The sequence below is a fragment of the Mesoplodon mirus genome (assembly GCF_964341445.2).
Source record: "Mesoplodon mirus genome assembly, chromosome: 3".
Taxonomy (NCBI): Eukaryota; Metazoa; Chordata; class Mammalia; order Artiodactyla; family Ziphiidae; genus Mesoplodon; species Mesoplodon mirus.
In genome coordinates, this window is record NC_138978.1 from 2271590 (window position 1) to 2412281 (window position 140692).

Consider the following 140692-nt stretch of genomic DNA (forward strand, 5'->3'; position numbering starts at 1 on the left):
GCTTAAAGATATGTCAAACTCGATTCTTTTGTCTAGGGATACATGCCTGTGTGGTGTCTGTGAAGACAGCCGAGGTTGATACTGCAGACAGTGCGGCCAGACCCCAGTGCCACCGCTGTCTCTTCTCCAGCTGTGCCGAGCTGCTTGGTCGGCCTGCAGGGTGCAGCCGGTCCATCCAGACCCCCTCTCCATCCCCTTCCCTGCCCCAGTCCCAGTCCCCATCGCTGTCCCCGCCCTGGTCCCCGACCATGTCTCCACCGGCTGAGGCTGGGAGCTGGAGGCCCTGGACACCTGGCAGTGCTTGCCCTCCTGCCACTGTCCCAGCCTCCGGGGTAATTTGATTTAGGATCCCTGGATTTGGTAAACAGCATTCCCAAGCGTTGTCTCCTTACCCCGTGGGGGGAGAGAGATCTCGATCTAGAACCCTAGCAGTGGTTCCAGCAATGCCTCCCACCTTCAGCAGGACACTGCTCCCCTCCATTGCCAGGACTGGTCCCGGAACACCGGGAGGCACCAAGAAGGGGTGGCCAGGTGACCGGTGTGGAGGCAGCGCTAGGACACTCCTGGGGAGTCCTCAACCTTCAGGACGAGGGCCATGAAAGGGGGCTTTAGGGACGAGCTAGGCCCCGGGACGCCTGCTCACAAGGGCACCCACCCTGCTGCTCAGTCTGACCTCACTCTCTTCCCCGCTTTCCCTGCTGGGACATCTCTTGATGGGGAAGGGGCCGCAGGCCTCCCCTGCACTTGAGAGCTCAGAGACTGGGGGTGGGGAGGGTGGTGGTGGTGTCCTTCCTCCTGCGGCTGGCTCCCCGCCCCCCACCCCGGGAGGCACCCCTGGGGACCTCAGAGGCCAGAAGGCAGCCCGGGAGATTTTGAGGCCAGCCGGGCAGGTGGCGGCGCCACACCTCCCGTCTCCCCCCACCCCTGCAGGCTGATCACCTTCCCGGCCTGAGATGGAGGGGTGGAGGCTGCCTGGGCGGAACTAATCTGGGCTGGGGCGCAGGCGCACAGAGGGCGTGTGCTGGGAACCAGGCTCAGCACCTCCCCCTCAGCTCCATTCCGGGGTGTTGGGGGAAACAGAGGCAGAGACAAGCGGATCTTGCCTCCAGTACCCCGAACCTGCTCCCAGCAACCCTCACCGCAGGGTTGACAGCGGCGCAGAGCACAGGGTTCACATCTGGGCACGCTGCCTTCCGGTGGTGAGGGCTTGGGCTCTGAGCCAGTTTCCCTGCCCGCAGTGGAGGGTAGGACCAGCTGCCCTGCAGGTCCTCTGACCCTTCCAGAGCACGCACGTGGGGGCGTGGGGGCGCTCCACTCAATTGCTCCCGTCCGCCCTGCAGCAGCCGCTCCGGGGGTCACCGCCCCAACCCCCGACCCCAGACCCGGGGGGCTCAGCCCCTGCCCAGGGCTTTCCTGCCCCTGGTGGCAGCAGGCTGGGCGGAGACCCCAGCGCCCCGAGGATTCGGGGCACACGCTGCTCCAGCAGGCTCTTGTTTCTTTAGCACTGGGCTAGTTTTTAAGAGCAAATAAGCAATGGCACTAACGAACACCTAGTTGAAAGTAGCGCACTGAAATCTCTCGGGGTGTCTGACACTAGCAGGTGGAATCACACTCTTCCCTTTGGACAGCGAGCTCTTTCCTCCCACGTTCTCCAGAGCACACACTCACGCGCACACCCCACCTACAAAGTAAGATAAGTAATTTTGCTGTTTAAACTGTAATGCTAAGTTTTAAGTTTATATGTGTGTGTGTGTATATATATATATGTATACATAAGGGAAAAAACTATAACTTCAAAATGGAAACTTATAAAACCATCAAAGGTAATAAAAGCTTAAAACCACTCTACAAATCAACAGAGAAAATACTGTATTTTTACTTATTTGAAAAGCAAAATAGCTTTGTTGGCTGGTAAAAATGCCCTCTTTCAAAAGGGATAAAAAACACAGGAAGAGACTATAAAGTATAAACCTCTGATGGGCACAACTGGAGCATTTATAAAATATTCTCATTTTATTCCATGGGATAAAATTGGTAAAGAACTTTCTCTAATTTATATGTAGCTTAAAATCGTTTAGCTTCTTCAGTAGTAAACCCACAAATAACTTATTTTAGGAACCACACTCTCTCCTGGCAACTTAATACCCACTGCCCCTTTCTAAGCAAATCTCAGCAATTCCCTGGCATTTCAGGGCTGAGCTACACCTGCATGTTTACGAAAGGAAATGTAACTTACCGATTGCTTTTTTTTTTTTTTTTTGCGGTACGTGGGCCTCTCACTGCTGCGGCCTCTCCCGTTGCGGAGCACAGGCTCCGGACGCGCAGGCTCAGCGGCCATGGCTCACGGGCCCAGCCGCTCCACGGCATGTGGGATCCTCCCGGACCGGGGCACGAACCCGTGTCCCCTGCATCGGCAGGCAGACTCTCAACCACTGCGCCACCAGGGAAGCCCTGATTGCTTTTTAATTATAATTTTAAAATAAAAGTGACAAAACATTTAGTAATCTTTTTATTATATTCATATACTCAGGGTGAATTAACGTCTAAGCCCTCAAACAACAAAAATATATTACTTATTTTATAATTTTGGTACGTGAAATAAAGACAAATAGAAAACTATGTCAAAACATTAAAAAGTTGCAAATTTTCATTAAAAGTATTTACGCTTGTACTCCAATGCCAAATTTATAGATATAATTCTTTTAAATTAGAATATTTTGAAATATGAAAGTAAAAGAAATAAATATTAAGTATCCACAACATATTCATGAGTGAAATTTCAGTTAAGCACTGTTCCGGGTTTCGATACTTATGAATGGCCGAGGGAGCTTATAGTTTCCTTTTTGGTGTTTTATCCTTTATTCTTGGCTCCTTAGTAGTATATAACTCTGTAAAGATTTTAATTGCCACTGATCACTGCCAGGAATCATCTGAACAGAAACACGATTCTTCTGTAACCAGCAAGACTGATCTGTTTTAAATGCACTCAATTTTGTCAATCACTAAAAATTAAGTAATTTTACAAATATCTTCTTTATGTTACAATACATAGAAAACATTAACTGTATATTTCTTAAAAGTTTTGGAGAGAAAAGAATACTTTCTTGGTTAACTCTTCTCATCGTTCTGTTTAAAGAAGAGTTCTATCTGTACTTCACTCTCGTGGGTGAGAGACCATGGCAATACCTTTTGGAAACCAGGAAGGATCACTTTATAATTATCTTGGCATCTGTACTCTGCTCTCTCTAGTAAAGTTTTATGTTATTTCTCCCCCCATACTTTTACATTTTTTTATAGAGTATATTTTTGAAGGTAATTCTCTTGGTCACTCTTATTCCGGCTCAGTATTTTGAGTCAACCATATGAGAAGGCATTAGCTTCCCCAAAATGGAAATTGATCGACTGGTACAAATTCATGGTCACTAACATACCCAGGGAGCACACCGCTCAAATAGCTATTCGTTTTTAAATAAATATTTTGTTATTTTACACAGTTGGGAATTAAAAATATTCTTACACTAACGGTGTAGTACAAATTTCATCAATCCCATGCATTTCTAGCCGTCATCCTGGAAGCCTGCCTGTGTCATGCTCAGGAGGAAAGCACACCCTGGGCACGGGGCCAGGTGGGGCGGGGAGGGACATCTTCTTTCGGTCTCTTGTGGGCTGGGTGCCTGGGGACCACAGGCGTGGACGAGACGGCAGCCTTTCCAAGCACATTCTGGACGGGCACTGGCTCCCCCGCAGCTCCCTGGCTCTGAAGCCAGGTGAGCCACTGCCGCGGGCCGGGAGGGTTGGTCGGTGGCTGGTCAGACTGGATTCTGAGGTTTGCTTTCATCGTTTTAAGCGGTTTTTGGTGTTGAAAGTATCATACAAAGTGTTTGAGAAAAGTGAACATACAGTTGCAATTCCCACGCGGATCCGAGCGGGACAGGATGACGGGCTGAGCAGAGGCTCGGAGGCTCCTCTGAATGTTACACAGAGTGGGAGTCGCTCTGCCTGCCCCAGGGGTTTAGGAAAGGGCTATTTCGACAGACACACCTGCTCAAGTGAGCGCAGGATCATCGGGGAATGTCGTCTCATATTTTTCTAGGGCTTCATGCGTGTAAAGAACTTGAAGCCCCCTGAGGAAGGGCCTGACGTGGAGCCGCCAGCATTAACCTCCACTCCGCCTGGTGTGGGCACCGATGGGGGGGTCAGGTGGGCTGCGCTCCGAGCGTCTGGCAGGTGAGAGCCGAGGGGGCCGGGCCGGGACCTTAACTTCTTGACCTCGACCTTACTTCTTGCTGCCGTGGACATGCAGGCTTTGCAGGCCAACGGCCCCCCTACCCTGGGGAGGAGGGGCACAGGGTGACTGGCCCCCCCATCCCATCCCATCCCCCGGCCTGGCGAGCCCTGCAGACCTTCCACCACGGCTGAGAGAGACCCACATGCAACAGGTTTGGAGCAAGGGCTTTATGGAAACCACTCCAAGCAGCTGCGGAGAGAGGGCGCTGTGCTCAGCCAGTCCCTCTGCAAGGGCTGCCCGGTGCTGCTCCTCCAACAGGGCCGGCTCCTTTTTTGGACCCCGGGCTCTGGAGGGCAGAGACCTGCGAGCCGGAGCCACGGGGAGATCAGGGCCTCACTCCGGACGCAGGGGCCACGGTCGGGACGGGCGCAGCCAGGAGCCTGGGGGCAGCAGGGGCGGAGCGGGGGTTGCCACGTCTAGAGATGCTTTGAGGTAACACGTCCACGGCTGGGGAAGCTGCTCGGTCCCTTTGGAAACGAGGGAGCAGATGGGGTGTTGTGTCACCGCTTTGTGTACGTCCTGCTGGAGCTTTTACTCAGGCCCCCCTTGGGGGTGGGGATCTTGCTCCCGACCTTGGATCCCGAGGTCCCTGACTTGGTTGCGGCTGGGCCTTTACCTGCAGTGGACACACAGAGCACGGGGGACAAACGTGAGCCAGGGTGCAAAGCCGCAGTGACAGTACGAGTGGCCCGGGGTTGCCACACACAGGGAGGATCTGAGCACGAGGGGCTGGGATGCTCCCGGTCACCCAGCCCACAGGTGGCCGGGCTGGACTGGCAGATGTGAGAGGGGGCTGGGTGGGCCACCCTCGAGGATGCACATGCGACGGCAGGAGAGGAAGAAGGAAGAGCCAGAGGAGGAGCCTGATGCACGGTCAGAGGAAAGAACTGAGCCGCTCACCTAATTTTTAGTTTCAAACAGTTAGTTCCCGAAATGAAAGACCAGCAGCCACATGACCAGGGCCGGTTACCTGGTTAGGAGGCCGGGGCGGCTCCCCCAGCACCTCTGGTCCTCACACACGTGCGTGTGCGTGTATGCGTGCGTGCGTGTGCGCGCGCGTGTGTGCGTGCGTGTGTGAGGGGCGCAGCCCCTGCCCGTGCCTGGCGCTGAATGAGCACGAGACACGTTTCCTCATCTTCTCGTTGATCACAGGGCCCCAAAATAAAGTCGTGTATCCAAGTTCAAGAATAATTTTCTAATGAAAAATAACACTTTTCTGTAAGGCATTCTAAATCCTACAGAAAGCAGCCAAAACTGGGATTCAGAAGTCAGGTGGTGGCGCCACCTATGGGTCTCCTACTGAAACTCCTGTTTCTGGACACTGGTACCCACGGCGTGGAGGGACACTGAGACCCGGGGTGCGCCTGCGAACACCCGCGGTTTGGTTTGTCAACTCTGTGAGTGCCACCGCGGAGCCTGGGGAAGCAGGGCCACGTGGAGGGGCTTCGGCCAGAGCTGGTGCTGATGACACGATCGCCCTGCTTGTTCGGGACCCAGGGACAGGGCCGAGGCCGGGGCGGATGCTTACCTGGTGGCAGCGTGGGAGCCTTGCGCAGCACGTGCGTCCGGCGCAGGTTCACTGTGCAGCCCGCGGGGCCCATGAGGTGGGCCTTCCATGCCTGAAACGAGAGGCAGGTGGAGTGGGAACCAGGCCACCAGAGGGGCCACTGAGACGACCGAGCCAGAGGCGGTGATGCACTGCGGCTGCGGGCGTGGGTCCTGAGCTCTGTGCGTGTCCCGCCTCGGAGCCCCCTGTGCTGAGTGCACCGCTGGAGCACCCACGTATCTTGAGATGCTGCCTGCACTTCACACCTCTCCCAGTTCTCATCACCGCTGAGCAAACACGCCAAGACCGCTGTCCCGCAGGGTGCGCAGTGTGCGACGGTCCAGGGGCACAGGGTGCAGGGGCTGAGGGTGGCCCTGCTGGACAGCCAGCAAGGAAGCAGGGCCCTCGGTCCGACAATGACGAAGAAAAGAATTCTGCCAGCACCCGCCATGGGCCAGGAAGTGGCTCCTTTCCCTGCCGAGCCACAGATGAGAGCGCAGCCCGGCTGACACCTCGAGTGCAGCCCTGGGAGACCGCAAGCAGAGGACCCAGCCAGGTCATGCCTGGACTTCTGACCCACAGAAACTGTGGTAGAATAACGGGTGTTTAAGCTGCTCGGCGGGTGGTGACACGTGAAGAAAACATGGAGAAAACAGAGGAAGAGCAGCACAAGCCTGCTAATGCCTCTTTGCAGTTGACTGTGAGTCAGATGCCATCCCCTCAAGGCAGACGCTGGGGGACTTGCGGGGAGGGCATGAAGGGAAGGGGCCACTGCCAACGACAGCGCTGCTCAGAGCAGGGAGCCGCCTGGTCTCCAGAAGGAGGGGCTGATCACGTACGACAGAAACAGTGTAAAGGTGACAACGACAACAGAAGCGCAAAGGCTCCTAAATTCTAAAAATACACAGGGAGAGAGAAAAAGTGGGGGCACGTGAGAGCAGTTCATATTTAAGACTAAAATGGATCAACCATAAAAAGCCCCTCGCTCTGTGAGAGGAGGGGTAGTGGGCAGGACAGCAGCTTCTGTCGGGTCTTCCCTGAGTAAGTCGCATTTGACAGACTTTGGAACCGTCTAATTATCTCATGTAATTGTAGAGCCTGAGTTTGAAAACCCCTGGGACTTGAACACAGGCTGAAACAATGAGGCCGACTTGTTAACAGCTGGCGACACAAGCACGTGCAGCAGCTCCCGTGACCGAGAAGCAGAGACGCTCTTGCCTCCCGTCTCCAGAGGGAGGTCCGGGAGGGACACGAAGGGCTGGGACAAGGGACCCCGCAGTGGACGCAGTGGGTGGACCGCAGGTGGCCGCGGCTGAGGGGCTCAGGGCAGGAGAGGCTGGGCCTGCCGGGCCCTGCGGGAGCTCAGCATGCAGGGCAGCGCCGGCGTCGTGTGAGCCAGAGCGAGCGGGCCGACACCAGAGGACGGGGCGCGTGGAGGAGAGGGTGGGAGACCCTGGTGCCCCCCAACTAGGCCGCTGTGTCACCTGCATGGCGCACGCTGGGGGCAGGCGGAGCGCTGGGCACCGGACACCAGGTAGGATTTCCAGCTTGGACGGGGCTCGGCTTTATGCATCACAAGGGACCAGAGTGTTACAGAATCTGGCCAAGAGGCCAGTTTAGGCCCCAACGTGGAGATGAAAGCCAAGCCTGGAAAAAGTGAAACCACTTCGCGCTTCCATCCCGAAGAGCCGAGACGCTCCCCCTTCCCGGGAGATGCCACAGGCGTGCCGGGCAGGGAGCGCAGGAACCCTGAGACACAGCCTCACCCCACCCCGGGGGTCAGCCTCCGCCCGCCGTCCGCCGTCCCTCCACGCGGCCGGGTCGCCCCCACGTCAGCCCCTCACCTCTTCTCCGGGGGTGAAATTCTTGTGGCACAGAGGACACCGGTTCGCCAGCTTCTCCGCTTTGGCAGCTGGAACGGTTTCAATGAGACAAGATCTAGTTACTCCTGTGGGGCGTGAATGGGGGCACAGAGGAACGGGGGGGGCAGGGGCACCGGCAGACGCGGGACCTGCCCCCCGAGCCCCCTAGCCGGGCCTCCCGGGGACGGCGCGAGGGTCTCGGGAGGCCGCGGGGGCACTCACGGTTGCAGTCTCTCGTTTTTATGTGTCTGGGCAGCTCTTCCTTTAAAACGGCCTCGCTGCAGCGGTAACACTCCCCAAAGCCGTCCTTTTTGTCACACTCCGTCAGCAGGTGCTCCGTCAGGCTGGAAATCTCCACCACCTGGAAGCCACGACGGGACACGTCACATGGCTGAGCGCCCCGAGGCGCGTGCAGCCCCGGCCCCTGCACGAGCGCGCGCTTCCTGTCCCGCCAGCGCCCCTCGGGAAGGGAGGTGCACACCTGTTACCTCCGCAGTCACGTGCACGTGGCTGGAGACCTCACATCCTGCTTGCCATGCTACCTCAGGCGCATCCAGAAGCCACGGCTAAGCGGGGAGGGGAAGCGACGGTTCACCCACAACACTAACCCTGACCTGCACCCTGAAGAGCTCAGGGGTCTGCGTGGCCTTGGGTTCAATCCCGGCTCCCGGCCATTTCTAAGAACGTGCCCGGAAACGGGTCACAAGAAGAGACCCTTTCACCACTGTGACTTCTTTGCCAGGAGGGGCTTGTACACATCCTAGAGCTTCACACCGCACTCTCGCTTGCTGCCAGAGGAGCCAGGCCACGCCGGGTAGAGGAGTCCGCACCGCCAGCCGGGGGGGAGTTGCTCAGAGGGTAGGGCCTGCCCACCCCACCCCTGCAGGCCTGAGAGCCCCCAGGACAGGAGAGAAGGTCACTCCCCTTCTGGTTCCCCTCCTCTGTCTAAAGGAGGGCCGGCTGCATAGAGGAAAGGTGAACAGCTGGGGTGCGGGAGGACCCCTTCAACAGGATGCCCAAGCATTAACCCTAGGACGGATCAGCAGGGTGGACAACGTTAAAATGAAAAGCTCCTGCTCGTCAGTGAAAAGGCCAGACACAGAGTGGACACCGCACACTCAAGTGGCGAAGGACGCACACCTGGGTGTGTCAAGAACGACTGTACGTCAGCAGTAGTGGAACTGGCGCCCGATTGAAGAGACGGGCGAGAAACCAGAAGTGCTTCGCAAAAGAGGGCAGCGAGAGGCCAGCAGGGGAACAGGGCTCCAGACCAGCATCATCAGGAGAGCGTGACGGGCGCGTGGCAGGTGGCAACCGCGAGGCTGGCGAGGACGGGGAGCGGCTCCCGCCTGGGCACCAGGAGCGCTGCTCACACTGGCCCTGCAGCTGGACGCGAGCCCACCCAGCCATCCTACAACGAGGTGTGCACCCAAAAAAGTGCGTCCGCACGCGCGGAAGATTACACAAGGGTGTATGTAGCGACGCTATTCCTGACAGTCTCAGCCCAAACCCAGACGCGGTAGAAAGGACTGATAAATTGCGGTACATTCAAACAATGGAATACTGTAAAGCAAACCCCAAACGTAGCATATGATTCCACTTCGGTAAAACTCACAAAGCAAGAAACAGAAATGAGGACAGTGATGACCCTGGAGAGGAGGGTGGGGTACCTTGGGGTATGTGGCCTGGTGGTGGTTACATGGATTTGTTTATCTTGCAATAATTCAGGAGCTGTAACACCTATGACTTGTATACATTTATATATATGTTATACTTTAATAATAAAGTAAAAAAAATCAACCCCAACAAAACTTGCCCCATAACTTTTCCTCTGAAAATGCTAAGATTTGGGACATTTTTGTGATTCGGCCTTCGGGAACTGCGTGTCCAGCTCACCTGCCTGGGTCTGGCCCGCCCGTGCCCAGCACCTGACCTGTTTGCAGTAGTCACATCTCGTCAGCATAAGACAGTGCTTCCAGTAATGGAGGTCCAGGCCTTCTTCTGTGAAGGAGTCGCTCCTCTCCCCACAAAAAATGCATAAACTGAAACAAAACAGAAAGGTAAGAAATGAAGCACAGACCCAGTTTAGCCATCCCATTCTGCCGGCTGCCGGGGAGCTCTGTGACGCCCCCCATGCCCAGCCTGCGGCCACCGTCCTGGACCCACTGAGTGGGCTTCAGCTTGACCTGGAGGCATGGCTGCCCCTCACAGAGGGGCCTCAGGAAGGGCTGGGTAGCTCCTCTATCAAAGGGCATAAAAAAGAGTCTTTACCACGTAGGGGTTTGAGATAAAGTAGCTTAAGATCCCTTCGAATTCTAACTCTGTCAGCGTCACCAAGCAGAAAGGATATTTTAAATCACAAGAAGAGATTAGACCAAGACATTTCCCTTAAATTCCTTGTAGATTTGTCTCAGCCACAGCACAGGAGAAAGCATTTTGCTGCTATAAAATTTGAGCCTGACCATATTCAATATGCTGTGATAAACCATAGTGGAAAAGAATATGAAAAAGAACATATATATGTATAACTGAGTCACTTTGCTGTACAGCAGAAATTAACACGCTGTAAATCAACTATACTTTCATAAAACATTAAAAAAATTTTTGGCCTGTAACAGGACTTTTGACAAACAGCCTGCTCATTTCTGTCGGGGAAGAGAGAAAGGTTATCTTGACTCACAGCTGATGCTGCCTGGTTTAGAGGGCAATTTCCTAGCTTTCAAAATCACTGAAAAGAGCCAATTAGTTCACGTAATCCTAATGAACCGGGAGAACATATTTATCTGACAGCATTTTTATGTGGTTAGTCCCTCTACTTGTTCTACAGTGGGTTAGAGACAACTTTACTCACTTATCTAAATAGTGATTATCTGGAATTTCTGGAGCGTTAGGTGGGGCCGCTTTCCTTCCTTGAGTGTCTAAAGAAATTAAAAAGAAAGCTATTTAAATAAACTTTTGTAGAAAACTATTTTCAAAGTTTTAGTAACCAGTTTTTTTTTTTTTTTTTTTGCGGGCCTCTCACTGTTGTGGCCTCTCCCGTTGCGGAGCACAGGCTCTGGACGCGCAGGCTCAGCAGCCACGGCTCACGGGCCCAGCTGCTCTGTGGCATGTGGGATCTTCCCGGACCGGGGCACGAACCCGTGTCCCCTGCATCGGCAGGTGGACGCTCAACCACTGCGCCACCAGGGAAGCCCTAGTAACCAGTTTGATGGGAAATACAGTTTAAAAGCTACAAGTTAGTAAAGGTAGTATTTTGCATTCAGCCCTGAAGCGTCAGAGATGCAGACATTCGCCGCGTGAATAAAAGTGGTTTCTACGTAGAGCTTTCACGACGTGCGTTCTACGTACCCTGATTCTTGGCCTTTGCAGCTTCACTCTCTTTTTCCTGAAACAGAAGAACAGAAAGATCAGAGACAAATGGCTGCAGTGTGAGTGAGAGTCTACCCAGGGTCTACTGTGATCCTGGAGGCATGACCTTAGGCTGTGTGGTAGAATCTCCATCCGCAAACAACACATTTGTCTGAAAGAGTCGCCCTCTCAATTGTGGGCAGCAGTCCCCTGCCCTCTCCGTCCTGCCCTCCACAGCCCCTCCCTCGGGCTCCTGCCCGTCGCCCCCGTCTCCATGGAAACCACTCTTCGTCAAGGCCACCTGCACCCCGCCCCCCCGGGTCACCTGCCCATCATCAGTGTCTGCCTGCCCGAAGGACGCGCCATGGGCTCCCGGCGGCACGTGACTCTCCTCACCTGTCTCCTCCAGGCCCTTCTTAGTCGGGCTCCCAGGGCACTCCCCGCCCCTCCGTTTGTCCATACAGACCCTGACGGTGCTTTCGCCCAGGTCCCAGGCTGCACACCGATCTCTGTGCTCATGATCCAAACGTTTGTGCCATCACCTGGGCCTCTCTGCTACCCAGCATGTACCTGGGTCTTAATGTCACTTAAATGTGACTTAACCAGACCAACCCCCCCCGCCCCGCCCACAGGCTCCCCCTCATGCGCGCCCCTCACAGCCTCTGGCGCAGAGCCCAGAACCGCCAGTCTTCCAGGTATTCAGGCCACGAAGCCTGGAGACCCCAGCGGCTCCCGCCCCTCCCTCCTGTTCCAGGTGTGGCCTGTCCCCGGCCCATCAGTGAGCCCCGCAGGCTCTGCCTCTGCACCCCAGGAGCCTGACCTTCCCACCACCTGCAAACACAGTGGCCAGGGCGGCCCGTTACTGCCGCTGTAAAGGGACCCCTGGAGGCTCCACAGGCCACGGCACCGCTGCCCCGGGGGCCCCTCCATGCGGTGTCACATGGTGTCAGGAGGCGTCAGCTGGCCGCCTCCCTCCTCTGGCTTCCTCTTCCCCTGAGCGGGCACCACACCCTCACGCACCGCGTATCTGCCTCGTGGGTCTTGGCTGCTGGGCGTCCCCACTGTGGGAGGTGACAGCCGGGGGCGCACTGCTGACCGGAGGAAGGACAGGGTGCGGGGCCCTGTGTGTCCACGGCAGGAAGCTGCCCCTCTGCACGGAGCTCTCCTCCTGCTGCTCAGGGGGCTCCTCCTGTCACCAAGCCTTCCTCCCTGCACTGGCCAGTCTGCCCCACCTGAGCCTGCTAGACCCGCGTGGCCTGGGCTGCTGGCCACTGGTGGGGGAGGCGCGTCTGGCACTTGCAGTTTCACGGGAGGACAGGGACGAGCCAGTCCCATATCCACGGCATTAAGTGACGCAATACGTAGACACCGTCTACTGTGATTGTAGAAAATCAAAGCTTACACGATAGGAACTTCTCTCCAACCCAAGCTCTGAATACAGAAAACACACGAGAATACAATTTCAGGACTGGGGAAGCACCTGACAGACTGATATTAAACTTGCAAATAGGGTTCACGTGATTTATACACCTACCGACTAAAGGAAGCAAACTTACACAAATGGATTCTGGGCATCAAAAACAATTCTTATTAATGAGAGATGGGTTTGTATATCTTGCAGGGAGACAAATGAACAATGCCAAAAGTTAAATTTTAGTTGTAAAATCTACCTTAATCTATGCTTTGAACAGATTAGACAACTGATTAGTAATTTAAAAATCTTTTCCTAAAACTCGTGAGCAATCGGGTGATTTAAAAATATTCTGCTGGGGCTTCCCTGGTGGCGCAGTGGTTGGGGGTCTGCCTGCCGATGCAAGGGACACGGGTTCGTGCCCTGGTCCGGGATGATCCCACATGCCGCGGAGCGGCTGGGCCCGTGAGCCATGGCCACTGAGCCTGTGCGTCTGGAGTCTGTGCTCCGCGACGGGAGAGGCCACAGCAGTGAGAGGCTCGCATACAGAAAAAAAAAAAAAAATTCTGCTGTTCTCAAAAGTTTTGAAGCTGGATGGTGGTAGTGTCTACACAACGATGTAAATGTCCTCAATGGCACAGAACCATACACTTAAAAATGGTAAATCTCATGTTATGTATATTTTACAATAATAAAAAATAGAAAAAATGATTCTGTCATCCTCCTGCGAGCTGGCTTCAGTGATCCTCTCAGGACAAGGACAGCAGGCCGACACCCACCCTCCCGAGCGGCCGTGCCATGTGGTCTCTCCTCCTGGAGCAGCGGCCTTTGTTCCTGCCGCGTCTCTGGAGCCCTGGGCAGGGCTGGCCCAGTGCAGGCGCTCAACAAACCCTGAAGGATGAAGACGCGCCGGAGGACAGGCCTCCATGCCCCGCACCACAGACGCTGCGGGGACGCACAGCCTGGTGACCTCGGCAGCCCCCAGGCCGGGCACGGCTCCCGCGCTGCCCCACTGGTCCCCCGCCTCCTCTCTTCTGTTCCTCGGTGGCCGCTTTCCTGCTCTTCTCACAGGCATTCTGACACGCCAGTGTCCATCAGAATCGTCACTGTCACTTTCTGTCACAGGCACTTCGACATACATTCGGTCGTATTTTTTTCTTTTTTGCCATTTTTAGTCACTTATTCTTTTTCTAAAAAGCAGTGGTCAGAGCACTTCCCAGGAGACTCACCCTCATGAGCACAGCCGGCCTTATGCGCCCACGTCCTCTCCCTTTTACTATCAACTTAAGGAACTTAATCACAAAAACCAGAGTGATGGCACAAATTTAAATCACAGAGGCAGGGCCCTTCAGAAAGGACACGTTTCATACAACCAAACACCATCTGATGCCCCCTGCGCACTAGGGCTCAGTGCGTCCTGATGGGCAGCATTTGCCCCAAACCTTCCTTTCTTAATGCACGGAAATCAGATCTTCATATTCAAGCTTCTTTTCCTCCTTTGCCTCTGAAGGAGGCGAGAAGCTGCAGAGAGGACTGCTGTCCTCTACCCCGTCCCCGCTCCGCCAGCTCCCGCAGCCCCGAGCATCCTCTCTGAACACGGCTGGGCCAGCAGCGCACTTCATCCCCGCGGAGAATGATGAGCATGCACATGTTACTGCTCCTTTTTCATTTCTAATTCTGTTGATTTAAGTCTTCTCCCTTTTGTTCTTGATGAGTCTGGCTAATGGTTTATCAATGTTGTTTATCTTCTCAAAGAACCAGCTTTTAGTTTTATTGATCTTTGCTATCGTTTCCCTTTATTTCTTCTTCATTTCTTTCTGATCTGATCTTTAGGATTTCTTTCCTTCTGCTAACTTTGGGTTTTTTTTGTTCTTCTTTCTCTAATTGCTTTAGGTGCAAGGTTAGGTTGTTTATTCGAGATGTTTCCTGTTTCTTAAGGTGGGACTGTATTGCTATAAACTTCCCTGTTAGAACTGCTTTTGCTGCATCCCATAGGTTTTGGGTCGTCGTGTCTCCACTGTCATTTATTTCTAAGTATTTTTTGATTTCCTCTTTGATTTCTTCAGTGATCACTTCGTTATTAAGTAGTATATTGTTTAGGCTCCATGTGTTTGTATTTTTTACAGATCTTTTCCTGTAATTGATATCTAGTCTCACAGCGTTGTGGTCGGAAAAGATACTTGATACAATTTCAATTTTCTTAAATTTACCAAGGCTTGATTTGTGACCCAAGATATGATCTATCCTGGAGAATGTTCCATGAGCACTTGAGAAAAATGTGTATTCTGTTGTTTTTGGATGGAATGTCCTATAAATATCAATTAAGTCCATCTTGTTTAATGTATCATTTAAAGCTTGTGTTTCCTTATTTGTTTTCATTTTGGATGATCTGTCCATTGGTGAAAGTGGGGTGTTAAAGTCCCCTACTATTATTGTGTTATTGTTGATTTCCCCTTTTATGGCTGTTAGTATTTGCCTTATGTATTGAGGTGCTCCTATGTTGGGTGCATAAATATTTACAATTGTTATATCTTCTTTTTGGATCGATCCCTTGATCATTATGTAGTGTCCTTCTTTGTCTCTTGTAATAGTCTTTATTTTGAAGTCTATTTTGTCTGATATGAGAATTGTTACTCCAGCTTTCTTTTGATTTCCATTTGCATGGAATATCTTTTTCCATCCCCTCACTTTCAGTCTCTATGCGTCCCTAGGTCTGAAGTGGGTCTCTTGTAGACAGCATATATATGGGTCTTGTTTTTGTATCCATTCAGCCAGTCTGTGTCTTTTGGTGGGAGCACTTAATCCATTTACATTTAAGGTAATTATCAATATGTATGTTCCTTTTCCCATTTTCTTAATTGTTTTGGGTTTGTTATTGTAGGTCTTTTCCTTCTCTTGTGTTTCTTGCCTAGAGAAGTTCCTTTAGCATTTGTTGTAAAGCTGGTTTGGCGGTGCTGAATTCTCTTAGCTTTTGCTTGTCTGTAAAGCTTTTAATTTCTCCATAAAATCTGAATGAGATCCTTGCTGGGTAGAGTAATCTTGGTTGTAGGTTTTTCTCCTTCATCACTTTAAATATGTCCTGCCACTCCCTTCTGGCTAGCAGAGTTTCTGCTGAAAGATCAGCTGTTAACCTTATGGGGATTCCCTTGTGTGTTATTTGTTGTTTTTCCCTTGCTGCTTTTAATATGTTTTCCTTGTATTTAATTTTTGATAGTTTGAAGGGAGAAGACTCAAATCAATAGAATTAGAAATGGAAAAGGAGAAGTAACAACTGACACTGCAGAAATACAAAAGATCATGAGAGATTACTACAAGCAACTCTATGCCAATAAAGTGGACAACCTGGAAGAAATGGACAAATTCTTAGAAATGCACAACCTGCCAAGACTGAATCAGAAAGAAATAGAAAATATGAACAAACCAATCACAAGCACTGAAATTGAAACTGTGATTAAAAATCTTCCAACAAACAAAAGCCCAGGACCAGATGGCTTCACAGGCAAATTCTATCAAACATTTAGAAAAGAGCTAACACCTAGCCTTCTCAAACTCTTCCAAAATATAGCAGAGGGAGGAACACTCCCAAACTCATTCTACGAGGCCACCATCACCCTGATACCAAAACCAGACAAAGATGTCACAAAGAAAGAAAACTACAGGCCAAAATCACTGATGAACATAGATGCAAAAATCCTCAACAAAATACTAGCAAACAGAATCCAACAGCACATTAAAAGGATCATACACCATGATCAAGTGGGGTTTATTCCAGGAATGCAAGGATTCTACAATATATGCAAATCAATCAACGTGATAACACCATATTAACAAATTGAAGGAGAAAAACCATATGATCATCTAAATAGATGCAGAGAAAGCTTTTGACAAAATTCAACACCCATTTATGATAAAAACCCTGCAGAAAGTAGGCATAGGGGGAACTTTCATCAACATAATAAAGGCCATATATGACAAACCCACAGCCAACATTGTCCTCAATGGTGAAAAACTGAAACCATTTCCACTAAGATCAGGAACAAGACAAGGTTGCCCACTCTCACCACTCTTATTCAACATAGTTTTGGAAGTTTTAGCCACAGCAATCAGAGAAGAAAAGGATATAAAAGGAATCCAAATCGGAAAAGAAGAAGTAAAGCTGTCACTGTTTGCAGATGACATGATACTCTACATAGAGAATCCTAAAGATGCTACCAGAAAACTACTAGAGCTAATCAATGAATTTGGTAAAGTAGCAGGATACAAAATTAATGCACAGAAATCTCTGGCATTCCTATACACTAATGATGAAAAATCTGAAAGTGAAATTAAGAAAACACTCCCATTTACCACTGCAACAAAAAGAATAAAATATCTAGGAATAAACCTACCTAAAGAGACAAAAGACCTGTATGCAGAAAATTATAAGACACTGATGAAAGAAATTAAGGATGATACAAATAGATGGAGAGTTATACCATGTTCTTGGATTGGAAGAATCAACATTGTGAAAATGACTCTACTACCCAAAGCAATCTACAGATTCAATGCAATCCCTGTGAAACTACCACTGGCATTTTTCACAGAACTAGAACAAAAAATTTCACAATCTGTATGGAAACACAAAAGACCCTGAATAGCGAAAGCAGCCTTGAGAACGAAAAACGGAGCTGGAGGAATCAGGCTCCCTGACTGAAGACTATACTACAAAGCTAGGGTAATCAAGACAGTATGGTACTGGCACAAAAACAGAAAGATAGATCAATGGAACAGGATAGAAAGCCCAGAGATAAACCCACGCACATATGGTCACCTTATCTTTGATAAAGGAGGCAGGAATGTACAGTGGAGAAAGGACAGCCTCTTCAATAAGTGGTGCTGGGAAAACTGGATAGGTACATGTAAAAGTACGAGATTAGAACACTCCCTAACACCATACACAAAAATAAGCTCAAAATGGATTAAAGACCTAAATGTAAGGCCAGAAACTATCAAACTCTTAGAGGAAAACATAGGCAGAACACTCTATGACATAAATCACAGAAAGATCTTTTTGACCCACCTCCTAGAGAAATGGAAATAAAAACAAAAATAAACAAATGGGACCTAATGAAACTTCAAAGCTTTTGCACAGCAAAGGAAACCATAAACAAGAACAAAAGACAACCCTCAGAATGGGAGAAACTATTTGCAAATGAAACAACTGACAAAGGTTTAATCTCCAAAATTTACAAGCAGCTCATGCAGCTCAATAGCAAAAAAACAAACAACCCAATCCAAAAATGGGTAGAAGACCTAAAAAGACATTTCTCCAAAGAAGATATACAGATTGCCAACAAACACATGAAAGAATGTTCAACATCATTAATCATTAGAGAGATGCAAATCAAAACTACAATGAGATATCATCTCACACTGGTCAGAATGGCCATCATCAAAAAATCTAGAAACAATAAATGCTGGAGAGGGTGTGGAGAAAAGGGAACACTCTTGCACTGCTGGTGGGAATGTGAATTGGTACAGCCGCTATGGAGAACGGTATGGAGGTTCCTTAAAAAACTACAAATAGAACTACCATATGACCCAGCAATCCCACTACTGGGCATATACCCTGAGAAAACCATAATTCAAAAAGAGACATGTACCAAAATGTTCATTGCAGCTCTATTGACAATAGCCCGGAGATGGAAGCAACCTAAGTGTCCATCATCGGATGAATGGTTAAAGAAGATGTGGCACGTATATACAATGGAATATTACTCAGCCATAAAAAGAAACGAAACTGAGTTATTTGTAGTGAGGCGGATGGACCTAGAGTCTGTCATACAGAGTGAAGTAAGTCAGAAAGAGAAAGACAAATACCGTATGCTAACACATGTATATGGAATCTAAGAGAAAAAAATGTCATGAAGAACCTAGGGGTAAGACGGGAATAAAGACACAGACCTACTATGGAATGGACTTGAGGATATGGGGAGGGGGAAGGGTAAGCTGTGACAAAGTGAGAGAGGGGCATGGACATATATACACTACCTAACATAAAATAGATAGCTAGTGGGAAGCAGCCGCATAGCACAGGGAGATCAGCTCGGTGGTTTGTGACCACCTAGAGGGGTGGGATAGGGAGGGTGGGAGGGAGGGAGATGCAAGAGGGAAGAGATATGGGAACATAGGTATATGTATAACTGATTCACTTTGTTATAAAGCAGAAACTAACACACCATTGTAAAGCAATTATACTCCAATAAAGATATTAAAAAAAAAAGAGCATGCAAATGATTCAGTGGAGGATTCTTTTTACTTACCCCTAAACTAATTTAAAAAACAACAAAGAATAAGGATACCCATTTGGAGAATCCCACGAAAAGCAAACCAAGCATGCTGTGCGTCTACATAAGGAAATAAACGGCCACAGGATTTTGACTGAGAGCATGACGGTGAAAGACAGTGAACCTTGCCAACCTGGACTTCAGCCTGCATCTCCTTTAGTGCCGCCAACTGCCCTTGTAAAGTTTTAATTTCTTCTTTCTTGCGTTTTTCTGCTTCTTCTGTAGCCGCTCTTTTCTGTGCCTGGTATGAAATGATTTTCCATTAGAATTGATTTTTAGGGTAGTGTTGGAAATTGTGTGATAAGTTATAGCATATAAATTATGTTTCTTATGTATTATAATCGTCACTAAGACTAATACTATAGCTAGGATTAAAAGAAAATCCACCAGATTCATCTAATAAATATTTACTGTTTTTTTTTTTTCTTTTGGAATTAAAAAACTTTTAAAAAATTTTATATTGGGGTATAGTTGATTAACAGTGTTGTGTTAAACGTTTCCTGTTGATAAACACTGCAGGTGTCCTCCCGGCCATCAACATCCCTACACAGACAGGGTGGAAGAGCCAGGACGTGGGCTCAGGGACCAGTGTCCTCCATGTGCTGTGTTTCCCGTCCCCATAGCCCTGTGAACGATGTGTCAGTTTACTCACGTACCAAGTCACTTCTTAAACCCGGGACCAGGTCATAACTTCAGGGAAGTTAACTCACCCTAATTTCAGCATCTGTAGGTCTGCCGTCTATCGTAGCAAATCCCTCAAAAAGTGTCTTATAGAGGACGCTCCTGCGGGTTGCACTCTCCTCGGGAGGGAGGCACTCCAGGACCAGAGCCCGGTGCTGCGCATACAGGTCCAGGATCATCCTCACCGCCGAATCCCGCACCTTGTGCTCCCTGTGCTCCAGGGCCCGCACTGCGAACTAAGAAGAGGGTCGGGACGTGCTCTTGTTACTGGGTCTCAAAATAGCCACGTTTATTTCTTCTGGCATAAAAGAAACATAGGGACATCATGGACATTTGAAAAACATAGACGACAACGCCCACGGAATTCCAGCTATTAAGATACAGAGTTTTCCTCGCTTCCTTTACTTTACATGTGCCGCTGAACTCATGTTGTATGTACAATTATTAGTATTTTGCTTTTTCCTACTTCAGGTATTAAATAGCATTTTTAAAGTTACATCCCCCCAGAAACTTCATATTAAGTATTAGATAATATTTCAATCATAAAGAGGAAATATAATAAACTGCATGCCTCCACCATCTAGATTAACCAATGTTTATCATTTTTGCCATGTTTGCTTCAACTCTTTCTAAGAAACAGAACCCTAGGACTATGGTGCAAGTCCCCTTGAAGTCTCCCTGGCCCCCTGGCCCCTCCCCCCTCAGAGGCATCAGTGTCCTGAAGCTGGAGGGCACGCGCCCCCCAGACGTCTTCACTTGCTGCACAGTGTACGTGCCGTGTGTGTGTGTACACGTAGGATTTTTGTTTGACATTATAAATGATTCACTGTGCTTATCATTCTGACACTTTATTTCTTCTTATTCAATGTTCCTTTTTCAAGATCTGTGCATGACCTTGACGTAGGCAAACGACCCACCCCATCCATTTTAAGCGCTTTAGTGTCATCCGAACACTTCACAATACCCCGACGTTCCCATGTATAGTAAACCCACGTCCCCTCCTGGTCCTTTGGGCGCTGGCCCCTCACTGGCTGGGCTTCCTCACTTCCTGTGCCTCCGCCTGCCACACACTCAGGTTTAACCCCAGACCTTGTCCTTCCCAACCCCTGCACCAACTCGAGAAGTTCTGACCGTGAGGACCCCCCGGGATGATCACCTCCTGCCTCTCCAGCTCACCTGTCTGCACTCTCTACCGTCTGCCACCTCCCACGAGTCTTTCCCGCCCCGCGTGTCCATCACCAAGTCACCTCCGGCATCCCTGCAGGCCCTCAAATCTGGGGCCCCTCCTCCTCTGTGTTCCCAGGTGAAGCAGAAGGTGCTGTGGGCTCGGGAATTGTGCCAGCTGGTTTCATGCTGGACTGTGGGCCATGGCGACCCTGGGGTCCTTGGCATCATGCAGTAAACTGACCCGTGACGTTTCCTGGTCGGTTTCCCTGCTCAGAGGTCAAGGGCAGCATCTCATACTTCCTGCTTGCCTCTCAAACCTCCCCATCCACTCTCGGCTTTGAGCCAACGCCCTCCTGTTGAGAGGCTGGCTGGCAGCTGCCCGGCTCTGAGCCGAGCCGTCCGAGCAAGCACTGCGGCCCCATTCCGTCGGCTGCTTGGGGGCTTTGTTCCTTCAATTAAAGCCTCACCCCCACCTCCAACTTTTACTCATTTCTCCTCCTTAAACTCTCCGTCTGGATCAAGCCCACTGCATGTAGACGGACCAGCACCGGGTGACGTGCTCACCAACCCAGTTTCCCCACTTCCTTGGGGCACAGTTGTACACGCCTCCCGGGCCCTGCAGTGAGGATGGGGCCACCTCAGTGGATGGAAATGTCTGAGAGTGGCTCGGCCTGTGGACACCTCCACTCACAACCTCTAGTCACCCTCCTCCGTTCAGTGACCTTGGAGGTCACGTGTGAAGCCGTGGCATCACACCGGGAGGAGACGGAGCCCCCGAGTGCCCACAGAGCAGAGCGGCTTCTGTCCCCACAGATGGCACCGGCCACAAGAGACAGCAGTGAGCCTCTGCTGTGTCACTGCCCTGAAGAGTGTGCATCTGTGATGGAGGCACAGCTTACTGGACCAAAGCTTACGCTGGGATCCTGACATGGGTGTGGCCCTAACAAGGATGTAAGCATGTGGGGCCGGCTTATGGTCTGTGCTGGGGAACGAGAAAACTGACGTGGAGGCAGGACAGACAGTGGCCACGTGATGCAGGGCAGGACAGGGGACACTGATCCATACTCAGGAGGAAGTCCAGGGGCTATAAGTGAACGGACACAATCAGTGTTCACTTCTGGGGCTCATGGGGCTGTCCAAAGCACAGAACATGCACCTCCTTCCACAGATCTGCCACCCGCTATGACACGGCGTCATTGCTTGCAGAGCTTGCTTCCCTGGGGACACGGCTCTGCACGGCTCACGTCCCGACACCATGGTGCAACCGGCAGCGCGACTCCAGCGCCCTCATGTGTCAGAGGAAGCGGCGACGTTCCGAAATCGCCCCCCACCTCCGCACGCAGCCAACACCAGCCAGACGCTTGCCATGCTCCGGCCACCAGCTCGGGGCCCAGGCTGCGGCGGCCACCCTGGGGCACTTACCCGCATCACGCTGTCCACGGTGAAGCCCATGCCCTCCGTGCCCAGGTCCCGCAGCAGCCGGGCCAGCAGCGCCATCTGGCTCATGGCCAGGTGAGCCGAGGAGTTGGCTTTTAATGGCTGGACCAGGTAAGATGGGATAAGCTGGAGAGACTTCACTTCCTTAAACAAGGCCATTTCCTATAAAAACCAACATCATTTGTTAAGTTTTACTGGAAAATGCTAAGGGCAACTTAGTGCCATCCGCAAAGTAAACACTGAAGGAAAAAACAGGAAACAAAAACTGACAGTGAAAAACGGCAGTACAATCACTGATCTATAAGCTCATATTTCTATTTAAGATGTAATAACAATTAAAAACAAAAACCAAAAGCATCAGAAATAAAAACCACGATCACCTGGAGATTAATGAAAGCTTTACAGCAAATGTGATCGGTAACTTAAGGTTTCTCTTCTCAGGATTTCACAACCTGAAGAAAAAGGTTTTCTAATTTCTAAAATTCTGAAAGAAATTAGTCCTGCTGCGAGAACCACCATTTTGGTATTTATTTAACATCAGCCAAGCATGTAAACCACGCACAATACTCCAGGTGAACAGACCCCTGATGGGTTTAGATGAAGGAGGGTAAGTACCTCCACACAGTCCAACGTCTCCAAGTGAGCAAGTCTTCCCATAACTAAGATTTCATCATTTAATTAGCCAGATGCAGAAAAAGAAAAAAAGGTAAAATATTAAAGAAAAAGATGGAAGAAACAATAAAATATTGATAAAATATGAGATGTAATATAGAAAGACGTCTGTTTTTAGCAGGCCTGCAGGCCACACTACCCAAAACACCCTCATTTTGACAGTACAGTTAACTCTCTCTCTGGGCCCGTGAGTAGCTCTGAACCAAAGGAAAGAAGAAAGAGGAAGGACAGCCCCTCAGAGCAGCATGAACAGTGAACTCGCACATGACACACAGATGCTGAGGACACGGGGATGGAGGGTCGGTTGCCCAGATGCTGGTGCAGAACGAGAACAGCTCCCAAGCAGAGGACACTCAGCACCACCGTCTCAGAGGTGGATGTGGCTTGAAAATAATTAGCTGCATATTCAATGCATCCTTTGAAAGATTTCCCCCGAATAGTATCACTTACTTGTTTTCTCTGAAAATTTAAGTTCATTAAACAAAACAAGATCAGTGGTTCTTCATGTTGGAGAAACTATGGCAGCTTTGGGTTCCTTCCCTAGAAAGCCGTGCACACTCGCAGCACTGTGTGTGACATTCGAAGAGCTCGCAGACTTTCTGAATCTTAATTTGAGATCTCCTAGACCAGATGGAGTCACTAATTTAAAGAGAGCAAAGCATATTCTCACACTGCTCGTCTAAGCGTGTGCCCCAAACTCTGTTTTTTAAACTTTTTATTGGAGTATAGCTGATTTACAATGTTGCCTTATTTTCTGCAGTACAGCAAAGTGAATCAGTTATATGTAAATACATACCCACTCTTTTTTATTTTCCCATATAGGTCATTACAGGGTACTGAAAAGAGTTCCCTGTGCTATACAGTAGGTCCTTATTAGTCATCTATTTTATATATAGTCGTGTGTATATGTCAATCCCAATCTCCCAATTTATCCCTTCCCCTGTGCTTTCCTGTTTTCTATGTCTGTGACTCTCTGTTTTGTAAATGTTCATTTGTACCCTTTAAAAAAATTCCACATAAAAGCAATATCATATGATATTTGTCTTTCTGTGTATGACTTACTTCACTTAGTATGATAATCTCTAGGCCCATCCATGTTGCTACAAATGGCATTATTTTGTTCTTTTTTATGGCTGAGTAATATTCCATTGTATATATGTACCGCATCTTCTTTATCCATTCCTCTGTTGATGGACATTCAGGTTGCTTCCATGTCCTGGCTATTGTAAATAGTGCTGCAATGAACATTGGGGTGCACGTATTGTTTTGAAATATGGTTTTCTCAGGGTATATGCCCAGTAGTGGGATTGCTGGGTCGTATGGTGGTTCTATTTTTAGTTTTTTAAGGATCCTCCATACTGTTCTCCATAGTGGCTGTACCAATTTACTTTCCCACCAACAGTGCAAGAGGGTTCCCTTTTCTCCACACCCTCTCCAGCATTTATTATTTGTAGACTTTTTAATGACAGCCATTCTGACTGGTGTAAGGTGATACCTCATTGTAGTTTCGATTTGCATTTCTTTAGTAATTAGCTATGTTGAGCAACTTTTCAAGTGCTGTTTGGCCACCTGTATGTCTTCTTTGGAGAAATGTCTGTTTAGATCTCTTGCCCACTGTTTGATTGGGTTTTTTTAAAATATATGTATATTGAGCTGCATGAGCTGTTTGTATACTTTGGAGATTAATCCCTTGTCAGTTGCTTTGTTTGCAAATATGTACTCCCATTCTGTGGGTTGTCTTTTCGTTTTGCTTATGTTTTTTTTTGCTGTGCAAAAGCTTTTAAGTTTAATTAGGTCCCATTTGTTTATTTTTATTTTCATTACTCTAGGAGGTGGACTGAAAAAGATCTTGCTGTGATTTATGTCAAAGAGTGTTCTGCCTATGGTTTCCTCTAAGAGTTTTATAGTGTCTGCCCTTACATTTAGGTGTTTAATCCATCTTAAGTTTGTTTTTGTGTATGGCATTAGGGAGTGTTGCAATTTCATCTTTTACATGCAGCTGTGCAGTTTCCCCAGCACCACTTACTGAAGAGACTGTCTTTTCCCCATTGTATAGTCCTGCCTCCTTTGTCATAGATTAGGTGACCATAGGTGAGTGGGTTTATCTCTGGACTTTCTAGCCTGTCCCATTGATCTGTATTTCTGTTTTTGTGCCCGTACCATACTGTTTTGATGACTGTAGCTTTGTAGTATAGTATGAAGTCAGGGAGCCTGATTCCTCCAGCTCCATTTTCCTTTCTCAAGATTGCTTTGGCTATTCGGGGTCTTTTGTGTTTCCATACAAACTAAAGATTTTTGTTCTAATTCTGTGAAAAATGCCATTGGTAATTTGATAGGGATAGCACTGAATCTGTAGATTGCTTCGGGTAGTATAGTCATTTTGACAAAATTGATTCTTCCAATCCAAGAACATGGTATATCTACCTGTTTGTGTCTTCTTTGATTTCTTTCATCAGTGTCTTAGAGTTTTCTGCATATAGGTCTTTTGTCTGCTTAGGTAGGTTTATTCCTAGGTATTTTATTTTTTGTTGCAAAGGTAAATGGGATTGTTTCCTGAATTTCTCTTTCTGATCTTTCGTTCTTCGTGTACAGGAATGCAAGAGATTTCTGTGTATTAATTTTGTATCCTGCCATTTTCATCAAATTCATTGATGAGCTCTAGTAGTTTTCTGGTGGCATCTTTAGGATTTTCTAGGTATGGTATCATGTCATCTGCAAACAGTGACAGTTTTACTTCTTCTTTTCCATTTGGATTCCTCTTATTTCTTTTTCTTCTCTGAATGCCATGGCTAGGACTTCCAAAATTGTGTTGAATAAAACTGTTGAGAGAGGACACCTTGTCTTGTTCCTGATCTTAGAGGAAATGCTTTCAGTTTTTCACCATTGAGAATGATGTTTGCTGTGGGGTTGTCATATATGGCCTTTATTATTTTGAGGTAGGTTCGCTCTATGCCCACTTTCTGGAGAGTTTTTATCATAAATAGGTGTTGAATTTTGTCAAAAGCTTTCTCTGCATCTACTGAGGTGGTCATATGGTTTTTATTCTTCAGATTGTTAATATGGTGTATCACATTGATTGATTTGCATATGTTGAAGAAAGCTTGCACCCCTAGAATAAACCCCACTTGATCATGGTGTATGATCCTCTTAATGTGTTGTTGGATTTGGTTTGCTAGCATTTTGTTGAGGATTAATTCTATGTTCATCAGTGATGTTGGCCTGTAATTTTCTTTTCTTTTTTTGTAGTATCTTTGCCTGATTTTGGTATCAGGGTGATACCAAATATCACCCTGGGAGTGTTCCTTCTGCAATTCTTTGGAAGAGTTTCAGCAGGATAGGTGTTAACTCTTCTCTAAATGTTTGATAGTATTAGCCTATGAAGCCATCTCGTCCTGGACTTTTTTGTTCACACTGCACAGCATGTGGAATCTTAGTTCCCCAACCAGGGATGGAACCCATGCCCCCTGCAGTGGAAGCACAGACTCATAACCACTGGACCACCAGGGAATTCCCTGTTAGAAGTTTTTAAATCAGTTTCAATTTCAGCACTTGTGATTGGTCTGCTCATATTTTCTATTTCTTCCTGGTTCAGTCTTGGAAGGCTGTACCTTTCTAAAAATTTGTCTATTTCTTCTAGGTTGTCCATTTTATCGGCATAAAGTAGCTTGTAGTAGTCTTTTATGATCCTTTGTATTTCTGTGGTCTGTTGTAACTTTTCTTTTTTATTTCTAATTTTATTCGAGTCCTCTCCCTTTTTTTCTTGGAGTCTGGCTAAAGGTTTATCAATTTTGTTTATCTTCTCAAAGAACCAGCTTTTAGTTTCATTGATCTTTGCTATCTTTTTCTTTGTCTCTATTTCATTTATTTCTGCTCTGATCTTTATGATTTCTTTCCTTCTACTAACTTTGGGTTTTGTCCTTTCTCTAGTTGCTTTAGGTGTAAGGTTAGGTTGTTTATTTGATATTTTTCTTGTTTCCTGAGATAAGATTGTATTGCTGTAAACTTCCCTCTTAGAACTGCTTTTGCTGTGTCCCACAGGTTTTGGATTGTTGTGTTTTCGTTGTCATTTGTCTCTAGATATTTTTTGATTTCCCCAGTGACCTCTTGGTTATTCAGTAGTGTATTGTTTAGCCTCCATGTGTTTGTATTTTTTAGTTTCTTTCCTGTAACTGATATCTAGTCTCACAGCATTGTGGTTGGAAAAGATACTTGATACCATTTCAATTTTCTTAAATTTACCAAGGCTTGATTTGTGACTCAAAATATGGTCTATCCTGGAGAATGTTCCATGAGCACTTGAGAAAAATGTGTATTCTGTTGTTTTTGGATGGAATGTCCTATAAATATCAATTAAGTCCATCTTGTTTAATGTATCATTTAAAGCTTGTGTTTCCTTATTTATTTTCATTTTGGATGATCTGTCCATTGGTGAAAGTGGGGTGTTAAAGTCCCCTACTATTATTGTGTTACTGTTGATTTCCCCTCTTATGCTGTTAGCATTTACCTTATGTATTGAGGTGCTCCTATGTTGGGTGCATAAATATTTACAACTGTTATATTTTCTTCATGGATCAATCCCTTGATCATTATGTAGTGTCCTTCTTTGTCTCTTGTAACAGTCTTTATTTTAAAGTCATTTTGCCTGATATGAGTATTGTTACTCCAGCTTTCTTTTGATTTCCATTTGCATGGAATATCTTTTTATGTCCTCTCACTTTCAGTCCATACGTGTCCCTAGGTCTGAAGTGGGTCTCTTGTAGACAGTGTATATATGGGTCCTGTTTTTGTATCCATTCAGCCAGTCTGTGTCTTTTGGTTGGAGCATTTAATCCATTTATATTTAAGGCAATTATCAATATGTATGTTCCTATTGTCATCTTCTTAATTGCTTTGGGTTTGTTTTTGTATATCTTATTTCTTCCCTTCTTCTTTTACTGTCTTCTTTTGTGGTTTGATGACCATCGTTAGTGTTGTATTTAGGTTGTGTTTTCTTTTTTTGTGTGTATCTATTGTAGTTTTTTTGGTTTGCATTTCCCATGAGGTTTAAAAAAATTATTTATTTATTTATTTATTTATTTATTGGCTGTGTTGGGTCTTCGTTTCTGTGCGTGGGCTTTCTCTAGTTGCAGTGAACGGGGGCCACTCTTCATCGCGGTGCGCAGGCCTCTGTCGTGGCTTCTCTTGTTGCAGAGCACAAGCTCCAGATGCGCAGGCTCAGTAGTTGTGGCTCACGGGCCTAGTTGCTCCACAGCATATGGGATCTTCCCAGACCAGGGCTCGAACTCATGTCCCCTGCATTGGCAGGCAGATTCCCAACCACTGCGCCACCAGGGAAGCCCTCCCTTGAGGTTCTGATATAGCAGTCTATATGTAAACAAGGTTGTTTTAAGTTGCTGGTCTCTTACTTTCCAATGCAATTCCCATTTCCTGCATTTGTGCTCTCCTCACGATTACTGGTTCTGATTATCATATTTGTGTGTGGATGATTTGCTCCTTTTAGTGTACGTTTGCCTTTACTAGCGAGCTTTCCCATTTCTTAGTTTTCTTGTTTGTAGAAACAAGAATATTCCCCCCCATCCCCCCACCCAGAGAAGCTCCTTTAGCATTTGTTGTAAAGCTGGTTTGGTGGTGCTGAATTCTCTTAGTTTTTGCTTGTCTGAAAAGCTTTTGATTTCTCTGTCAAATCTGAATGACAGCCTTGCTGTGTAAAGTATTCTTGGTTGTACGTTTTTCCCTTTCATCACTTTAAATATATCCTGCTACTCCCTTTTGGCCTGTGGAGTTTTTGCTGAAAAATCAGCTGATAACCTTCTGGGGATTCCTTTGTATGTTATTTGTTGCTTTTCCCTTGTTGCTTTTAATATTTTTTCTTTGTATTTAATTTTTGTTAGTTTGATTAATATGTGTCTTGGCATGTTTCTCCTTGGGTTTATCCTGTATGGGACTCTCTGCACTTCCTGGACTTGGGTGACTATTTCCTTTCCCATGTTAGGGAAGGTTTAAACTATAATCTCTTCAAATATTTTCACATCTCCTCTTTTTCTCTTTTTCTCCTGGGACCCCTATAATTTGAATGTTGGTGTGTTCAATGTTGTCTCAGAGGTCTCTGAGAGTGTCCTCAATTCTTTTCATTCTTTTTCCTTTATTCTGCTCCTTGGCAGTTATTTCCACCATTTTATCTTCCAGCTCACTTATCCATTCTTCTGCCTCAATTATTCTGCTATTGATTCCTTCTAGTGCATTTCTCATTTCAGTTACTGTGTTGTTCATCACTGTTTGTTCTTTAGTTTTTCTAGGTCTTTGTTAAACATTTCTTGTATCTTCTCCATCCATGCCTCCATTCTTTTTCTAAGATGTTGGATCATCTTTATTACCATCATTCTGAATTCTTTTTCAGGTAGACTGCCTATTTCCTCTTCATTTAATTGTTCTTATAGGTTTTTACCTTGCTCCTTTGTCTGCAGCATATTTCTCTGTCTTCTCTTCTTTCTAATTTACTGTATTTGTGGTCTCCTTTCGCAGGCTACAGGGTGGTAGTTCCTCTTGCTCCTGGTGTCTGCCCCCTGGTGGGTGGAGCTGGGTCTTGTCCCTCTGGTGAGCAGGGTTGTGTCAAGGGGTGTGTTTTGGGGTGTCTCTGAGCTTAGTATGACTTTAGGCAGCCTGTCTGCTAATGGGTAGGGCTGTGTTCCTTTCTCGCTGGTTGTTTGGCCTGAGGTGTTCCAGCACTGGAGCCTGCAGGCTGTTGGGTGAAGCTGGGTCTCGGTGCCAAGACAGGGGCCTCCAGGAGAGCTCACACTGATTAATATTCCCTGGGGCTGGGAATTCCCTGGTGGTCCAGTGGCCAGGACTTGGCACTCCCACCACGGTGGCTTGGGTTTGACCCCTGGTTGGGGAACCAAGATCCCGCAAGCCACACAGTGCAGTGTGTCCCAAACTCTTAAACGCTCACTTCTATCTTAGTTTCCCCCAGCGCCCAGGCTAGAGGAGGTGTGTTTGCTGAAAGAGTAAAAATATTTAGATCAAGACCATTATACATCTTTTTTTTTACCCCATTTTTCTATTCTGATTTAATTCTCCATATATTTTTATTTATTTAAAAAATTAATAGTGTACGTTGAATAAGAAAAACACTAGAAAAAGCAAACTGTACATTTTAATCATGTTTAAGGCAACATTTACCTGGTTTAGAACATAAGGAAAATATGATGGTGAATCACTAAGGATAATCTATGATGCTCTTGGGTAGACAGGATCTTGTAAGGTATTAAGAAAGTCAAGTATCTGTAGTTATATTTTTATTATTTATGGTTTCAAATTCTGTGGTGAAGTTCATACCTGAATAAAATTGGAAGCTATAACACGGAGGCGAGCAGAAGAATCTCCAGTTCTCGTGAGCAGAACAGGAATGGTCCTTTCCACACAGTGAGTTGTTTCAAGCTTACCCAGTTTATGTTTAGGAATATATTGTGTGATTAACATTTTCAACAATTTCAAAGATGCCTGAAAGACCTAAGAAAAAAGTGATAAAAACAGATGAGCCACTCTAACTGAATTCCACCAACAGAAAACATGAAATTTACTATTAGTTATAAACACGAACGTTACGCTGAAAACTACATGCTGTCTGAAGGACTGCAAATGGCCAACTGAAAACTGCCCTGTGAGCACAGTGCCCTGCATACGGAAGGCACGGGCTCTTATCTCCCACGTGTCATAAAGTCCCCGATATCTCTCCACGAGCCAAATATCTGACATTACTGCTGAACTGCATGAGCTCCTGTGTGAATGCAGACGACAGTGTAATTGTGGGATGTTCATCCTTAAGGCCTTTTCAGGGTCAGGAGAAGTCAGTGGTAACTCCCAAGCTCCTCAGGTGTCATGAAGAACAAAAACATAAAGGGGCATGTATCAGTCGTGGTGGCCAGGGCTCTGTGCACATGGGACCAGAGGGCACGGCCCACGGGGACAGACCTCAGACTCCTCAGCGACCACGTTCCTTCCTCGAGAGCTTCATTCCTAGTGACACCACATGCTAGGTGACAACAGTACTGGGGACCAGGCTGCCTCTTGGGTTACCCTGACCTCCTGGGGACATCCCGGCAGCTCTCTGGCAGACACGGGGGCCCCTGAGGGGCAGGCGGGGACTCACTGGGGTTACGATGTCTCGGATGGCTCTCCTGATGAGGAATACGGCCGCCCTCAGCATGCTCTTCAGGTCTTCCTTTGGGGTTGCCGCCGGTTCATCCATCAGCTGTTTATACAGGGCGAGCAGCGCGTCCTCCCGGTGCGACCATGTTTTGGAATAGGCCCCGGCCACCTGGGAGGGTGGGAACTGGCCCCTCAGAGTGGGCACTTGGCCACAGCCCCTCCCCAGCAGCCCCGGCAGTCCCAGCAGCCTGCACCCTGCACCCCCGGCCTTGGTTTGTTTTAAACCAAGACACAGCTTTTCTAATAACAGGACCTCCACCCACTAGGTATGTGTATTTGGAGAAATACTCCTCCTAATGTGGGAAATTTAAGTTTATGTTAAAACATGGAATGCATTAAAAGTTCCAACACGAGAATCTTTTGAGGCTGGTGACACGCTCATGTTTTGTTTGCTCTGCTGTCCTCTTCCCTGGAGCTGGCGGTGCTCTCAGGTGGGAGCTGGTGTTGGACCCCAGCCCTGTCAACGCCACAAAGAAGGCCCAGGCTTAAATGGATACTTGTCATGAAATCTGAAATTCTAGCTTATGCTTGTGCTGCTTCACATAAGGAGTAACTATCAAAAGACTTTTCCATTGAACAGTGAGGACAAAGGGCAGTTGCAGCATCAGGACCAGCAAGCCTGGGAGCCCTGTGGAGCCGCCCGCCCCTGCCCGTTGTTTGCAGGCTGTTTATACGAGCTTCTGTTCTTACCAAGGCCTCTCCCAGCACGTCCACGGCGGAGCTGGCTTCGTGCAAGGCCTTCTCTGTTAGAGGCTCAGGCTCGTCCACGGTGCCCGCTCTGGGAGGCTCGCTGCTGTCCGTGTCCCTCTTCTCTGGCTCCGTGGCCACTGCCCCAGGCTGCTTGCGGGTCGCGGGAAGGGGCCGCTCATCGTAGGGCAGGGACTCGAGCTGCGGGAGGACAGGGCGGCTGCCGGGCTCGGTGCAGGATCCTCCCCATGTACTGACCACCCCGTCTACACCCATGGGCTGACTGCTTGGGACTTACCTGGTCAGAATGATGGTATTTTGCTAAATATCAGTCTCATCAAGTTAGAATAATTTATACCATAGGGCGTAATTGAAAAAAAATTAGATCAGGGGTTTTATTCCCTTCTAAACTTACTACAGACCTAATAAACAAGCAATGTAGATCCTGCCACGATTATTATTTACAACTAGTGATTTCAGTTCAGCTGACAGTAGGTCACTAGAGTAAAAGTCATTACAGTTTTTTTCTGGCAAGACCCTTGGCATTTTCTTAGTTTATTAGTTTATTTCTGAGAAATAACTATCAAGCCTCATTTTAAATGCATCCAGTATCCAGCAGCCTTGAACTAACACAGGCAGCCAAAGCTCCAGATCCTTATCCACCTCTGTCTGCACCCTTCAGCAGACATTTCCCGGGCTCTGTTCTTGGTGACCCACATAAAGCAATGGGAAGACAGACTCCCCGCCCTCGATGGGCCTCGTTCTCAGGGGGAGACAAATATACATTAAACAAGTAAACACGTCAGACTTCCAGGTAACTGAGGGCAGAAAGAGCGATTCCAGAGTCACTTTCTGAGGCAGGCGTCACGGTGACACTGGACAGACAAGGAGGACCGTTTATTCATACTTAATACCTGCTGAGGTCTTAACTGGGTGTACAACACATATGAGATTCAGTTTCTCATCTTTTAAAATGTACTCACACTTGTAAAACAAAACACATTGAGGTACTAAAAAAGGAGAAATTAGAGTACTTTTAAATTGAAGTGTGAAACATAACAATTAAGTTACAGACAAGATAAGATATCACTGGAGGGAGAGGGAGGATGGCAATGCTCACAGACACGCCCTGGAGAGCCAGCGGCACGAGGGCGTGGAGGCTGTGTGGCAGCTGTGGGCCTCTCCAGCTTTCCTGGGCCTCTGGCTGCCATCGGCACTTGCCTGTGCCTGCCTGGCATCCTTCCTTCCTCCCCAAGGTATACTGGCCACGTGGCCATGCACGGCAGGGGCTCCAGAGAGGCCCTAACAGGCCAGGTGGCACCTTTGCCCCCTCTGGTCCTCGTCACTGCTCCTGAGGTGGCAGGTGACTGAGACCGATCTAAGCAGGGTTAACCCGGGGACTCTGCTTAGAATGGGATGCACACATCCCCCCAGATGGCACAGCGTACAGACCTGAAGCTAAGGCCATGCGACGAGCCCAGCCTTCCGAGAGGGTGTCTCAGAACCACAGAAAACAGACCCGCAAGACAGAAATCAAACCAACCCTGGAACCCAAGTGACCTCTTAAAATTCCCAGTTATAAATGCCAATAACCCCCAGTTTGAACCAGGTTTTCTGTCCCCTGCCACACAGGAGGTTCTAACAGGTACGGTAACTGTATACGACTTGTAATGAGGCTCTACTAAGGTCACGCCAGGGTAGGAACCTGACGAATATAGTCTCATTTATTCCTGGAAACCACCCTTTGAGAAGATGTCTGTACATCTTTGCAAAGAGAAAAGCAGAGGCTCAGAGGATGAAGTGTGTCTCAGCCATTGGCCGATGTTCCGGCCGCAGCTTTTTTGCCCCTCTCCTTGACGCAGCGCGGGTAAGGCTGTCACTGTTTTGTACCGATACATCCCTTGCCCCGGGAAAGCACCCGGCATGATGCGGGTCCCCACTACTTACATGTGGAATAAACTGCCCACAGTGTGAACATGAGTTACCTACATGGGCCTCGGGAGGAGGATCTGCGGTGGGGGATGACCGGTCCACCATGCAATGCTGAGGAGAAATGTCCAGGGGATGAGATGAAGGCTTCTCCTGAAGGAAAGGGTCTGCAAACCGGTTTTCTGTCCCCCTTTCTTCTGGCTGTGGCAGTGAGAGTGCAGGCTGCTGGTGGTGAGGGCTGTTGGAACAGACCAGGGGCTGGAGGGGCAAGTCCAGAGGCCTTCGTATCTGGGGAGAAACAGGCCATTCAATCCCCAATGTTACTGCCCCACCAGACACACCCCTTGTTCCCCCAGGGTAGCACTAGTTTGGGAAGGCAGAGGGGGAAACCCACACTGACGAGGTCCCATAGCCATGTCACTGCCCGTGACTGTCTCTGGATGGTTACTGTGTGGACCACTCAAGTGACACCTGTACCAAAACACCAGCGTGGCCGTGAGTGTCCGTGCACGGGGTGCTGTGGTGGGGAGGCCACAGGCGGGCAGGGAGCACCCGGGCTGGACCCGAGAGGCCTGTGCTGGTCACTCCGTGTCTGCAAAGCAGGCTACTTCATGTCACCTGAACGAGTGCAACGGACTCAGTGGCGGTCACGTGCTGGGCCAGGAGCAAGCGCTCCAGGCAGACAACCACATCTGAGGCTCCCTGTTCTCACCCCCGTGGATGGGATGGGGAAACTGAGGCACAAAGAGGCCAAGGAATGAGTCTGAGACCACAGAGTTGGACGGAGGAACGGAGCCCGGGGTCTGGCAGCGAGTGCCAGAGGCGGCACTCCCTGCACTGCCCTCTGGGTGCCGGGCCTGTGTCCCAGCCTGGTACGTGGGCTCCGGACATGAGACCCACCCCCACCCAGCCTGAGCTGTCAGGGTGGTGCTCTCTCCCTGCACTCCTGGGGGCTGCGTGGGCAGGGCTGCCAACAGAAGAGATGCAGTGGCCCACTGGGAAGCCTTCCCACCCGGCCTGCCCTGTCTCCGCCTCTGCAAATCCTCCTGCAAGAGTGCGTCAAGGCCAGGCCTACGACACCGGCCCTCGGGCTGCAGCTACCTGTCGCCGCTGTTGCCTGAGCCTGACAAAGTCTTCCGCTTTGCAAAATACACAACCACCCCTGTGGACCCCACGACGGCTCTCCAGGGCCCCAGTCCCAGCTGCGGGCCCCCCGCCACCCACCAGCTCGGCGTCCACCAGCCCGTGCAGCTGCAGCCGCTCGTACACCTGGCTGCGGTACCGCTCCATCTGCTGTTTCTTCTCCTTGGCCAGGTCGTAGTCCTCCTTCTCCACGGCACAGCGCTTCTCCACCTCGTACCTGCCCAGCCGCTCCCCGACCTGAAGCACACGGCGTTGGCTTTGGCTTCGCATGTGGACCAACTCACGCGAGGTGCAAAGACAGTTTTAAAGTAACGCTTCGAGGACAGTGTGGGCGACCAACTCCGTGTCGAGGGGAGAGGGGAACGGCATGGGGAATGGAGGGAACGGGCCACCGCCACCTGCGAGCTCATGGTCGTTTAAACATCTTATGTTTCCTGCGGCCGCGGGCTGGCACGTGGCCCCAAGGAGGGCTCTGCAGGAGTGTGTGCTCTTGCTGTCCTTCATGTGCTGACGCCCCTGAACCCACACTAACCCCGCAGCCTTCAGAGGCCTGCCGTTTGCTGAGCAGGAACCAGGGCAGTTAGACATGGAGCCGCCGCCTTCCCCGCAGGCAGTACCTTCTGCAGGTCGGCGATGGCCTGCTTGAGCGTCTTGGCGTCATCGTAGCGCTCCCTCTGGGCCGCCTCGCGCTTCCTTTCATCTAACCTGCGGATAATCTGTGCCACTTCCGGATCCTGGTACATGTCAAAGGCCAGGTCATCAAGTGGGGAAATATAGTCAGACTTCCTAAAGGAAAGGAAAGGAAGGGGTACTTTAGAGCATTTCAATCTACGTGACGCTGCAGGGGGAGAGTGGGCCCCGTGCTCAGTGCTGAAGACACACAGACAGTCTAGAAAGGCCCCACCCACACCCGTTCCGGAGCATTTCCTGCTGAGAAAGCAGAGGCTCAGAGAAGTCAGTAACGGGCTTCAGGTCACACAGCAAGTGCAGGCAGGGCTTGCTGACCCCACGGCTTATGCTCTTGGCCATGAATTATATGCACACGGGGCATCTGAGCCTTCAGTGCGTTCATTCACTCGTTCGGCAGATATCCCGAGTGCAGACCGTGCAGGGCTCTGCTCTGGGTGTAGGGACAGGACAGAGCATGTGAATCATCTGTAGACGTGGAAAAACCAAAATCAAAGCCAGCCATGAGCAGGCCCCAGCCCTGCAGAGGCTGGCTTGGTGGCCCAGGTCGAGTCCAGGGTTGCATTTCACGCCACAGTAATGGTGACGTGCATTAAAGATGGAGAACTGCTACCACTGGGCTTATACCTCAAAGTGTCCAATCATATGACATCACCATCCAGTCCTGCAGGAGATCAGAGAAATCCTTCCCAGAATAAATGACCTAAACGTGATCCGAATAACCTGTTTCGGATTACGCATCGCCTCCCTCTTTCCTCCCAATTCCATAACCGGCCAGCAGCTTTCTTCTGGGCCTGACGTTTAGAACCAGGATGCCGTTTTAACTACTCGACAGAAGCATTAGGGGAAACGGTCCAGAGCCTCCCAATCTGCTGCATCAGAGGCAGGAAGACACCTGCTGTTAGCTTCACCTTGGGTGTCCTTGCACACAGGGAGTCTCATTAAAGAGATTATTTGTCATTAAAGTTTGGTTGATTAACAATATATTCAAACAGGACAGGGGACCAAATCACCTTTCAGAAGCAGCCAGGATCCCCTTTCCCCAGGCCTTGACTCAGGCGGCTGCGGGCACAGCAGCGGGCACACGGCCACGGCAGCTGTGAGCATCTCCCTTCATCTCAGTGATGACTGAACCAGAGCACGTTTCTGTGCTTCCAAGATCTGTTGACTCTTTTTACCTGAATACACACCACACTCTCAAGTCTAACTCACTCTGCCTTGAAGTTCCAGAGGTGAAACCAAGACTTCATTACAGTATAAAAACCCTACGAAGGACGAAATGATGTTGCAATGCCCAGGCATCAGCAGCACCCACTTTCCACGATGCCCCAGCGTTGCCTGTGGACTCAGCCTTGGGCGCTGCCCACAACCTTTCAAGACCTCCCTCTACCTTCAGGAAAACCCTGTCGGGAGGTGGGGTGGGTGAGGCAGAACACGAAACTGCAGTGTACCATCCCCCATGGCTAGCTTGATAAAGAACTGATTTAAATAGAAACCACAATGCCCCAGAGGGCTTTTCTGGAGATACTAAACCCGGTAAGTGAGCTTAGTCATCCCTGTTCACCAAGGGCAAAGCGGGGGGCGGCACCTCCACGACGCTAAAGGAAGTACCTGCCGTCAGTGCTCCCCGAGCTCCTCACCCCAACCTGGCAAGGTGAGGACTCCAGCAGGCGGCAAGGATCCGGGCTGAGGACTGAGGCGGAGCTTGTGTAGGCGGGAGGATGGGTCACCCTGCACCCGTGACTTTTTATACACCGTAAGCACGGCCTCCACTCCAGTGTGCCATACTCAGCATCACCAGTGGCTCCGAGCAACGGCACAGAGAACTGACCCCACGTTTGGTGCAAATGGAAGACCCAGCAGTTCTGGCCATGTGCATGTGAGCGTGGAAATACACCACAGGTCATGGGCAAATGTCAACCGTCTACTAACATCTAAGCATCTTATTTCTTCGCTATTGGGAAGTTGCCATCAGAGAAGGGGACCTGGGTATTGTTTCGAATCCCTTTCTCTTTAGGCCGGGCGCCTGCGGAAGGCGTCCCCCTGCCTTAGTAAATAGCAGGCACATGACAAGGGTGCTGAAGGGATCTGTCCCAGAGGGGCACCTAGGGACAGAGGGTGTAAAGTGCCGTGCCCTCGGCCTTGCCCTCCACGCCTGACTTGCTAAAGAGTCAGCAAGATAGCAAAGTCTGTATAACTGTCCACGTGAGGAGCATGGAGAGGAACTTACAGAAACTGAAGTGACATGCAGTTCTCACTCCCTTAAGGAATGAGGTTTTAAAGCAGATATAAGATGAACTTTGGGGTAACTGGTAATCTGGGTCAATTAATACTTCGATTCTTACCTATGAATTTGCCTGTGCCACCAAGATATCAAAGGATGGCTGACAGATCTTTTATCTGATGCAGTTGAGGAACTGTCTAGTAATACCAGAACATACAAGAAACGAAGTCATCTCTGAAGGGCAGTGAATGAAGATGTGCTAAATAAAACGGTGACCTTAATCTGCAGTGTGTTTAAGACAATCCCATCAGTGGCTTATTCGGCTCCAGGCTGAATGTAGAGGCCCCCAGGTGCAGGACCCTTTCTTTGGAGCTGACTTGCACTTTCATGATTCCAAGGAAAGTTACAGAAATGTACTGCCTCGGGGGGGCGGGGCTCTTACCCAGAACAAGTTCCTTCGAGAGCTGGGTCCTCTGTGTTGTGCCCTAGATAATGATCAATCAGCTTCTCTCTAGAGGTCTTTGGGGGAAAAAGTTATGCTTAGTATCTCAGAGGGAAAAGGAACAACATAAAACAGATGATTTGACATAACGGTGCCAGTCAGGGAGCTTCAATGATCCTAGTGTCCTGGAGGGACAAGTAAAATTCTCGAGTAAAGTTTAATACAACAGCTGCTGAAAATTACCTGCTAGCTGTTCACCAGATAATTTTGTGAGGATTTTTAGGATGATACTTTTGTGACAAAAATAAACGATCCCCTCTTGTTGGATACAAATGTCCCTCTTAGGAATGAAACTTCCCAAACTTACAATATTGCTTTCATCACTGAAATCTGCAGGGTCTCCAATGATATTTACTGCAACCAAAGCAACCTAAGAGAGTTAATCAACAGAAATTAAGGATAAAATGTTGGACATGACTTAACCCCTTTATAACAAACTCTGAGCCATACTGTCATAAAACGGGATGATGTACAGCAAAATGCTTTAATTGTAAAATCTCACGCTAATATAGAATTATTAATGACTTTTATAAATTATATAAGTTAATATTCTAATGCTGAACCAAGAGGGTATTTTAATGTTTAAAGGATGCTAAAACAATACAGCTAAAAAACCTCCAAAGTTTTAACCTAGCTTTATATTGAACCATCCACTCAAGGTTAAGGATGGGGTCACATCTACATGATCGTGGTAAATGAGACAATGAAATGAAAACCTACGTTAACATAGCTTGGTTTGTCCAAGGCACTGATTCTCACTGGACGGGGAGGAGCCGCCTTCCCGTACCTCCTTCCTTGAGAATCACAGTTGCTGAACTGAAAACTGAGGAACTACTACAGATGGGGTGGAGGAGGGAAAAGGCTCAGAATTCTGCTGTCAAGTACGGACCAGGCAACGCGACTCTGTCTCGGAACTCTCCAGCTCACTTGCTCAGCATGAAGCTCTGACTTGTTGGAATGCTTGCATTCCTCTTGGAGGGGGCAGGGAGTGCTGTAAATACTTGTGCTCATTAACAAGACTGCTTTGGACACAGTTGACTTCCACTATATTCTTTATGCCAAAAAAATAAAAAGAAAGGGAGGGAGGGAGCTAGAGAGATTCCGGACTGCATGCATCATGAAACCGCACTCTCAATCTCCACCAGGGGATTTATCTTGCAAAAGTGTAGGGGGTTTATGTGGAACAGTGCTGTCCAACAAAAATAATGGGCTGGCCAAAAAGTTCGTTCGGATTTTTCCATGAGCTGTGACGGAAAACCCGAACAAACTTTTTGGCCAACCCAATATAATGCAAGTCACATATGTAATTTTAAGTTTTCTAGTCGACACAATAAAAGAAACATTTAAAATTGATTTTTTGATTTTAACAATATATTTAAAGCTAATGTACCCAAAACATCCTCCTCTCCTTGTGTAACCGAGCCTGGGTCACACATGCAGCCCATGCACTTGGACCAGCCACGCTCCCAGCGTGCATAGCCACACGTGGCCGGTGGCTCCGAATCGGAGCACGCAGCTCCAGGGAGCTGTCCCACAGACACCACCTTAAAGGAGGAGTCTCAGATGCCACAAAGCAGGGGGCGGGGTAGGGGTGTCACCAAGGGGGGGGCCCATGTGTCTCACCTGATTATATACATTGTACTTGTTGATATGGTTTTGGTGAAAAATCAGCTTAAGAAACTGTCCTACTGCATCCACATAAACCGATTTTAGTTCCCGGGCTTTGCAACCTGTCTTTTCATTGTCAGAGAGAGAGACGTAGCTGAAAGAAAAAACACAACTCTGGAATCACGTTGATGTGGAAATACGCTGCCTTCGGTGCCCACTGAACTCTGCAGGTTTCAAGGAAAGTTGTTAGGTTTGGAATGAAAAACCCTAGGGGATAAAGCCCAGAAGTCAAATTCTAAATAGGTCTCTTAAGATAAGCTCTGCACCTGAAAACTGGCCTGAATATGACTGATAGGAACCCTGCTCAGTAAGCACGCTCAGCACCAGGCAGGTGTTCAGAAGCGGTGTGACCTCCACCCACACACAAGTACGTAAGACAGTGCCAAGGGCAAGGGCGAGTCCTTAGTTTTTAATTGCTTTGAGGAAGAATTAGGCTAAAAGTCCCCACCATACATGTTAACTTTCATTCTCACCCAAGCCTTCGAAACCGCTCTGCTTGATACGGTGCGAAATATTCAGGCAGGCTCTCACTAACGTAGAACTCGATTTTACTGGAAATCATATACTGATGAGCAAGCAACTGTAGTTTTCTTATTCGACATCTCTCCACCATTTGAAGAACAATTTCTTGTGGAAACTGGCAAAATCTGAAAGCAAACACATTTTTGTTTTATCTGCAGGATCTCCGTAGAGGGCTGAGGGATGTTCGCAGCCACGCTTCCACGTACGTGTCAGGTCTGTGGGTTCTGACGCTGCTGGGTCCCCGGTGCTGTCCCTGCCCTCTGGCCTTCCAGGCGCAGCTCAAGCTTGGAGTGAAGGTTTGATGGGGTCTGCCAGCCCCCCAGCGTGAATCATACTTGGAGCAGTTAGTTTGTGGTTTGAAATGAAACCCAAAGTTTATCAGGAGATAAAAACATCAATCTAAAGATGCTGTACTCGTGAGTCAAAGGATTTTCCACCAGAACCTGAACATTTCAGGAAACCCCTTGCTTTACAGAATCCTGAGCGGAGTGAGCAACACTCAGTACTTCAAGAGTGCCTCTCACGCTCGCTCAGCAGCCTGGAGAAGCCTACAACTGTCCACACTGGAGCTTCTAATTCTGCCCAGAAGGGACACAGCGCATTAGAACGTCACACTGCACTATATGATCACGACTTGGTGGGGGGCAGCACGATGCTTCGACAGCGGGCAGCGTGTGCGCCAAGCTGGCCATCACTGGGTGCGCACGACAGTGGGCATCGAGGGCATCTAGAGCCGGGGAAGCACCGAGGATGTGACAGTGGGAAAGGCCCCTCCAGCACGCGTCACGACCCTCCTCAAGTGCAGTGGTGACCTGGCCACTGGCCGGCCTGGCCCCTCTCCCGCCTTTCCTCCCAGCAGCCCCAGCTGAACTGCACCAGAGCCAGCGTGCCCCTTCTCTTGACCCGATCACCCCATCAACACACATGCACACTCACTCACACTCTCTCACACTCACACACTCACACTCTCATACACATACACTCACGCTCACACACAACTCACACACACTCACACAGTAACACACACTGACAGACTCACACACACGAACACTCATACACACTGAAACTCACACACACGCACACATACTCACACCCACTCACACACATAAACACCCTCACAAATACACACTCATGTACACACTCACACTCATACACTCACAACACACACACGCACTCAAACACATACTCACACTCATATACACTCAGTCACACCCTCACACAACACACACACACACTCCAGAAAAGCCTGAGGAGCCTCCCATGACCCTGCCTCTGTCTCCAGCTCCCACCCCGTTTCTCAGCTGCCTCCTTGGCCAAGGTCACAGGCCATCACTGACCTCCACGAGGCTGAGCGCAACGTACACCTCATGGTCCTGACCTCCTGGGCCCCTTCCTGCCTCGGGCCGCCTTCCCGTCCGGCCCTGACTGTGCCCTGGGCTGGGTTCCAGGTTCCCTTCTCTATCTAGACTCACTGTGAGGCATCCCACCTGCCCCATGGCTTTGAAAACCTCCTAACAGGGAGGAACCCCAAGTAAATACCATCCTGTGTCCGAACTTGCACATCTCGTTGGTGACTTGACATTGAGTGCCGGCATCCTCAAAGCACCAGATGTGACATAGACAAACGCACCCCTGACCCAGCTCCCCAAGCCGCCTCCTCCCCCAGCTTTTCAGCATCAGCACCGCACCCATCCTGGGGCCCGTGCCTGTCCTTACGCTCCTAGCAGAAGGATCACCATCAGTGGATAGGACAGAAAGGGAGAGCACAGGAAGGATCATCAGGCTGAATGGATGGGACTCTGGAAACTTTTGTGTTTAACTGAGGGACGTAAAAGGGTGAAGGTAAAAGGGTGAATGGGGAGAGTGCTGCTGAGAAAGTGGGGCCAGTGACTGCGGATGGAACAGATTCGTATTCTGGGGGGGTGATCCCTGGGGTTTCCTAAATGCCAAGGTTGTAAGAGAGAGGCAGGTGGGGCAGGAGGGCAGCCAGGAAACTGGGAACTTAGCAATTCGAGCCTTGAATACCCTTCGGTCAAGCACTGCTTTAGACATTTAAGATATTTACTTTTTTTAAACGCAGGGTATAGACATTATAATTGGCAGTGAGATCATTCTAGACATAAGGACACAGTAATCTCATGTGGAAAAAAATTCTTTAATATTAAAAAAAAACCCTCCAAAACTGTTTAAGGAAAACTAAGATGACTGACAAAAGTTTGAAGCTGTATATTTTAAAACCCTTCAAAAAAAGGGCTATGGGAATTCCCTGGCGGTCCAGTGGTTAGGACTCGGCGCTTTCACTGCTGAGGGCCTGGGTTCGATCCCTGGTCAGGGAACTATGATTTAGTTATTCAAAGGTAGCTTATTGAGAGTTTATAGATGAATCAAAAATATCCGTCAAACTGATTAAAAGAAGGAACAATACACTGTGCAAATCAGTGAAGAGAACTCATCTAAAATGGAGCTGGAGGCCCTGCAGGGAGGGTCTCAGGCATGAACTTCCTTCATCCGGGCAGGGAGCAGCAGACTCGGCTGCCCCAGCAGCAGAAGGGAGACTTTCTCCTGGTCCAGTAACAGCCCAGCCAATGAGATGCTGTGACCACCCCAAACCCTGGCTTTCCTCCAATGGACTTAGGTTCAAAGCAGCCCCTCCCAACTGCCCCTTTTCTCTGTAAAATAAGGTTTCTCTCTCTCCTTTGTCCTCAGACTCACCTATGCTTTCACCCGTTTGCATGTCCCAAACTGCAATTCCTCTGCCATTCTGGAATAAGCTCATTTTGCTGGCAAAAACAACTGGCTATTTTATTTTTAAGGATGACATCGCATGGTGTCCAGAAGTGGGCTCTGGAGGAGACGGACCCTGGACCCACGTGTGACAGCCACCCGTGCCCCGTGCCCCGCTCCCCTCCCCTCCCGGCAGCGAGTCCTCTTCCTTCTGGGCCAGGAAGCCTCCTCTCCGATCGAGCTCCCTCCTTCTGGTCGAGTGCTCTGACTTCATTTGGGATCTGCTTTTTTTCTTTTTGGGGAGGCTTTGTCCTTTAGGTGAGTACTCACTCATTTGTTCCCCCTGTTGGAAGTGTGCTAGAATTTTGGTAAAATTCCACTGGAATCAGGCTATTTCGGGATTTTTCTTTTGCTCTTGAGAAAAGCTCTAAGAAATGGGACCCCAGTCTCCTAAATGCTCTAAGGGCACCCTCCTTCGGGGACCCTGGCTGGTTTTATGTTTAAAAACTATGGTCCTTCCTCGTGCACATTTTAAACTAAATAGACTGACAACCCCCAATACTTCAGAATACCAAGGGCCATTATGGGGAACTTTCAACCTCTCCAAACTTGTTTCTCTCAGAACCAAATTAGAAAGCCACGGCTCTAAAACTAAACAGACTGAATGGGATGCTTATTTTAATTGGTACCTTGGAGCTTCCAAACACATCCAGGACTCTAAAACTGCCTCTTTACAAAATACCATTCCTAGACTAACAGAGGAGAACAAACTGAAAGAAGACAAAACAGCTTCTGAGGCCCGCCCCCTTGTGCCCCTGCGCCACCTTCCTTCCCCTTCTGCCCATCCTCACCTCCTCTGTGCCCTCCACCCACTCCTAACCCTCTTGCTGAACTCCCCTTTTTCTCCAAACCTCTCCCTGTTTCCCCCTCCCCTGAACTTATTAAGCCCCGCCCTTTTAAAGCTAAGCCTTCTAGGGGTCTAGATGCTAAATCCCTAGTTACTTATGTTGCCTGGACTAAAGCTGAACTTCTAGCTATAGTCAAAGATTTTCCCAAAGTAACTGAGGACCCCCATGGATTTGCTGAAGAACTTATCCACTTACAAACTTATCAACCTGGCTTCTCAGATTTATATCAATTAGTCCACATGCTTGCTGGTGAAGGTCAGGCCCAACATTGGATGAAACTTGCCTGATGGGAAAATCCTGAAAGGGAGTTGGAAAAACAAACCCTGACTGTTAGCAGGAAATCCAAGAACTTGCTAGAAATTTTCACTGAAGAGTTTCAAAAGGTTTTCCTAAGCATGATGACTGGAACAAAATTCAGGATTTGCATGCAAAAACCTATAAGACCTGTTCACGACCACTGTAGTTGTCTTCAGACTGTGTTTAAAGAAAACTCTGGTCTTCTTTTGGATGTTGAATCTGCTTGGGTTGATTTTAACTCTGTGTTCATTAACGGGCTGAATGGGGATTCTCTTTCAGTTAAAAGGACCAGGATGGGGGGCTTCCCTGGTGGTGCAGTGGTTAAGAATCTGCCTGCCAATGCAGGGGACATGGGTTCGAGCCCTGGTCCGGGAAGATCCCACATGCCGCGGAGGAACTGAGCCTGTGCGCCACAACTACTGAGCCTGCGCTCTAGAGCCTGGAGCCACAACTACTGAGCCTGCGTGCCTAGAGCCCGTGCTCCGCAACAAGAGAAGCCGCCGCAGTGAGAAGCCCGAGCACCACAAGGAAGACCTTTACTGGCTCTGTCTCAGATGCACCAGAGGTGACTTCAAGGACACTCACTAGTCACTTGTCACCAATGGATCAGCTACCACTTTCCTTATGGGCAAAATCTCCAACTGAAATACACAGAATCCAGTGCTCCTCCTATTAAGATTCAAACGTATCCCTCAAAACTTCTCCCCAGACTTAATCAGTACCTTATAATTAAATAAAGAGGTCCTTCAAGGCATCAAGCCTATAACAGAAGATTTCAAAGCCGCAGCCTCATTATCCCTTGTACTAGTCCCTGTAACACCCTGCTTTGCCCGTGAGAAAACCCAGCGGCTGAGGATGGAGGTGTGTTCGGAAACCGGAATAGGTGACACTATTATCCCTGGCACCCTGTCGTTCCTAACCCCCATATGCTACTAGCATCCATTTCTACTAAAAGCAGAATCTCATTGTAATTGATCTATGCACTGCATTCTCTAGCATTCCTGTTGATAAAGCTACTCTGCATCTTTTTGCTTTCATTTGGGAAAGAACAGTACACCTGGACAGAAATGCTTAAGGGCTTTACTGAAAGTCCTTCTTCTTTTTTTTTTTAAATTTATTAAAAATAAATTCTTTTGGCCGTGCTGTGCAGCATGTGGGATCTTAGTTCCCTGACCAGGAATTGAATCGTGCCCCCTACAGTGGAAGCATGGAGGAGTCTTAACCTCTGGACCGCCAGGGAAGTCCCTGAAAGTCCTTCTTACTTTTCAAACCTTAAAGGCTGATCTGGACAATACCTACTTTATTACAATATATGGATGGTTTGCTGCTCTACTCTCCTCCAAAACTTCACAGGAGGACAGCATTCACCTGTTAAAACCTTTTAGCCTTAAAGGGACATAAAGTCTCCAAGGAAAAACTGCAGTTTGCTCAAACTCAGGTTCAATATTTAGGGCACCTGATCTTAGAATGAGGCTACCTTGAGATACAGGTAGGCTTCATGGTACCCTCAACTTCCCCAAATCTAAAACTCAGCCCAATTATGAGGTGTTTTGGGCTAGCTGGCTATTGTCAAAACTAGATTCCAAATTTCTCTCTTATGGCCCAGCCCCTGCATGTTTTATAAAAAACAACAAACCGCACCCTATTATTTGGGGCGATCAGGATGACATAACCTTTGGAGCCTTAAAGAAAAGCTTAATAAGGGCCCCTGCCCTTAGACATCCTAATTGTCAGCTTCCTTTCTTTCCCTTTGTACGTGAGGAGGGGAACGCCCTTGGAGTACTCATCCCAAACACAGGGACCATCATCGACCCATCGGCTAGTCTAGTCAACAGCTGGACCCTGTGCCATGGGGACGGTCCCCTGGTCTCAGAGCCACTCCTGCCACTGTCCTTTTGGTTAAGGCCACCAAAAAAATAATCATGGGATTCCCTCTAACCGTCTTTGTACCCCATGCAGTAGAAGCTCTCCTGAATTTGCATCACACTCCTGTGAGACCCTCTGGTTAACTGTTCCTCACAGAACTCTTTCTTGGTGTAATAACTTCAACCCTACTGTTCCTCTCCCCCCTGCTCTGACAAAACTCTTCCAGGCTGCTTAACACTGACAGATCACCTTTTGACTCCCTGCAATAGTTCACAGGAAATTCCTCTAACCAATGTAGATTTTTCACGGTTTACTAATAGTTCTTATCTAAAAGATGAGAAAGGGAAACACCATGTGGGGTTGCCGTCGCAACTCCTCTTGAAGTCGTCAAGGCAGTATACCTTTGGCTACTTCAGCCCAAAAGGTGGAATTACATGCTCTCACTAGGGCTTGTACTTTAGCCAAGGGCAAGACCACCAACATTTATACCCACAGCCGGTATGCCTTTGGGGTAGCCCATGACTTTGGGATGTTATCAAAACAGCAAGGTTTACTTACCTCTGATGGGAATAAAATTTAAAATGGCTCTCATGTCTAAAATTTATTAGATGCCATACTTTTGCCAGCTGCTCTGTCTACTAGCAAGGTCCCTGGGCATTCCAGACTTGAGTCCCTGTAAGCTAAAGGAAACCATCTTGCTGAGAGTTCTGCCCAATAATGCTGCTCTCAAAGGAACCAATGGCTAACCCTCTGTCATGGTCCAGAGGGATATCCCCCACATCCCCCAGATGATAATTTGGAAACACTGACTAGAAATGCCCAACAATTGGCCCCAGAAAAGGAAAAACAATATTGGAAATTGAATAACTGTTGGCTTGATAAGAAGAGAGAACTCTTGGTTTGGGCCGAACAACAATCTGGTCCTACCAGAAATTCTAAAGTTCCCACTACTGACCACTGCACATGCCTTAAGCCACTGGTCTACTGGCAAAATGACAGAGTTCATGAACCAATATTGGTGAAGAAACACGAAGAAAGCTGTGAAAAGCGCCCACCGTGCTTGTCCCATCTGTCCAAAACACAAACCAGGAAAACCTGTGTGCACTGCATTAAATTGCTAATGGGCCATTCAAGACCTGGCAAAGGGATTTTATTCAGCTGCTCCCATCTCAGGGATATAAATATGTCTTAGTCACGAGTTGCACGTTTTCTCACTGGACTGAAGCTTTCCCTTGTAGACAGGCTACTGCCTCTTCGATGGCTAAGATCCTGTTAGCAAAGATCATCTCTACCTGGGGAAGGCCCCCGCCCCTGAACTCCAGTGGTCGGACACTTTGACAGGTCTGCGCTGTCTGGCTGGTTTTACACTTTCACTGTCTTACCATCCTCAGTCCTCAGGGCTAGTCTAACGCATTAATGACGTCATTAAGACCCAACTGGCGAAATTTGTAGAGACCCTCCAAATACCTCGGCCAAAAGCATCACTGTTGGCCCTTCTAAATCTCAGATCCACCCGTTTGGGAACTCACAAACGCTCACCCTCTGAGACAGTCACAGGAAGCCCAATGCACCTGGTTCCCGCCTCCTTTGATCCACAGCTGATAAACGGAGATATACGTCAATATTGTAAGGGCCTTACTGTTTCCATTGAAAGTCATCACACTTTAGTAATGTTTTCACAGCATGCTCCCAGGAGATGAAGACCTTAAGTATCACACTATGCAACCTGGAGATTTCACCTACTGGAAAGGACACCGCCAGAAGGATTCCCTTCGACCTCACTGGAAAGGCCCCTATCAGGTACTGCTAACCAACCCTTGTGCTGCTAAGTTCCAAGGAGCGGACTCCTGGATTCATGTCACCTCTAAAGAAAGCACCAAGCCCTGAGTGGACCTGCACACCAACTGGCAACTTGAAAGCAAAGATTTCCAGAAATTGAAGCAGACAGCATCTGATGAGACAGCCTTCCCAAGATGGACCAGGCCCATATACCCTTTTCTCACTATTGCTTCTTACCTTATTTTCTCCCTCTCTACCTTGGACAGACATTGCTTTTATGCACATTTCCTGATCTAGGGCAAAAGAGGGAAACCTCTCTGATTGTTGGATTTGTTGCCAGAAACCTTGATCTGTCTATGACAGCAGTGACATCTACTCACACTATAAGTAACTGCTCTGGAATCCCAAATGCCACTCTGTACCTAAACTGTTCCGCAGGTCCCTTGTATAAGGTGAGACTACTAAATCCACATGCCCTTGTTCCCTGGCTTAATTTAAGCTCTCTTGAATATATATACAGAAGACACTGGAGCAGTCAATTTGAGTCAGACCGTTTGTAAGCTGGCTGTCATGCCCATATATTTAGGAAGACTTTTTTTTTTTTTTTTTTTTTTGCAGTACGCGGGCCTCTCACTGCTATGGCCTCTCCCGTTGCGGAGCACAGGCTCCGGACGCGCAGGCTCAGCGGCCATGGCTCACGGGCCCAGCCGCTCTGCGGCACGTGGGATCTTCCCAGACCGGGGCACGAACCCATGTCCCCTGCCTCAGCAGGCGGACTCTCAACCACCGCGCCACCAGGGAAGCCCTAGGAAGACTTTTAGTATGTGATAACATCATACGTGAGTCTTGGTTGAATGACGCCAAGTCCTTGATATGGACAAATGAGCCCATAAATGCTACTACTGATGAGGGGGTCCTACGAGTCCCTCCCGGTTACTCTTCTATACGTGGAAGCCTTGGTAATGGCCCCCAGCTTGGGCAGCTCATCATCTTGACAGCTGGAGGGTAAAAGAACAGTGTGCTTTGCTGTATTCACTGTTCTACTTTCTCTTCATAACAGCTCAGAAACCTCCCATTGGTCTATTGCGTTAAACCTCCTTAGCTGCCTTACATGGGAACTTCCAGCAGGCGTATATGACCCCAGGTTTGCCTCTGTAGGGAGAGCCGCCCTTCTCCCCCCATCAGAGTAGGTGCCAATGAACACATGATTAGAAACCTCTTCCTAACATTAGAAGAGCTGGCCAATGCCACAGCCGAAGGAGTAGCGGCCCAACATCGTTCACTTAACTTATTAGCTAGAGTAGTTTTAGATAAGTGCATAGCCCCCAGTTACCTATTTGCTGAGCAAGGAGGTGTTGGAACAATAGCAAATACCATCTATTGCACATGGATAAATGTCTCGGGAGAGGTAGAAATCCAATTACACAAAATCAGGGAGCAAGTGCACTGGTTGCAAAAAATTTTCACGTGATATATTCCATGGTCCTTGGATTTGTTCAGCTGGCTACCTTCAGGCCTAGGGTCATGGGTCAGAACTATCATAAAATTTGGAACTGTCATGTTACTTTAAACTTTGTTTTGCATAATTATTTTTAACCTTTGTACCTGTTACATGTTAAACCTTTGTAGAAATGATGTACGCGACAGTGTGATGTTGGCTCAATGCTTTGAGATCTCCAATGTGCACAACCTTGACAAGACGTACACTTTAGACAGGAATGCTTGAGAGTCTTCCCTTCTAACCTTCCCTGTTACTCAAACATGGCCTTAAATGGTTTCCTACTGCTATGTACTTCCCCTCCGACTTTGGATGTGACAAATAGGAAAGGTCCTTCCTGACACTGAAGGACAAAAACCACTAAATGCGGAAAACCTGACTCTTGATCAGTGATACTTTTGGAGAAAGTTCTTGTTCAAAAGAGGGAAATATGACAACTAATAAAAGGAAACCTCAATTAAGATGGAGAAGGGGAGCCCTGAAGGGGGAGCACTCAGGCACGTATCTTCCTTCACTCCTGGGCAAGAAGAAGCTGACGTTACTGCCCCAGCAGGAGAAGGAAGATTTTCTCCTTGTCCAGCAACAGCCCAGCCAATGAGACACTGCCACCACCCTGAACCCTTGCTTTCCTCCAATGGACTTTCACTCAAAGCAGCCCCTCCCAACTTCCTCCTTTTCTCTATAAAGCAAGGTAAAGTAAGGTTTCTCTCTCTCCTTTGTTCCCCAGACTTGCCTATGGTTTCACCATAGCTTGCATGTCCCGAATTGCAATTCCTCTGCCATTCTGTAATAAGCTCATTTTGTAGGTAAAAGAACTGGCTATTTTATTTTTAACGTCGATTATTACCTAAAAAGGTATGTATCTCTTCAAGATAAACTGACAGCTCTAAATTTCTTTCTTTTTTTGGCCATGCCGTGCGTTTTGCAAGATCTTAGTTCCCCGACCAGAGATCGAACTCGGGCCCGTAGCAGTAAGAGCACTGAGTGCTAACCACTAGACCACCGGGGAATTCCCTAGATTTCTTTTCGAATGACTATTATTTGACAATAAAAAATTCATGCCCAGAGGCTCTGATCATTGGTGTAAACTTTGTGTTTTCTTGGTGAAGTGTGTCTCATGCCCTGAAGATTTCAGGCTCTATGAATTCCTAGGTCATAGAAGGCACTGGAGAAACTTCCCTTGCACCCTTGTAAAGACCCCCAGGACCACCTCCCACTGGAGCTATATCTATCAGTGCCTGAGCACTCCCTCTTTGACCTGGGCTAACAGAGCACCCTGTCCTCTCTTTGGGAGACTTGGTTTGAGGTTACTTTCCTTTGCCTTCCTATGATGTGCTTTACCTCAGAGAACACTGTTGAAGTCAGGAGACCCCTGGGCCCAACCCAGCACGAGTCTGAATGGAGATCAAGGCACATATACCCTTTCCTTTGAAGCAGTCTGAAAGTTTACTACTAAAACAAGTATAGGTCATGCCTTAGAAGAAATACCATGTCAAGACGTGAAAGAATCATATTAGTATTACTTTTATAAATATTACAAAAAAGCAGCCCTGTCTGTATATTTAAGTACCTTTAATTCATGCATAAATACTGAATAAGTGCATTTAGTAGAAAGGACCTCTGCTGAAGGGAAATGCAGGTGTGTGTGTGGGGGAATGCAAGTGTATTTGCATAAAACCGTGGCCAAAGCTCACTCCAGGCCCCTGGGCTTGGGGAGAGGCAGGACTGGACTGATTTGTGAGTCTGGCGGGGAGCGGGATGTGACTGAGGCTGCCTGATGGAGGTGTTCCTCCAGCCCCGTTGGACCTGGTGAGGCTGCCCTGGCTGGCCCAGTCCTGGGATGAGTACCTGTGCCCAGATAAAGCCCTTGTTCAATATCAGCTTCATCAGCCTTAAAGAGGCTATCTGTCCCCATCTGCTCAACTCTTTTGTTTCATTTCTCAGTTCATTGAGAATGGAGTCTTGTTTGCTGGGTTCCCTCAGAAACTCCAAAAGGAAAATATATTTGAATTTTAAATGGGATTTACATTCAACTTTTTAGCAATATATCATCTGAATAAATTAAGTCACAGTATATGACTGAATGTAAATGTCATACAGATTTACATGTTCATGAACAGGAGCAAATAGTAAGCCTTCTACTCACACCTGGAAAACAAGTCATGAGGAGTGAGATTTCCCCGAGGAGGTGACGGGACCAGGTGAGTGGCCTCAGGCGGCCGACACTGACTAAGTCGGGGAAGCCTGATCAGGCCCTGGGGCAGCTCAACAACTAACCGCCCCACCTTTGGGGAAGAAAAAAGGCTTCTCAGGAAAAGACTTAAATGTTTCAGAAAAATACTCACTGGTATTACATCACTCAAGTAATGAAGACTTTTAAAGGTGTACAAATATTCCAGATGAATCTGAAAGAGACTTTCTTGGTTAAAGTCCTATGTTACAGGAAAGCAGTGAGATGCAAAATCCTTACCACCCAAAGCACAGCGAATGCGGGACTGGCCCTCAATCAGGGAATTGGGGGAGGGGCAGTTCTCCTTCCTCTCTTCCGTATTTGCACGCTTCTTAAGTGAATGTGGGTTAATGTCATAGGGGAAAAGGTTCAACAAATTTTCTTTAAAAACAGAAGGAAAAAAGTCCGGCGCGTAACTAGATGGGTGAGTCTGCAGCACAACCCGACCCTCGTGTGGTTCTGCCGTCTGAGCCGTAATAAGACTAGCAGCTGAGACGGAGAGAACCCATGCGCCCTTGAGGACCCACCGCCCTTGGCCCCCCCGTCTGGCCCACCTCGGTGACCTCCACCCGCTGACAGTCGGTGCATGGATCATTAGTTCCCGGGCACTGAAGCCGTCTTCGTGTCCAGATGAGCTGACAACTACGAATCCAATCTTGTGGGGCATTCTGCACGCTGGGGCTGTGTATGAGAGCAGGAAAGACTGCTTTAGGGGACTTAGTACATCGTAACATTGAAAGTGTTATTTCCTGCCTTGTTAATACACAAAGTAATTCCCAACCTAGTCAGGACTGTCCCATCACTTTGAAAGAGTCTAGTTCTCATTACACAATTTCTAAGCTGCCTCTAATACCACATAAGGGGTCATTCAAGTTACCTTGACTTTTCCCAAATATATGCCAAAAAGTCTGACCAGCGTTGTGGGTTGAACTGTGTCCCCCCAAAGCTATGCTGAGTCCTAACTCCTGGTGCCAGTGACGTGACCTCGTTTGGAAACAGTGGGGACGTAAGCAAGTTAAGATGAGGTCATACAGGAATAGGATGGGTCCTGCTCCAACATGACTTGTGTCCTTATCAGAAAAGAGACAGGGACACACACAGAGACAGGGAAAAGCCAAGTGACATGGCCAAGCAGCTGGAGCACTGCATCTACAAGCCAAGGAACGCTGAGTGCTGCCTGGAGGCAGCAGAAGCTGGAAGAGGCCAGGAAGGAGCCTTTAGAGGAGGCGTGGCCCTGCACAAGTGCACCTTGATTTTGGACTTCTAGCCTCTGGGATAAATTTTTGTGGTTTTAAGTCATCCAGTTCGTGTTACTTTGTTATGGCAAAAACAAGGTCTTTTGCTACGATATGAATATAAAGATTTTCAAATTATTAAGGAACTAATAAACCAGTGTGTTAATGAGTTATACAAAAATAAGGGGAAAGGGGGCAGTTTAATCAACAGCATAATCATCGCTAAATGAAAATGCTGATCTGCAGGGAGAGCAGGACCACGGACGGCGCCTCAAGCACACAGGTGTCCCCCGCCCCCGAGCCTCCAGAGTGGCTGACTCTGGGCAGGTGCGTCAATACCGGCCGCATGATTTTCCTGTCATGATGTTTTAGCAAACCTGGCTCGGCTCATAGCTACCTACCATGGTTCTGAGGGTGGCTGTAGGGACGCCCAGTGTTGCCCACTCCTTTGAAAACAGCACCTCAACCCCAGCCTCCCTCGGCGCTTCTGTCCTCCCCACACCCGGAACTGCGGGGCTGACGCCCATCCTGCCCCCCACAGATCCCCGCCTGAGGGGGCACGTTGCCCAGGCTTGGGTGGTCCATGAGTTCCACATCCCTCCTCAGGAACGGGCTCAGGGATGGAGACATGAGAACAGGACCCAAACTGGACGGAAGCCACTCAATCCCAGGACCCTGAGGAAGCTGTGGCCATAGCATAGTGTCTGCAGGGGGTGGGGGGCGGCTGCTGGAGGCCACCAGCGGGGGGATCCAGGCAGGGAGTGGAGCTGACACGGGGAAGCAGTGCTGAGAGAGGCAGAGACACCCTGTGAGCCTCAGGACTTAAAGCCCGAGCAACTCAGGGACTTCCGGTTACTCTCCAGTGACTAAGCCTGTCGATGCTCTTCAGTCGGCCAATTTGAGTGAAGTATGCAACCAAGCGTCCTCACTAACACAGAGGATAAAGACTGCTCCAGAAAGTTCTCTGGGGTAGGACATACTATTAATGGAGATTTTCTGGAGGAGGTGACACACAAGCATATCCCACATGAAATGTGTTTGTTTTAACATGCTTGATACATGACCTAGATCTTCCTTTGACTTTTACTGAGAACCTGCAGAGGACCACGTCAATAAATTAATTCTTGGCTGGCACTTGCTAATGTTTCTTGGAACATACGAACAAAAGCATTTAAAATAGAAAGAGAAACCACTATTAAAGATCCCAGTTATTTTTTATACAAAGCTCACTGCAGGATATCACAGGAGAGAAAACCAAACTAACCCAGAAAGTAATAAAATGCAGGCACAAAAAATGGACAAGTGTGATTTAACCCACGGCAACTGCACAGCCTGGCCTGTGTGCCAGCTCCCATGCCAGACGTGGACTGGCCTCGCCCAGCCTGTGGCTCCTCCCACGTGCCCGGGCTCACAGCCTGGACTGACTCTCCCCTTGGCCTCCATACCTCCCCCTCCCCCGTCCCCTCTCCCTCAGGGCCAAGTCTCACTGGTCCCACCTTTGGAACAGTGACTGAATACGTCACCTCTTCTGGATCCCACTGTGTCCTCTAGAAAACGACGGCCAGGTTTCCCCATGTGGAGTACCGCCCCCACCGGAAGAACCCTCCTCAAGCCCAACCTGCTGTTCTAACCCCCGCTTTCTGTCATGGATTCTAAAGTCCTTCCAAACTTACTAAAGCTCAGAGTTAGATCCCTGTGTCCTTCCATCATCTTTAAGAGCAGGGCATTACCTTCTATCCCACCTTGAAAACAGTAGGTACCTATGAAATATTTTCAGCTGAGTGTGATCGGGTATCCTGATATCCCAGAGATCTGAAATACTGTTTATTCATCTTGCTGACCTGTGTACTGACCTACTCCCTTACACCATACTTTTGTGTGCAGATGCATACATGTTTATACCCTCATCACAACTCTGACACCCCAGCTGTAGAGACGAGGAAACTGAGGCACAGAGAGGCCTGGCCCAGGGTCATCCGGCTATGAAGCCACACAGGCCAGGTTTGTTCTAAAGCTGGTCAGGTTCCAGAGCCTGGTCTTGACCAACACCCTCGGTTATGGCCATAAGAGTTAGAAATGGGGCCCTTTAAATCCGAATAAAGGACGTGTCCACTATACTGTGTTGCCTCAATAAATCCAAAACACAGTCCTGGCATTTAGGAACCAGACAGGAGAAGTGCCTGGGAACCGCAGAGGCAACGCTATTACCTCGGTTTGGGAATTCGAACAGGATTCCTTTATGGCCACGTCCTTCCGCCTTGTACCCTAGGGTCCCCTTTGCGTAAACCTTCAAGTCTTCCCCAAGATACTTGGGGTGTCACTAAGGACACTAGTATTGGGCTCTATAAAAATCACACTAACATTTTGGGGAGAACCAACGCTCTGTTGAGTGCGGGGCCCCGGTGCATAGCGGTCCTCGCCTCAAAACGAGCGCCGGTTGCATCTTCCCCAGCAGCGATCACTCTCCCCCGCGCCGCGGGACGAGCTGGGACCGTGGGGAGAAGGTAACTCGACGGTTCCTCCTACGAAGTCTGCTTTTCACTATGCATCGGGATAGTGAATCTCTCCGTTAAATCGAAACACTTTACCAACTTCTGAACATCTTGCTACAAGACTAGGAGACAGACTTGTATCCAGTTTCCTTCTTAGGAAAACCTAAATGTTACACGCTGAAATGGTTTTTTGGTCAAGCAACCTCAAGACTCGAAAGTGCCCCTGAGAATCCCCGAAACAGACGAGGTTGAAGAGCCAGCTCAGCACCGAGTCGGGGTCGCTGAGCCCGCACCGCCGCCAAACGCGGGGACCAAGTGCTGGCGCCGCCGGCCGCCCGGGGCGGTGACGCAGCGCGCGGGCCGCGCCCACGGAGGCCCCGACGCCCCCGGAGGCCCCGACGCCCCCGGCCCGATCGTGTACCTGTCAGGACGTCAGCACGACCCGGGCTCTCCGCCGGCCCTCGGCAGCGCCGCGCCTCGGCGGAACTCAGGAGGCGCCTCCTCCGCCGACCCGGGCCGGCCGGCACCCCCAAGCCGCAGCGGTGGTGGCAGCCGAGGAGCAACCCCGGCGGCTAGCGCCTCTCGCCCGGGCCGCTGCCGCCGCTCTCATGACAACCAGGCCTGCCCGCCCGGACCTCCGCGCGTGCGCGACCCCGCCCCTCTGCGCCTGCGCACAAAGCGGGGTCGCACCACCTCTTCCTGGGTCTTCTGGGTAATGTAGTTTTCAGGGAACGGCTCCTGCGCACAAGGCGGGGTCACGCCGCCGCTTCCCGGGCCTTCTGGGTAGTGTAGTTTCAGGGGTGGGCCGCGCGGGGCCTTGATTTCCCTCCGTGGAAACTCCCAGGCGCGGACCCCCGGCGCGGCCCGCCGCGTAGGCGCCGCTCGCGGGGCCGGAGGCTCTGAGGATGTCTGCGGTGCTCCAGAAGCTCAAGAGGTTCAAGCTGCGGGACTTGCACAACCAGAAGAAATTTGGGGTGGCGGGCAGGAGCTGCGAGGAAGTGCTGCGGAAGGGGTGCCTCCACTTGCAGGTGCCCCGGGGTCCGGGGGGCGGGGGCCCGCCGCTTGCAGGTGCTCCTCGGGCCGAGGAGCTGAAGGCCGATGGGCTGGGGGCCTCTGCTTGCGGGCGGCCCGGGCCGCGTTGAGTTGGGGGTGGGCTGGAGGGGTGGGGCGAGTCTGACTGAGCGCGCCTGCCCAGAGCACTCTTTTTGAGCTGGGAAGATGTTGCCCCGTCGTCCTGCACTGTCAGGACTGGCCGAGCTCAGGCTGCACCGAGCCGCAGTGCGTCCCCGAGTCCTGACAGTCGCTGGGAGGGGGCACTGTCCATATCCCCAGGGCGGAAAGCCTGAGCCTGACCACTGCCGATGGCCACGTGCCCGACCCCGGGCTCCATCCTGGCTCCTTACGTGGGCTGTCGTGGAGTCCACCTGTCGCCCTGTGAATCGGGCGCTAACACCCCCATTTCAAAGATGAGGAAACTGAGGCACCAAGCGACTAAGCAACGTTCCATAGCCACTGAGGAACGGCCGGTGTTTAAACCCCGGTCTAGCTACGCCGGAACCCTCTTAGCCCAGCCTCTGCGGGTGCGGGGGCTGCAGTCGGGGGGCGGGGGAATTGGGGTCCTTCCCGGCTTCTGGGTCCTGGTGCCGCATCTCAGCAGATGGCCTGAGTGAAGCTTCTGCCCCAGCGCTCAGGAGCCCACCCGCTTGGGAGAAATTTGGGGAGAATAGGAGGTGCTGCTTTTTTGCCTCAAAACCAGGGAGTGTGGGAGACCTCTGGGCCCCAGGGAATTCCCATTTCCTGTGCTGCGGAGAAGCCCCCAACCTCCTCTAACTCCTCGGCCCCGTCAGAGCAGAGGGACTTTGTAGAGAGGCCTGGGAAACTTCCCCCTTCTGACTGTGAGGATCACGACAGCTCTGGCCTGAGACCCAGGGACCTGGTTCCAGTGCTGGTAGGCTCAAGTGCTCCAGGGCACAGGCCGTTCCCTGCCTGGTTTCCCCTGGTGTAAAATGAAGGGTTGGGCTCAGAGGCCTCTCAAAGCCCTTTGGCTCGAATATTCTAGGTATTTCAGCCATTGTTCTTAGCTTATTGAATTAATTTCCTCTGACTGGGCTTAGACCAGTGCTGGGTGTGTGTGTGCACGTGTGGGGTGGGGGGGAGGGGAGGAGTTGCTATTAAAAATTCATAAAACTGATTGGTGTCGAGCCACACAGGACTAAACCTCAGCAAGTTAAGAGTCCCATGTGCTGATCACTCTTCCGTGGACAGAGGCGGTGGGTCCTGCTCAGTAAAGATTTCTCCTTAACTAACTGGTGCCCAGGGAGAAACCCGAGCAGTAGGCGGTATGTCCTGGCACCTGTCAGGCAATGAGCCTCATTGATGCGGATGTGTTTACAGGCTTAGTGCAAGCAGTCAAGGGTCATTTTTGGAAACAGGCTTGGATTTTGAAGTGCCCTGGAGGAGCTCGGTTTGAAGCGTCCAAGTGGTGAATCCTGCAAAGCGGTTATCACCGTGTATGTATTTCTATGACTTTCCAGGTCTTAGAATGACCTACAGTAGGTGCCCGTGTTTGGACGTGCTCTGTATGTGCAGACTGCATCTCGAGTGGGATTCTTTACAGCGTAGTAGTTCCTTCTTATTCTCCGTGAGGGTTGCAGATGGGAAGACCTCAGGTCGCCACCCCAAGACTGGGTCCCCCGAGATCCAGGAAGTAAGCATTCCACCCTGCTCTCCCCTCCCCCCTTCTTCCTAGCTCCCAGTTCCTGGCTCCACCCTGTGTCTCTATGAGGATGGCACGGAGCTGACTGGAGATTACTTCTGGAGTGTCCCCGATGACTCGGAGCTCGTGCTTCTCACTGCGGGGCAGACCTGGCAGGGTTGTAAGTGGCGGGGACCTTGGAGATTGGTGGGGAAGCTGGTGTGGCTTTGGAGGTGCAGAGCCTGCCTGGGGGTGCCAGCCCCGGGAGGGAGGGGTCCCCCTTACTCTGGACTCTGAAGGAGGAAGCCCCCGGAGGCAGAATCAGATGACTGTGTTGTCCATCCTCTTGACCAGGAGGCCAGTTGTCCAGCTGGTTGTTCTATGTGTCTTTTTAAGAAATTCCTTTAGTTTTATTTACGTGCATTTGAAGTGTCCTAGTAACCCCTAAGGGCAGAAGGGAGAGCTTGGGGGGTGGGAGCCTGCCCAGTTTTGCGGGTAAGGCAGAGCCAGAGAGAGAGGCTGTCCTGTTCTGCTGGGCTTTGTTGAGGAAAATAATCAATAACCAATCAATAATAAGAATAGAACAGTTTTATTTGAGCCAGACTGAGGACTATAGCCCAGAAGCCCTCTTCCCAGGTTACTCTGAGAAACTGCTCCAGAGAAGCAGGGTTTTCAGCACAGTTTTATGTCTTGTCAGAACAAAGACCATTAAACAAGTCAGGGATGCATTTCTCCGAGGTTTCAAAAAAAACCAGACCAGCACGTACACAGCGAGTCAGCATGGGCTTGGCATCTGGGAGGGAGCCTTATGATCGAAGGAGTAACCAGCATTGGTGTCCCAGGAAGAGGGGCATTTAATTTTTATTTTTAACATGGATGTTCTTTACTTCTGGTCAATGCACCCTTTTCTTTAATAATTAAAGCAGATGTGCAGTGTGATCAGCCACAAAAAGGCTGTTTTAGTTAGCATCAAATTCAAGTTAACTCATGTAGAAGCCAGAACAACGTCCCTGTATCTCAATATGTAAACATTTCTTTGATCAACTTTCTAAGGGATGGGCTGGTGGCTGATGCCGTGCTCAGTGTCTGGTCTCTGTCGGGTTTGCGGACACACCGTCCTTAGGCTCCTGTCGGGGCTGCCTTATTGGAGCAGGTGCTTTTGGAGTTGGTTCTTTAGGGGAGTCTGTGCTGGATGACAAGTGCTACTCTGGAGCCATAGGCCAGTGGCCAGGTGTGTGCCCTTTCCCTGGGAGGGTCGTCTGGCCCTTGTGCAAAGGGGCTTCCATTTCAGGAGATGTTTCTGGTGCCTGGGGAAGCAAGTGGAGCTCTGAGGACCGAGGTTGTCCTACCTCCTCTGCCGAAAGGGCAGAGAGAGAAGCCTGAGAGCTGTGCAGCTGTGGCCCCGCCCCTGGGTTGGGACTCTGCTGTCAGCAGTGAAGGTGACATGTCTGCTGTGCGCTCCCATTGGCAAGCCTCATTCCTCCTTGTACTTCTAGAGAATGAAGTCTCAATAAAGTTGTTAAAAAAGAAAAGAAAAGGAACTGCACGCTGCTTGCCAGAGCTGCGGTCCCATCTCATCTCCACAGCAGGGACGAGAGCGGCCTCTCCAGCTCTTGGCATTGTCGCTCTTTTCACTTTAGCCATTCTGGTGGGTGTGCGATGGTGTCTGGACTTGCATTTCCCTCCTGACGGACGGTGTTGACCATCTTCTCCTGGGCTGATTTACCATCTGTAAACCTTCTTGTGAAGGGTCTTTTGTCCATTGTCTAATGGGGTGTTTTTTACGGTTGAGTTTTGTGAGTTTTTTCCTAATATATTCTGGATGAGTCTTTGTCAAATGTGTTGTTGACACTGATATTTTCTCCCAGTCTGCAGCTTGTCCTTTTTTTTTTTCTATAAGTATGTTCTTATGACCATTATGCTTTTATTTCTGTGAGAAAGATTCCTAGGAGTACAATTGCTGAGCCAAAGAGTATATGTGATTTTTTAAAAATAAATTTATTTTATTTATTTATTTTGGCTGCGTTGGGTCTTCGTTGCTGCATGTGGGCTCTCTCTAGTTGTGACGAGCGGGGGCTACTCTTTGTTGTGGTGCGCGGGCTTCTTGCGGTGGCTTCTCTTGTTGCGGAGCACGGGCTCTAGGGGTGCGGGCTTCAGTAGTTGCGGCACTCGGGCTCAGTAGTTGTGGCGTGTGAGCTCTAGAGCGCAGGCTCAGTAGTTGTGGCGCACGGGCTCTAGAGCGCAGGCTCAGTAGTTGTGGCACACGGGCTTAGTTGCTCCGCGGCATGTGGGATCTTCCCGGACCAGGGCTCGAGCCCGTGTCCCCTGCATTGGCAGGCAGATTCTTAACCACTGCGCCACCAGGGAAGTCCCTGCAGCTTGTCTTTTCGTTCTGTTAACCGCGTCCTTCATGGAGTAAAATTTTTAACTTTGATGAAATCCAACCTGTTCCTTTTTATCCTTCTACGCGTATGGCTTTGGTGTTCAGTCTGAGACCTTTTCACGAAGCTCTAGGTCTTGAAGATTTTCTCTGTCTTTCTGCGCCAGTTGCTATGATCATGCGACTTTTCTTGGTTAGCCTGTTGAGGGTGGATCACACTGATTGCTGTTTGGACCCCGAGTGGCCCCATATCCCTGGAATGACCCTCGGGACCGTGGGGTCTGTTCCTCGCATGCGTCTGGACTTCTGTTTGTAGGACGCTGTGAAGCCCTCGGTCCCGAGTGCCTGCTCGGAGGGCTTGCTGCTTTCGGGTGTGAGCGGAAAGGCCCTGGGAGCCAGCAGGACAGTGAAGGGACGAACCTGGAGTGTGAGAGGTCTCGAGGGAGGTCCCAAGACGAGGCGATTTCACTTGGAGGAAGGAAGGCTGAGGGCAAGGGCGGCAGCTCGCTCGGGTGGCTTTCGTTTTCCAAACCGCGTCCCGTGTCCTCCCCGTCTGTCCTCACACTAGCCGGGCGCTGGCAGCCAGGCCCAAGGGCCGGGACCCTGGGCTGGTGACTGTTGGGGCAGGGGTCTGGCTGGTCCCGGGGGAGGAGGTGGTCTCCCCCAGGCAGTGCTCCAAAGCCTGGTGGCCTCTCTGTTCCCTTCGGTGGCAGACGCGAGTGACATCAGCCGCTTCCTGAGCGTGTTCCAGGAGCCGCACGCAGAGCTCATCCGGGCCGCCCGGCAGCTGCTCTCGGGCGAGCGGGCCCCGCTGCGGCAGAAGCTCCTGGCCGACCTGCTGGGCACCGTCAGCGAGAACATCGCGGCCGAGACCAGGGCCGAGGACGCGCCGTGGTTCGAAGGTGCCTCACGGATTCGGGCCTGGAGGGGGCGGGTGGGGAGGGCTTCCTCCGGGCCAGCTTGCTGGGACACGGGATCTGTTGTGTTGGTTCCCAGACCCAGGGGCTCCCCAAGCGCGGGGCCAGGGGCCAGGCAGCCCTGGGACTGGCCGTTTTATTTTTATGTAATTTTCAATTGTGGTCAAGTAGGCATAAGATAAAATTCACCATCTTTACCGTTTTCAGGCATATAGTTCGCTGGCATTAAATATCTTCCCGTTGTTGTGCTGCGTCACCACCATCTGTCCTCAGACGTTTTCATCTTCCCAAACTGAAGCTCTGCCCACATTGCACATCGCTCCCCACCCCTCCCCCGCCCCGGCCCCCAGCCTTCTTCCTGTCCCTGTGATTCCGACTCCTCCAGGGGCCTCGTGCGAGCGGGATCAGGCATCTGGCTTACTTCACTCAGCATTTAATGTCTCCGTGGTTCATCCATGTGGAAGCAGGTGTCAGGATTCCCTTCCTCTTTGAGGCTGCGTGCTGTTCCATCACCTGGGCGGACCACATCTTCTTTATCCATTCACCTGGGCTGCTCCCACCTTTTCCACTGGCCTCTCAAGCCAGGCGGAGGGAGCCCTGAGTGACTGCAGCCCTCTTGGGAAAGGGGCTTGGAGGTGCCACCAGGCAGAAGCCCCTCGGTGGCCTTTGAGATGCTCCGTGCTGGTGGACCAGACTTCTCCACAAATGAACAAAATCCAGGGATAGCGCGCAGGTCCCCATTGGAACGTTTCTAGATGGAGCCGAGCAAAACGGCCCTCACCTTCCGCCCCTCCTGGGAGAGCACGGGCCCTGGGCTCCAGGCGTCTTGTCTCTCCTTCCGGCAGGTTTGGAGTCCCGGTTTAGGAACAAGTCTGGCTACCTGAGATACAGCTGTGAGAGCCGGATCCGGAGCTACCTGAGGGAGGTAGGTCCACACTGATGCTGGGTGTGCCAGGCGGGTTTAGGAAGCGGGCTCCGCTGTTGGGACTCTGCTCGAGGGCCAGCGTGGATGTTGGAGGAGCACACAGGCTGGCGTGGGTGCAGGTTCAGGGGCAGGTGCTGCTGTGGATGCCAGTCGGTGCAGGTGGACGTGAGCCAGCAATGGATGGGCCACTTGCCCGGGGAGCCCCCAGCACGGCCGACATCTGGCTTCCACTTGTCAGAGCTCAAGCTGGGTCCGGGGTTGCAGACTTGGCCTCCCTGCACTCTGCGGAACTCTCCCTACGGGCTGTGAGTAGAACCCACCTTTGAACGCCTTCATCTGTCGGGCGGTTCGGTTTCGACGTGAACTCATCCCAAGTAGCCGTCTCCGTCCACCGTGAGCTTAGATGGATGCCCACACGGTGGGTGGGGAGGGGCAGCTGCTCTACTGTCCCCAGCGCTGCCGTTGACTTTCCCGTCTGTGCGAGGTGCAGCTGTCTGACCTCCAAGAAGCAGCAGGAGGGGCTCCGAGTCGTGGTGGGTCCAGGCTCTGACTCCGGGCTCCCCTCCGGGAGGCGTGAGAAGCAGGTTGACACGGGTTGAGAGCTGAGACGCTCCCGAAGGAGACGCACTTCACTTCCGACGAGAAACGGGTCCTCGGGCCCAGTGCACTCTGTCCCGCTCCCTTTCAGCAGGGAGGTGACCCGGCTGACAGCTGACCTGCAGCAGGGCAGGCCGCGGAGGGGGCTGGTGCCTGTGGTGCCTCGGGGCTGCGTTGGCCCCTCTCTGGAGGATAACCTGGGTGCTTGACTGGCCCCTGAGGCTGGGTTCTGGGCGGCTCTCTTCCACCCTTCGTGGGAGGACAGGCAGCAGGGGGTGGGTTTGGGGGCAGCGGCAGGCAGGGGTCCTCAGGCTCGGCCCTCTGTGCCAGCTCCTTAGAGAACCAGCACTGGGGCCCGGGGGTGGGCTGGGCACTCCCCGCAGAGGCCCGCGGGCGCTGTTGCCCCTGTGCTGCGTGGCCGGACATCAGCCGTGGGGCATCTTGTTCGTCCTTTGCAGACACCCCCCCACCCCTCACCTGCACCTGGCCGCACGTCGCTGCTGCAGAACTGCCCACACACACTCCGTTGAGATCCCGTTACACAGAAGGAAACCTCAGGACTGGGGTGTCTGAGGTCCTGGGGCCTGGTCCAGCTCCCCCTCTCCCCCTGCCCCCCATCTCTGCCTGAAAGTGGCCACCCTCGGGCTCCTTCTGTTGCCGAGGATACGCTCCCCGCGCTGGCTGGCGGGCGTCTCCAGGGCATCATTCCCAGCCCCTGCTGGGTGCAGCCCCCTGTCCCGTGATGACCCATCTGCTGCCCTGCGGTCACTCCCACTGGGCCAGGCGGTCTCCTCGCTTCTGCCCAGCGCTCAGTGTGGGCCCAGCTGTGCCCATGGGTGCGACTCTCCACCTGCGCCCCAGTGGGCGGCAGTGCGCTGGTCACTCCTCACCTGCACACTTCCTCTCGGGTTTCTTGCTGCAAAGCAGTGGGCAGTGCTTGGGAGACAGGGCGGCCAGGATGCCTGGAGCTTGAGTTCTTATCTGATTGTGACCAAAGCTCCATCTCATGGGCCCAGAGAAATTTCCCAGGGTCAGATAGGCACAGTCGGTGTGAGCTCAGACCCCCAGACCTCAGGGCCATGCTGGGACCCCAGGGGGCGGGGGCCAGACCCCCGACCTCAGGGCTGTGCTGGAACCCCAGGGGGCGGGGGCCGGACCCTCGACCTCGGGGCCACGCTGGGACCCCAGGGGGCGGGGGCTCTGAGGGCTGTGGCGTTGGTGGACCAGGACCCCGGCGGCGGTGGGTTTTCGGGCACATGGCCAGCGTTCAGCGATGCCCCTGCCTCTTCTAGGTGACGTCTGGCGCCTCCCTGGTTACGACGGAGGCTCGGGAGGAGTACCTGCGGGTCGTGGCTGCCATGTGCCAGAAGCTCCAGGCCGCCCGGTACAACAGCAGCTACTTCGACAGGGGGGCGAAGGCCAGCTGCCGGCTCTGCACGCCTGAAGGCTGGTTCTCCTGCCAGGTGAGCCACGAGCCTGTGCCCTGGGCCACCCCGGCCAAGGCCTGGTGAGCTGGGGCAGCCCTCGGGTGTCAGCTCACGTGGGGTGAGGGAGGGTCTCAGCCAGTGGCTCCCAGACGTCAGTGGTGTCAGAACCCCCTGCAGGGCTCGTGAGCCCCCTGGGCCCCTCCCGGGGCTTCTGTTCCAGCAGCTCTCGTGAGGCCTGAGAGCCTGCGTTTCTGACACGTTCCCCAGTGATGCTGGTTCAGGGCCCTCACTTGAGAACCGCTTTGGAGGGTGCGGGCGGCAGGACATACCTGCTCATGAGCCGAGACCCCACCCTGGTGTGAGAGGAGGGATGGCATTCATTTGGGTGCCTGATGCGTGTTTTGCTCCCCTGGGAAAGCCTGGATGAGAGAGCATCCGGATTTCAGGGTGGTGGCTGGACGTGACATTCCGGGCTCTGGCTGAGCTTGGCACCACGGTGGGTGGCATCAGCTGGAAGCAGCATTCTGAGCTGTGGAGACAGCTAAGGGCATATCTTGTTCTTTGCAAGCTGTACGTTGTACTTCCAGTAAAATCCCCTCCTGCCGCTGGCGCTGGGCCCAGAGTGGGCAGGGGTGGGCGCGGCCTCCCTCGCACATGCCCCCGTGCCTCTGCGCCCACCGGGCAGCCCCTCCCAAGCGTGACGGGCCCTGAGCATCCAAACGCTGCTCCTTCCCAGCTGGCTTCACGTCACACCTCACACACAACTGACCTCTCCCTCCCGGGGGAGTGTGACTGGAGCCTGGCGGTGTGTGTGACGGGGACAGAGACCAGACCCTTCACCCTGGCCTGGGCAGGCTCTGGGTCAAAGGCCTCTAAGCAAGTCGAGCCGTAGGCTTCCCGCGGGGCGGCTGAGAGGGCCCTCGGGGGCCGGAGGGGGGCTGGGGGCTTCAGGGCGGAGGAGATGTTTTCGCACGTCTCCGAGGCCCAGCCTGTGCAGGGTCTCAGGGAAATGCCGGGAAGCCGAGGAGGAGACAGGAGGGGAGCAGTTGTGTGATGGGAGCCGCGTGGGGAAGCTGGCGCCCCAAACGGCCAATAGGCTCACTTGTCCTCTTCGCAGACGCAGAGCATCACCCCAGGGTCGTGAGGGAATGGGGTGCCGTTCCAGGGCAGGATGCTTTACCTCCTGAACAGAGACTCTTTATAAGGGACTGACCCCCGCCGAGGGGTGCCTCCGTCGCGGGTAGAGCGGCAGTGAGATGCTCCTTGGCTTCGTGGCCTTTACCTTCTCTCTTTCGGCCCAGGGTCCCTTTGACGTGGACGACTGTGCTTCCAGACACTCCATCAACCCCTACAGTAACAGGGAGAGCCGCGTCCTCTTTAGCACCTGGAACCTGGACCACGTGTGAGTGCGTGGGGCTGAAGGCCACAACCGCAGACCCGGAGTGCACCTGCAACCTGGCCCTGCCCGGCCTCCGCGGCTGGCGGGCTGCCTGGTGCGCCACGCACCCAGCGCACGTGTCACGGACCCACGGACATCGTGAGCGTGTGGCGTGGAAGGGGTTGCCGGGATCGTGCGGTGCTGACGCTCCTGGGCTGCGTGGCGGGTGTCACTCAGTGCGGTGGGCTCGGATCCCCGTCCGCACCTGTGTGACCCCGTGCGTCCCCTCCCACCACCAGCGCCCACCTGTGGGCGGAGCCAGTGGTCGGCAGCCGCGGGCCCGGTCAGCGTGGCACAGGCGCAGCTGTGTGGGGTCACTGCCTTGCCCAGGGAGCGGGAGCTCTGCGTTGTGACGTGTAGGGAGTTTCCTGCTTCAACCAGGGTGAGCAAGTCTTGGCCGGCAGGAGCATTTTATGTGTGTATTAGCTCATTCTAAAAAAAAGAGCAGAAATGGAAAATTTTATTATTTTAACTGAGGTGCTTTTCTTGTTGACCCCTGAACAACTTGGGGTTTGAACTGCATGGGTCCACTTACACGTGGAGTTTTCAGTAGGAAATACTAGAGTACTGCTCCATCCACATCGGTTGACTCTGCGGATACCGAGCCGCGGATACAAAGGAACCCTGCACGCAGAGGGCCTCCTGTAAAGTTACACGTGGATTTTTGCCTGCATGGAGTGCTGGCTCCTAACATCCCCTGTCTCCCGTCCTGCATGTTGCCGGGTTGCTCTCCAGGGTGGTCCCACCGACACCCTCACCGGCTGTGAGTTCATGCGCCCCAGGCTTCACCACCTCTTGGTATCAGTACTCTTTTTGTGTTCTCCCAGTCGGACGGGCGAGAAACAGATTTTCCTGTTGCAGTTCATTTGCCTGATTACTAGGAAGGTTGAATGTCCGTGTGTTTATTGGCCACTTGTGTCCTGTGAAGTGGCTCTTGCTTCCTCTGCTCATGTTTTACTGGGCTTTGGTTTTCTAATTAATTTGTAGGAATTCTTTACACGTCCTGGTTACTGATTCTTTGGTGGCTCTTTGTGTTACAGGTATGTTTTTACATTTGGGCTTGTCTTTCGCTTCTGGGATGTCTTTGATCGTGACGGGTTTAAATTCCAGTGTACTGAGATGTATCTCTTCTTTTTTGTGTGAAATCCTTCCCTTCCTGTATCATGAAGATATCCTAGTTTTTCTCTTCTGGTTGGCTCTGCTGTTTCTGACCTGCCTGGAGCACCCCAAGATGATCTCGGGGCTCCAGGCCATCTGTCTGCTCCTGTCTTTTCACGGCCCACTAGGGGCCACTGCCAGCATCTGACTAGGGAAACAGGCCGGCCTAGAAGAGAACACGGATGAAGCAGCAGCGTGCCCGCCAGACCCTGAGTCATGTCTCCTGAAACGTGCCAGTTACATTGCCGCTCTTCTTCTAAATACACATACGTCCACATAGATACACGTACTGGCTTTTAATTTAAAATGCAGTTTTGACAGCAGGCAGCAGGGGTTTGAAAACACTGGTCTGATTGTTTCCCTGAGACATGGCCACAGGCCCACCCCGACTCTGGTGGGGCTGAAGCCACAAGCCACGTGTTTAAATAGTTAAACACTAAAGAGTAACAAACTCTCAGTACAGCACGTGCTGTCCTCCCCACTGGACCGTGTCACCGCGGCCCAGGCCAGGTTCCTGGTCCCAGTCGGCGGACTTCTCAGGGCTCCGGGACGTGGCTGCAGTGGCCTGAAGTCCGCAGCCTGCCCTCTTCTCTCACCCCTTGGGCCCCCTCACACCACGAGGGCTGCACCACGCATGTGCAGGCTTAGGGGTGCACGTACGGGGCGCAGCCTGTCCTGGGAGGATGTTCTGCGCCTGAGTTCTGGGTGTGTGGGCTGGGCGGTGGGGCAGGGGTCCTGTTCCCCAAGGGCTAAGGGCACCTCCTCCAGCACCCAGTGTTGTGAGAGGTCTTCCTGTCTGGGACCAGCGCTTCCCTCCCTCCTTTCAAAACCATCCTTGGCCTTTTCCTTAACTTCATTCATTTGGCTTTTATTTTTTATCCCTTCGTTCTACTTTTTTGGGTTTCTTCTTGCTTATTAGTTAATTTGCATCTCTCCTGTTTTCTAACATGTACATTTCAGGCTATCAGGTTCAGCTTTAGCTACCACCTGTGAGTTCGGTAATTTTTATCGTTATTCAGGTGTAAGGATTCTGTCATTTCCATTGTGATTTTATCGCTGCTCCGTGAACTGGTTAGAAGTGGGCATTTGTTTTCAGTTGCTGCCGGATTCCTAGTGGCCCCTCTTGGTGCCCGCTCGCTGCTGTGGTCACTCACGCCGCCTCTGAGCCTCAGTGGCGGGGGCGTGAGTGCGAGTGGCCTCAGACCCACGTGGCCTCAGATTTGCATGGCTGGATTTAAGCCGCTCTGCCGGCTTTCCGCCCCTTTCTTGTCGACTTTGCGTGTCTCCAGGTTTGGGTGAGTGTCCCACTGGCCGTGTTATTGCTCTTGTTCCCATGGGGTCCGAGATGGTCCCGTCAGAGCTGACGGCTGCCGTCCTCTGCCTGTGTGGTGACGGCCGTGCTCCCCGTCAGCATCGGGCTCTGTCAGGTCAGTGGTGTTGGCACGTCCCCAGCGTCCTTCTGCTGCCGGGACAGCGTCTGGCCACAGTGGCCATTCACACGGTGTTGGTTGAATAAATAGGAAATGTGTTTGGACTTCTTTAGCCCTCTCTTCTGGGTTCCCAGTCACCATTCCAGTCCTTCCCTTTTGGGTCTCCTTTGTGCTTTCTGTGGGTTTAACCGAGTTTTCCTTTTCCCTTGCCCATCACCCCACCCTTCGGTGGTTTGGGAAATAGATGTCTGCTTGTGTTCCCTTAGTGGGGCCCCTGAGGGAAGCACATCGGAAGCAGAATCGCGTCCCCCTTGCCCCCAGGCCCCGTGGAGTCGCCTTGGTGTCACCCCCCTGCTCACCGTGAGCCCTGCACAAAGCGTGGGCGTGTTCCCGGGATAGGTCCTCGATTATGCTCACCCACAGATCACATGGCATTCAGGCGCACTCCCTGTCGCCGATGAGGGTCAGGGGGTTGTAGAAAGGCCCTGAGCGCTCGTTGAGCTGACGTGACTCCAGGCCGGCGGCCACTCAGCCCGCAGTGCTTTGGAGACACGACGCCCCATCTTCCGGCGTCTGTTCACAAGGCTGCCGTCGGTCTCCTCTGCCTTTTCTGTGGCAGCTTTAGACTTTCCCTTTCTCTTTGAAAAGGATGTGTATCTAGTACAGATCTCTGATTTAAATGCTGACCGGGACTTGTATTCTCTGCTCTGAAGACGCGTCTGTCTTTAGTTTTGGGAAGCTCTTCAGCGCTGGTCCTCGGACTCCCCCTCCCACACCTGGACCGGCTCCTCTTGTCCTCCTTGTTGTGCTGCGTCTGCTGGTACACATTCCCGTTCCCGGGGACTTCCTGCCACGGGCTGCACTGTGTCCCCCACATTCATGTGCTGAGGCCCTGACCCCAGGGTGACTGTGTCTGGGGATAGGCTCTTCAGGAGGTGATTAAGGGTAAATGAGGTAGGAAGGGAGGATCTGATAGGGCTGATCTGATAGGACCGTGGTCTCGTAAGAAGAGAGGGCTTGCTCTCCACCACGTGAGGACGCAGCGAGGGGGCAGCCGTCTGCGAGCCGGGAAGACACTTCTCACCCGAACCCAACCACGCTGGCCCTCTGATCTCAGAATCCCAGCCTCCAGAATGGTGAGAAAACTGATTTCTGTTGTTTAAGCCGCCCAGTCTATGGCATTTTGTTACGGTGCTCCGAGCTGACTAATACGCTTCCTATGCGTTCAGTTCACGCATTCTCTCTTCAGCTCTGATGCTTTCAGTCTGTGCATTCAGCATTGAGTACGTATTTCCTTTCTACAAGTGCTTTTGGGTTATTTTTAAACAACACGCCTCTTCATGCCAGTCTGCTTTCATTTTTATTTCATTTTCATTTTAAGTACACTTATTTTATGGTTGTGTGCAAAGAGAGGTCTGGCCTTTGCCCCTGACCCCTGGGAGGTCACCTCTGAGCCCTCGGAGTGTCCTGCCTGCTACTGTCTCTGTTTCCCTGGGGCCGGGGGTCACTGGACAGCCTAACAGTGTGACCAAGGTGGGGGGTTTGGGTGACGTGGTTTCAGCTTGCCCTCTGGGGGTGCTGGGGATGAGGTCAGCCTGTGGGTGGTCAGCTGTGCCCACATGGCAGAGCCCCAGTAAAGACTCCGGATGCCAAGGCTCAGGGAGCGACCCTGTCTGCTGATTCTCCATGTGTGTTGTCACCCCACTGCTGGGAACACTGTCCCTGACTCCCTGGGGAGAGGACGGCCGCAGCTGCCCTGGACTCCCCGCCCTCTGTGTCCCTAACCTTGGATGATTTTAATTTGCATGCTTTCGTGGCTGTAAACCGTAAGTGTGAAGGCTCTCAGGGCCTTTCAGCGAACTGTGGACCCTGAGGGTGGTCTCGGGGCCCTGAGCTCTGCAGTTGGCGGCAGAGGGAGTGGTCTGTGTTAAGATCCCTGGGGGTTCTGGGGCGGCGCCGTTGGCTGCATCCTCCCGTGCGTTGCAGTGCATTCCTTGTGCTTTGTGTGTGTCTGGGCCGTGAGTTCGCCCTCGGTGGGAGGTGTCTGCAGACGGCCCGTGTGTCCCCACCGAGCGGTTCTGCATGTTTCCACCAGGTGCCTGGGGCTTTCAGCGGGCCTTCCTTGCTCGCAGGTTCCCTGCCACGTGCAGTGTAAAGTTGGACGTGTGAGAGGTGGGCTGAGGGTCCTGGGTTTCCAGGTGACTGGAGGACGGTCACACTAGTGGTGCCCTGTGACCAGCACCTGCCGGGTGTCCTTACCTTGTCCCCCCACTGCATCAAGCAGAAGGGAACCCGGGGGTGCCTGGCAAGGGCTTGCACATTCACCACGCCGGGGAGCCTGACTTGGCCTCCTGGAGGATGAAAGACCCCGCGGGGAGAAGGGCCAGCCCCAGGCCAACCCCCCAGCAGAGTGCAGCCCCGTGACTGGGCCAGGCCAACCCACAGAGCCGCTAGGTTTTGGGGGGCTGGTTATGCAGCAGTTGTTAATTGATGCAGAGGCTTTTCCTTCCCCTCCCAAAGCCCTGGACCCCCAGAAGCACCTGTTCCTCCCCTAATGGCTGGGGTGGGAATCTCGGCCCACCCCTCCTGGCTCTTGAGGGCCCCTGGGGCCTCCATCAGGACCGGAACCCTGTTGCAATGTGGAGTGTAGCTCAGTCCTGTGGTCCAGCATTGGTTTCTGTGTCTGCAGAGGGGAGCCGCCTTCTTTCTTTTACTCTCAGATACTTATTTATTGTTACTCACCTTTTCTGTGTCACGGGGGATAGGATTCTACATGCCGGTTTAGTTGCCGCCAGCCCCCCGAGCTGTGCTGTTTCCAGTTCCATCTTGTCAAGTTTACAAGCTTCTAGGCTGGTTACTTAGTGAGGTCTTTTGAACTGTTGCTTGTAAGTGAAAGCAGTTTACACAAAGGTAACATCACGCTTGTTTTAAGTGGACACACACATGCATATAAAAGTACAGGATGACATTTGGAAAGACAAATGTCAGACCCTTAATAGTGATCGTCTCTGGGAAGGGAAGGCGGGAAATGAGAGTGAAGGCTGTAGTTGGAGGTGACTGTAGCTTTATTTGTAAGATTCTATTTAAAAATGCTCATACAGTATCATGTAATTTTTTGGTAACTCTGCACACAGCTAAAGTGTGAACCAAGGAAGCCAAGTTGTTGGTGAGTGACTGTGATGGGACTACGGTTGGCTCTCATTTTTCTCTGTGTACTTTTCAGTATTTAAAAAAATACGCACTACCTACTTTTATTTACTTATTCTTTTAATTTGGCTGTGCTGCGCAGTTTGTGGGATCTTAGTTCCCCGACCAGGGATTGAACTCGCACCCTCAGCAGTGAAAGTGCCGAGTCCTAACCACCGGACTGCCAGGAAGTCCTCCATCTACTTGTAAAACGTGAGAAGCCCGGGTGGCCGGCATCAGGCTCTGGCAGGCTGGCTGGCCCGGCGGGCGTGGCCGCGTGCGGCGATGGCACCCCTACCAGCCTGTGGATGGATGTCCCCAGTGCTCGGTCGATGGCCACAGGGTGAGCCCCTTTCAGCGCCCGCCCTGCTCTGTCTGGGACGGCCTGAGTGCAGTTCCTCTGCCGAGTTTAACCATCTCCACCTGTCTCTCCTGGAAGCAGCCAAACCTTGATGGATGTCTCAGCCGAGTAGACACCACATTCAACCATCTCTGTGGTTTAACAGAAAACGAGGCCTGGCAGGTGCCTGGGGGATTGTGACAAATTGTGACAGCAGAGACGACGTCTCTAACCTTGCTTTGCAGGATAGAAAAGAAGCGCACGGTCGTCCCCACGCTGGCCGCGGCCGTCCACGACGCCGAGGGGAGAGAAGTGGACTGGGAGTACTTCTACCGCCTGCTGTTCACCTCTGAGAACCTCAAGTTAGTCCACATCGCCTGCCACAAGAAGACCACCCACAAACTCCACTGCGACCCCAGCAGGATCTACCGAGCCCCGGCGGTGCCCCGGCGGAAGCGGCGGGCTCGCCAGCGCCCGTGATGCAGGCCGGACAGCACATGCATCCTTCCAACAGGTGCTACTTTTTCTGTTTTTTTTTGCCACTCCAATATTCCCGGAAAACACTTGAAAAAAAATCTTCCTACAGATTCTGGTTTGAGCACATTTCTGAAGCTTTCTTCTGACCTCTGCAAGCCCAGCTGCCAGAGGACAATTCTGGTGGCTCCCGGGACACCCGGGGTCAGGAGTGGCCTCCCTCCGGCTTCACCCATGTGTGCGTGCAGTGTCCCCAGCCAGGCGGCTCCCCTCTTCGCCTGGCCAGTCGGGCTTCAGGGAACTTGTGCGAGCCCCACTGGGCCTCCACACCCCAGGCAAACGCCGTGCTCCGTCCTCTGGTCTCTTCTAAATGCTCGAAAGAGTCGTGACCCTTTTGGGGTAAAATACAAGGAGATTCACTGCTGTATTATTTCTAACTGTAGAAAGTGGGAGACCCTCCAAACGTCTGTAGGGCCGCTTGTGGCATTCGCTGAACCATAGGAAATTGCTGTTTTTATGGGTCCAAAATGGTCAGATAGATAGCATTAATTTCATGATTCAACCTGACACATCTACATAATGCACAACTCTGTAACAGTTTCAGGCATTTATGTGAGACGTGGGAAGCTGGCATTTAAGTGCACGAGGCAGGCAGGTGGCTCGGCCATGCCCAGTGTGACACGGGTGTGTATCACACGTACGTGCCGGTCATGCAGAGACCATCACTGCGTGTGAAGAGCAGGAAACCTGGGGGGAGGGGGTGGGGTGACTGGATCACAAAGGACTAATTTTCTAAATCATGCATTTTATAATACTTGAAGTTTTGAAATGAGCATTTATTTCATAATTTTTTTAAACTTATTTTAAAGTCACATTTTGTAATACTTGAATTTTTACATGTACTGTACAATCACAAAAGCAATAAAGATTTTTTAAAAATAGACACGTCAAAAAAGTTTGCCCTCATTGAGAATAACGAAAATGAGGAAAAAAATGAGTCAATGACTTTTAGGAAGCTGACCCAAATCATTCTATCTTCGTCACTGAAATATACACACATTTTAGAAGGTGCCAGTTCAGTGTGGGATTTGAAGAGTGCTGTTTCAGTTCATTGCACTGATCTAGTCTGATGGGAAGTGGGGACGTGGGAGAGGCTGGACGCCCCAGAGCGTGGTGGGTCCCATCTGTGCAGTAAGGAGGCTGGACCAGGCCCGGTGGCACCCCCCCCCATCCCTCCAGCTCCACGGCTGCCTGTCCAGGGCAGGGCTGCCTGCTCTCTGCTGCTGGAGTGCGCCTGTTACAACCTCTTCGTGACATGTTTCTGGAGGGCAACTCAGCAGAGTTGTCATAAGGACCCCTTCCTTCCCCCGCCCCCTGCCTCTGGTTGTGCAGGGCTGCCTGGGCACCGGGCCTCCCCAAGAGCCGACTGGTCAGGACTTCTGCTGCCCACATCGTGCCGCCTCGGTGCGACTGCCGGGAGAGGTGTCTGGAAGCTTGTGCCGGTCTCTCCTGGACTTGGCCCCGTGCACCTTTTCCCTCTGCTAATTTTAATCGGGGTGACCAAGAGTGCAACAGCTTTCCCGAGTCCTGTGAGCTCTGAGAACTGTTGTGCCTGAGGCCGGTCCTAGGTCCCCTGCACAGACGTGCGCAAGGAAGCGGAATGAGCGGTCCATGGCAGTCGACAGAGTCGCAGGAATGCTTGCAGGACGCACCTCACACCCCTACTGCTCTGGCACCGGTAGGTCATTTTGTGAAGATTCACGTAGAAAGTGTTTCTAAAAATCGGCATGTGTCACATGGCCTGGCCTGCGGGTCGGGTGTTCATTTTAAATGCTGGCAGAACACATCCTCGGAGTACTCCCAATTAGAGCAATTTTAACACGCGTTTTAATACGCTTTTTGAAACTTTATTTCGTCCCCTGGGCCTGATCTGCATTCCATCTGTCTTGCTCATGTCACCCTGGGCTGGCCTCATGAAGTGTTTTCTTTGCGCTGTCCTTGCACGTGTGAGCACAGAACAGGTTCCCCACATGCGCCGCCCTGGTCCCAGCCGCCTCTTTACGGGGACACCTGGTGTTTTCTTTTGGTAATGTCTCACTCTCAGGAGTAACCATCAGGGACATGGACTTGCCCACCCTGGCCACCTTCAACGCCCAGCAGGTTCCACCGGGCGTTCCCTGCACTCAACGTGATCCTCCAGTTGCCACTGGAAACCACAGAGCTGCAACTTAGTGGAGCCAGCTGGCGCCGGGGAGGCGGGTGGGTGGGATGATGGCCCACCACACTGTCCGTCATCAGTTAGAAAAAGGCCTGGAACACGTGGGAAGCTTTCTGCGGTTTAGCTCAGCAACCTGGGCGGCTGGGGAAGAACCTCTCCAGGTTCCATGCGGACCACAAGCCAGCGGGGCTCAGGCATCCAGGAGTGAGGTTTACATTTCGCATTTTGGTGGGAACATGCCGACGCATCTGTCCTGCAGGTGGGCTGTGATTCAGGTTGATGCTTCTCCTGGGAGCCAGTGTAGGGGAAAGACAGAATCCCCTGAAATCTGATGCAGCTTGACCCCCCACTAATCTGAGTGCCGTGATTAACAGTCATTCCTGCAGAATCTCAGGTTGTAAATTACTCTCCCTGGATGCTGCCAAAAGGCCTTAGAAGCAACATCGTCATGTTATTAAAGTAGTTTGTTGACCAATCACAGAATGATTCAGAGCAGGGGAAGGTCACAGCTGCTGATGGGACAACGACCACATTGAAGCAGAGAGTGACTGTGGGGATAGGTGCTTCCAGGCGGCACTTTGGGTCCATCAAGGACAGTGGGAAACCTTACAGGGCACTTCAACTATATTTTGCCCCAAATGATGTTATGTAAGAAACTTCCGTGGTTCACAGGACATTTTAGGGGGAGGGAAGTCTAACGGCTGTTGTAACTAAACCAGAAGTGTTTGCTAGCGCAGCAACAGTAGGACCGCTGCTCACTCGTGGAAACCCAGCACAGCCCTCCGGAACTGCAGGCAGCTCTCCTCCTGTGCCTGTCACCCGGGGACCAGGCTCCCTCTTGGATGCTCTCCTAGTCCCCGGCCTTGGTGTCCTCTGCCAGCAGCTGGTGACAGGAAGGGGCAGCAGACAAGCAGGCCCACATTCCTCTCCGGAGCCCACTGGCAAGAATGTGTCACCAGGTGCTCCTTGAGACAGGGGGAGTGGCAGCGTAGCTCCGGCAGGGCAGCTGCACCAGGTAACGCTGCACCACGGAGGAGAGCGTGGCTTCGCTGGATGGTTGGTCCCCACAGCACGCAGCACGAGGAACGTGCCGAACACCTAGCATCTCAGAAATCCCCCGGCCTCAAGAGGGGGGCCGTGTCCCTTCCAGCTCACAGCCCTGCGCTCTCAGCTCTTAACGCTGGTCAACGGGTGCAAAGCTAAGCCAGCCTTGCACGTGTTAAGACAGGACGGGATCTGTTTTCTCCACTTGGCTGCCCAGCATTTTAGAAAGGAATACAGCTCTAGGGACATAAGCCTTCTTTAAAAATATTTTCAAAATATATTTTATTTCTTTTCCGTATGGATTTTGCTGAGTGTCCAAGGTACACATGAGCTTCATATACAGAAATAAAGGAGAGTTCTTTAAGAACTGGGATTGAATCAGTCACAAGAATGATCCAATTTTGACTATGGAAAATGAATGTGCACATTATCAAAGCTAAGCTTAAGAGTTTCCTTTATAGAGATACCTCGTTTACGAGAGAAGTTAGCTGGAACCACCACCACGTGGGTACAGATGGGAGAAAATGCATCCCTGCGGAAACAGTAGCTTTGCACGCAAAGGTCTTTCAGGTCATGTGCGCCAGTCTCCCCGCGGGTACATGGCGTTCTGCGCAGCTGACCTTTGTGGGTCAGTTCTGAATTCTGATTAGAAGCGTGGACTCTTGGAGACAGGTTTGGTGTCAATGTCTAATGTGCTGAACTGGGAAGCGGTCAGCGGTACTGAACGTGCAGAGGGTCAGTGTGTGCGTCTCACCCTCTATGTTTCTGCACCGTCGGCGTCATCGTCATCGTCGTCTTTGGCTCTGAAATGCATTTTCCTGAATTCGCGTCTGCTCATCGAAGGGCAGGATGACGATGCTGGTGGGAGGTCCTTGGAAGGAAGAGAACACCTGCTTCAGGCACGGGCTGCCCAGCACGAGCACCCGTCTCCAGGCTCTGGTCCCCCCCTATCATGGGAGCGTGCTCCCCACCGGTGTGATGGAGGGAGAGAGGAAAGACTCTGGGTTAAAAGCAAAAGCAAGCCCGGCAAGTGCGGGGGAACTGCCGAGAGAGCCACAAACCACGGCCACGACTTCACACCCCGCAGCAGGGACCAGACTCACGTCGGCCAGCCCGCCCACACCCGCGCTCGCTATGGCAACCGTTCTCAGCTCCGTGCGGGGGATGCCCCGCATCAGCAACCGTTTTGTTCTCTCCTCCCGCGTTAGAGCTCTTACTGTGTTTGATCTGCATCGGGCGGCACTCACACGTGTGAACTGGGGCTGTGACCAGGCGTGCAGTCTGCTGGGGGCTGCCTGCCCAAGGGAGAGGCCACAGGCCTTACCTGCATGAGCTCGACGTTTCCGAAGAAGCGGCTCACTGGCATCGGCTGGTTGCTGTCGTCGTCGAGGAGGACGCTGTCGTCCATCTGCAGTGGAGGCGTGTGGCTCTGCCCCAGGTCCGCTGCCGCCCCGTCCCTCTCGGGGCGGCCGCCGTCCGACTCTCCTCCCGCAGGGGCCCCGCGTCTCGGTGGGGGCGGCCTGTCCTCAGTCTCTACCGGGCAGGCGTCACTCATGGCTCCACAGTGCCCCCGGGGGAGTCCTGCGGTCCCCTGAGGAGCGGAGCTGCTGGCTTCCTTTCCCGGAAGCCTGGCCCTGTCCTCGGCCGATGCCAGAGGCTCGCGTTGACCCGGGGTCTCGGGGGTCGCTATGGGCGCAGCAGGGCTGTCACTCTGGGGGATGGGTTTCTGGAATTCTGACTTCACAAGATGACCTTTGTCGTACTTGAACTTCTTGGTCGTTCGCCTGTCGGTGGCTTTGTGTGATGAGGAAGGCTGTCAGGAGAGAAAATGCAAGGGAAGACCAGACACGCTGAAGGTTATGAAGCAGATGGCAAATAATTAACAAGCCTCAACCCCAGGGGCGGGCAGTCCTGCTCACAGCAAACGACGTCACTGCTGGAGCCACAACTTACAGGACAGGGTCCTTTCATCGTCTGCCGCCAAAGGGGCGGAGTCCAGACTGACGCTGTCCCCCGAGGGGTGCCCTGACATGTAAAATGATGACCCCAGACCCAGCTTCCATTCGTTTCTGCTGGGCCGTGAGCTCTGGCGAGGCAGGACTCTGTTCCGCGGCAGGAGCAGGCACTCAGCAGGGCCGTGAACTTGACTCAGCGCAGCTCTAACAAGCGGCACCCCAGGAGGGAAACCAGACCAGTTGCTGCTGTGAAACCAAGTCTAGCCAGACCGCCGGGCTGCGGCTCAAGGGAGCAGCTCCGGAAACTGGGACCACCGGGCCACCATGGCTGCGTGCCCCTGGCTGCAGACACAGGGTCCCCAGCCTCCCCACCTGCCCTTCGGGGTGAGCAGCATGGCCTGTGCCAGTGTTGCTCAGGCTGCCCAGCAGAGGCCGCTGAGCTCTCGGTGGGTGGGGAGCATGTGCACCAAGGGCAGGGCCTCCTCTGATGGTGACAGCGCCGTGACCTTGCCTCTGGTCTGTTCGCCACACTCAAGGCTTTCTAACGTGACATGTTTCGTGGAAAGGCGGACACTCAGTCCAGTCCTGTCTCCGAGCGGCTGAGGCTCACCTGACATGCCGTCCGGGCAGACGTGGCGACGCGGGCTTCCTGGGCCGAGGCCGATGTGGCCAAGTAGCTCCGGGCTCGGAGGCGCGCCGAGGACCGCACTCCACCTGCCAGCTGGGCCAGACCAGAGGCTGGTCAGACACCCCGAAGATGGCCCTCCCACCCCCATGTTTTTATCAACCATGGAAAGACAGACACCGTGGCCTCTTTTTTTTTTTTTCGGCTGTGCCGTGTGGCTTGTGGGATCTTAGTTCCCCAACCAGGGGTTGAACCCAGGCCCTCACAGTGAACCGCCAGGGACTGCCGACGCCGTGGCCTGAATGTGCGCATCTGCACAAAGCTGGGTGGAAGGTGCTGGTCCCCCACTTCCGTGATCCGGGAAGCTTGCCTACTCTGTCCCTACCGCCCATGTGTTTAGAACCTCCGTTTGTGAGAGAACAGATGTTCAGTTGACTTCAGGTGTTTAGAATAAGCAGCCTGTATCCTTGCTCAGAAGCTTCTTGATAAAAGGTGAAAAAGCAAAAGCGCCCCCACCCCGCAAACCCTCTCTTTGAAATCACAGGGGAGCCAGGCCTAATCCCGTCAGCTTAAAGGAGCTCTAGCTGCTGTGGGACAGGCTGCAACACTAACAAACCGCCCGCCGCCATCTCACTTGGAATGCAAAGGAAAGTCTTCTAGTGACAAGAAAGGAATTAATTAAAACAATGAAACTTACAATCATTTTATTTAGGAATAATTTTAGGTTTTCAGAAAAGCAGCAGAGATGGGGAGTTCCTGCCCGTGCCTCCCTCAGCTTCCCGGCAGCCAACAACCTGGTGCATCTGTCAAAACTAAGCTCAGCACTGATGCGACAATTCACGAAACTGGGGCTGCATTTGCATTTCACCTGCCTCTCTACTGACTGCTCTCTCTGTTCCAGAATGGGGAGCACAGACACTTAGAAAATAACACATTAAAGTGCAAGGGAGAGCTTGAAAGTAAGAGAGGTGGGGCATAGTGAGGAGGGCGTAGCGGAGGGCAAGCTTGACAGCGCTGTCCCAGCGGCCGAGACCGGGGGGACGAGGATGGGGCCGGATGGGGGGCAGCATGCCCGAAAGTGGAGAAAAGAGATCAGGAAGCACACAAGCTAGTTTAGAAATCTTTACAGCAGCATCTCATCCAGAGGCCCCTGGAGGAGGGCGGGTCACCGAGGCTCCGAGGCACGTGACAGCTTGTGGAGGGCACTTAAAGGGAAGGGGAAGGCAGCTTCCACAGCGAGAACAAGGCACTCCGAGCCAGGCAGGACCCGCTGATGTGGACGCCCCGGGGCTGGGCTTTGCTCAAAGAGCCCAGGCAGCAGTGTGGCCGGTCATACCCAAGGAACTAAGCCTAAGAGGTTACAGAGTATCTCCTGTGGGGACGGCACCGCACCACCCAGTCTCCCTGGAGCTCCAGCGCTGCCGTAGTCGGGAACAGACATTCTCAGCCCCAGAAAGCCGCTGACTATCCTCTCCTTCCTGTTATAGTCCAACTCCAAACGTTTCGATGCCGGGTCGTGCCAGGCTCCCGGGGAGGGGGGGGGGACTGGCGCTCGTGACGGCGGCCACCATCCCTGAGTGTCAACACACAGGCGCTGGGCTCGTGCCGAGCGGCTTTAAAAGGAGCAGCACCCCACTGCAGATGGGGACGACTCGGGAGAGGGCCCTGCCAAGGTCACACAACGTGATGTCTGGCTTCAGAGCCCCCCCCCGCCCCGGCTCTGTCACCAGAGCCACCCGCAGGAAAGCCTTGGCTGCTTGCGGAGGGACTGAGCAGAGAACCTGCCGTCCGGCTCTGGGGCTGTGTGCCGTGCAGGCCCTCTGCTGGCAGCAGGGCACTTCTAGATGCTTTGTACTGTAGTCCTTAAAATCTCGGGGTGCAACAGCTCCTCGGGTGGGCTTGTCACCCCTCAGCTTTCCGGGCCCCTCTGCAGAGGTAAAGTCGGTGAGGGTCTGGCTGAGGCCCAGGAGCTGTGGTTACAGGCACCGGAGCCGGCCACCTGCCATCCTCACTAGACTTGCAAGAGTCAACTCCAGTGGCGTTGTGGCTTTAGTTTAATCGTGGGTAAAACTACCTCTAAGGCCCTTGCTCCAAAATGTCAAGAATCAATTACATTTTTTTCTAACTTGGAGAACCGTTGCTCTTCAGTTAGGCAAACTGGTTGCTTCCACGTAAACAATCCCTAAATGAAAACGTCCCCATCAAAAGACTCAAAGGGCTGGAAGAGATCAACAAAACAGCAAGAGGTGCTCCACTAACCCTCCCCCAGTGCAACTGGTGAAGGGTATTAAAAACAACCGTTGAAAACCTTTGCAAATGGTCCTATAAGCAAAGAGCAAAAGGAAGAAACAGTTATTCTGGTGTCCCACCTCCAAGCGGCCAAGGTCAGCACACAGGACACCCTCCCCACCCCCGCTCCCAGGCAGAGGGCTTTCTTCCCAGGGGAGCAGGATGGCAGCACTGCTCATTCCGCCCTCACCCCACCTGCTGTGAGGCTAAGTCTCCAGCAAGCACGGCTGAGAGGAGGGGCTCCCTTCTGCCGAGGCCCCCCTCATGGAACAGAGGTTCCTGCCTGGGCAGGGCACTAAGGAGACGGGGGCCCCATCCCCCTCGCCCCTCCTAGTGAGGCAGGGGTCCCAAGGCCAGGAGAGGCAGGTCCAGGGGATCTCAGGCTGCTGACCCCCTTCCCTCCCCTGAGCACTCAGCTCTGAGAGCAGGGGTGTCACACAGAGAAGCCTGTCCCTGTCCCCAGCTGGGGAGCCCTGGCTCAGATTCTGCCTGGAGAAGAGGCAGGCATCGAAACAAAGGGCTCTTAATCTCTTCCAACTTCATTTACAACAGAGTGTGGAGAAGTTCATGCCTAAGGGGTCCTCAAGAACAGTGGAAGCTGTGATGAAAGGCAGATGGGAGAAAAGTCAAGATAAAGAGTAGGCGTATAGTCTCCAGGAGACGGCCAGGGAAAAACACAGCAGGAGGATCCCTCCTGGGGTCAGAACAAACATCAACCACTGATCTTAGAAACTATTCCTTCAAAGAAGCCAGAATGTGATTGGATTCCTTTGTAGAAAATTTATGCTCCAGGTCATCGCTGAAAACGACTGAGCGATCAGCTGGCAACTAGCGGAGTTTACGAGCTGGGTGTGGGGACTTCCCTGGTGGCACAGTGGTTAAGAATCCACCTGCCAATGCAGGGGACATGGGTTCGAGTCTGGGAATATCCCACGTGCCACGGAGCAACTAAGCCCGTGTGCCACAGGTACTGAGCCTGTGCTCTAGAGCCCGCAAGCCACAACTACTGAGCCCGCGAGCCACAACTACTGAAGCCCATGTACCTAGAGCCCGTGCTCCGCAACAAGAGAAGCCACTGCAATGAGAAGCCCGCGCACCGCAAAGAAGAGTAGCCCCCACTCGCCGCAACTAGAGAAAGCCGGCGCACAGCAACGAAGACCCAACGCAGCCAAAAAAAAAAAAAAAAAAAGAAAGAGCTGGGTGTGGTCAGAGAAAGAGGATGACAGCCCCCCTGAAACCAGTGAGACCCAGGTGACTGTGGGCACACCCAACACTGCCCCTGAGGAGCATCATCACAGCTTCAGCTGTGGGAAGGGAAACAGACTCTACTAGAATCCACTCCATCACTAAACAAATAAAAAGAACATTAACAGTAAAAAGCCTCAGGGTGGGGGTGGGAGACCAGTACCCAGAGCTGCTACAATATATTATCTAACATGTCCAGTTTTCAACAAAAAATTATGAAACATGCAAAGAAACAGGAAAGCAGACCCATACACTAGAATAAAAGCAGGCAACAGAAACTGCCTGTGAGAGCGATCAGATGTTGGATTTATCAGAAAAGGACTTCAAAGTAGCCATTATAAACGTGTTCAAGAAGAGAAACCATGATCAAAGAAAGATTTGATGACATCACATCAAATAGAGATTATCAATAAAAAGATAGAAATTATAAAAAAGAACCAAATGGGAATTCAGGAGTTGAAAATTACAATAGCTGAAGTTAAAAATTCACTGGCAGGGGTGGGGGTGTGCTCAAGAGTAGATATGAACTGGCAGAAGAAAGAATAAGTGAACTTGAAGATAGACTGCTACATTACACAAGCTGAAGAACAGAGAGAAATAAGAACGGAGAAGAATGAAGAGCGCCCCAGAGACACGGTGGAGACTATTGAGTGCAGCAACATACGTGTAATGGGAGTACCAGCAGAGGCACGCGAACCCCGGGCTGGGCAGCGTCAGGGCACCAGGAGTCCAGACCAGCTCCGGAGAGGGAGCCCCCCCCATCCCAGGACCTGATCTGGGAGCCCCCTTCCCAGGGGCGTGGCCTCGGAGCTCCCCTAGCCCGGGGGCGTGGTATGGGGGGGGTGCTCTTCCAAGGGCGTGGCCTGGGAGACCCCCTTCCCGCGGACGTGGTCGGAAAAGGGGGGGGGTCCGCTTCCAAGGGCGTGACCTGGGAGCTCCCTTCCGGAGGTCGAGAGCCAGGCAGAGATCCCCCACCTCCGCCCGAGGCGTCCCGTGGCTCCCCCTCAGCTCCTAGAAAACTGGCGGCGGCACCCCCCACCGCGCCCGGCGCAGCTCCCGCCCGGCCTCCGGCCCCTCACCTTCCGGCTCCTCATGAGTGTGAGCGGCGCGTTGCCGCCCCCAACCCCGCCGCCAAGCCCCAGCGCCGGGCCTAACGCTCTCCAGCAGAGAAGCGACCCGGCCGCCCTCGGCTCGCGCCGCGGCGTCTGACGTCACCAGAATGCTGGCCAATCACAGCCAGGCGTCTCCAGGCATGTGACCCAACAAAGTCGGCGTTTTACGTAGCTGGCGCGTCGGACGGCAGTGTTATGAGGAAAATCTCCCTTGCGTGCTCTCCGCCCGCCATGTTTGAGCGGGGCGGAGGCCATATTTATGAGGGTCGCCCCCCTTGGTGTCTCTGCGGCCGCCATGTTTAAGGGGGTCGGTGGCCATATTTAAGAGGGGCTCCTCCCTTGAAGGCTCTGCGGCCGCCATGTTTAGGCGGGGCGGCGGCCATGTTTATGAGGGGCCCCTCCCTTGACGGCTCTGCGGCCGCCACGTTTAAGCGGGGCGGCGGCCATGTTCGTGAGGGGCCTCCGTTGCAATCCCCGGCCACGCGCGTGGAGGCTGGCTGGGAGGGCCTGCGCGGTGGTCTCTTCCACCCCGGTCCGGCAGGCGATTTTCCCGGGCACCGGCCTTGGCTTCTGTGCCCCGGGAGCGATTCTGGAGTCCCTGGAGGTGGTCGCGCGAGGCCGTTCCCCGCCCTGGCCGCACTGCCCACCGATGCAGTGCTGGGTGGGCCGGGCCCGGGGCTGCACGGCGAAACCGGCCCGCGTGGGAAGGGACGGCGGCGTCTCCCGCCGGGAGCCCCGGGGGCGGCCGCCCTCGGGTGGATCCCCCGCGCTGGCCCGCACCTCGTCTCAGGCACGTGCGTCGGCGCCACGGGACCGAGGTCCACGGACGAGGCTAAAGCCCTCCCGGTGCTCGGGGCTCCGGGGCCGGGGCCGCAGGACCCCTTCGGGCCAGGGGACACCAGCCTCCGTGCCCGCGGTGGCCCTCCTCCCGGAACCACCCACTTTCTCATCAGGGACGATGAGCTCTTCACAAATAAACGACAGTGCTGTTTCCTTTTGTTATTACTTTTTTTTTAAAAAACAGATGAGAACATTTAAATCAGGCAGTTTTGTCAATTACGTTTTAATATTAGTATAAAGGTTGAAATGTGTACCGCTCGAGGGTCCCTCCGCGCGTGGTTCCCTGGCAGAGGCGTGATTCACCGTCTCTTCCAAAGGCTTCATGGTCTCTGCTCTGACGGAATGACTCCCTCGAAGCCTGGAAATACAGTCGATGCCTGTTTTCAGTGCATAAAAAATGTGGGTCCTTTAGGATCCCGCCAGACTGCTATGCAGACTCTCCTCTCTAGACATGCGTCCTTAGGTAATTAGGGCTGCACGTGGGGTTTTGCTTTTGGCAGTGCGTGAAGACATGTGCAGTCCTAGGGTACACACGGACACGTGCACACACGCACTGCACACAATTGCACACACACGTGCACGTGCATACATGTGCATGCACAGGCAAACACCAGCGCAAGCTCACCTACCTGGCTATCCTATCCATCTTCCTTCCCAGTCCCATGCTTTTCACCGGGTTGTTCCCCATGGTACACACCTAAGGGAAAAGACAAATGTGGGCTGGCAGGAAATCCTTTTGAAGGGGAAACGAACATAATCACTTTCAGCTGTTAAGAAAAAAGCAAAGTGATATGGGTGTTAAATACCTAACCTGTCCCATTTTCGTTGAAGTCGGTTTCATAATGAGCTGAGTTTAGTGATTTTATTTTGGACTCCTGAAGAGCTCTGAGTTCTCAGTTCTCATTTACGAGGGGCTGATCGCCACAAGCCCGTTTTGGGCTCCATGGTGGTTTACGGTTAATATCAACTGAGATACACACTGCACTGCTTGAGCGCGTCCTACTGTGGCCGGATCATCTCAGTGTCATCCCGAGTTTAATGTCCCAAAGGAGCGCTTGATTTCTTGTCACAGATATGGTCTGCTCCCCCCTCACCGCTCCCCCGCCTCCAGTTTACATATGCGGTATTTCCAACCGCCCAGCTGCTCAGGCCTGGCCCCCAGGGCCATCCTTGACAGCCAGGGCACGCTCACTGCCCGTGTCCCATCAGCGACCATCCCTGGTCCGCCTTCCCCTCTTGTCAGTGCTGCCCTTGGCAGTCAGGGTGGTCGTTGATCAGCGGTGACCCACCCCACTGCTAACGCTCTTCAGCGCTTCCTCACCGCTTCTAGGATGGAGAGCAACAGTCCTAATACGACCTGCACAGCCCAGCACAGTGCCTGGCACAGCGGCTACTCAATGAATGATGGTCGAATGAATGCTCAGAAAGCCCTGTGAGGTTGCCCACCGCTGCCCCCCGTCCGGACTCATCTGGCCCTGCCACCCCCTCCCCTCCCCCTCTGCTGTGCTCCCCGCTCCCCTCTCAGCCCCCACCCTGCATGCACTATTCCCTCCGTCTGGAAAACCTGCCCCCCAGCCCCCCACCCATTTTGCCTGGCAAGTTCATTCTACAAATCTCAATGCAGCTTCAATTTCATGTCCCGGCTGAGGGGTGAGTGCATTACCAGATGTTCCCCCCAAACCCCCAAATTCAGCCTGTCAATTGTTTTTTAGCATCCTGTACTCTTCCCCCAGGGCGTGGAGCCAGCTGGCTCTCCTATCCCCTCTTTCCTGGAGCACCACAAGCCATCCCTTCACTCGCTCACTCCATGTGTCTGCTGAGCTGTCACGGCCGTGCTGAGCTGGGCCTGGGGTCCCAGTGGTGGTGAGCTCATGCCAGTCCTGCCTTTTTAGTGCTTTAGCCCCACAGGGGGATGGGCGTTGCTGGAATAATCACATGAGGATCAATCAATCTGCATTGGTGGTAAGAGCCACAGGGGAGAAGCCATAGCACCCGGGGTGTCAGACCCACTCAGGGGAATCAGATAAAGCTCCTTGGACAGTGGAAGTGGATCAGAAGTCACCTCTTCTCTCCAGGACCCAAGCCCCTTTCAGGCTCCCCAGGAGGAAGCAGGCAGGAGCCCCTGCCTGGGCAGAAGTTCGCCCCTCCTGATGCAGCGGGAGGTCCTGCCCTGGTGGAGCAGCCGTGCTTGGATTCTCCGCTCTGCACACCTCCCAAGCCGCCGTGTCGGGACGCGATCCACCCTGGAGGGCACACAGAGGACATGGAACCAAAATCACGCCTCTGCACATCCCTCTGGGTTCCTCGGCGCCCTTTGTCTCTCTTTTTCTTCCTGAACGGCTGTACTCCCTACCCTTCCGGGGTTAGGGGCCCAGAGAGGGGCGTCCCCATGATGGCAGGACGTTGGTTCTCGTTGGCGGTTGGTCCCCCACGTGGATTGAAAGCTCCCTGAAGGCGGGGACTGTGTTCTGCTCAGAACCCCGTCCCAGAACCCAGCCAAGTGTCTGGGACAAGCAGGCGGGGGCTCGGGAAGCACTGATTGAAAGAAGGTTGGTGATGATGACACACAGGAAGAAACTGAAGATGGAAGATTCTGAGGAAACTTTGTATTCCTCAGAATGCAAAGGTTTCCTTCATAGCTCACCTCTCCTGCCTGACTTGGCTGGGTAGTCACAACCCTACAGCCATGCAGCCATCGAATTCCTCTCATGAGTCAATCCCACGCAAACTTGCCAAGGTCCTAGCAGGAGCCAGGTGTCTTCAGGACCCAGAGGTCGACAAGGACGTGCAGGCTCAGAGCCTTGTAGGGCACACGAGAGGCGCACAGAGCTCCTGCGACCCAGAGAAAGTGCAAAGAAGTTCCAAAGGGCCACTGGTGTTGAGCAGGAGACAGTCTCTGTGGAGGGAGGTTGGTCAGGGAAGGCTTTCTGGAGGAGGTGGTGCTGGCCTTGGGCTTTAAACATATGTGAAGTGTCAACACTGAGGTCGAGGAGAAGCAGGTAGAGGGAATTTGTGCGCCGACATCTGTGGGTGGGTGGGAGCCCGGTGCAGCTCTTCGCAGAATCTCACCAGTGGTTAAACATCAGTGCAGTTTCCGTAGGCTGCTTTGCAGGCTAATCAAACAATCTGTGACATTAAAACATTTGAGAACAATAGGTCATTTTCTGCTTCAAATCTCCTACAACCTGCTGGGAAGAGGGGCCAACTGTGGGTCTACTAGACAGGCTCATGTTTCAGCAAATTCACGATCAGCAGAAAGACCTGTGTGAGGGTGCTCTCCTCAAGCACACGGCTGTTCCCACCTCCTCTTGGCCTCCCTGGCAGGAGACTTGGAGGCGGCCTCATTCAGAATTTCCTGGTCTTGTTTTTCCTGGTTCGCTTGGCTTTCCATTCTGGGCTTCTGTCTTTTATGTGCAATTAATCGTGTGTGTGTGTTCTAAAAAATCTAACTGTGCTTCTGTTTTTATTGACAGCAACTCCGAATTGTTTTGGGCAGTAGTCAGGATGTAAATGTATACGAAGCAAAATCCTCATAAAGCCTTCGCGTTCCACTGACGTCGGACAGGTAGAAATTCACCAGAATCAGCCTTCTGGCTGCACTGTAACTGTCATCATTATCCATTCGTTTCATTCATCAAATATTTATAGAGCTCCGTGCGTGTACTGCGCTTCATCACTGTAAGAAATATTGCAGCCACATCACACAACTCGGCTGACAGCTGTAAGGGGGGCTCCCTCAAAGGAGGGGCTTGGGATCTGGGGGACCCACAGATGTTTACTCGAAGTCCATGGAGAAATAGTGCCAGGCAGTTGAACTTTGGGAACTGCCATGGTCCCCGTTTGCCCTGAAAACACAAGAAACAGACCCTGCTTGGGTATTACGGGAACGCCAATCAGAATGGTGCGTTCAGGACATCATCCTGGCCTAGAAGCTCTGAGTGGTTGGCAATGTTGGGACAAAGCTACTCCCTGGGTGGGGACATCGCAGTGATCGTGTCCTTTGAATGAAAACCCAGGGATTTGCATAGCCTGGAAAAGGCTAAATTTCCAGCGAGATGGAGAAATTGCCATTTTATGAGGACCTTTGGGCTGGCAGCAAGAAAGACCCAAAGAAGAAAAGCTCTCTTCTGAGAGCTCCTGGGCCCCGGGCTGGTGGAAATTGGCTTGTGACCCTCTTAACGTGGAGCGAGGCTCAGACCGTGGAGCGAAGGTATAGATTAGTCTCTCGCAGCAGATTTGCTTCTGCCTTAATTCACAAGCGCCAGCGTCTTCCATGGCCCTCTCAGCTCCTTTGGCTAAAAGTCCGTGACACGTTATGGACGGCTGCCAAAGACGTGTATTTGCCCGTAAATGAGGCATCGTTAACTCGGTGCTTTCTCCCTCTGAGGCCGTGTGGTGGCCCACGGGCTGAGCGTGGGGACCATACCCTCTTCAGGCTCTGAGTTCCGGGCATCACCTGCGTCCAAGCCCAAGCATCACAGGACCCTGCCACCCCCATGGGGGGAAGGCCACCCGGAAGAGACGGACGTCACCGTTGGATGCAGAGTCAATTAGCGCTGGGAACAATTGACCTCGAGTCTAGGTCCATCCCTCCCGGGGCCTTGCGGGGCTCATCACCAGATCCCAGATCCACTGAGTTTCACCTGGGCTGCAGAGACGGTTCAAGGTGCTGCCCTCCTCCCCCGCTGTCGAGAAAGGTGATGAAGACCCTCTGGTGGTGGTGGTGGTGGGGCGCCGCAAGGCGGTGGGAGGGCTGACGTGGCAGACGGGAAGCACGGGAAGACTGCAGTGCCCACCCGCCCGCCCGCCTGGGAGATCACAATGCGCTTAGCCTTCCTTCCAGACACCTTTCCACCACCTGAAAGACTTGAAAGTCATGAATATGCAGTTTTGCTCTCAGAGATGTGGGACAGGGAGATTTTGCACCAGCAGCATTTGCTTGGAAACAAGGCAAGGTCGGTGGACCCCTGTCTGTTTCCCCGTCCCACGTGGCAGGCGGCTGGCTCAGAGAGGGAGAAAGGTACTCGATAGGGGAGGTGGTTAATTCACAAAAACAAAACCTGCGGGAGCCCACAGGTGAGTCGGGGTCCTAAGGGATGCTGGAAGGGCCCCTACCCCACATCGGTGAGTGGGGTCTGCCCTGATCCGCCGGCACAGGCAGCAGAAGGACAAAACGGCCGGCCTCTGCCCGCGGTGCCTGGCTTCTCTGCCCGCAGGAACCCCGTGTCCTTGAAGGGCATCTGTCTCCTTGCATCCCCACGCTGGCATCCCCATCATGCTGCTTCCTAAGAATGCAGAATAGATTCAGGTCAGTGCGTTTTGAGGCAGCTAAATGCTGGATAAATGTCACCGTACGCAGATTTAAGTGGCACAGCCAGGGTTACCTGTGGTCCCTTCCCAGTAGCTAACAGATGTGAGCTAATGTCGCGGATGTAACCTTGCTCTCAGGAGGTGCCTTGCCAAGGCTGTCTGGCTGCCTGGTTGTCTGTGGCCTCACCTGTCTCGCTCAGGTGTGGGCTCCCCTCCCGCCTTGCTCCAGTCTTCTTTTCAGTCTGGGCACAAAACAGGAAGCAGAACCTGCTTTATTATCTGGTCTCCACACACATCTCTCAGCTTGTGGGGTGTTGGCTCATGGACAGGGGCAGCTCACAAGGTTTGTGCCTTATTGGGGCTTTCATGACCGAGCCATCTGGAAATCTTGGACAGTTTCAAGCTAATGCAGTTGGCATGAGCTTAGGGGTGAAAAGGTGGGGATGATCTTTTCCATTGGATTTGCCAGTCCCAGGATCTCTGACCTCAGTATTCTGGAAGACAGATTTATACCAGAGCAGGGGTTGGGGACAGACACTCATTCTCTCCCTCTCTCTTACACACACACACACACACACACACACACACACACACGGGGGCACGTCCTAGAGAGTTCAGACCAACTACAAAGTTAAAGGACACAAGACCTCATTCAGTTGCACGTTGGGGATCCCCAGGACCACCCTCAGAGTTACTAATCCTCTGGAAGGACTCACAGATCTCATGAGAGCTGTTATCCTCATGATTACGGTTTCTTGCAGGGAAAGGATGCAGATCAAGATCAACCAAAGGAGGAGATGCGCAGGCAGAGTCCCGGGAAAGTACCCAAAGCGGAGTCCCCACCCCGTGGAGTCAGGACACCTCACCGTCTCCGTGCTGACGTGTGATAACACACGTGGATGACTGCCAGCCAGGGAGGCTCTCCTGAGCCTCAGTGTCCCATGCCTCCATGACAGAGACATGACTGATGATCGATCAATTGATTATTGATTGATGATTGATTTCCCACATCATTGGTCTCAGTCTCCACTGATACCCATGACCCCCACCCTAAATCGTGAGGTTGGTCCTTCTGGCCTAGCCAGCCCCACCTTGAGCCTTCCTGGGGAGGCTGTCTCCTACCTTACATCACATTATTGACCCATTCAGTGTGACCAGAGGCCCCCCAGGAAAGCAAGGACACTCCTATCAGGCTGGACATCTTAGGGGTGACTGCCCAGAAGTGGGAGACAAAGGCCGGATTAAATTCCCTAACACACACAGGCAGGGGGGAAAATGAAATAAAATGGTGCTCTATGGGTCTATAACTCCTCCTTTCATAGGCTGGTTGGAAATTGCTTATCTCTTTTTTCCTGATTTCTGTTGAATTCCCTGGAACTAATGCCTATTGTATGTACCTGATTACAAAGGAAAGGGTTTTATAGACCATTTTTCCTCTCAGGAAAAAAAGAGGCACCCTGCCTTTTTCTCAGTGAGAGAGAAATGTGTTTTTGAATAATTTTTTAATTTACTCAATTTCTTTTTGATACTGTTGCTTCGAGGATGCAATCTTCCAGCAGAGAGACACGCAGATAATGATGTTTTAATATTGTGCTGCTCCGGAGGGTGGCTGGTGATGGCCCAGGGGTCGAGGTACTGTGGTGACTTGTAAAACAACTCCCGTCATCTCGCCGTGACCATGAAAATGGGACCCCGGGACGCCTAGCACATCCTTGTCCCTCCCCAAGACCACGGGGACCGAAGCGAGGCTCCTCTCTCTGGCCCGACCCAGAATGACCCCAGCTGCTCTTCCAGACCAGAGGCCAGCCTTCCCTGACTGACGAGAAGTTAATTATCCGCATCCCCAAAGAGATGTTGTTGTCTGCTGTTCATTTTCTGCCTGGCGTTTTAAAAAATAATGTATTTTAAGGTCAGCATAGTTTTGACGGTTCCATGCACGGTGGTACCCGAGTCAGTGGTCACATCATGCATCATGCACAGGGCAGAGCGCTGTGTCCAGACGGTGATCTTTTCCACTTGAGATTCTCAGCGATTGCTTTTTAAGCTTTGCTGCCAGGATGCTCAGCATCAGGTACCGCCGACTCTTGGAAATAGCACTGCTGCGGCGCAGGCCCTGTGGTCCAGACCTGGAATGCCCATCTGCCTCCCGAGCCTTCCTGCTTGGGAGGCTTTTATGCTGCAGACACTGAACCGTGGGGTCGGCGTGAAGAGCCCTGCCGACACTGGGGCTGGGGCTGGGGCTAGAGGTGCTGAGCGGAGCTGGGGGCCGAGAGGACGCCGAGGTCTTGCCGTGGGTCCTGAGGAGTCTTGTGAGGATGGCAGGGATGCAGAATGTGCAGGCATCAGGAGGGGCCTGGTGCCCCAGCTCTGCAGACTCGGTCCCCCCAGATTCTGACCTGCATGAGAGCCTTACCTTTGCAGAGAATATGTGTCCACATGGAAAGGCAGCTGACACCGGGGGGAACGTGCCAGGAAAGGAGAGGGGTCCCTAGCAGGTACCCCGAAACCATTGGGTGAATAACCAAGTCGTGGTGACATTGGGGGTGTTCCGGCGTCTGAGCCCCACGCTGACGGGACAGGCCTGGTGAGGCTCCCAGATGTTTCAAGCACGTCCGTGGGTGCCTGGCCGGCTCTAAGCCTCTTCCGTGGATTTACCCCCCCTCTTCTGACACCACCACGAGATAGCTTCTCACATGGCCCCATTTACACCTGGAAACTGAGGCCTGGAGATGGGGCGTGACTTGCCCAAGACCACAGAGCAAGGAGGTGGTCGGTCAGGATCTGGACCCAGATGCCCCCAATTCACCAGCACCTGGGGCTCTGCGGGGGAGGGGCCGTGCCCCCGGGGAAGGGGCTGGATGCTGAGCACGAGGCGGAGGAGGGAGGGCCGCTGGGAGCTGCCCGGGACCTCCTCACCCACCAGGTCTGGTGTCTTGGGTCCCCGACACCAGGGGGCAGGATGACACAGGGAACGGAGGCGGTAGCTCCCAGCTGGTCCTGCTCTCAGGAGGGTGGAGGGCGCAGGCGGGCAGGTGGGGCAAAGTGGCTCTTTTTCTGACGACCTTCAGAACCCTCTGGTGGGCCAAGAGCAGAGCGATCAGAAGCTACTGCTGCAGAAAATGTGCCTTTTCGGCCTCTCAGGCTCCCAACACCTTGACAAATGCCAGGGAGTAAAATCAGGGAATTAAAAAGGAATTAAGGAGAAGTGGCAGCTGCCTTCAGCGCGGGGCTGTCAGGAGACGAGCTGGTCCGCCGGGCGGCGCCTGCAAGGACACCCGTGCCACCGCTTTCCCTCTGGTCTGGAGGTGACGTGGATTCCCTTGGGGTCCCCGCAGGTTCTGTGCCAGGTGGGGTTTTCCTGGTGAAGCAGGTGCCGTTTTCCTGCTGCCTGGAGTTTTGCCTCTGGCCCAGGGCTGGCTCAGCCCCTCTCTCTCCCCTTTGCTGGTCTTTTTTTTTCCTTATACTTTTTAAAAATTGAAGTCTAGTTGCTTTACAGTGTTGTGTTAGTTTCAGGTGTAGAGCACGGTGATTCGGTATTACATACATGTATCTATTCTTTTACACATTCTTTTCGCATTATCGGTTATCACAGAATATTGAGTAGAGTTCCCTGTGGTACACAGTAGGCCCTTGTCTATCTGTTTTATATATAGTAGTGTGTGTATGTTCATCCCAACCTCCTAATTTATCTCTCCCCTACCCCCTTTCCCCTTTGGTAACGATAAGTTTGTTTTCTATGTCTGTGAGTCTATTTCTGCTTTGTAAATAAGATAATTTGTATTTTTTTTTTTTTTTTTTTTAGATTCCACATATAAGTGATATCATAGGATATTCGTTTCTCTCTATCCCCTTTGCTGGTCTTTCCACACATGTTCACTGCCCAGGGACCTTCCTGTGTGGAGGTGGAAGCTCAGGCCCTCCCCTCAGCTCGTCAGTGCAAAAGGTCCCATCTGGTGGGTGAGCTGGGCTCCTTGCCCGTGGGCCTTGGCATACTGGGACCCAGGAGGCCCTATGGAGACTTAGGACTCAGGTGGAGCTTCATCTGTCCCTCCCTCCCCTGCCCTGCCCTCCCCTGGACTTCTAGAAACATCTACTCTTTTGTGGGCTCACCTGGGGATTTGCTTGTCCAGACCCCTCATTCACAGAGTGGGAAACGGGGGCCAGGTGACTCAGGCCCCGCCCAAGCCCTGGAGCCCTTCTGGCTCCTGGGGTACGTCTGCCCCGCTGTCTCCCCATGGGGGGCTGTGCTCCCCTCGGGGCATCAGTTCTGGGCACCTGTGTGCTGCTCCAGCTACTGTTTATTCCCTTTTCTCCCCCAGTTTTTCCTTTCTCTCCTTTTGTCCCAAACCTTCCTCTTTCCTTTGCTTCTTCGGGGCATGCATCCAAGCCCCCAGCCCAGCAGGAGGAGGGGTTTCACCGGCCCCATTTGCATTGCCGTGGTGATAGGTTGGGCGACGGGGGTGGGCTAACGGTTCTCAGAGTGTCCGGGGCTGTGTGCCTCCGAGCCGGCTGGAGAGGCCTGTCTTGACTGGACAGGGACAGTCCCCACAAACGCTCTGTCTCCGGAGTTTTCCGGGCATCCTCCCAGGATGCACTTTGCTGCCTTGATCCCAAGTCTTCAACTAACCCTGGGCCAAGAAATTGCTGGAACTGAACACGTGGATGAACTGTCAGATAATCCAGCAAGTGCTGGCTTCCTCCCACCCAAGCCTGTCAGGGTGCGGTTCTGAGCTGCTGCCGGGTCACGGGACCCGAGAGGGAGACCACCGCCCCGGTGGTGGCAGGAGCCCGTGTGGCTGTCTGCAGAGACTTGGAGAGCTGCCCCTACTCTCCCTGGGCCTGCTGCCAGTGTGGGTCCAGGTGCCTGGCTGCCAGTGCAAACCCAGATGCAGCCCGCAGTTCTGTGGCCGGGGAGCGGCCGGGACGCGTCACTGAGCCCCCGATCCAGACCTGGGTCCGGGTGGCCTTCGAGGTTGTCTCGACCAGGCGGCCTGTGGGCAGCTCATCCCACCTGCCCCCCACCACGCCCCTGCAAAGCAGAGCCCTCTCCATCCTGACCAGAAACGCAGCCCAGGGTAACTTTCTGTTTCTTTGGCTCCCACGAGCGCCCTGGGAGGAGAGCAGTGCTCCAAGTTGGCCAGACCCAGCTGTCTTGAGTCTTCGCTGGAGACCCGCCACCGGCTCCGGGCCCTGGTTCCCACTGGGCTGAAGAGGGATCCAGGCAGGGAGAGGTGGGACTGCTCAGCCTTGGAGGCCGATGTGGAGGTCCGTGCCGGCCTCTGCAGCATCTAACTCCTGGTCTCGACCATTGCTCTTCCTTGAGGGAGAATTTCTACTCCTTCTTTTCAGACCCTCCTCCCCGAACCTGCCCTAAACCCCGGCAAACGGATCTCTCCTGCAGCCGTGAGCACCGTGACGCAATGTTCATGCCTCTGCCATTGGACTGTGTCTGGGCCTCCAGTCACCCCAGGTGGTCCCTTCCCTGTGGGAAGTGGCCAGGGGGCTGCAGGGGGCCAAGGAGCAGGACAGCTGTGAAGCGGTCACTCCAACTCTTTGAAGTTTCGTACAATCTCCTCTCTGACCCCAGCCTTACTCACCTGGGCCTGACCTCTGACCTCCAAGCTCCAAGGCCCAGCGGGTGAGCAGGCAGCTTTAAGAAACACAGCGCTTGGCTCCTCGGTGCAGACCACCCAGGGGGTGTGGGTGGCGGCTCGTCAACTGCTCTTCTTGCTGGAATCCTCTAGAAGTGGCTCACAAACCCCTTGCCCTGGTCTGTGGACCCTGCCCGGAACCTCCCACCAAGGATGCTCCAGCAATCCAAGCCCAGCTTCTGCTCTTCAGGCTTCTAAAAACTTTTGGGGACAGTGACAAATGACACTGAGGGAAGGACTGGCCATAAAACTATGTCAGTGTTGAGGTTTGCAGACAGACACATGAGGTCATTGTTTGGGGCCTCAATGGGACAGGCTTAGGTTCGAAATCGATTTTGAAATATAGGTTATCCGTGCGTTCACTTAGTACTTACTGAGTGTCTATTATGTGCCTGACATGATAGGCACATGGGGACACCACTGGCCCCAAATGCCTGCCCTTGTGAAGGTTGGGGCCTAGGGAAATGGAAAATAAGTAATACATAAGCAGCTAAGCAAGCTACACGGCACAGGAGACCACGCCAAGGGCGATGGGAGACAAAACGGGATGGGTGGGGGATGTGAACGCTGGGGAGGCCCTGCCACGTTACCTATGTCAACACAAAGCTATCGACACAACGGAAGCCAGCAGCCTGGGTCCAGTGTGGGCCTAGGGATGACCTCCGTGACCCCTGCAGGGACAGGAGAATCAGCAAAGACTGTGTCTCCTGTGGGTCCTAGAGCTGCTCGGTCCCTGAGAGTGCTACTGGGGAATAAGGGAGAAAGGAGTGCAGCCATCCCCACCCCTGTCCGTCCTGCAGGGTGTACGGTCTGATTCCTGGCCATGACAAAGAACTGGCAAGGATAGCTGGGCACTATCTCACGACCGACTGCAACAGTGCATTTCATGTGTCTCCTGGGATGGGCCTCGGTGCCCAGACACAGGGCCAACTGTTATTCTGGATGTTTCTGTGAGGGTGTTTCTGGATGGGATTGACATTTAAATCAGTGGCTTCTGAGCGAAGCAGATTGCCTTCTATAGTGTGGTGGGCCTTGTCTGTTCAGGCGAAGCCCTGAGTAGACCCAAAGGCTGACGTCACCCCAGCAAGAGGGAGTCCTGCAGCAGATGGGCTTTGGAGCTGAACTTTGGCTCCAAAGCAGGTCTTCCTGTGTCTCCAGCTGTAGGTTTTGGGCTTGCAGCCTCTGTGACCGTGTGAGCCAGTTCCTTGGACTAAATCTCTCTCCATGTTATACACATCTTTTTGGTTCTGTTTCTCTAGAACCCTGACTCATACACTAAGGCAGGACATGCTTGGGTTTTCTGAGACAGAAGAAGGGAGAAATGTCCGAGAAACAGCATCCAGAAAGGGCTGAAGAGCATCCCTCACGGAGCTGGGTGAGGTCTGTGCGGTGAGCCCAAGAACACGACCGAGGGTGAGTGTGTGATGTCACGGTTTCCCCGAGCGAAATGTTTCTGTCCTTAGGCCACATTGCTGATGGCTGTGCTGTCAGAGCCTCACCATCCCCAGGAAAACCTCCCTTTAAAGCAGGGGTCCACAATACCCAGGTTGCAGACTGGTCCGTGGCCTGTTAGGAGCTGGGCCTCACAGCAGGAGGTGAGTGGCGGGTGAGCGAAGCTTCATCTGCCGCTGCCCATAGCTCGCTTTACCGCCTGAGCCATCCTCCCCCGCCCCCTGCCACAGGTCCATAGAAAAACTGTCTTCCATGGAGATGGTCCCTGATGCCACAAAAGTTGGGGACCACTGCTTTAAAGCACAGCATGTAACCGTGCCCTTTCCTCCTGCCAGGGAAGCCTCCAGCCCCCAAAAAGTTGACCCGCCCTCGGCCCCTGCCCGGGCGGCCGGCCATCTCCTTGGTGACTGATGCTGCAGTCACTCTATGGAGGTCTCGGCCTCCTTGACTCATGAATTCCTCTGGAAAGGGAAAAGCTGAGAGGATCTCACTGTCGTCTTTCTGAAGCATCCTGTGGTCCTTCCGTCCGTGCTGGGTCCTCTATGCCTCTCTCCCCTCGTCCCCAGCCCGACACCACTTTGCAGTACCCACAGTGGACTCCTCGCCGTTCCTGAGGGTTCAGACCCCTCATCTTTCACTCCAGCCAGAGGGCTGCATCGTCTGCTGTCAGCTCGCTGCCTCTGTTCCTGCGAGGCTGCCAGCGAGAGGAGGGCCGTGAGATCTGCGGGGTGGGCCTGGCCGTGGAGCAGCAGCCGTGACCTCGGAGGGCCCGGCGGCCAGGAGTGGCGGTGAGATGGCGGTGAGATGCAGCGGCTTTGGGAGAGCGGTGGAGGCAGGGGCTCGGCTAGCCCTCCCTAGAGCCCTGGCCGTGGTCCCACTTGGGGACCTGACTCCCCTCCTTCAGGCTGGGAGGGTAGTGGCCTTTCTCCCCCATCCCTTCCAGACCTCACTCTCTCGGCCACCCTCACATTCACAAAAGCCTCAATTCCCATAGGAAACACCCTTTTCCTAAAACGTGAGGGGTCCTCTGTCTTCTTGGCTGGACCTGGACTGGTCTGCATCACGTGCTCTTGGTGGGGCCCGGCTGTCCACGGGGAGGAGCTGGCTGGGCACTGTGTCCGGCTTCCCTGCCCCGTCCACCCCCCGGGCCTATCACACCACCCGGTGGCTCCAGGTGCATCTCTGTGCCACCAGGCGGCCTCTTGGTGAGATTTCCCCACGAAGCAGAAGTGGGTGCTTCTGGATGAAACCCTGACATCCCAGGGCACAGGGGACAGACGCAGGTGCCGGGTGCGGTGCCCGCCATCCGCCCCTGACGTGCCCTTCCCTGGGAGGGATGTCCGTCCTCGGGAGGCTCCTGGCCTCTCACCCGGCGTCCTCTCCTGCCTCTGCAGTGGGTGAAACTTCAGCTGGGGGGCAGCCCGTGGCTCCCTTTGCTCACTGGAGGCGGACAAAGCAGGAGGTGTCCTGAGCTGAAGGGTGGGTCCCTCCTCGCCAGCGTCTGCCTGGATCAAGAGAGGCCGCGACCCAGGCCCTCCTGTTGGGGTGCCCCCAGCTCTGCTCTGGGGCAGGGACCCTGCCTGGCTCAGCCACGCAGCTCACCCCCAACCTTTCACGACAGCAGTGAGATTTTCGTTCTCCACCCGCTGACCCATTTGTCTGATTTCTTATTTGGTTCTGACAACAAAAAAAATGTTTGCCATCCGGCTCTAAAAGGGCTGAGTCATTGGCCACTGCAGTCACTGACCTCCAACACACCCTGAAAGGAGTCCAGGGTGGAGATCAAGAAGGAGGCGCTCTGTGCTCTGGGGAAACTGGCAGAACAGCCTTCAGGTAGGTATTTTCAGGAGAAAATCTCATGAACCCAATTTCTTGCATCTTCTTATACCTGGAAAAGCACTAAAATCATTAACAGAGATGTCTGCTCCTCAAGACCAGCAGCCACCTTCTACCGAGATGTATGCTTGATTGCAGGTACCCCTTCTCCAAAATCACACATATACTGACCTCCCTGCCTTACCTCCTCAGAGCAGTCCCTCAGAGCTACTGAGAGGCTGTCTCCCAGGCTATAGTCCTCAGTAAGTCCCCAGATAAACCTGAAACTCACAGCTCTCATGTTTTTTTTCAGTTGACAGTTCAGGACTAGGGTATGAAGAAGGGTGACATTATTTGGGTCCCCCAGAGACCTGGCCAACTGGTGACTGTACAAATAGCATCTCAAAACCTCTAATGCTCTCTCCTCCACCTGGATGCTTCCCTTATGCTCTGGACCCAGAAAGCTTGAGCTGGGATCCAGGATCTGCCACTTACTAGCCGTGTGGCCTGGGGACACTTCCGAATCCCTGGTCCTCATAGTAAGATGGAGATGAAAATACTTCTCGTCGATAATTTCAGAATCAGATGGGATGGATGATGGATGAGCAAGTTCTCTGCAAACTGCCCAGAACCAAAGACAAACCAACCAACCGCATCTAACACACGTTCTTTCCCACCCCAGGAGCCTCGAGACCCCAGCCATGAACCACTAAGGGACCATGTGAGAAAGGAATAGGGGTCCTGATTGTGGCCAAAACCCTTCCTTTGACTCCTTCCAGCCCTTCCATATTTTTGTTAGGCATGTACACGAGGGACATATGATATTAAAAAAGCTCTAAATAAGTCTGAAAAACGTTTTTTCAAGAGTTCTACAATCGAATGATAAGGGATAAAACATTACTGTGCTGAGATACAGTTGGCAGCAGTTTTCAACCTTTCCTGGTGGTTTTATAAAACGAGGGTACGCCTTGGAGTTGACGAAATGAATAATTTATTTCAGGCAGATTCAGACACATCTGAGTTAAAAGCTTAGCTCTGCAACTAAGCAGCCATGGGAACTCGACCCTGTTACCTAACCCCCGTTGCCTTGTCTGAGAGTGAGGATAACATGGGTTACGACTCTTTGGGGTGCAGGTGATAAGGAGAAACCCCCCACAGTGGCTCCAACGTAAGAAGCGATGCAGGTCACAGAGCTGCAGATCCCAGGCTTGGCCTCCGTCTTGGGCTCTCCTCACCTCATGTTGGACATGGGGACAGGAAAACAGCTCAGAGGCCCTCTTCCCAGGTTCCAGGCACCTGGGAGCATGCCAGCTCCCGTGCTGACCGGGAGCTGACCGGGTCCCAGACCCTGTGTGAACCAGGGGGTGGCTGGAGCTGATTGGTCAGGCCTGAGTTACGTGCCCCTCTGGAGCTGGGATGCCCCAGCGCACCCCAGACGTGAAAGGAGATGGGGGTCCCCAGGGCAAGGGACCGTGTTCTGGTGCCCAAACACCAGAGACCTCTGCACCTGCTTCTACGCGGACAAGGCACCCACCACGCTTGCACAGGGACTGGCACACATCAGGGGTTCCACAGACTCAGTTCTCTTTTCCCTCCTTCCCTCCCATCCAATCATCGGCTCTTTGAGGCTGACTGGGGCTGGGTCAGAGGGTGCAAAGGGGAACTGGGGGTGTCAGCATTCTGAAGGAGGCCCCCTGCCAAGCCCGACAGAGCTCCAGAGGAGGTCTTCTTTGTGCGGGGCTCCCCGTGAAGGGCACACAGATCACATCATGTCTCTGCCGGCGAGCAGGGAGTGAGCACGTCACCAGCTTTTTCGGAATCAGCACATGTGTTTCTTCCCGGGGCAGGGGAGGGGGCCGGGGGAAGGACAGATGAAAGACAGACTCCGGGGGCACCTCACTGACACTCATGCAGCAGATTTCCTACGAAATTCTTGAACTAATTCCAGGTGGAATTCTCATCCAAAATCACCTGCTGCAAACAGCCCAGCCTGCTGGAGCGATGTCAGATCGTGGCCAGACAACTGAGGCTGAGAGCACCTCCCCCTGCCCCAAAGGGCTGTTAATAGGGTCGGGGGCTTATTTCCAGGATCACGACCGCTGGGACTTGCCAAAGAAGAGCCAGAGGGCTGTTCAGAGCTGCTGGCACAGAAGATGGGGTGCCCACAGGATCGTGATCCTCCTAGCAAGATGCCCCTGATCCGTCCCTCCTGCCTCTGGACCCCCGTCAGTCGATTCACGAGCTACAAAGGGCTCGCCCTCTCCTGTGCTATTTGTGGCTTCGCTGCTCACATGGGTCTCCTACTCAGTTCAGAGGAAGCCTTTGTGTGCCAGGAAGGCCAGCTCCTCCTGTCATTCAGTCCCAGCCCACGGACATCAGCAGCTTTTGCAGGGACAATCTTTTTCTTTTTCCAAATAGGGCATAAAAATCACCTGCATCGTGACACCCCTTCTGAACCATGGCAGCGGATGGCAAAGCTCTGGAAGTGGGTGTGGGTGGGGAGCGGGGGAACAGGGCTTATCCTGAGGACCCCCCCCAATTCTCTTTAGCCACTTTACCTTGTGATCAAGGCGAGTGATGGTAAGGTGACCAGCTGGACCCCAGGAAGCAGAGGACAGGTGACCTCCGGGGACTGTCTGCTTAAATTCCAGGGATGTTTTGACCAAGAGACAGAACTACTGGAGACAGAATCAAACGCAAGCCACCTTCCGTGTGCTGAAATGGGCTGCTTCCAGCGCTCTGCCCCTGGGGCGCCCGGGAGAAGGCAATAAAGACTCCCGGCTTGTCCAGTCCCAGGGGCACTTTTGACCACCTAGGAACGGCATCCTTGTCCCCTCCCATTCCAGAAATTGCTCTGAGTTCTTCCCAGCCTGTGGCCAGGGCTGAAGAGGTTTCTGGGCCCTCATCCCTTGAATGCAGACAAGCTCCGTGAACTCTGCAATTCTGAGGGTGACGTGGACCTGGGTGTCATGCCCACCTGCCTCCCACCCCCAGGTGTTCACTGCCTGGCACTTCCTCCTGCCTGTTTCTGCAGGTTTGGGAGTGACAAAGGGCAGTGATGCTCCAAGGACCTTGGAGACAGCAACAAGCCCTGGCCTCTCCTTTAGGGAGAGACGCAGCCAAATGATGACAAAACGGCTTCTTAAAACCGCCTCCATCAGGTTTTCACAATATAGAGGTCAAGGCCTCTGGGGGAGAGGCGCTGGGCTGGAATGGGGCCCCAGGGAACTTTCTAGCGTGATGCAAATCCTACTGCAACTCTTCTGTGGGGCGATGATTGCATGCATGCGTATAATTGCCAAAACTCTTGGAAATGAGCACTTCAGAACTGTGCATTTTTGGGGGTATGTAAATCATATATCCGTTAAAAATTTTTCCAAGCACCAGCTAGCAGTTCTTTCTGTTTTTTTTTTTTTTTTTTTTTTCTCACGTGTAAAATGGGGATTGTTGTGAAAACTAAGCGAGATATCCATGGAAGGCTCTGGGTAGAGAGCTGGCCCAGGACATGGTAATTGGGCAATAAAGGCTAGCTGTCTGCATTATTACCACTTTTTTTTCTTATTCCCAATGATTGGTCTAGATCTTTCCGCCGAAGTGAAATGCATTCTGTCTTTGGTGGAGATGGAGAATGTCCATCTTTCCTGAGGCTTCACGAGCTCACCTCCCCCCCGACTCATGCAGACCACGCTGGATCAATGCAGTGATTGTATGATCACTGCATGCACAGGGGTTTACCTGTCACCCCCTACCTGCCTGCAGTGGTACATTTCATGAGCGCAGGGGAGAAAGTCTATGTTGTGCATCACTGAGTGCTCAGCATACGGCACAGTCCTAGACACAGGGAGCTCTTCAGAAACATTTGTGGAATGATTTAAGGATAATGAGGTGATGATGATGATTTTAATGACATCTATAGTAGTTAACTTTTAGAACCTTTTCATTGTAAACTAAAGCACATGCATGGAAAACCACAGAGAAATGTTTAGTTCACTGGATATAAGGCAGACGCCCTTGACACACCACCCACATCAAGAAATGGAACTTGGGGGAATTCCCTGGTGGTCCAGTGGTTAGGAGTCGGTGCTTTCACTGCCGTGGCCTGGGTTCAGTCCCTGGTCGGGGAATTAAGATTCCACAAGCCGCGTGGTGCGACCAAAATAAATAAATAAATAAATAAATAAAAAGAAAGAAAGAAAACTTGTGAGACTATGAGACAGAGGAAACTATGAGAGAACAAAAAAACCATAACAATCACGTGCTCAATTTCCAGGACAGTCCTGATTAAAAAAAAAAAAAAAAGAAATAGCAAAGAGCACTTGACTTTGTCTTACCCATTAGGTTAAACCTGATGTATATCTGAGTCTCTTTTAATGGGCAGGTCCCACATGTACCCCTTCTTTCCCCTACACTTTATCCGCTGACGTCCCTGGGCCATTGGAGGGTGGAGGTGCCCGCACTCTGGGTTTGCTGATTGCATCCTCGTGGTGCAAGAGAAAAAAGCATGGAAAAATGATGTATATCATGTTCTTCTGTCTTCGGGACTTCCTGGCAGGAGGCAGCTGAAACCGGAGGCTCAATCCGACTCTGGTTTGGTCCCCTTGGCAAGGCAGCGTGTAATGTCTGGTTTCACTCTTTTTAGATGTTATCCGCTGTCGTGGGGTAGCTTGTGCCTCTCCCAAAACACATGTTCAAGTTCAAACCCTGGTACCTGTGACAGTGGCCTTATTTGGAAAGAGGGCCTTTACAGATGTCATCAGGTTAAGATGCGGTCATCCTGGATAAAGGTGGGTTCTTGTCCAGTGACTGGTGTCCTTAAAAGGAGAGGAAATTTGGACACAGATGCACAGAAAGGAGAACGCCTTGTGAAGACACAGATGCACACACAGAGGGGAGAAGGCCATGTGGCCACGGAGGCAGAGACCAGGGTGATGCGTCTATAAGCCAAGGAACGCCAAGGATGACCCACACCCACTGGGAGCAGGGAGGGAGCCTCCATCAGGAAGCAGCCCTGCCCACACCTGGATTTGGGCTTCTGGGTCCCGGAGCCGGGGAGCTGCTGCTGTTCTCAGGGTCAGGGCAGAATCCAGGTCGTCAGTCAGACGCTTGATGCCGGTCCCGTTTCTGCCGCTGAGGACAGGCCGGGGACCCGGCACAAGCCAGCCAACCTCTCCGTGGCTCATGTCCTTATCAGCAACAGCCGGGCAGAGTTCACACCGTCTCCTGTGGCTGTGTGAGGAGAAGATGAACGGACGGCCCCGAGGCCTCAGGAATGTGTCTGGCGGGTAGGAAGTGCTCACCAACACAGGCAAGTGGGTCCCCCGTGGTGGGGGGAGCAGCATGCCCAGGCCACACGGATCCCAGCCTGGATTCAGGCCCTGGCACTGGGCGCTGGTCCCGCTCCCTTGTTGTATCTTCTCAAGATCAGACACCTGGAGACGGCGCAAGACCCCAGAGTCACGCCAGGAGGGCCCCCCGGGGCCTCAGTCTCTCAGTGACAGGCCAGGAATCCTTCCCTGTCACACAGTGTGGGTAGGTGGGTGGGCTCGGTTGGAAGAATGAGAAACCGACACAGGCCCAGAGCTGTCAGAGAGGGTGTGCCTGGCCTAGTCTCTGTCCCAGGGGAGGGATGGCGCCGCTGGGCACCCAGCTTTTTACTGGGCACGAGAGGAATCAGCCTTGTCCATGTCTGGAAATGCCAGCCGCCCAGCACTTGGGGCCCCCGGGCCGAGTTGTGGGAAGCGGGTTTGGGAGCCGCTTGCCGGCCGGGTGAAGGGCTTGCCCTATCCCGGCTGTCCTGCGGTCCTACAAGCGGGTCATGTGGGGACAGGCCTGCTCACTGCACCACGTGCTGCCCTGGTGATGGACGGATGGATTATGTAAGACACTTGCAGAGCTGGAGAGGTTAAGAAAAAGTTTGAAAACGTTACAGATACTCTTGACAGCTCCTGGCTGAGCCTCCAGACGGGTTCCCGGTTATGTCCTTTTTGAAGTTTGCTGTCCTGAGGGTTTTGCTGGAGAGACTTGACCTCAGGGCAGCTTCGAGGAGCCGGATGGGACGCTCCAGCCCCGCCCCCGGACCCCATCCCCCTCTGTCTGTGGGTTCTGCATCCCACTGTCTGGCAGGGGCCCTCAGCTTGCCTGCACCCACCCCCGGGGGCGATTCCTTAAGCAGCGCCTCTGTGCCTGGCGCTGCTCTATCACTGTGGGCAAGGGGATGACAGGTAACGTCCCCCAGCTGTCAGCAGCCTGGGAGGAGGGAGTTTACTGCCCTTGGGAGGAAGGGGCCTCTCTTTGGAGAGACGTCTCCATTCGTCTTGTTCTGACTGCTGGTGGTCTTCTGAGCAAGCCCCCAGGGGCAGCTGCCTGAGCCTCCACGCAGAGGTTCTGCAGGACCTCTAAGTCTGCAGCCCCAAACAGGCTCAGGCTCTGCGTTCATTCCCCAGCCCCGCCCCGACGGTGCCTTTACCTTGGCCGATGGTCCTTTGTCCTCTGGCCGCCCAGGCTACAACAGCCGAGTCACCTGCAACTCCCATTGCCTCGTGGCTCCTGAGGGAATCGGCCTCTCAACTGGCGTCTGTTTGTCTCCTAAATGGTCCCTGGATCTGCTTCCTCCCAGCAGCCTCCCGTGGATTCCTGAATTACAGTGAGCTGTGGACACGCCTGTCTCCAGGCAGATGAAAAAGGCCCTTCCCGGCTGGGACCAGGGTGCTGCCTACACAGAAGACGCTTTGTTCCCACGGAACCCCGCTCGCTCTCCTCCGGGAAGCCCTCCCGTCTCCCTCCCGTGGAGACGGGGTCATTCCACGGAACCTTGGTTCCTTGCTCAGCCCTTTCCCTCTGTCCAGACCCAGGCTTCCGGAGGGTGGGGACCGAGTCTGTTCCTTGTGCCTGTAGGGCTCAGAAGGTTGGATATAAGAGTCAGAAGGACAGGGGAGCGGGGTTCTCTCTCTGAGGCGGGCGCTGGGATTGGGAGGGAGGTGGGGGGCGTTCTCAGCCTCCTTCTGGCCTCCAAGGTCATCGTCCCAGACCTGGAGTCTCAGAGCCCCGAGTGGGACTTTGTCGGCCAAAACCCTCCTCCATCCAGTGCTGAGTTGGTACCTTCAGCCTTAATTATTCCTAACTGGGCCGTGGGCGTTACTTCCTTCTTCTCTCCTGGAGGGCACAGCCTCAGATGGCAGATGACACATCTACTTTACGAGGCTCTGTGGTCAGCACTTCCTGAAGGCAATGTGTGTGGCTATGCCGTCCTCAGGCAGCCCGAGGGGCAGGGCCGTGGATGCACAGCTGCTCACGGTCAATGCTGTGCTGCCTGGGACACACTGTTGTCCCACCTTCAGTGAGGAGAACTCAGGCACCTGCCCAAGGTCACGGGGCCGGGAAACAGCAGGAGGCAGGTTTGAAACTGAGCGTCGGGAGAGCCCAGGGGGCCGGTATTGACCATGTGTTTGGGGAAAGTTGAAAAAGAGATGCTCATTGAAGTAGTTTCCTGTCGCTGCTATAACAAATGAGCACAGGCAGTGGCTTAAAGCCACACCAATTTGTTCTTTTACCATCTGGAGGCCAGAACTCTAAAATGGGTCTTAGGAGCTGGCCCCTCCTGGAGACTCCAGGGATAATCGTTTCTTTGCTTTTTCCAGCTTCTAGAGGCACCCGCATCCCTTGACTCGTGGCCTCTTCCTCCATCCACAAAGCCCACAGCCCAGCATCTTCCCTCTGACTGTGACCCCCTCCCCCACTGCCTCCCTCTTATAAGGCCTTGGTGATGACACTGGGCCACCCAGATGTTGACTGAAAAAAAAATGCACAACCTAGAAGTTGAAAATTATGTTTTAATCGTCAGACTTTCTGAGGACTCAGGCGTGGAGGCAGCCTCTCAAAAAAGCTCCGAGAAACTACTCGGAAGAGACAAGGGAGGGGCCAGGATACACCGGAGTTTTTGCAACAAAAACCAATTTGTTGGAACATCAAAAGATTACTGTTAGGACTTTCCTGGTGGTGCAGTGGTTAAGAATCCGACTGCCAATGCAGGGGACATGGGTTCGAGCCCTGGTCCAGGAAGATCCCAGATGCCGCGGAGCAACTAAGCCTGTGCGCCACAACTACTGAGCCTGCGCTCTAGGGCCCGCGAGCCACAACTACTGAGTCCGCGTGCCACAACTACTGAAGCCTGCGTGCCTAGAGCCCGTGCTCCGTGACAAGAGAAGCCACCGCAATGAGAAGCCTGTGCACCTCCACGAAGAGTAACCCCTGCTCGCCGCAACTAGAGAAAGCCCGTGCGCAGCAAAGAAGACCCGATGCAGCCAAAAATAAATAAATAAATAAATGTTAAAAAAAAAAAAGAATTACTGTTAATTAAAGGAAGCCAGACATCTCAAGTTAATGAATTTAGCGCTTTACTATGTACGGGGAGATACAAGAGCCTGGGCTCATTGAAATCATTCCTTTGATTTGCACCTCAGCTATCTAGGGCCAGTATCCTGCTTCTCTCCATCCTGAATCCCCTCAGGGTGCACAGCTGGGGGTGGCTGCAGTGGATGAGGGCTTGTGGCCACAGCAGCCTTTGTTTACTGATAGGGCAGGCGACGTGCTTAGTCCACACAGATAATCCAGGACAACCCCATCTCACGACCCTTAACCTAACCACCTCTGCAAATTCCCTTTTGCCAGGTAAGGGGACACATTCACAGGTTCTGGGAACTAGGATGGGGACATCTTTGGGGGCCATCTTTCAGCCAACCACAGCCCCTGTGGGCTCTGCTTAAGTAGTGATGAGCGTCCTTGGCTTTCAGAGAGTAGAAGGAGAGGGGAGGAGACACCGACTCTGAGCCGCCTGAGCAAACGCGGGGTTTGTCTAGACTGAAAGGTCGTGCTCCCCCAGCCTTGGGCCGGGCTTTGGCCAGTGTGGTGCCCTATTCAGCATTGTTTGTGGAGGGAGATTAAGACTGCCTTGGGCTCCGGCAGCTCCCTCTCCCAGCACCTGACAGTGACAGAAGGGGCTGTTTTACAGAAGGTTCATGAAAAATGAAAACATGATGTTCATCTCCAGCAAACCTAAATGACTTAGGCTCGTGTAAGCGGATAAATATTGCAGGCCGCAGTTTATTAAGCTTCCACCAACAGCATCTCTCCGAATGCCTCCAAGGGGTCTCGGCTGGGAGACTAAGACCCCCCTTCCTGCCCCAGCCGCAAGTTCCCCGGGTCATCCTTGGGGCCAGCCACAAGTCACCGGGGTCCCGGGGCTGCCCTCTGATGCAGCTACCGGCACAAGGGTAATTACAGGAACCAGAGAAAAGTAAAAAAGCGGAGAGAGTAGCCAGAGAGCAATTGCCTTGGTGATGCTGTTTTTCTTGGCGAGGGAAGTTAGGACACAGCCAGTTTGGAAACTCAGCTTCTTCCCTGCTCACACCTCCTCCCCCGAATGTGTGCAGAGGCCGGCGGGGTGCTGGCGGTGGGGGAGCCCCCCCTGAGCCCCACTCGTAATGTGTCTGGATCTGCTGGCTGCAGAGATGCCTGGACACGGGATGGCCGTGGCTGACTCTCCACTCCCCTGTCTGCTTGGCTTTCTCCCCCAAAACTGCAGGCATAAGAGCGCCCGCTGCCCTACAAAACTGTACTGAGGACTGTCTCCTCCTCCCCCTGCCAGTGGAGCAAGAAATATACACACGAGGCAGTTTGGGGTCACTAGATACCAGCAGTGCCCTTATGGCCCAGCCGAGGCCACCTCCTCCTCCACCGTTAGTGCCACCTTGTGACAGGAAGGCCCCTCTTCACGAGCTCATGGGCAGGAAAAGGCATTAACCCGAGAGGGCCGGTTATGTGGTGGGCTGTGTTCCTCAAATTCATGTGCTGAAGTCTTAGCCCCCAGTATCCCAGACTGTGGTCCCATGTGGAGAGGCCATTAGGATGGGCCCTAACCCAAAAGGACTGGTGTCCATGTAGGGGAAATTTGGGCATGGGAGCGTGCATTCAGGCAGCACATCTGTGAACACGAAGACAGCCACCTACAAGGCAAGGAGAGGAACCTGGAGCAGATCCGGATCTCAGCCTCAGAAGGAACCAGCCCCACTGACACTGTGAGTTTGGACTCCAGCCTCCAGACTAGTGAGAGACTAAATTTTTGTTGTTGAAGCCTCCCAGTCTGTGGTGCTTAGATACGGCAGCCCCAGGAAACTAAAGCAGCCATATTTTGTTCCTTCTGGGAGGGAAGGTGGGTGCAGGGGAAGTTGTTCCTGGTGGCAGTGGTGGGAGGGGAGAGCTGGCTTGTCCCTGAGGGGCACCTTGGGGCATCTCGGTCAGTTGCCTTGATCAGCACTGAGCATTTTCATTGTACCCAATTGTCCAAAGTGCTTCCTTAGCTCACCCAGGACTCAGACCACCTGGTTGATGCAGGCACTGCCATTTTCCCCACCTGCCTGACACAGAAAGGTCTAGAACTTGCCCAAGGCCACACAGCTGGCAAACGGCAGAGCTGGGATTTGGAGGCAGGCCGTCCAACTCTGGGGGCCCTGCTCTTGCAGGAAAGTGGGAATAGTGTCCCTGGGAACATTTATTGCCCTGGGAGGCAGAGGCGACTCATTAGCTCTGTGGTCCAGATGGTCCCCAGGTTCACCTGGAGAGTGGTCCAGGCCAGCGTGGACAACACTGGGTGCAGAAACCACTTATTCCTGCCTCGAGGGTGAGACCACGTTGGGGCCCCACCCACATAGGCTCTAATTCCTTCCCTGCAAGAAAGATGACCAGTAAGTGCCTTGGTCTGGAAGTCCTGCCCGTTTCCAGGCCAGGTCATTGCATTCTGCCTGGGGTCTCTCTAGCAGTTTCCATCGTCCGCATGGACGGCTGCCCACCCTCGGCTTCTGGAGGAGCCCACCCAGGAGCACAGGACTTTCCTCTGCCCCTCCACTTCCTCCCCAAGCTGGAAGCGAACCCCTCCAAATCAGTCAAACTGTGGGAGGACAATTCTCTATGGCTACTTCACAGTCTGCACAGGTGGGGGCCTCTGAGCAGAGGATTTTGGCAAGTCGACAGAGTAGCCCACACACCTCTTTTCAGATACACCTGCTTACACTCAGGGCAATAAACCTAGAGGTACCCCTCTCCCCCCATGCCTGGGGAGGGTCTGTCCACATTCCAGAGTAGAGACAAGGTCTCTTAGGAGGGAGGGATGGGCAGAGGTGCCAGCTGCCCTGTCGAAGCTCTGAGTCTCATAATTTGGGGTTCCTCTCCGTGTCGTAACCCCCTGCACGTGCAGCCAACAGCTTGCTCAGCTGCGTTGCCTGTGGGATTGGGGCTCAGAACTCATGTGAAGGTGGTGCTCTGGCAGCTGTCTCTGCTGTGAGCAATAAACACCCCGTTTCTCCAACCAGGGGTCTGTGTGTCTCCGCCAGCATATGTGGCAGGTTGACGTATTAGCTTGCAAGTAGGGTAGCATCTCAGAACCGTCGTAGCTTTTTTTTAAAAAATAAATTTAATTAATTAATTAATTAATTGGCTGCGTTGGGTCTTTGTTGCTGCGTATGGGCTTTCTCTAGTTGCGGCGAGTGGGGGCTACTCTTCTTTGCGGTGAGTTGGTTTCTCATTGCAGTGGCTTCTCTTGTTATGGAGTGCCGGTTTCTAGGTGTGCGGGCTTCAGTAGTTGTGGCACATGGGCTCAGTAGTTGTGGTTCATGGGCTCTAGAGCGCAGGCTCAGTAGTTGTGGCGCGTGGGCTTAGTTGCTCCGCGGTATATGGGATCTTCCCAGACCAGGGCTTGAACCCATGTCCCCTGCATTGGCAGGTGGATTCTTAACCACTGTGCCACCAGGGAAGCCCCCATCGTAGCTTCTGACTTAGCAGTACTGGTGATGAGACTGGGATGTCATCAGTGGTGTGGCTGCTCGCTGAAAGAGAAAGATGAGGGCCCGAGGGCTGGCTGATGTACTTGAGGAAATTCCATGGGAATTGGTAGCGGAACAAACTGTGTGGTCAGCTGGGACCAATACGTGGTCCTCTCCTTTGCTGCCTGTACGTGAGAAAGGGTTGGGGAGGTGGGGGAAGGCTGGATATTCGGAGGTGGCATTGAAACAAGCAGCTAGAACCATACTTTTGGGAGAACAGGTCCACGAGTCCCCACGGCTGGCACAGGACTATGGGTGGACTGAAAACATTACAAACTTGTTCGTCTGTTGCTGTCTCCTCCAGGCAGGGGGAGAAGGGGTTCAGCGTGTCCCAAAGCTGGTGTAGGGCTTTTGGTGGGCCAAGGACATGGGCAGTTGGACCATGACCAAGTCTACCATGCTGCTGAAGCCAGAACGTAAATGTGTCCTGAATCCTCATCCTCAGCTATCCTGGTCTCAGCTGCTTTAAGGGTTAAGGGTGAGGTCAAGGTCTCTCTGCCCCAAGGGCAAACCAAAGGCCCCAAACACTCATCCCAACATGCTGGGAGCTTTAGGGAGGAGAGGGACTCAAATGGATTATAGTGGGTACACACTCGAGTCTCCATCCTGTACAGCCGGTGGAGGAGACACGCTGGGGGAGGGGCGCTGGGGGGCTGACGGAAAGCTGGATGGAGCCATAGTGGCCTGTGTGGGACCAAAGAATACAGGGTGCTCCCTCGGTGCCGGCAGGAGCGCGGCGGGGGCGGTGGGCTCTGGCACAGGAGCCTGGCTTCTCCAGCCTTCCTCCAGCTCCCCCACCTGGCCTCTCGGTCCTCCCCGACCCCAGCTTGAGGTAACACCATCTCCTGGAAGCTGTCGCTGTAAGTCTTGAAGGGCTGACTTTAACTGGGAGGACTTGAGAGAGAATTGCAGTAAAGCAAAAGAAGTTCAAAGTCACTTTGTAGGGGATACTTTTGTGCCGACGCAGTGCACTATGTTGCATGCTCCTACTTCCCCATTTTTATGTGCCTGACAGAGAAGAGATGCATTTCTTTGGCTTTGTCCTGCTTGTGGTTCACTGAGATTCTCTAATCTGTCGGTTTATGTTTGTCACCAAATTTGGGAAGCTCCTCGGTCATTATTCTCTAAGTATTGTTTCAGCATTGTAATCTTTCTTCCCTCCTTTTGGGACTCCAGTGACATGAATATTAGACCTTTAAAAAAATAGTCCCATAGGTCACTGAACCTCTATGTTTTCAATCATTATTCTTTCTGCTGTTAAGATTTCATAATTTCTATGGATTTAGGTTCAACTTCACCAACGCATCTGTCATTTCTGGTCTACTTTGACCCCATCCAGTGAGTTTTAATATTTCAGTTATAGTATTTTTGAATTCTAGAATTTCCATTTGGTTTTTCTTTATATCTTCTACTTTGCCAAGACTTTCTCTTTTTCCTTTTGTTTCGAGAGTATCTGTGATTGCCTTTTGGAGCATCTTTATAATAGCTGCTTTAAAGTCTTTGTCAGATAATTGCAACATCTGTGTCAGCTCAGCACTGGCAATGATTGTTTTTTACATGTGAGTTGAGAAAAAAACTGGTTCATCACATGCCATGTAATTTTGGATTATATCCTGGACATCGTGAATATTATGTGATGAGACTGTGCCTTGTTTAAATACTTTGAGAAATGGAACTATTTTTGTTTTAGCAAGCAATAAGCTTGGTTGTGTTCAAACACATGTTCCAAGCCATCTTCTGTGTGTTGTGGTTCCATTGTCAGCTCAGTTTTCAAAGCCTGCGGGGCACTATTCAAATCTGTCTCTTGTGTGCACAACCCAGAGGCCAGCCTTTGGGCTGAGAGGTGGTTCAGTTCTTGAAGTCTTTGCTATACTGTCCAGGATCAGATTCATGCCATGTGCAGCTTGGGAGGTGAGACCACGAGTTTATAGTACTTTCAACAGCTTTACCCTCTCTGAAATTTTCCTCATAATCTCTGGCCTTTTTTGGTCCTTTGGGTAGAAACCTAAGGCTCCAGTGACCTTGCTCTGACCTGCACTTCTGTGACTACACCATTATCTGGTGTGAAATGGTGGAGAAAGAAAGAGGAAAAAGAGCAATGGAGTTTTCGCTGCCTTTTGGGTATCGCAGATCCACTAATCGGAGAGGAAAATTCCCCTCCCTCCGAGTTTTGGCTTTTGTGGGTTTCTGTTGTGGTCCCGCAAACACTGCCACAGGGTTATTTGGGGGCTGGGGTGTGAGAAAATAGAGAAGAGAGAAAGGACATGGGATTGCTACATTTTCCTTGAGCATTTAGGAGGCTCTGTTCCTGCTCCTTGAGCCAGAATTAGAGGGCTTCCCCTGAAGCTTTCTGTTTGTGCCAATGCTCACTTTCACGTTGTGAGTTGTGTTGTGTTCAGGCCAAGTGATGCTAGAGGAAAAAAATGGTGAACTCACTGATGATTTGGTGGTACTTCAAAGAAAATCTTGTTTTCTTCCTCAATCGGCCTGCTCTATTTACTTTTCAAAGTCCTCAAATAACTGGTCCAGGTGTTCTAGTTATGTTTAGTGGGAGAGGTCAGGGGAAGTGTGCTTACTTCAACTTAACTGACGTTGGAATCCTTGCATTTATTTTTTAAAGATAATTTCACTGTATAGAATTGTAGGTTTTTGTTTCTTCAGAAATTTAAAGCTGTTCATCCACTGTCTTCTTGCTTACATTTTTTTCAATAAGAAATCTGCTATCATTTTGATTTTTGTGTATCTTTATGTAACATGTCCTTTTCTTCTGGCTGATTTTGATATTTTTATCCTTGAAGTCAAGCAAATTGACTATGATGCGACTTTATTTCTCTCATGCTTGAGGTCCATCCAGCTACTTAAATCTGTGGGTTTGTAGTTTTTATCAAATTTGCAATATTTTCAGCCATAGTTCTTCAAGTAGATTTTCTGTTCTCTTCTTTGGGGATTCCAATTTCAGTATTTTAGGCTGTTTGAAATTATCCTCCAGTTCATGAATTCTCTTTTAATTTTTAAAAACTATTTTTTCTCTTTGTGTTTTGTTTGGATAATTTCTATTGCTTTGTCTTTACATTATTGGTCTTTCCTCCTGAAACATCTAATCTTTTATTAATTCTACCAGTGCATTTTTCACCTCAGATATCGTCGTTTTCAAAACTTTGATTTGAGTCTTTTAAAATTTTTACATGTTTATAACTTTTTGAATATATGGCATAGAGTTGTAATAACTTTTAAAAAATACTTTATTTTTTAGAGCAGTTTTAGGTTCCCAACAAATTAGGAGGAAAGTATAGAGATTTCTCACGTAGTCTGTGCCCCTACCCATGCATAACTTTCCCTGTTATTAACATCACTCACCAGATGGTACATTTTTCACCAAGGAAGAACCTACATCAACACACCATTGTCCCCCAAAGTCCATAGTTTACCTTAGTGTTCACCCTTGGTGTGGTACATTCTATGGGTTTGGACAAATGTATGATGACATATATACATGATTTTTTAAAATAAGTTTATTTATTTGTTTGTTTTTATTTTTGGCTGCGTTGGGTCTTTGCTGCTGTATGCGGGCTTTCTGTAGTTGTGGCGAGCAGGGGCTACTCTTTGTTGCAGTGCACGGGCTTCTCATTGCAGTGGCTTCTCCTGTTGCGGAGCACGGGCTCTAGGCACGCAGGCTTCAGGACCTGTGGCATGCGGGCTCAGTAGTTGTGGCTCACAGGCTCTAGAGCGCAGGCTCAGTAGCTGTGGTGCATGGGCTTAGTTGCTCCGCGGCATGTGGGATCTTCCCAGGCCAGGGATCGAACCCGCGTCCCCTGCACTGGCAGGCGGATTCTTAATCACTGCACCACCAGGGAAGCCCTATACATCATTTTAATCTGATATAGAGCATTTTCACTGTCCTAAAAATCCCCTGCTCTCTGCCTATTTATCCTTCCCTCCTCAACTCCTGACAAACACTGATCTTTGTCCCCATAGTTTTGCCTCCAATGCCTAAATGCTATATAGTTGGAATCATACCTATGTAGTCTTTTCAGACTGGCTTCTTTCACTTAGCAATCACATTTAAATTTCTTCCATATCTTTTCATGGCTTGATAGCTCATATCTTTTCAGCTCTAAATAATATTCCATTGTCTGGATGTACCAGTTTGTTTATCCATTCACCTACAGAGGGCCATCTTGGTTGCTTCCAAGTTTTGGCAATTATTATGAATAAAGCTGCTATAAATATCCAAGTGCAAGTTTTTGTGTAGACGTAAGTTTTTAATCCATTTGGGAAATGCCAAGGAGCATGCTTGTTGGATTTAGTTTTGTAGGAGGCCACCAGACTGTCTTCCAGTGTGGCTGTACCGTCTTGCATTCCCACCAACAGTGAATGAGAGTTTCTATTGCTCCACATCATTGCCAACATTTGGTGTTGCAAGTGTTCCAGAATTTTTTTTTTTTTTGCTATTCTAATAGGTGTGTAGTGTATCTCATTGTTGTTTTAATTTGAATTTTCCTGATAACATATGATGTGGCACATCTTTCCATATGACTATTTTTCATCTGTACATTTTCTTTGGTGAGGTGTCTGTTCAGGTCTTTTGCCCATTTTTTAATTGGGTTGTTTGTTTTCTTATTGTTGAGTTTTAAGGGTTCTTTGTATATTTTGGATAACAGTCTTATCAGATCTGTCTTTTGCAAGTATTTTCTCTTGGTCTGAGCTTGTCTTCCAATCCTCTTGATGTTGTCTTTCACAGAGCAGAAGTTTCTATTTTAATTAAGCCCAGTGTATCAATTATTTATTTCATGGATCATGCCTTTGGTGTTGCAGCTGAAAAGTCACTGCTACACTTGAGGTCCTCTAGGTTTTCTCTTATGTTATCTTCTAGGAGCTTTATTGCTTTATGTTTTACATTTAGGTCTATGATCCATTTTGAGTTAATTTTTGTGAAGGCTCTAAGTCCTGTGTTTAGATTCTCTTTTTTTGTATGTGGGCATCCAATTGTTCCAGCACCATTTGTTAAAGAGACTATCTTTGCTCCATTGCCTTAGGTCCTTTGTCAAAGATCAGTGGATTATATTTATGTGGGTCTATTTCTGGGCTGTCTATTCTGTTCCATTGACCTATTTGTCTATTTTTCACCAGTACCACATTGCCCTGGTTACAATAGCTTTATAGTAAGTCTTGAAGTTGGGTAGCATCACTTCTCCAACTGTGTTCTTCTCCTTCAATATTGCGTTGACCTTAATAAATTTTTAAATGTTCTTGTCTGCTAATTCTAACATCTATGTCAGTTCTGATTTGATTGATTTTTCTTCTTATTACAGGTTGTGTTTTCAAGCTTCTTTGCATGTTTAGAAAATTTTGATTGGATGCCAGACATTGGAATTTTACATCGTTGGCTGCTGGATATATTTTTAAAAAATAGATCTAAAGTATTCCTGAGCTTTGTTTTGAGATGCAGTTATTTGGGAACATTTGGACCCTGTCATACCTTGCTTTTAAGATTTGTTAGGTGGGACCAGCAGATCAGCAACAATTACCCCTAACAGTTACTCCTAGACCAGATCAGCATTTGGTCTTGGGGAAATTAATCCCCACGACTGAGGCAAGACTCTCCTGAATGCTCTACCCAATGCCCATGAACTATGGGGATTCCCAGTCTGGTGGTGAGAACAGTAACAATTTTCAGCCCTGTGTGAGCATGGGGCACTGTTCCCACTAACACTTTTGGGGGCTTCTTTCTGCACCTGTGGGTAGTCTTCTCACCTATGTGCACTGATCATTCCTTTGCTGGATACTGGAAGGGGATCTTCTGCAGGTCTTCAGAGTTCTCTCTGCAGCTTTCTCCGCTCCAGTGCTCTGTCTTGTGAAGTCTGGATGCTTCGGTCTCCCTGCATTCTCAGCTCTGTGTCCTCTTCTCAGGGTCCCCTGGGCTCTGCCTGTGTTCCTGCACCTGTGCTACAGCCTGGAAACTCACCCAGGATAGCAGGTGAGGGTGATCTTCGGGTTCACCTGGTTTATTTCCTATGTCTCAGGCATTACTTTCCTTTGCTGCTTGATGTCCATGGTGTGATAAACTGTTTCATGTATTTTTTCTCTTTCTGGGGGGTTGTTTTAGTTGGGAAGGTAAGTTCACTCCCTGTTATCCCACTTGGCCAAGTGCACAAACCTCTGCCTATAGACCATTTGATTAGAGTGTCTAGAAAATAATGCTAACACTTATGGAGCACTAAATGCATACCAGAAATAGTTCTAAGAACTTTATTTCTCTTATCTGTAGAATTTTCACATTAGTTCTTGGAAGTAGGCACCATTGTTATCTCATTTTTCACAGGAGGCGACTGAGCCTTGCCGAGGTCACTCAGCTGTGAGAGGTGAGGTCAATCCCAGGCAGCGGGGCTCGGCCACCTCACTGTTGTCCTGTCCCATTAGAGGCATGATGGCCATCATGCTTCAGCAGGGAGTTCCAGAGGCCCTTCTCAAGGGCCTTTCCGGGATGGTGAGGGCTGTGTTTGAATTAAATTTGACAGTTTTTTGTGTGGGTCTTCACAAACGAGGTGACCTTTCTCAAAAAGCTTAGAATAGAATTCTGGTGAAAACCTTAATTTGGCCGTTACTTTTTTTCCTCCTTTATCCCACTGTGTGCTCCTCTGCTGGTGTGAGTTTTGCCCAGGCTTGGACATCTGAGAGGCCATGGAGGTCTTGCTGCAGTTGAGACCCTCTCCCTTTACAGATAGGGGGCCTTTCTCAGGGGTCAGATGGTCCATCCAAGGGACCATGAGGAAAACAGCCCAACCACGGCACACAGGTCTCAAGATGGCTGGTGCAGCAGAACCCAGATCTGCTTCCACTGGGAACTTCCCCGGACCTGCTCCACTCAGCCCCACCCCTCCAGCCAGGCTTGCTCAGGTGCCTACCAGATCCTCCCTCCTCATCCCATGCTCCCCTGGGTGGTGTGTGTGTCTGTTTATGTGTCTGTCTCCCCTCTTGGGCTATGAGCACTTGGGGGCAGAAGGCTTTTCCTAATTTGGATTGTTATTCCTTACAGCTGACACAGTGCCCAGCTATACTGGGTTCTCAGCAAAGACAGTATGAATGAATGATGAGTGAATGAATGGCTCTCAGACTTGTGCCGGTGACGACGCCTCAGCTCACAAGTAATGGAAGAGCCCATTCGAGATGGCTTAACTATGAAGAGATGCATCGTCTCCTGTAAGCACAGGTTCTGGGGCGAGGTGGGTTGCAGGCACAACACCGTCAGGGCCCCAGCTCCCCTGTTCTGTGATTCCCTTGGTTCTGCCTCTCTTTGTCCTTAGGCAGCCTCCCTTATGGCTTTAAGGTGGGTGCTTCCGGCTGGTGATGGGACAAGCTGCTCATTCACACCCAGAGGGAGAAAGATAGATGGGGTGAAAGTCCTTCTCATCCCTCTGATTGGCCAGTCTGATTAGTCACCTGTCTGTTCCTGGACCTATAATAGTCACCAGGGGACTTCTGTGTGCTGATTGGCTGAAATAATCACCGAGGAGGAGGATGGCATGCAGTGATTGGTGAACTGGGATCCACCCAGAATGAGAGAGGAATGGGCCTCTTGAGTCCATGGCCAGTGCGGAGGAGGGTAGACACCAGACCAAAAACGGGGTCCTATGGGAAGGAGTGGGAGAGGTGACCTGTGGGCCAGTGATGCACTGAGGGACAATGGGATGTCCCCCCCACGCCAGGTCTTCCTCTCTTCTCTCCAGACGAGCATTTCTCGGGTGCATGCTTGGAACGACACGGGCACTGTGCCCTGGGCTGCATGGGCACTGCCCCATCTGGAAGGGATTATAATCTGTCCATTTTAGAGATGAGAGAACAGAGGGGCAGAGAAGTTAAGAAACTTGTACGAAGTCGCCCGGCTAGTCAGCGATGGGGCTGGGGGCTGATGCCTGCATCCACAGGACAGGCCACTATGCCTAAGATGACCACAAAGGTCTTTTCAAGATGGGATGTTCTCCGTGGTTCCCAGGGCACTGGGTCCCACCTCATCCTACCTCCCCTCTGACCCCATCTTTGCGCCCCGCTCCCAGAGCAGAACATCCTCAGCGGGCAGAGAGCAGGGGCTGCTCAGGCACCCTCGGCTTCCCCCCAGAGTTCTTGAGATGCAGGTGGCGCTGACAGCCTGGAAACCAGGACCACCACTCACCTGACTAGGATGGGAAGGGCAGAGCCACATCCTGGGGTTTCCTCCGCCCCTATCCCCTCCCTGGGCCCCCAGTGCAACCCCACTGGACTCACAAAGGGCCAGGAGATCATGAGGGTTTCAGAAGGCTGTTGATGCGGCTGATGGCAGGGAAGCTGAGCACACACAGGTCGTTTAACACAAAAAGAGTTGAATCCAGGAATGAAGAAGATAAAATATTAAGACAGCATTGATGCTGAGCCTGTGTGAACCCTGGGGGCAGCGAGTGGGAGGGGCTCTACCTCTGGACGTTGTAGCTGAGTCAGGAGCACCCCTCCCTGATGTCATGGAAACAGTCACATCAGAAGTGACCGTTCTCACTGGTGGCCTGCCCATTCCAGGCCCTGGGCCACTCACCCGTCAACCGGACAGGCGTTTGCTGTGCGTGAGTGGTGACGTGCTGGCCAGGCTGCCCACATCCCCTTGTTAAACCCTCGTGACCGTCCTGAGTGTAGACCTTTGTCTTTCCCGTTTTATAAACGAGACAGTGAAGCCTGGCAGAGACCAAGTAACCCATCAAGCGGGAGGATAAACCAGCCTTCCTGTCCCCAGGCCTGCATTCTGGACCCCTCTTCCTAAGCTGGATACCTGGGGGCTTCTCCCGACCCCCTCCCACCCCCCGTGCCTGCACTCCACCCTGCTCAGGACGGCCCAGGGCACGTGGCCATATGTCACTTCTGTGCCCAGAAACCAGGTGGCTCTTCAACTCCTTGTCTCTCTCCTCATGGCTGTTTGCAGGCAAAAAGGCCCCCTCTCCTCACTTCCTGCTCCAAAATTCAGGGTCTCCCTTCCCTCCTGGATCTCACAGGAGCAGCTGCGTTTGCCACCTGTGCCCCTCAAATTCATCACCCCTCGAATGCCTGGAAAAAGGCAAATAAAAATAAGATGATGACATTTTTCATAAATAAGCAATGTAGCAACTCAGATCTGGTTTGGGCTGTCAGCCAAACCCACCAGAGAGACACTGACGCTGAAATATTTGAGTATGTTCTCATGGAACATTTATTGTGGAGAGCTGGGTTCCAATAAAGCCTTTGTATAAATTATTCATTATGGAATTCAGATGAAATGCCAAAAATCCTCCCTCCAAGGGGCTGCCTTTTTTCTTTTTCTTTTTTTCTGTGCCTCTGAAGAGCTGGTCTTAGTTAGCATCTAATGCCACCGGCTAGGCAGGTGGCACAATTATTGGGGAGAAATGAATGGGTTCGGGGCCACGGTTCCGACCTTATGCTCAGGTCTCTGCGAGGTAACTTGGCTTTTCTTAAAGGATTTTCTCTGCTGGCAGAGTGCTTGCTAACGTCCTCTGAGCCCGCTGAGACTGTGGTTTTCAGAGGACAGTGAAGACCCGTGCCCCCTCGCCTGACTCCAGTCTTTGGAGCGGAGAACCCGTTACTTCCGATAGCACAGGCCCCAGCCCAGGAGGTCCTCAGGTCTGCTCTGGGGGAGAGTCGGGCGGCTTTAGGCAGATCAAGGCCTAGAGGTCCTTGTGGGCTGATTCTGTCCCCCTAAATCCACATGAAGTGTTAGCCCCAGTACCTGTTAACATGACCTTATCTGGAAATAGGTCTTTATAGAGAGAATCAAATGAGGCCATCGGGTGGACCCTGACCCAGTATGACTAGTGTCCTTATGAGAAGGGGAAATCTGGATGCAGAGACCTGCATACAGGGAGCCGCCATGTGAGCAAGAAGGTGGCCATCTACAAGCCAAAGAGAGGGGCCTCTGGAGGACCAGTGCCGCCGACACCTTGATTTCCAACTCCCAGCCTCCACAACTGTGAGAAAACACAATTCTGTTGTTTAAGCCTCCCAGCCTATGCTATTTTGTTACGGCAGCCTGAGAAATCAACACAGCGATGAAGTGACTTTCCAAGGTTCAAATATAGTGTATCAGGATGTGAACCGATGGCCTCGGGGTCCAGCCTGCTGGTGTCCTTAGGTTGGAGCTGGGAGCAGCTTTGCAAAAGGACCCTGAGACCTTCTGTGAAGCCCAAGAGTTAGTGAGACAGAGGCTAAAACAGGGACTCTGCCAACTCCTTCATTTTTGTTCCTTCAAAGAGCTCTCTGTAAATGTTTGTGGAATTAATTTCACAATTTGCAAATCAAACAAATGAATGAGTGAGCAAGGGAGTCCCGCCTGCCAGGATGAATCCCCACCTGCAGTGCTCTCCCTGACGCTGCCCCATGTGTTTGGTGACTAAGACAGGCCACGTCTCCGGAGCCCAGTGACCTCAAGAACCCCGGCTGATCTGTCCACGGACAACTCATTCTGTGCCGTGGGGCGAGGCCAAGCGTGGCTCAGCCTTTGGGAACAGAGGGGTTTCCCTCCTGGGGTTGAGGGGCCCCGAGGGCAGGTTCTGCCGTAGGAGGAGGGCCGGGGTCACGCCGCCCTGAGCTGCGGCCGGACAACCTTGGGACTCGCTTTCCCTCCAAGGCCCTCTCCACGGCCCAACAAGGTCTGTGGCCTGGTGCCAATCTGGGTGTAGCCTGGCGCGGCCTCAAATGACCTTCCAGGGCTTTTCCATTTCCATGGTTAGCACTATTAATCACTTCTTTTCTCTGAGGGAGAAGCAGGTGGTGCGTTAAGACAACGCTTTGTGAAATCGATTGGATTTATGCTGACAACATTTAACATCTCACAGAGGACCATTCGGTCCTGGGAACCTTCCGGATCCTTGGTGCTTCTGTTCTCACTGGTTTTGGGCTGGGACACAGATGCTCCAATGGTGGCTTGGAGAAAAGCAGGCGCCAGAAAAGGTGGGTCTGGCACAGGGGCTGGAGTGCCCCGCCCATTCCTTCCCTCCCAGCCAGCTCACTCCCCTGCCACTGCTGAATCCAAATGTATGTGTGTATTTTGATTCTTTCTGCTTGTCGACACTTTTTTCTTAGCATCTCGTTGAAAGTTCCAATTTGCATTGAGGACTCAGCCATAGAAAATTCTGGAGTCCCTTTGCTCTGACCAAACCTCAAGCTGTCACCTGGCCACGTCTGGTGCCAGCCCTCTAGCTTCGGGGACTCCCTTTCCTTCCACGCCCCCATCTCTCTCAACCAGCCCCTCCTAGAGGTCTGGGGTCTGACCTGGGCTGCGGGGTCTTGCCTCCCTGGCTTGTCCTCCACTCACCCAGCCTCCCCTGCCCCCCACCTCAGACCAGAACACTGTGTCAGGCTGTTGTCAGACCCTGACTGTCCCCCACCTGCTTCCTGGGGCTGGGTCTCTGAGCTGTCGCCTCCCTCCAAGGGTCTGTACTAGGTCCACTTTGCCATCTCCCTTGGTCTTTGTGGGCGACAGGCCTTCAGATCCCCACGTAAGTGAATGAGCTCTGGGAAGGAGGAATGGCAGACAGTACTGTTACTAAGAAAACCCATTCATGCAGCAACACGGGCTTTTTTTTCCCCTAAAAGAGCAGCATTTGGGAGTGAGGAAGACCTTGCTTGCGGTATCGGCGAAATCAAGGATGCGTGTCTGCGATGGCACACGGGCCGGGTTCCTGCACACCTGTTCTCATTTGCATAAAGTGGAGAGACCGCTGGGGGCCCCTCTCTCCCCCTCCCCACCCCTCCCACGGGGTCCCCACCCTGAGCCTAGCTCTTTGCTGTGATAATGGATGGAGTGTTTTGGCCCAACACCTGGACAGACTGTCCTCCTCATCCTGAATTCAAAACACAGCAGAGAGGGGTGTCTGGTCCTCCCCCCTCACCCGCCCCCAACAGCTGCTCAGCTGTGATTTCCGTTCCCCTGACTCTCGGGTCCCTGCGCCCTGAGGTTCTGACCCCCTTGCACGATGGTGAGGGCTGAGGGCAGAGGGACTGTCAGAAGCAGACAGTGAGGAAGAGGGGCTGGCTCCTGCCTTGTCCCCACCCCTTGTCCCCAGAGTCCCTCCAGGAGCCCCTCAAGGTGGAGTGACGGGCAGCCTGTCCCTTCTGGAGCCGTCTGCTCTCCGTGGCTCAAGGATGTGTCATAACACGTTCCTGGAACGCTTCTTGGCCATCTGTCTCCTGCACTAGATTGCCTGGCGGGCGGGCTGGGAGAGAGGAGCTCCAATTTGCAATTGTAAAGTGTCTTCTTTTTTTTTTTTCCCCCCTCTTCCCTCTGCCGGTGTCAAGGGCTGTCTTGGTTTGCTGTGAGAGCGGGGCTTGGTTTCCCCGGCGGGAAACACACCCCCGGGCCAGGCACCTGGCCGTGGGGCTGGGATGGGCAGGAGGCTGGGAGGACTTTCTCCAAGGTGACCCTGGGCTGATTCTGGGCCCTGCCCTTGACTCCAGCAAGGGGACACATCTCAGTACCCACCCTGATGAGCTCCCTTGTGTGGTGTGAGGGCCCAGCCCCCGACCACCCCGGGTCTCCCGGCCACGCTTCCTGTCCCGCCAGAGCCTGTCCACGCTGCCAGCGACAGAGGGCTTCCTGCCACCTCTCCCTGGGTGTCCCCACGCTCCTCACTGAGGCCACGGGGCCCTGCGCGAGGCTGCTCCCTGTCTTGGTTCCCAGTGATCCCAGTTTCCCCAGGGTTGTACCTCCAGCATGCCAGATATTTGCCCAGGTGGCTTCACGGCTGAATTCCGCTGAACATTTAAAGAATTATTACCAGAACTTCAGAAACTCTTCCAAAAAACAGAAGATGAGAAAACACTTCCTGACTCATTCTACGAGGCCAGCGTGACCTGATGCCAAAGCCAGACAGAGACCCCGTCTCAGTCAGCCCGGGCTGGACAGGGGCGTAAACACAGAACTGATTCCTCATGCTTCTGGAGCCTGGACATCCAAGTCAGGTCCTGGTGAGGCTTCTCTTCCTGGTTTGCAGACGGCCACCTTCCCGCTGTGTCCTCACGTGTTCTGGTCTGTTCCTCTTGTTACAAGGGCACCCACCCCATCACGGGGCCCACCCTCAAGCCCTAATCTCACCCTGATCACCTCCCCAAGGCCCCACCTCCTCACACCATCACATTGGGGTTAGGGATTGGGGGCACAGTTCAGTACTTAGGACACCGTAAGGCAGAACTGCAGGTCTTTGTCCCTCTGTCCAGAACCTTCTCCCTCACATCTTTCCCCAGGCCCGGTCTCCCTCATTCCAGCCTCTGCTCCAAATCTCGAGTTGGCCCTGACTGCTGTACCTAACACAGCTGGACCCCAGTCTTGGCCCCCAACGCCCTTCCTTGCCATGCTCCTTTCCTGAGCTCGGCGCTGCCCACCAGGATGTGGCACAGCTGTCTGACTGTTGGTCCCTGGACGAGGCTCCTGGATCTCTGTCTCGCCTGCCCGCCATTGCGTTCGCAGTGCCCAGGGCTTCACCCACAGCTCACAGTGATGCCTCTACCCGCACAATGGGAGCAGGGCACCGGGGTTCCCTCCCTCCCTCAGGGCCCAGGCTGGGGTGGCCTTGCCTCACCCGGAACTGTCCTCAGTTCTCACCTCCTTCGACCTGGATGTGCCAGCTCCAGGCTGCACTTGGTCCAGCGCTCTGCTGGCCATAAGGCTCTTTCTCGTCTCCCTCTTCTGTCCCATGTCTGGGGTGGGCGTGGCCCTGTGACCAAGGTCCGAGAAGCGCTACTAATTAATGTGCAGAGGAGGAAACAGGCTTGGGAGAGTGAAGTGACCTTCCGAGGTCACACACGTTGGTGCATCTGACTTCAGGTCACACACCCACTGCTTCTGCCACATCACAGGGACAAGAGTGATGACAACAGACAGACAGACAGACCGACGGACGGTCTGGACAAGGTGGTTCTGTGCTGGGCCCAGGGGAGCCTGAAGTTTGTGGCGTGTGTGAAGCGGGGGTCGGTGAGGCCACACGAGGGCCCGCCCGGCCAGTTAACCCTCAGGGGCTTGAACTCTGGGGCCAGGTCTGGACACGTGGGGCCACAGGCCGGCTGGCAAGGTGGGGGGGGTTCTCCTTTGCGCCACCTGGAGGCTATTCTCCAGAGGTGCCAGGAAACCTCAGACCCACGGTTGGGCCTGGGGCAGAAGGAAAGTGGAGGGCAGGAGTGGTGCCCCTGGGAGGTGGGCTTCATCCCAGGCCCGGGCGGGGGGGCGGTGTGAGTCCGGGCCTAGAGGGTCACTTATTCATAGGCTTATTCATAGGCCGCTTGGGAGGAGGGTGGGGTCTGGAAGTCTGAATTCGCAGGAGCAATGATTTAGAGCCCAGGAGCCTGGCCTGATGTCCAAGGAAAAGGCGAGGTCGGCTGTGGAACCCAGAGCAGTTTGCCCAACTCGCCCCCTGAGGGTTCTTACAGGTGTGAGGGTCTCTGTGTCTGTGACTTGGGATCTAAAGCAAAGGGCGCTTCTGATCCCTTTTTAAAATTATTTTCATTGGAATATAGTTGATTTACAATGTTGTGTTTGTTTCAGGTATATAGCAAAGTGATCCAGTTATACAGACACATATATCTGCTCTTTTTTAGATTCTGTTTCCATATAGGTCATCACAGGGTATTGAGGAGCGTTCCCTGAGCTATACAGTAGGTCCCTCTTAGTCATCTATCTGACATATCGTCGTGTGTCTATCCCAGCCTCCCAATTTATCCCCCCAACTCAAGCCTTCCTCCGCAGCTCCAGGAAGCTCCGTATCCTCTCGTCGTTTGCCCCAAGCCCCAGTTGCCATCCTGTCTCCTCGCTCCACTTCCCCCGACGTCTCCCACCCGCTTCCTTCACCCGCCTGTGCTTTCTGTGTTAGCGCTTTAACTTCTGCAAACACAGGCTACTTCTCTTTTCGCTTGGGATAAAAACCACCAGAAATAACACAGCGAAGGCAGCCTTCCCGGCTCCAGCCGGCCGAGGAAAAGGAAAAATCGATAAGCGATGCACAGGGTATGATTTAGCTCGTGAAAGCCATGCATTCCTCTCGACTGGATACCATCATGGTGTTAATCTCAGCCCCTAGCGCTCACTTCCCTCCTGCATACCCTCAGGAGCTATGCCCCCAGACGGCATCTCCCACAGAAGAGAAAGGGGGGGCAGGGGCTCCGGACTTGGGGTTTGGGACCCACGTGAGGTCGGCGGCACACATGGAGAAGACACTTCACACGGTCATGAAGGTCGTGAGAGCTTTTGTTCCCAGTGAACTCCAGTCAGCACTGGGAACTTCGAGTCTAGATTAACTGCAGCGAATTAGCGGTAAAGACGGCCCCTTGAGTGGGTCCTCGTGCAGAGCTGGAAGTTCCGTCACCCAGCTTCCTCTGTATGGGTTTGTCTTCTGTCTTGTCTTAGAAGAATGATTCAAGGCTTGAGCACTGGTAGTAGGTGCATCTGGGTTTGACTCCTGGTTCAGCCATTTGCCGGCTGGGTGGACTCAGACACGTCGCCCAGGCGGCTTCCCTTTTTCTGTAAAGTGAAGCTAAGTGGGGTTTGGACAGCATTCTGTGTGTGCAGCTCTTAGCAGCATCTGAACCACAGTAAGTGCTCAGTGAGCAGCAGGGATGGAGCAGCAGTTTGTGATTTTTCTGGGCAGTTGCTTTCCTTCTTGGTATCTTTTTTTTTTTTTTTTTTGCGGTACGCGGGCCTCTCACTGTTGTGGCCTCCCCCGTTGCGGAGCACAGGCTCCGGACGTGCAGGCTCAGCGGCCATGGCTCACGGGCCCAGCCGCTCCGCGGTATGTGGGATCTTCCCAGACCGGGGCATGAACCCGTGTCCCCTGCATCAGCAGGCGGACTCTCAACCACTGCGCCACCAGCGAAGCCCCACTTCTTGGTGTCTTTTGTCCACACCTCTGGAGCGAATTTTCAGGACGCTCCTAGCAAGTGCCTAGACGTTCCCTTGCACATATTTTGAGGGCTAATCCGTTTCTAGTTCATCTTACTGCTTTCTCTTTGCTTTCATCCTCCTGCCCGTCTTGCTCCTGCACTCGTGGTTCACACAGGCTCGGTGAATTGTATACGTTTCGGGGAACAGGACAAGATTTGGTAACGTGCGAGAGTCCCAGCCTTCTCCTCACCCTGCCCACCACAGGGGGGTCTGGCTTTTGCCGCTCAGCCTGGTTCCCTCCCCCCACACCCCCCAGGAGTGATTGTGGGCTTTCTGCCTTTGTCATGTCAACTCCAGGATTTGGCGTGAAGCCGAGGCACAAGAAAGTTGGGCCACAGAAATATTACCAGGACTATCGAAAGGGGGAAGGACTATTTTATGGGGAGGGGCTTTTGTGATGGGGGAGGGCACATTGTGATGGGGGAGGGAGCGTTGCAATGGGGGTGGGACTGTTGTGATGGGGGAGGGAGCATTGTGATGGGGGAGGGAGCATTGTGATGGGGAGGGACTGTTGTGATGGGGGAGGGAGCATTGTGATGAGGGAGGGTGCATTGTGATGGGAGAGGGAGCATTGTGATGGGGGAGGGAGGATTGTGATGGGGGGAGCATTGTGATGGGGGAGGGAGCATTGTGATGGGGGAGGGGCTGTTGTGATGGGGGAGGGAACATTGTGATGGGGAGGGAGCATTGTGATGGGGGAGGGAGCATTGTGATGGGGGAGGGACTGTTGTGATGGGGGAGGGAGCATTGTGATGGGGGAGGGTACATTGTGATGGGAGAGGGAGCATTGTGATGGGGGAGGGAGGATTGTGATGGGGGGAGCATTGTGATGGGGGAGGGACTGTTGTGATGGGGGAGGGAGCATTGTGATGGGGAGGGAGCATTGTGATGGGGGAGGGACTGTTGTGATGGGGGAGGGAGCATTGTGATGGGGGAGGGACTGTTGTGATGGGGGAGGGAGCATTGTGATGGGGGAGGGAGGATTGTGATGGGGGAGGGAGGATTGTGATGGGGGAGGGACTGTTGTGATGGGGGAGGGAGCATTGTGATGGGGGAGGGTACATTGTGATGGGAGAGGGAGCATTGTGATGGGGGAGGGAGGATTGTGATGGGGGAAGCATTGTGATGGGGGAGGGAGCATTGTGATGGGGAGGGACTGTTGTGATGGGGGAGGGAGCATTGCGATGGGGGAGGGAGCATTGTGATGGGGGAGGGAGCATTGTGATGGGGGAGGGAGGATTGTGATGGGGAGGGTCTATTGCAATAGAGAGAATGTCGTGGTCACAGCGTGTGCAAGCAAGTCAATATTCAGGCTCAGGATTTAACCCTCTCTTTAAAGCCCATGTGCACGTGTGTGCATGGTTGCACGTGTGCAGGCACGCATGTGGGCACAAACCCGGTTGTGTGCATGTGTGAGCATGTGCACACGAGTGTGTGCGTTTTCCACTCGCACTGCCTTCCATCCACAGCACTGTGTCCCTTGGTGTGCGGCTGATCCTCGGGCTTCCACGATGCGGCTTAGGACACTCAGCAGAGCCCCCGGGTCCTGCTGAGAGGATGCTCCAGGGAGCCCCCCAGGAGGAGGAGGACGAGCTTGGCAGAAGGTGCATCCCTGGAGTGCGGGCTCTCTTCCCTCGCTGGCCCTGGCATGTGTAGAATCTCCTCTCTCCCCAGCCCAGGGCTACTGTGGAGCCTGTGACCTGCTATGGGAGTTCCCCTCCTTCCCCGGGGGCCAGCGGGGTCCCCAGGCCTGTCTCCGGCCAGCACCGTCCAGGCTAGGTGGCACGGCCTGGGGTCTGCAGAGGGCGTGTCCCCCTCCCCAGGCACCACTGCCCAGCAAAACCCTGCATAAACACCCCCTCGTTCAATCTTGCCTGGTTGTTTTCTTTATTTCTTGTCCTTCATCAAGGGACTAGTCTGGCTGCCCCGAGGGCTGGTACTCCCGGAGGGGACAGGGGCTTTGGGTTGCTGACTTCAAGCTTTGAGGAGTCGCTCAGGTAGAAGCGAGGGGATGCTGGCCTGGGGCTGCGACCCTCAACACCTCCCTCCAGCACCCAGTTGCCGACCTGATTTCCCTGCTGCATTATGTTACACCTGGAGCATTCATTCCCAGCCCCTCAGGCTTGCATCCCAGCCAGAGACATGGCTGGGGCTGGAGATGTGCTTCCCGCAGACTTGGTGGGGAAAATCCTGTCTTCTCCTTGTTGGTATATGACTGTCATCCTCCCCACCCCCAAAGCCAAACATTTAAAAGTTTCCTCATTTAATTGGGCCAATTTAGGAGGAGGGGCAACAGTGATTTCCTCATGTGGCTGAAGCTCTTTGAGAGACTTGATTAATATTCTGATTCCAAGAAGGATAGGTGTGAGTTCCTCCGTTATAGGTGACACAATTATATTTCTAAGTTCTTCTTCTCAATTAGAACAGATGGCTAAAAATACACTTGCCTTTTAATTAATCTTCTGAACAATAGTCGTCTTATGAATACAAATGGATCATCATCCCTGCCCACAGATGGGCTGTGTGGGAGAGTCACAGGCTCCACCTGTGCTCAGGTCCCCAGCAGGTCATGGGACCTCAGGGGACTATGGGCACCAGGCTGGAGTGAGGTCCTGGGGTTTCAGTGTTGGGGGAGAGAAAGGGGTCCCCAGCCCATTCCTCTCAGTTCCTGCCCCTTACGCCACTAGGCCTTTGATTGTGACTTTTGTCTTTCAGGCAGGGCTGCCGGGTAAACCTTTGCCTGGGCACATGGGCTGTCCTAGGGGGTCCCTTTGTTTGCGCACAGGACCCAAATGTCTCCTGTGTTGTGAGGCAGATGTCCTCACGGTTTCCTCTGTTTGTGCGCATGTGTGCGTTTATGTTTTCCAGAGAGCTTTGTGTTAGGTGCCGTCACCAAGACGTGACCATTTATTCTTGTCTATTTGTGAGTCTGTCCGCCTCGCAGACTGCAGGCAGCTCTGGGTCGTTCTTTGTTTCCCCAGGACCTAATATGAGCCTGGCTGAATGTTTGTTGAAACAACTGGGCTTTAAAATCCAAACCAGATTCCCTGGACTACATCAAAATGAAAAGCCTTTGTGCATCAAATGATCCTATCAACAGAATAAAAAGGTAGCCTACCGAATGGGAGAAAATATTTGCAAATCATGTATCTGATATGAGGTTAACATCCAGAATACATAAAGAAGTCCCACAATTCAACAGCAACAAAATAATCCAGCTTAGAAAAAGGGCAAAGGACTTGAATAGACACTTCTTCAAAGAAGACATACAAATGGCCAACAAGCACATAAAAAGATGCTCAACATCACTAATCATTAAGGAAACGCAAATCAAAGCCACAGTGAGACACCATTTCACACCCGTTAGGGTGGCTTGTAATGAAAATACAGAAAACAGGTGCTGGAGAGGATGTGGAGAGATGGAGCTCTTATGCATGGTTGGCGGAAGTGTAAAATGGGGTAGCTACTGTGGAAAACACTGTGGCAGTTCCTCAAAATATTAAAAATAGAACTACCATGTGATCTGGCAACTCCACTTCTGGGTATTTCTACAAAAGTATTGAAAGCAGAGTCTTGAGGTGATATCGGTACACGCATGTTCACAGCAGCATTACTCAGTCATCAAAATGTGGAAACAACCCAGGTGTCCATGGATGGATGAACCTGAAGGGTAAACACAATGTGGTCCATCCAAACAATGGAACGTGATTCCACCTGAACAAGGAAGGAGACTCTGACACCTGCCACCACATGCATGGACCTTGAGGACATTATGCAGAGTGAAATAAGCTAGTCACAAAAGGACAAATCCTGTGTGATTCCACTTATATGAAGGCCCTGGAGGAGTCAAATTCATAGAGACAGAAAGTAAGATGGTGGGTGCTTGGAGGAGGGGGATGGGGAGTTAGCATTTAATGGGGACAGAGGTTCAGTTTTTCAAGGAGAAAAGGAGACAGATGGTGGTGACGTTGCATAACAACATGAATATGCTTAATGCCACCGAGCTGTGCACTTAAAAATGGATAAGATAGTAAATTTTATGGTATGTATATTTGATCACAATTAAAAAAAAGCCAAATTCCCTTGGCCAGACAGCCTACCACTGAATCCAAGCTAGACATGCTCCCTGGCACCCATCCTGGGCCCTGCGTAGACCCCATCAGAGAGAACCAGAGCCAGGCGGTAACTGAAGCAGTAAAGTCAGACTTAGTTCAGGACTATTGCAATAGGGGAAAAGAGACCTCAGTAGAGTCTTTTTTTTTTTTTTTTTTTTTTTTGGTTGCATTGTGTTATCGTTGCTGCGCACAGGCTTTCTCTAGTTGCATCGAGTAGGGGCTACTCTTTGTTGTGGTGCGCAGGCTTCTCATTGCAGTGACTTCTCTTGTTGTAGAGCACAGGCTCTAGGCACACAGGCTTCAGTAGGTGCAGCACATGAGCTCAGTAGTTGAGGCACGTGGGCCCTAGGGCGTGCAGGCTCAGTAGTTGTGGCGCATGGGCTTAGTTGCTCCATGGCATGTGGGATCTTCCCGGACCAGGGCTCAAACCCATGTCCCCTGCATTGGCAGGTGGATTCTTCACCACTGTGCCGCTAGGGAAGTCCCCTCAGTATAGTCTTAACTCTGAACACAGCAAGGGCAAGTGGGAATTTATAGCCAAGGAGAAGAGTGGGAGCGGTGGATGGAAATGACCACGAAAAGACACCAGGGGTAAGGAGGATTCTGGTTGAAGGCAGGCCAGGGGGTCAGACATCACTGGGGGAGGCTGGTGATATCCAACGTGGGGGGTTCTCTCTGAGCTGCCTTAACAGGATTCTTGTTACAACTGGGCAATGCAGGCCCACAAGGATGGATGCCAAAGTTGAAGCATAGAGGGAGGGCTTGGGGAGGCTGACAAAAATTTACTCAAGGACCGTCTTCATCAAGTCACCATAACTTGAAAAAGGGATTCCTTTGTTGCAGGCTGGGTCAGCCTGAACCTGCCTGTCCACCAGGGAATGACCCATGGAAACAGATGGCTCTGCATTTCTGTGGAAATTATGTTTCTTTTTGGCAGTTGGCCCTATAAACACATTCCTCTCTCCTGTAGGGCCCCAGGGTGTTCAGCTGGCCTCCCAGAGCTTACGCTTGGCAGTGCTGGGCCCTGTGTGGTCAAGGCCAGTGCTCGGGGCATTTTCCAGGAGCTGAGGTGAGCTGTGGCCACCGGGAGTGAAGACATGGGAAAGGCTGAGGTGTTCAGGAGGTCAAGGCTGGCAGAGCTCGGAGTCAGTGGTGTGCTGGTGATGTCCAGCACCCAGCTCTCTGGCAGTGTCTGCACACGAGTCCTTAGACATTTTACTGATGTTAAGGATACATAGTACACACTTTACCAGTAATAATAAAACACAAAATTCTCTTTACTGTAAATTCCATATGGTCAATTGAATCTCACAGACTGATTTTGCTGATTTTTGCCAAACTTTTGTATTTGTCATAGCCAACCAATGCTTGCAATTGACTAACAGGTGTAGTTCCGACATGTGTGTTAGCTCAGGGTTTTGTTTTATGTTGGTGAAGAAGACAAAAAGTGAAACCACAAAGACATATGTCTGAACTTCATCAGTTTGTCGAGGATGTGAGCGACTTCCCTGCTGAACTGGATGATCTTTTTCAAATACTAGAAGAATTGTCTCTCCAATGTTGTGCTCTTTGCAGTGTTAACACCTTTAAATTCAATCTGCATTGTTAATATTATCTCTACCATTTTCTAAGCCCAGACAATGCACATATCAAACAATTAAGCCTTGATTTCCAGTGCTTGCCTCTTTCAGTGATGTGAATTCTCCTGCCATGGCTGATCTCAAGCAGCCCACTGCGGCATGACTAAAGGTGGGGCTGAGAAGAGGTGGGGTAGTGATGTACCACCACCTGGTGCGCCCCACGCAGACACGCCAGACACGAGGAGCCTCAAGGGCTCAGAAAATAGGAAAATGTGGCACACATTAGGGAAGGAGGAATTCTGAGTACTTTTTACCTTCGTTCTATTATAATGTGTTTAATTGTGAGTTTACATACTCTAATCTGTAATAATGGCCGTGCTTAACAACTGCCCTAAAACCCCTGAAAGTTTTTTTTTTTTTGCGGTACGCGGGCCTCTCACTGTTGCGGCCTCTCCCGTTGCGGAGCACGGCTCCGGACACGCAGGCCCAGCAGCCATGGCTCATGGGCCCAGCCGCTCCACAGCATGTGGGATCCTCCCGGACCGGGGCACGAACCCGTGTCCCCTGCATCGGCAGGCGGACTCTCAACCACTGCGCCACTAGGGAAGCCCCCCTGAAAGTTTAACGTTGGCGCCTCCGAGGCAGAGGGAGGGGCTCCAGCACACCAGTGGAGGCTCCCTCGTACCACATCCTGGAGCAGTGTGTGCCGCGGAGACGCTCTCAAGGAAACTGGTGGCTTTTGTAGTGACCAGAAGAGGCAGGTGCTCCAGCCGAGGGCTCCCCAGGCCACTGAGATGCGCACAGACACGGCCCTTCCCGCCTCTGAGCTCTGCGTTCTTCACAAAGTGCAGCCAGGCCTGGGGGCTCAGTGGCTGGTCATGAGCAGCCGGCACTCGGAGGTGGTGAAGAGCCAGTGCTGGCCCCACTACCACTATGACTATGGCTAGTCGTCTGGCTCCTGCTGCTGGTGGCTGGTGTTGCTCCGTCATCTTCTGGGACCTGCGGGTGGGTCCTGCCTCCCGGGGCTGCTATAACAAAGTACCTTCAATGGGGCAGCTTAAAGCGTTAGAAACAGGTTTTTCTCAGTTCTGGTGGCTAGAAGTCCAAGATCAAGGTGCTAGCAGGGCCATACTCCCCCTGAAACCTGTAGGGGACTCCTTCCTTGTCTTTCCCAGCTGCCTGTGGTTTGCTGGCCATCCTTAGGGATCTTGTCTTGTGGATGCACCACTCCACTCTGTGCCTCTGTCATCACACGGCCTCTTCCCTGTGCATCTCTGTGTCTTCACATGGCATTTTCCTCTTCTCATAAAGACATCAGTCATATTAGAGTAAGGGCCACCAGTGTGACTTCATCTTAACTAATTATATCTGCAGTGACTGTATTTCTAAATAAAGTCACATTCTGAGACACTGGGGGTTAGGACTTCAACATATGAATCTTTGGGCGACACAATTCATCTCCATAAAAGAGTGAGAGTGGAGAACTGTCATCCATCCATCCATCCACCTCCATCCACATCCATCTATCTATCCATTATCCATCCATCCATCCATCTACTCATCCATTATCCATTCATTCCCCTCCATCCATCCATCCACCTCCATTCGCATCCATCTATCATCCATTATCTGTCCATCCATCTATCTGTCCATCATCCATCATCCATCCATCCATCCACCTCCAACCACATCCACCATCTATCCGTCATTCATCTGTCCATCTGTCCATCCATTCTGACATATTTATTGAGTACTTTCCATTCTCTGGGCACTGTCCGGGAATCCAGTGATGATGCACAGGGCAGACGTGGCGCCTGGCTTCCTGAAGCTCTGGGTCTAATCAACCCATCACATGATGGATTAGTTAATTGCTCATGCTGTGAGACGTGTGATGAAGGAAAGCCAGGCCCAGACTGGGGAGTGGCTGCCTCTCCCCTACAGGCCTGGTCTGGGAGCGGTTACCAGGCTCCTGGACGCCCATACTGCCCTCTTTGTGTGTCACCACTTTTTTCTCCAGCATGACTCCCTCCCACCTGGGGCTGGAAATGCAGGCTTTGGGCATCCCAGCACCTCCCAGGGCAAAGCTTGGCACAGATGGGCCTCAGACTGCCCTAGAATCGACAGTGGGATATGACATCCCAGGCAAATGCAGAAGGAGAGGAACCCTGGGCAGCATTGTCTGGGGCCTGGACAGTTCAGGGACTCTGCTGACCAGTCTTTCCAACCTTACGCCACTTTCTGGAGGGCTGGGCAGCCACACACCTGTGCTCAGCCCCTGCCTCTCCTTTCATGAGAGAGGGGATCTTTGGTCAGGTTTTTAACTTCCTGGCCTCAGTTTCTTCATCTGAAAAATGGGGTGATGTTAGTTCCTATCTTGTACGTTTGCAGTGAGGGTTGAGTGAGTGAACACCTGCAAAGACTTACACCACTGCCAGGGCACACACAGGAAATGGGGGCGGGGACCTGTGTGTGTTAGCTTCTAGTACCTGGGTGGCAACCTCTTAAACCCAGGTCCGAGGGGCTGTAGCTGTGCTCTGTGCACGATGGACACACCAGTGGATGAGAACACTGTTACTTTGCAGGTAGGAGGAGACGGTGTGGAGGCCGAGGGGAGAGCAGGTTAGATCCGCCCTCTGCCTGTGCTTTGTGTCTTCTCTTTCCAGGTTGGAGGCAGCAACTCCCGGTCCCTGCAAGGTGGGCGCAGCCGGCTGACCTCAGGTGTACTGAGGCTTGCTGGCAGGATTCAGGCAGGAAGTGTTGGGTGAGCAAGGTGGGATGCTAGGAAGGAAGGCCCCTCTGTTCCAAGACAGGATACATGTCCAGGTTAGATCCCCAGCAGACCCCCTGGCCTTTCCCCCCACCTCCCTCTGCACGGTGTGGAGGGAAGGAGCCCACTGTCTGTGGCCTCCACAGCTGGCGCTGCCTTGGGGTCACTCATCCCAGAGGGCTAACCCGGCATCGCCTTGGGCAGCTTGGGCTCTGAAAACCCCTCCAGGGGGGCTTCCCTCCAGCGGCTGAACTGTTAACATCCCCGTGCTGCCTGCTCCCACCCTCAGCTCTCAGTGTGTGACGTGGAATCAAGATGGAACAGATCAACCGCTGCTGGAATAAACAGAGAACTGAGACCAGAAACCCTTCAGCGAAGCAAGAGCTCCTTGCCGAGGCCCCGAGTCCTGGGAAGAGCAGTGGCGGCCCTGCTGTGGATCTGCGTCTCTCTGCCTGCAACCCTCAGGCAGTCGGGGCACGTTATCAGTCTTGGGGCTCCAGGTGCCGGCTGTGGGGTGCAGAGCCTGGGTGCAGACGTCTTCCTGGAGCGGCAGCCCGGGGCTGCTGGCTATGCTGAGTCCCAGCAGGATGGGCGCTCCTGGGCTGCTCTGTGCAGATTCACACTTGCTGTTATCAAAAATGAGATGCTCTTTATGTTTTTTTCCCCTCAACACTTCATCTTTTATTCTGTGCTCCTTCATTTCAATAATGTGGCAGGTTCCAACCCGAATGCAGGAGGGGTCAGAGCAGACCTTGTTCCTCGCACAAAACTCCTCTGGTTAGTGACATATAGGTTGATGGATCCTGGGGGCTGATGGGGTCTGTCTGAGAACTGTGGGTCCAACCTCAGCCCTCTCTATTCCACCTTCATGATTCTGTGCACTTGTGTCGCCTATCCTGCTGGTTACTTCCTTTTTTTTTCTTTCTTTTTTTTTTTTTTGTGGTACATGGGCCTCTCACTGTTGTGGCCTCTCCCGTTGCGGAGCACAGGCTCCGGACGCGCAGGCTCAGCGGCCACGGCTCACGGGCCCAGCCGCTCTGCGGCATGTGGGATCATCCCGGACCGGGGCATGAACCCGCGTCCCCCGCATCGGCAGGCGGACTCTCAACCACTGCGCCACCAGGGAAGCCCTACTTCCTTCTTTTCTTTAAATCAACTTCTACTGATTCCTCTCCATCCCCATTTATTTTACTTAGCGTTGTCCTAAGTAACACCATGAAATCACGAGACTGACATATTGGTAAGGTACTATTTCTAATACATGTTAAAACAAATCTTCAGCTTTTAAAATAAAAATGTTTGTAGGGAACCACCTAAAATCTCCTTGGGGACCTGTGGGGGCACGTATCCCAGCCTTTGGGAAACCCCGCTGGGGGCAGCCTTATGGCAACAGCACACAGGAATGGGGGCAGCAAAGCTGGGCTCTTAAGACACCAGGCACATACCTTGTTGGACGCCCCGGCAGCCTCCGTTCCACACACAGAGCAGCAGGGGAATTGGAAGAAGATACAGTCTTGCTCCTGGCCCCAGGAACCTACACTTGAGTTTTGGAGATGCTCTTAGGAAACTAAAGCATTCAGCACAAGAAAGCTTATAGGGAAGTGCTGAACTGTTGCTGCATTTCAGAGGAGGGAGGATTCCTGAGCAGGCTGGGGTGACTGAGAACAGGGACGTCTCGGGGGAGTTTAAAGTCAGCCTCTTATGCCTCCTGTCTAGCCTGACCACGTCACTTACTCTTCCCAAGCCTCACTTTCCCATCTGCAAAGCAGGTGTGTGTGTGGGGAAACCCTCTTTCCTCTACCCTCTTATGTTCTGTGATAGGACCTGCAAATTAAACGGACAAAAAGCCAGATTAACAGAAGAGAAGGCTTATTATGCATGCCCATGGGGGCTTCCCGGAAAAGAAGTGAAAAATTCAAGAGGCAGTTAGACCTGGAGTTAACCATTTAAATTTAACAAAGGGTGATAAACTGTGGAGAAGAGACTAGAAAAAGGAAAAGGGGGTTTGGACTTCTGGGGTGGGGGTGGTTAAGCTGTGGGAAGATACTAGGATATGTGTGGTAAATAAGGGTTGCTTAGTAAGGTTTGTTATGCACATTCAAGTTGACTCAGCTGTCTCCAGAGTCCTTCTTTTCTTCAGATAAGAGAGAGGAGAAAAACTTCAGCTAGAAATTTCCTTTACAAAAGGGAGATTCCTGCCCTGCTTTTAGGCAGGAGGAGGGAGTGCACCGAGCTCCTCCTGTGTTTGCTACTGTTAATGGCCTTCAGCTCAAAGGACACAATTCAGCCTGTAACTATGGACCCCTTGTCAAAATAAGTTTTTTAAAATGAAGAAAGTAAAATATGTAATATTACAAAGGAAATAAATTATGTTGGAATGTAGTTATCAAAATATTAAACAACACATTTGCAGTAATGTCTGTGCTTCTTTATTAACTCATCAAAGGACAGCAGCTGGTCTAGTGGGTCCATAGCTTTGCCGTAGTGAGGAGTAAATTGTTATATGGGGATACCTGTGATCTCAGTTTGTGACAGAGCCACGGGCGCTGCTAATGAGCGGCTCTACTGGTGGCCTGTGTTCGTAATGGAGGCAGGTTCTGTATATCAGTGGGAGGCTAGTGAAAATAAACCTGTAATTTATTTCCCACCCAAATTCATGGCCCTTGGGTTATGAATCCAGCCTTAGGCCTTCACCATTGTCTGTACCTTCTGGCAGAAGCGGGAGGGGGGAAGGTGAACCCACCTTAACAGCATTTTCCTGGAAGGGATACATGTCACCGCCATACGTGTTCTGTTGGCAAGACGTGGTGACATGGCCACCCTAGATGCAAGTTCCAGCCGCTATAGGTGATAACCCCAAGGCTAGAGCAGAAGGCACACAGCCCTGTTTACCTGGGCCTTCCTGTCCTACCCATGTGGAGAGTCCACATATTGGCTGAACACTTGATAATATGGCGGGAATTTTGTCTTACTTCTGGCCATGATGGCAGTGAGAATAACATTAATAATATTTCAGTCTACTTGTATGTCTTTCCTTCTTATTGTTCAGTAATGTCTCCAAATTGACTAGTTTTGGACTTAATATCATTGTTATAGGTTGAATTGTGTTCTCCAAAAGGATACCTTCAAGTCCTATAACTCCAAGTACCTGTAAATATGACCTTATTTGGAAATAGGGTCCTTGCAGACGGAAGTCAAGTTAAGATGGGATCGTTAGGGTGGAACCTAATCCACTATGACTGGGGTCTTGGCTTGGTAGGGCTGCCATAAAAAAATACTGCTGGGCTTCCCTGGTGGCGCAGTGGTTGGGAGTCCGCCTGCCGATGCAGGGGACATGGGTTCGAGCCCCGGTCCGGGAAAATCCCACATGCCGTGGAGCGACTGGGCCCGTGGGCCATGGCCGCTGAGCCTGCGCGTCCGGAGCCTGTGCTCCGCAATGGGAGAGGCCACAACAGTGAAAGGCCCGCGTACCGAAAAAAAAAAATACTGCTAAACCACAGAAAGTTATTTTCCAACAGCTCTGGAGGCTTGAAGTCCAGGATCAAGTTTCCAGCAGGGTTTGGTTTCTGGTGAAGCTTATCTTTCTAGCTTGCAGAAGACCACCTTCTCTCTGAGTCCTCACATGGCTTTCTTCTGAGCACCTGTGGAGAGAGAGATCTTTTCCTCTTCTCAGAAGCCACCAGTCCTAATGGATTAAGGGCCCACCCTTATGACATCATTTAATACTTCCTAAAGACCCCTTCTCCAAATACAGTCACATTGGGGGTTAAGGCTTCAACACAGGAATTTTGGGAAGACACAATTCAGTCCATAGCAACTGGCATCCTTCTAAAAAGAGGAAAGTGCCATGTAAAGACAAGCGACATAAGGGAGATGTCATGTGATGACAGGTAGAGATTGGGGTGATGCAGGTCAGGGAATACCAAAGATTGATGGCCATCGCCAACAACCAGGATTCTATCCAGAGCCTCAGAGGGAGCATAGCCCTGCCGACACCTTGATTTGGACTTCTAGCTGCCATCATAGTGAGAGAATAAATTTCTTTTGTTTTAAGCTCTCCAGCTGGTGGTACTTTGTTATACAGCAGCCCTAGGAAACTAACACATTCATGAACTGGCTATTAGGATACCTTGTAGATTGGACTGTGTTTTACCACAATCTCATTTTCTTAACAGACACTTACTGAGCACCTGTTATGTGCCCTGAAATGTGCTAGGTTGTAGGGTTATAAGAATTGCTCTCATAAAGCTTATAGTTCTCTGGGTTATATGCACAAGTTGATAGATAATGTCAAAAAATTGTCGTAATTACAACAGGTGGGCTATGCACGAAGAGCCCTAGCAGCACCTAGGAGGGATACCCAGCACATCCTGGTGGGGGGAGTGTCAGGGCACCTGAAGGGTAAGTTGGTGAGACTAGGCTCAGGATGGGCACGATGTGGGGAGAGTTCTTCCAGGAAGGTAAGACCTGGGGCTTGGACCAGAAGGCAAGAGAGAAAGTATGAGGTGTGATGAGAACTGAGGGACCTGCCAGGGTGGAGCATGGAGAAACAGGACAGAACTGGGAAGGAGGCAGGAAGCCATGGAGGTCAGGAGGAACCACTTCATGGGGGACCTTGTAAGCTGAGAAAAACCAGGCAAGAAAGCATTTTATCCACAGAAAATGGGGAACATCGATAATTATCATGATTTAATGTCCTCCCATGCTTTAAGTCACTGACAGTGAAAGCCGGTTAATGAAAACTGGTCATCTCCTGAACCGTTCACATATCTGTGTCTGGCCTAACCAAGGAGAGTGTAAGCTACTCACGGGCTCCCACCTCCCCTCTACCTTGGAAGGAACCTTGCACATTAAGAGTGGTCCTTGGCCAGTGGACAAAGTAGAAATGCTACCTGATGCCTCTGTTTGGGTTTCCCACTTGCAGAGCCTGAGGCAAGGGCCTCAGAGCAGGAAGGTTCATTGAGAGTAGATTCTCAGGAAGCAGGAGAGTGGATCAATGAGGGTAGGGTGGAAAAGGAGGGAAAAATCAGTAAAGGATTCATTGCTGAACTAGTTACCACTGTGGGCAACTGGATCTCAATTCTGCTGGAGACTCTCTGAGGAATTCTGTAGAAGAAAGCACTTTAGAAATGTTCTCAGAAGGATGCAAATAGATGTAGTTATCCACCAACTCTTAATCTCCATCATTTTGAGGTTTGTCCTGTGTGTGGGACATTCTGCAACTTTGGAGGAAGCCCTGGTGCAGAAAAGCAGGCAGGTCCCATCCATGTGCACAGAACTGTCCAGGAGAGCAGTGCTAAAATCAGGTGGGCCACGGTGATGTCTGCTTCAGTATCCACTGCCCTCCCTTGACTGCCCAGATCTGCATGTGCTTCACATTACACCCGCTCAATCACTGAATGTCCAAGGTCGTGGCTGGTTGGACTAAGAAAAGTCTCAAGCCCGAGGGATGTGAAACAGCTAGTTTTGCTGCTGCATCCGGCCCTAAAATCCTTCATCTCTTTCCTCCATCACTCGTTCTGGATTTCTCACAGTCTGCATAGTCCATGCTGATAACTGGCTCTAGTTATTGGTCTGGACGCAGTAAGGAGGGGAAGAGTGGGTCCTGATGAGAAAAAGCATCATCTTAGGGGACATGATAACATGAAGCCTTGTCTTTTCATGGTCACCAACTTAGAGGAGGTTTCTTTCCTCTAGAAAACGGGAGGAAGATTTTTCAGATGGTTCAGAGGATGAGGTTCGAGATTCTCAGGTGCCTTCACTCAAATGTCTCACCCTTGATCCAAGGTCCCAATCCTCCTCTATCGGCCCTTGACATGAGCCTTGGAGACCTGTCAAGGCTATGCATTCAGTGTCTTTTATAGTTTTCCCAACCTTACATTTAATTACAGGCTTGATTTCAGCACTACCTTCCCTCTGGCTTCAGGGGATGAGGGTAATTTTAAAGGTGGCCATGGAGGCATTTTGGCTTGGACTGCACACCCTGAGCTGATAATTGGCTGCTCTGAGCTTGTCACTCTCCTCCATCAAGTCTAAGACAGTTAACAGAGAGCCAGCAAACTCCCCAAGCTTATAACTTTCATATACTTCAAGGGCTAGTTACGGCATAGACCAAGGCTTTCCTTTCACCTGTCCCTCATCCTACAGAATGCTGGTGAGAGTTTTGAGAGCCGTGATGCCACTGCACCCCAAGGATCATCATCATTCTATTTATCACCCAGTAATGGAGTCTTTGTTCCTGTCATACAAGGAGTAATGTGGTTCCAGGATTCCATCCTGAAGGTTAGCTTTCTAAGTTTATTTTGGATTCGCCAGAAGCAGAGCCTGAGATAAGGGACTGGATGCAGGTACTTTAATGGGGATGTGATCCCAGGGATTAGGAGAAGGATAGTGGGAGTAGAATAGGGCAGGAGGAAAAGCCAGTGAAAGGATTTTCTCTGGAGATGATTTCCATAGTGTTCAATGGAGCTTCAGTCTCACTGGGGACCCTGTAAGTACCTTATAGAAAGCCTCTCATTACTGTACCTCTGAAGGAAGTGAGGCTGGGCCATTTATCC

At 51.9% G+C, this 140692-nt stretch overlaps 3 protein-coding genes across 12 annotated transcripts; 1 reads left to right on the forward strand and 2 right to left on the reverse strand.

Annotated features, from left to right (window-relative positions):
* Positions 1 to 2496: 2496 nt before the first annotated feature.
* CEP104 (centrosomal protein 104) lies at positions 2497 to 55840 on the reverse strand. 3 transcript variants are annotated; one of them, XM_082612512.1, is made up of 22 exons: positions 55759 to 55840; positions 52165 to 52291; positions 40260 to 40433; positions 39742 to 39880; positions 38426 to 38488; positions 38059 to 38135; positions 35323 to 35491; positions 34787 to 34942; positions 33623 to 33850; positions 31637 to 31834; positions 30888 to 31055; positions 30074 to 30247; positions 22052 to 22228; positions 19492 to 19698; positions 18915 to 19022; positions 11045 to 11081; positions 10548 to 10614; positions 9630 to 9738; positions 7919 to 8057; positions 7679 to 7746; positions 5817 to 5907; positions 2497 to 4904 (listed from the first exon to the last, which is right to left on the reverse strand). In XM_082612512.1, the coding sequence occupies exons 2-22, from the start codon at positions 52275 to 52277 to the stop codon at positions 4789 to 4791; spliced, it is 2778 nt and encodes a 925-aa protein (XP_082468638.1). In that variant the 5' UTR covers positions 52278 to 52291; positions 55759 to 55840; the 3' UTR covers positions 2497 to 4788. The 3 variants fall into 3 exon arrangements, with proteins under 3 accessions (XP_082468638.1, XP_082468639.1, XP_082468640.1); XM_082612513.1 differs by lacking the exon at positions 34787 to 34942; XM_082612514.1 differs by lacking the exons at positions 2497 to 4904; positions 5817 to 5907; positions 7679 to 7746; positions 10548 to 10614 and having other exon boundaries at positions 7924 to 8057.
* Positions 55841 to 56221: 381 nt separating this feature from the next.
* Positions 56222 to 75756, forward strand: DFFB (DNA fragmentation factor subunit beta). 7 transcript variants are annotated; one of them, XR_014293275.1, is made up of 9 exons: positions 56222 to 56365; positions 58087 to 58213; positions 61126 to 61314; positions 62175 to 62254; positions 64144 to 64314; positions 65580 to 65680; positions 65956 to 66098; positions 69295 to 69440; positions 71594 to 72196. XR_014293275.1 is itself a non-coding variant. In XM_082612516.1 (8 exons), the coding sequence occupies exons 1-7, from the start codon at positions 56243 to 56245 to the stop codon at positions 66074 to 66076; spliced, it is 912 nt and encodes a 303-aa protein (XP_082468642.1). In that variant the 5' UTR covers positions 56222 to 56242; the 3' UTR covers positions 66077 to 66098; positions 72076 to 72124. The 7 variants fall into 7 exon arrangements, 3 of the variants coding, with proteins under 3 accessions (XP_082468642.1, XP_082468641.1, XP_082468643.1); XR_014293277.1 differs by having other exon boundaries at positions 65956 to 69440; positions 71594 to 71833; positions 72076 to 72159; XR_014293274.1 differs by having other exon boundaries at positions 65956 to 69440.
* Positions 75757 to 75831: 75 nt separating this feature from the next.
* On the reverse strand, positions 75832 to 82884 carry LOC309799410 (UPF0688 protein C1orf174 homolog). Of its 2 annotated transcripts, XM_082612518.1 has the most exons (4): positions 82760 to 82884; positions 78132 to 78242; positions 76891 to 77379; positions 75832 to 76437 (listed from the first exon to the last, which is right to left on the reverse strand). In XM_082612518.1, the coding sequence occupies exons 1-4, from the start codon at positions 82772 to 82774 to the stop codon at positions 76324 to 76326; spliced, it is 729 nt and encodes a 242-aa protein (XP_082468644.1). In that variant the 5' UTR covers positions 82775 to 82884; the 3' UTR covers positions 75832 to 76323. The 2 variants fall into 2 exon arrangements, with proteins under 2 accessions (XP_082468644.1, XP_082468645.1); XM_082612519.1 differs by lacking the exon at positions 78132 to 78242.
* Positions 82885 to 140692: the final 57808 nt, after the last annotated feature.

Bases quoted from the DNA above. Each gene is read 5' to 3' on its own strand.
- LOC309799410 (XM_082612518.1), bottom strand. The intron at 77,380-78,131 runs GTGAGCCTCAGC...CTCTCCTGACAG, and splicing joins CTGCCCGGACGGCATGTCAG to CCTTCCTCATCACACAAAGC. The intron at 76,438-76,890 runs GTAAGGCCTGTG...CTTCCTTCCAAG, and splicing joins GAAACGTCGAGCTCATGCAG to GACCTCCCACCAGCATCGTC.
- DFFB (XM_082612515.1), top strand. From the start codon at position 56,243: ATGTCTGCGGTGCTCCAGAAGCTCAAGAGGTTCAAGCTGCGGGACTTG. The intron at 56,366-58,086 runs GTGCCCCGGGGT...CCTTCTTCCTAG, and splicing joins AGGGGTGCCTCCACTTGCAG to CTCCCAGTTCCTGGCTCCAC. The intron at 62,255-64,143 runs GTAGGTCCACAC...TGCCTCTTCTAG, and splicing joins TCCGGAGCTACCTGAGGGAG to GTGACGTCTGGCGCCTCCCT.
- CEP104 (XM_082612512.1), bottom strand. From the start codon at position 52,277: ATGCCCCACAAGATTGGATTCGTAGTTGTCAGCTCATCTGGACACGAA. The intron at 31,835-33,622 runs GTAGGTAACTCA...GTCCTCCCGCAG, and splicing joins ATCCTCCTCCCGAGGCCCAT to CTCGAGTCCCTGCCCTACGA. The intron at 8,058-9,629 runs GTCAGGTGCTGG...CGTGGCTTCCAG, and splicing joins GATGTGACTACTGCAAACAG to GTGGTGGAGATTTCCAGCCT.